Below are 121,896 nucleotides of genomic sequence, written 5' to 3'. Positions count from 1 at the left end.
ACCGCAGAGTCGGCTTTTACGGCAGCTAAGGCAGCCTTGGCAGACGCCACCATGTTGGTCCATCCGAGCCCCTCCGCCCCCACGGCCCTGACGGTTGACGCCTCTGACGTGGCGGTGGGTGGGGTTCTGGAGCAGCAGGTCGGTGGCCGTTGGCAGCCTTTAGCGTTTTTCAGCCGGCAACTAAATTCGGCCGAGCTGAAATATAGCGCATTTGACCGAGAACTTCTAGCTCTCTATTTAGCTGTCCGTCATTTCAGGTATTTCCTCGAGGGCCGCCCATTCGTGGCATTTACGGACCACAAGCCATTAACATTTGCTTTTTTGAAATTGTCTGACCCATGGTCGGCCCGCCAGCAGCGGCACCTGACTGCTATCTCCGAATTTACCACAGATGTCCGTCATATCGCGGGTAAGCTTAATGCCGTTGCTGACGCCCTGTCTAGACCTGCTTTTCCCCCTATTTCGGCGGTGGACTGCGAAGTGGATCCCCAGGAGCTCGCGGAGGCATAGCTCCTAGCGGATACCGTTTCGGCTTACCAGTCCACCACTTCGGGATTGAAGTTGGCCCAGGTAGCTTGTGGGTCGGAGGGCACGAAAGTCTGGTGCGATGTTTCTCTTCCTCGTCCCAGGCCGGTAGTACCGCCCTCCCTTCAGCGCCGGGTTTTCGATGCCATTCATGGGCTGGCGCACCCGTCCATCCGCTCCACCTCTGCCTTGGTAGCAGCGAGGTTTGTCTGGCATGGCCTGCGGAAACAGGTAGCGGGGTGGGCACGCTCCTGCGTGCCCTGTCAGACCGCTAAAGTCCGCGCCACGTCCAGCCCCCCGTACAGGATTTCGAGGTCCCGGCTTTTCGTTTTTTCCACATCCACGTGGATTTGGTCGGGCCTTTGCCTTCCTCCCGGGGCTACACCCACCTCCTCACGGTGGTGGATCGGTTCACCCGGTGGCCAGAGGCTTTCCCATTGTTTGATATCTCGTCAGCGTCTTGTGCTAGGACTTTGGCCCTTCATTGGGTAGCTCGTTTCGGGGTCCCGGCAGTTATTACAACTGACAGAGGGCCACAGTTCACTTCGTCCCTCTGGGCCGCGCTGGCGGAACTGTACGGGTCCAAGTTACAACCCACAACTGCATATCACCCCCAGGCAAATGGACTCGTAGAAAGGTTCCACCGCCAACTTAAGGCATCCCTCAGTGCAAGGCTTGAAGGCCCGGACTGGGTAGACCAACTCCCTTGGGTTCTTTTGGGCATCCGGACTGCTCCTAAGCCAGATCTCGGTGCGTCGTCCGCAGAGCTAGTATATGGCTCGACACTTCGAGTACCCGGAGATCTGTTTCCGGACCCTTCAGCCCTGCTCCCTACAGTCCCATCAGCGTTAGCATCTCTCCGGGAACGGGTGGGCTCCCTGGCTCCAGTGCCGACTTCACGTCATGGGTGTCCCATGGTACATGAACCGTCTTCCCTGAAGGACTGTGAGTTTGTTTTTCTGCGTAAAGATGCCCATCGCGCCCCGTTGCAGAGGGTCTATCAAGGGCCGTTCCGGGTTTTACGTAAGGGAACGGCTACTTTCACCTTAGACATGGGCGGCAAGAGTGAACTCGTCTCGGTGTCCCGGCTCAAACCTGCCCATTTGGACCCGGATCAACCAGTCCTGGTCGGTCAAACCCCTAGGAGAGGCCAACCTCCGTTAGTTCCGCCCAGTCCAGAAACCCCCGTTCCGACAGTTCCTCCAGGACCCCCCGTTTCGGCAGTTCCTCCAGGACCCCCCGTGCCGGTAGTTCCTCCAGAACCTCTCGTTCCGGCTGTTCCACCAAGTCCGGAACCTCCGGCTCCTGTGGTTCAGGCTGTCCCTCTCCGTACTCGTTATGGTCGCGAAATCCGGCTCCCAGCTAGGTTCCGCACCTCGGGTTCTGGGGGGGGTCATGTAGCGACCATAGAGAATGGTCCAGGTCGTCGAACCCTCGGATTGGCCAGCGAGGTCACGTGGGAACGCGACCATGGGGATTGGTCCAGGGAACGACATCGCTGATTGGCCAGCGATGTCATGTGCGCGTTTGGCGCCCGATTTAGTCAGTTCGGCGAAGTCTTCAAGGAAGACAGTAAGTTTGTATTGGTTGTCCTGTACCTTGTTGTTTAACTTTGTATTCGTGTATTGCGGCTGCAATAAACTTCGTCTACAACCAACAAGTTTCGGACTCGCCATACTATAATCACTTTTCTTAAATTTCTTAAACCACAAGACTTTTCTTTGGCTGAAACATGTGGATAGATTTAGTGAGGATGTTAAATGTCAATCTTTATTCTTCATTTGCTGATTCAGATTAAATCTACAGAAGCTTTGGAGTTCCTTTCCCTCGGAAATAGAACTTCAGTGAACTGGATACAAATAGCATTGGAAGCACCCAGAGAATACTCAAATGGAGATTGAAGAATGACACTGCACATATCGATTTGCCAATCCAGTGTGTTTCTGACACTGTAAGCAAGGAGTGCAAAATGCTCAAATCAAACAGAACCAGTTGGGAAAATGCAGCAGATTGAATAGCATGTGCAGAAAGAGAAACATAGCAAGAGTTACCAGACAGAATTTGGCATAGTTAGATATCAATGGATTTTAAGGTAAAGGAGTGGACGGAAGGGGTGTTGGGATTGTTGTGGAAGTGATAGGTTGGGTTGCCAACTGTCCCGTATTAGCCGGGACATCCCGTATTTTGGGCTAAATTGGTTTGTCCCGTATGGGACTGCCCTTGTCCCATATTAGGCCCGGACAGCGATGTAGGCCCGGGCACTGTAGCTCGGGGGTGGCTATAGTCCCAGGCGCTGCCAAACAGAGGTTGGGTGGGAACCCGCCTCCCGGCCCGGGAGTGAGGAAGTTGGCAACCCTATTGATTGATTAGTGGTGGTGGAGGAGAGAGGACAAGGAACGCTTTATGGCAGGGTAGAAGATAGGAGGGGTGATCTCATAATCACAAATGGGGTGTGAATGCAATATAAATATTTAAATATAAATATATAAATATTTAAATAATTTATAAATAACAAATATTTCTTTCAAATTGCTGAACTCGATCACTGAGCAGAAGATAAGGAGCTTACAATAAATCTTCTTGGAACAGAGCTGGAGTGGACAACATGGAGGTCAGAGTGGGCATGGACAATAAAAGTGACAGTTGACTAGATGTTCAGGGTCGCCCTTGCAGGCTGAGCAGAGGTGTCTGCAAAGTGGTCACTTAATCTGCATTTGATTTTTCCGACATAAAAGCGACCCCATCATGAGCACCGAATGCAGTAAAAGCTAAACTGGAAGCACTGCATGAGTGGCTGTGTATTATACTGGGGCCATGGTGGAAGGGGAGGGGAGTGCTAAAAGGGCAGGTGCTGCATTTCCTGCAGTGGCTAAGGAAGATACTGTGGAAAGGGAAGTGAGTATTAGTGGAACTGAGGTTGAGAAACAGTGTTTGAAGTTAAATCTGATGAAGAGTCCCAACCCAAAACGTCAGCCATCCTTTTTCTCCAGAAATGCTGCCTGACCCGCTGAGATATTCCAGCTCTTTATGTCTATCAGCATTGTTTCAGAGGTGTTTCCCTTTAAAACGCTCAAATGGGAAAAAGGAGGGAACAGAGAAGAAACAACAGACGGTGGTGTTACTTTGAAAGTGTCCAAAACCTCAGAGGATTGAGGGGATGGAGGGGTTTGAAGTGCAGCCTTTTTGGTTTAGTTTTGTTTATTGTCACGTGTAACAAGGTACAGTGAAAAGTGTTTTTTGTTGCGTGCTTTCCAGTCAGCGGAAAGAATATATATGATTATAATCAAGCCGTCCACAGTGTATAGGTACAGAATTAAGTGAATAACGTTTAGAGCAAGATAATGTTTGGTAAAGTTCGCTTAATGATAGTCCGAGAAGGGTTGGTGGTAGTGGAGGTGAGGGATGAGAAGGTGATAGAAATCTTATTCTATTTCTGGGAGCAGGAGAAAGAGTAGAGAAGAAAAATAAGGAAAATGGAACAATCAACAAGCTCAAGGGCCTTGTGAACTACAGCAGAAGGAAATCATGGTTAATGAAAAAAGACAAATGGGTAGTACTGGTGTGGAAAGCCACATTATCAGAAAAGATATGATGTGGGCAGAGAAATGGGTCAGAACCTGAAACATCACCTATCCATTTCCTCCATAGATGCTTCCTGGCCCGCTGAGTTATTCCAGCACCGTGTTTTGCTTGTGTGAGAATGGATGGCATTGGTGAATATGAAATGATGGGGGCCATGAACCAAAAAAAATGAACAAAAATGCTGAAAGTACTCAGCATATGCGGAAAGTACTCAGCATATGCCAAACAGCATATGCGGAAGTAGATGCAGAGTCAAAGTTTCAGGTGTCCGCATTTTGATGATGGACTGATCACAAGAATTTAGTCATTCAAAATAATGAATATATTCTGTTTATGCAGTACCTTGGATCCTACTATGGCCTGGAATTTATAATTGTAATCACAATGAAATTGTCCATTTACCATTATTACTGTAAAATTGACGATATCTTCTGGCATCCACACATATGCATACAAATAGCTTCTATGAGTTTGTAAAACAATGATGGCAAATGTAGTCCATTGCAATCAGAAGAGTTGAAATGTTTACTGGGGTACAAAAAATGGCAGAGAAATTAAACAAATTTGTGTCCATTTTTCATTGTCTTTACAAAAATGGAAACAAATACAACTAACTTCCAGAGTTATATAGGAAACAAGAGTTCAAGGAAAAAAAGAAAAACTAAAGTAAATTAGTTTTATTTAAAATACATTTGCTGGCAGATCTAAGGAACCAAAAGTTTATAAATCCCCAAGGCTGCAAAATCTGCTCCCGGGCACTAAAAGAGATGGAAAGAGTGAATGTAGTGATTCTATGGATTATGGTGTGGTTCCTTTTGATTCAATGGCTCCAAGTAAAATCCCACTATTTAAAAAAGAAGAAAGAAAGTTGAGAGCTCCAGACCAGTTAGTCTAACATCAGTGATGGGGAAAATGCTCAAATATGCTATTATAAAGGATATGACAACAGGACACTGAGAGAATATCAAAAGGATTAGACAGAGTCAGCATGGATTTATAAAAACAAAATTATGTTTGACAAATCTACTAGAGTTTTATTTTGGAGAACAGGTCAGGGAGAATTAGTGGATGTTTATTTAGACTTTCAGACAGCCTTTGGTAAAATCCGCTGAGAGAAATTAAAGCACAATGGATTGGGCCAAAAATTGGTTGACAGAGAAGGCAGATTGAAGCTGGTTGTTTTGGTTTTCACAATATTGGTTAATAATTTGGATATGGCAACCAGATGGAATATTTTTCTTAATTTGCCAATTACATGAAACTAGGTGGAATTCTTGTTGCAAAGAGGAAAACAAAAGGCCTTAAGGCAGGGGTTCCGAACCATTTTTATCCCGTTTACCCCAGGCAACTTTTCGATAGTAGATTTACCCCCACCCTGTTTTGCTCAGTAATTTGAGTTTACTCTTCTACCATAATAAAGCAACCGACAAAGGGGAAATTTTAAAATACTGTTTTAAACATTATTAGTTTGTTCAAATTTACCCCCTGGGTAGGCGAAATTTACCCCCTGGTGGTAAATTTACCCCAGGTTGGGAACCCGTGCCTTAAGGTAACTTTGACAGGTTTAGTGAATGAGTAAATATATGGCAGGTGCATTATTCCTTCTCTCCAGAGATGCTGCCTTTCCTGCTGAGTCACTCCAGCATTTTGTGTGTATCTTTGGTGTAAACCAGCATCTGAAGTTCCTTCCTACACATAAATAGCATGCATTGGTTTGATGATAGACTGGAAAAAAGTCCCAACCAGAAACATCAAACGTCAATGTTTTTTATCGAAGGTAGACACAAAATGCTGGAGTAACTCACGAGGACAGGCAGCATCTCTGGAGAGAAGGAATGAATAACGTTTCGGGTCGAGACCTTACTTCAGACGCGAAACATCACCCATCCCTTCTCTCCAGAGATGCTGCCTGTCCTGCTGAGTTACTCCAGCATTTTTGTCCACCTTCGATTTAAACCAGCATCTGCAGTTCTTTCCTACACACGTCAATGTTTTTTCGTTTTTCTAGTTCTAGTTTTAGTTTTAGAGATGCAGTGTGGAAACAGGCCCTTTAGCCTAACATATTCCTCGCCGATCAATTATCACCCATTCACACTAGTTCCAGATTGTCACACTTTCTCATCTACTCTATACATACTCGGGGCAATTTATAGAAGCCAATTAACCTATAAGGTCATACGTCTTTGGGATGTGGGAAGAAACCCAGGAAAACCCATGTGGTCACAGAGAGAACGTGCAACCTCCACGCAGATAGTACCCGAAGTCAGGATCGAACCAGCGTTTCTGGTGCTGTAACACAGCTGCTCTACACCATGCCAGAAAGATGCTGCTTGACCCACAACATTACTCCAGCACTTTGTGTGAGTTTTTAAATGAATTATTATAAATATGAAGACAGCCGTGTGTGCTTTGTATTTCCTGTAAAATATTATGTAAAGTTAATTTTGAAATAAAATGGTAAGAATGGAATACCTTTATTAATCAAGGACTCTTTTCCTGATATTTATTTGATGCAGATTTAGAATAGAATGATTCCCACTATCGCAGGGTGAAACAAATGCCTCTCAAGATGTTCGCTACGTTTTAAGTTTCTTTTTGCATTATAACTACTCACATCTTTGTTTTTAAGTTTTTTTAGTACAATCGGAAGGTAGAGTATATTTGTGTACAAAGTTAAATTTAATCTGCATACAAAAGTTTGGCAGCCTCGCACCTCGAATCTCAGTTTATATTTCACACCTGGATTTTCTCTCATAAATTCAAGGCTGTGCAAGGATCTCTACTCCAAGAACCATAGCTAAATCAAGCAATCAACATCCGACTGTGGAACTCTAAGTGCCGTTACTATATGCTGCTCTTTTTCTCCCGCTTTCCATCAAAAAAATCCTGACAGAAGCTTCCTTAATCCATCTGAGTATTTTTCCCAACAGATAAACTAACATTAAACAGAAAGGTCTTGTATAAATATAGTTCTTACAGCTGTGGACTTACAATGAATACCTCTTGTTCCACAGATTTTTCAGTTTACAGGTACAGGTATTTTAGCTTTGCAGTTTTTCCAGTCATACAGGTATTACAGTTTCCAGGTATTTTAAATACAGCTGTCATTTCTGTGGAAACTTCCTCCTTAAAATGTCATTCATGGTCCCAAATCGCACATTTTAATGAACATGGGAAATACAAGTAAGGATAGGGGATTCTGCTCCCTTGAATCTGATACACCATCTTAATAAGATTAGAAGTGATCTTTCACCTCATTTCCACTTTCCTGCACTAACGCAATGTCAATAGATTATTTTTATATCGAAAGAATAGTTACTATCTTTTCTGAATATTCGTAATGACTAAACTTCCACAACCCTCTTGAGCAGAAAATTACAAGGATCTGTTGCTCTCTGGTGTAATGTTTAAATTAAATCAACATATACAGAAATCTGGATGTTCTTTTTCAACCATAATGTATTTTCCTTTTAATCCACTACATATTATTTCCCGTTGGTTGCTATTAATAATTTTTCCTTCCCAAATATGACACTAAAATGTTTATTTTCCATCAAGAGAAATGTGGAAATATTTGTGAAGGCATTTTCAGAAATCAAATGTTCAGATGGATAATCTCATGAAAGTCTGAACGTAGACAGATAAATCCATTATAAACATCCACAAACAGGGTATAGCAAAGCAAAACAGTTATGATTAATTTGTATATGATTTAGATAAGCCATAATTAGAGCACAATGTGCAGTTCAAGGCCTAACAACTTGGAGAATACCTAATTCTTTACTTACTATGATCAAAAGAAGCCACTAAACCCTTCTAGTTCATGCCAGCCTCCTATAGCAGAATCCTGTTAGTCCGATTCCTGCACTTCTTATCTCCTTTCAAGTCTCACAACTTATTGTCCCACATGCTCAACAACCTTTCGTTCATTATCTTGCCATTCATCTACACCAAGGAGGTATTTGCAGTGTGCAATAAAACTACCAACATCACTTTGGGGTTTAAGAGTAAAGTAGAGCACCTGGCAAATAAAACCCCTACTTGTTTAAAGGGAGAAGGTGCAAACTCACCTAAGGTCAGGATTGAACCCGATTCCTTGGAGATTTAAGGCAGCAACACAAACTGCTGCATCACTATACCAGGGGAAATATAAAATGTAAAAAGGGGATGCACTACCAGACACAAGAACAGTTTCTTCTCCTCTGTTATCATGCTATTGAATGGTCCTTCCATAAACTAGGGTACAGTCCAATTCACCACTACCCCATTGCAGACATTGTACTTTGTCTATAAAACAATTGTGCACCAATGGTGAAAATTATACACTGCACTCTGTATCTTTACCTTCGCTCTACATATTGCACTTGAGGTTGGCTTGATTGTATTTATGTACAGTATTATCTGATTTGATTGGATAAGCTAAACTCAACTCATAGCGTACAAGACAAGGCTTTTACACTGTACCTTAGAGAATGTGACAGTAATAAAGGTAACCTAAGATATTTTGAACCCACAACACACATTGCTCAGGTGGCAAATCATCTCTTAAACCTTAGATATTATGGACAGGGTCTTTTAACTTGTAATGACACAAAGATGCAAAAATCATATTGATCAAGATCAAAGGAGAGAGTCAGCTTGTATTATCCATACTTGAAATGAGTATTCTGCTCTTCAAATATACATGGTGAAGATACCTAGTCAGAAAATTAGGTTTAACATTGTCTTTCAATTATAGAATTAAAAAATATGCGTTAAAATGAAATCCACGGCAGAATACCAATCGTGTTGGTATGGCTTTGAATAGATGGTAACAACACACCCAACAGTATTAATGACAGTAATTTCTGAACTTCCATGTTTAACTCATAAAAACTGAAAGGCATGAGTACGGCAGGCCATTGGGTCTTTTAAACCTGCTCCGCCATCAAGCTTGATGCTCTATCTCAGTACATTTTTCTGCATCTGCCTATTCCATTTGTTGCCATTTGTGTTTGCAAATTGATCTAAAATACATTAAATGACATGCCTTCCACAGCTGCTGTGGTAGAGAATTTCACAGGTTCACCACCCTCTGGTGTCTCGCCATCCCAGTCCGAAATGTCTACCAAGTATCCTAAGACCGTGACCCTGAGTTTCCGTCATCACAGCAGGGGAAGTGTCCACCTTGCATCCTGCCTGTCAAAACCTATCAGTATTTTGTACCTACTTTCATTTTTCGAAACTCCAGTGAATGCAGGTCCAGTCAACTCAATCTCTCAAATTCCAGTCCCACTATCCTTAAAATAACAGTCTGGTGAACCTTTACGGTCTTTCTTTCATGACTGGTTTATCCGTTCATAGGTAAGAAGGCCAACCTGCATGTAATACTTCAGCTATAATCATTAAGGTCGGGTATAGTAAGACATTCTCACTTTTTTACGTGACTCTACTGTGAAGACTAATATTTCATTTCAATTCTGAACTTGCTGCTTTTATGTTTGCTTTCAGTATCAAGCTCAGGTTTCTTTGTACATCAGCTTTTTCCAGTCTATTGTTATTTAATTAATATTTTGTCTTTCTATTCTTCATACCAAAGTGCATAAAATCAAATTTATCCTTGTCATACTGCAAGGAAATATCACTTAACCATTTTCTCCAGAGATGTTGCCTGTCCTGCTGAGTCACTCCAGCATTCTGTGTCTACATTCTATTTATAGTGTGTAGGAAGGAACTGCAGATGTTGGTTTAAATTGAAGATAGACACAAAATGCTGGAGTAACTCAGCATGACAGGCAGCATCTCTGGAGAGAAGGAATGGGTGACGTTTCGGGTCGAGACGCTTCAGTCTGAAGAAGGGTCTCGACCCGAAATGTCACTCATTCCTTCTCTCCAGAGATGCTGCCTGTCATGCTGAGTCATTCCAGCATTTTGTGACTACATTCCATTCATAGTGTGTGGACGCCACCATTATTTCCTGTTTCAGTGACACAACCATGTTTGAGAGGTCATTGTGATTTTGTGAAAGTGCAATGCACTGTTGCACAACCTTAGTTGCAAGACCAAAGTGAGCCCAAAACCACACTTGGGCCAAGTTGGGGGGGGGGGGGGGGGGGGGGGGGGGGAAGAGAGCGTGGGGCAGGCAAGGGAGGGCGCATGCGCGCTGTTGGCTGGGCGGGTACGGGCCGATGTGCATCCGGGGACGTGGGGTCGGGCACGCGGGTCACGTGACGACTATTATTCCGCCATCTTGTCGCCGAGGAGAGTAGAAACACTGCGAGCGCGGCTGCGATAAACCTTCCTGTTCGCGATTAGCGCAGGTAAAACACCGGCACCGGGGACGTGACAACCGCCCCAGGGCACTGCCTACCCCCCCCTCCCTCCCCCAGCAGCCTGCCAGCTTCGCCCTTCCATTCCCTTCCCCTCCCTCACGCTCGACCCGGCGGAGCTGCCCTAGCAGCTGGTCGGTCGGAGGGAGAGGGGAATGAAGCCGACACCACAGCACATGGTGCAGCCGGACAGCCCGAGTAACCCCTCTCCCGCACCCTGCCCTCTCACCCACCCCCCGCAACCCACACACACAAGATAGGCCCCTCAACCGCGCCCTCGAGTAGGGAGAGCGACACCCCCCCCCCCCCAGTGGCAGCTTGCACCGATGCCGCTGGCAGGAAAGCGGCCTCCTGAAGGTGCTTGCATCAGGCAGGACGTGGTCCCTGATTACTCGGCGCTTGTCAATAAATATGGTGCAGCCCTTGAACTGCGTTGAATTGCAAACCCTCACTGTGATCAGGGTGAGGTTCTGTCTTTAATATCTAAGACAGTGTTAATACAAATCTTCAGATGTTCCCCGACTCCCAAAATATTAGGATTAGTTGCATCGACTTTTAAATATATCGTTTTGATCAGTGGTGTTTGTACTGATCGCGACAAGAAATAATCTGACACTGAACCATTACAGTATTTATGTTCTAAAATTTACGACCCTTTGTGGTTATGAATTGGCAGAGGGCAAGTGGAACAGTAGTGCTTCTGCTATGAAGTATCATTTCCTATGTCAAATGAATTCCCAATTTATATTATTTTAATTACAGTAAATCAGATTTCTCTCAATTTGTTTTCTTTCAATAAACAATTTTAGAAATTGCACAATCAGAAATTTAAAAATCTAAATTTAGATACGTGTAACTCTTAAATAGGTGTGTAATGATGTCACAATGGTTACCAGCTTCAACATTGCTGTCTATATTGATAGAAGAGTAATTCCAATATGTTTATTTAAACGTTTTAATGCATTAGTTGCACTTTTTATTGTTCCGGATTGTCATTATTTGAATTCCCGATTTGTAGAGGGATGTTGATTTCTGGAATGACATATTCTTTATTGACAGTTTGGTTGAATGAAACCATTTAGTGTTACTTCTGGGTATTTTTCATACATTCTGATTTCATGGTGTTGACAATGTGTTGTGTAATATTTGGTGCGTGGTATAATAGTCTTTGTATGCATAAATCAAGGATAATTCAGTACAAACTATTGAGCCCTCCATTTCAATTGCTTACATGTCCAAAGCTTAGTTTTGAAAATCATGCTTGTGTAAACAATTCAATCTATTGTGATATGTTATGTGACAGTTAAGAGCTCATTCTCTGAATTTAGCAGGCTCTAACAATATAGTACATTCAATGATAACTGGGTTTAGAATATATTTCTGTAATTACATTAGGGTTAGAGTTAATTCATTGTAAGTTTATTTATATACTGCTAAAGCTGTTATTTTCTGCATTTATTAAAAATGTATCACAGCCCCTGACTGTATTTAGTTTAAAACCTGTGGAATAGAATGTCTGAAATTAATATAAAATGAAGCTTTTTTAATACAAGATTTACAGGTGTGTTGCAGTTCCTTATTGCAGTGAATTATTCTGTCATAGGCAATTTTGCATATACAGTTTCTCCTTTCCACTCTTTTTCCCCCCTCTTCCACCCCCTCAAAAGTTTGTATGAAGCAGTTGTGAATGGTGTTGTAGACAGTGTTTGCCATTCATTTTACTGTATTAAAATTGTACATCATCAGTACGCCATATGTCAGCGGAGGCTATCTTTCATACACTTAAAACATAAAAGCTGCAAATGGGTGTGTCTTGTCGACAGTTTCGTGAATGATCGCTGACTTTTTTCCCCACAGATGCTGCCTGATCGGAGCATTTCCTGCATTTTGTTTTATTTTTAAGATTTCCAAAATCTGCCTTTATGGCATTTTGAATCAATTGACAAATTTTGTTACATTTGTTTTTCAAAGTCATAACTCTGTTTTATTTTAGCATATGCTGCAATTAAAATACTTCATATCTGAAAGCGTTGGCATGTTTGACATTAAATATGGACGTGTCACATCAAATTTGAAGCAGAAAAATATGTATTGAGATTTTCTCAGTGGATTAGAGTAAACTATGACATTCCAGAGAAGAAAACATTTAAAAGGCTGCATTTGTTTGGTTCCATTTGATGTTTTTAACTCGACTTAGATATTTAAACATATAAAAATTTATTGCATACATACAAAAAGTATACTAATTCCCATGAAAATCTTGTTCAATGTTATTTATTTCGCAACAATGCCCCGTATTTTTGCACTGGTGTTTCTTGTCAGAAGCACACCCACCTTTGGGCATAGTGGAGACAGAGTTTGGTGGAGGCTGGAGTCGGTGGTGGTAGGGGGAAGTGAGGCTGAAAATTGCTTTCCATTTTTTCATGTATTTTCTTGGCCTCTTAGTCTTGTTCATTATTTTCTGTGTGGATAATATACACTGATCAGCCAAAACATTATGACCACTGATAGGTGAAGTGAATAACATTGATTATCTTGTTACAATGGCACCTGTCAAGGGGTGGGCAGCAAGTGAACAGTCAGTTCTTGAAGTTAATGTGTTGGATGCAGGAGAAATGGGCAGGAGTAAAGACCTGAGCGACTTTGATAAGGGCCAAATTGTTATGGCCAGATGACTGGGTCAGAGCATCTCTGAAACAGCAAGGCTCATGGGGTGCTCCCAGTCAGCAGTGGTGAGTACCTACAATGGTCGGAGGAGGGTCAATTTGTCATGTGTCACCTATCTAAACATCGTTGCAGACCAGGTACACCCTTTCATGGCAATGATATTCCCTGATGGCAGTGGCCATTTTCAGCAGGACAATGCGCCCTGCCACACTGCACACATTGTTCGGGAATGGTTTGAGGAACATGATGAAGTGTTCACGGTGTTGCCCTGGCCTCCAAATTCTCCAGATCTCAATCCGATTGAGCATCTGTGGGATGTGCTGGATCGACAAGTCCGATGCACGGCGGCTCCACCTCGCAACGTACAGGACTTGAAGGATCTGCTGCTAATGTTTTGGTGCCAGATACCACAGGGCACCTTCAGGAGTCTTGTAGAGTTGATGCATCGGTGTGTTTGGCGCTGTTTTGGTAGCACACGGAGAACCAACAGCATATTAGGCAGGTGGTCATAATGTTTTGGCTGTTCGGTGTGTATTTTAGTATGCTGTTTAATATCCTATTCCTAGGTGAATAACTGGGTAAATTGTATTCCTTTATTCAATATTGAAAAGCACCTTAAAGCTTTAACTGATGATCGATCTGGTTTTGTACTGGTGGTTAGGGTGGGTATAATAAAAAAAAAAAAATAGTTCTTGTAATTGAGAAGGAGGAATGAGGAAATGGGGGAAACACCCAAATCATTCCATGATGGGGCAGAACAAATAAAAATTGGGACACAAAGTGCTGGAGTAACTCAGTGGGTCAGGCAGGATATCTGGAGGACATGGATAGCGTGAAGAAGGGTCCTGACATTGAACGTCACTTATTCATGTTTTTCGGAGATGCTGCCTGACCTGCTGAGCTGCTCCAGTGCTATGTGTATTTGTTTTTGTAAATCAGCATTTGCAATTCCTTGTTTCTCCAAAATAAAATTTGGGAATCTCTGACTGAATAATGCTATTATACTTGAGGCATTGGCAACATAGGACGTGTACCTGTTAGGAAAAATATATACATACTAGCATCTGTCTCTTTTACAAGTCTTGGCCATGTAGGCCATCATCCTCATGTTGACCATCTCTATCTCATCAAATTCTGCGCCTGAACATTACAGATGAAGCTGTTGCTTATTGACCTCTTTGATTTTGGTGCCATTTTTGCACATTTTCCCTTTGGTTCCCTGGAGTCTATGCTCAAGTTTATTACAGAATCCTGCACTTTTATTTTGCTATCACTATTTAGTATCACTATTTAGAGGATGATCATGTTTTGTATCACAAATCAATTTAAGCTGTTGTGCAAGCCAGAAAAATTCTACATTATCCCCGCTCCTTAAAAGGTAAATAAGGTCAATTAAAAGCCACCAAGGTAATAAACATGAGATGAACCATTGGGAGCTCTTGCTCTTTACCAATTGTAAAGACTACACTGTGCAGACTGATTTGTGCAGTTCATTGGTACTTTTGTGGATGCGACCATTTTAAATTATTTTGGTAGTTATTATCCATTGGAATGAGGAAAATACATAGAGGCCACCATGCCGGAATTTTGTTTCTGAATGATAGATTAAGCCAAAACAGGTAACATTTATGTAGATTACTGCTAACCACGGTGTGGTTCTTTTGGCAGTATTTGTCTTTCATGGGATGTAGATATTGCTGGGAATGCAGCATTCACTTTCCCCACGAATGGCACTTCATATGGAAGTTAAGGCTGAGCCCATTGGTGCTGGTCTGAAGTTACCAGTTACAGGATGGAAAAGCAAAAGACTGCAGACACTGCAAATCTGAAATAACAAAGAGCTGGAAAAAATTGGCAGGGTAGATGGCATCTATGGAATGAGGAACAAATGATGTTTCAAGTCAGTGGTTCTGATCAGAGATCAGCAACCTAAAATGTTAACGTTTTCTCTCTTTCGGTGTTGCCTAACTTGACTATTTCCAGAATTGCTTTTCTGCTAAAATGAATGTTTAATTTTCTTAACTGAAAAATGTAAATGAACCTGATGGGATTTTAACAGCAATCCAACTCTGCCAAATCCATTGGCAAGATAGATGAAAGTGTGTTGGTATCCTAAGACAATACCCTCGCCTTCAAGGCTTTGATCATGCTCAATGAGCTTTGGTAGATGGACTGCATTGTCCAGACTTGGAAACAAGTATACTATTTGTAGGAAGAGATTTCCAGAAAAAAAAGAGGAAATGCTTCATGGATGTTCTCAGTTTCTTTGAACAAATATAATATCCTTCGCAATTTCTGGGAACTCCATGTAGCTACTTAACATGGAGTAGCAGTATCTTGGAGAGCACTAAGCAACTGAAATTTCAATGACAACAGGACACTGAGGGCGATGTATAAAAGCGGAAGGAATGCACAGCATCCCAGGCACCTCGTCTACTTTATTTGTGAAGCTCCACTTTCTCCACCCAATACAGTTTGTGGATCCACCAAAGGGCTCCTCAGCCACGTCAGAATTCAGAACCAGAGCAAAAGCAAATTATTTTCCAACCTAACGAATAATCATGGAAACCTGGATTTTATTTAATATTTTTATTTAGCAATAAAATAGAGATGGAAGATAGACACAAGATGCTGGAGTAACTCAGCGGGACAGGCAGTATCTCTGGAGAGAAGGAATGGGTGACGTTTTGGGTCGAGACCCTTCTTCAGACTCAGTAATACAGACAAGTAGAGATGGAATTTCAATATATCTCCAAAGTCATGAGTTCAGGCCTTTTGATTGGAGGTCCAGTAGTATAGTCAAAATGATCATAATAGTGATGCAAGGCAAGTGCCAACTCTTTAAGTCAAATAATGTGATTATTTTTAAATGTATTTTTTGCTAAATATGGTCTAATTTTCCATTGTTGTCACATTATAAATATCAGTTCAGTTTCCTATGATCTAGCAAGTAAGATTTTTTCATTGTTCTGTTTTGGGACATATGGCAATAAAACACTCTTGAACTTTTTTCCTGCCAATACACCTTTTTTTCCTGCCAATATATTGTTTAGACATATAATTGTTACAAACGTTTTTACATTTAGGATCAATATACACTCCATGTGATGCCATTATTTAAAGATGGACAGGACTAATTCTCTTAAATGCTTTTATTTATACAAGATCAGAAATTGTATGTATATATATATATATATTCAAGAGAGTCACCAGGGGGTGCTTGGGAAGCTGAAAGGGCTGAAGGTGGATAAGTCACCTGGACCAGATGGGCTGCACCCTAGAGTTCTGAAAGAGGTGGCTTCAGATTGTGGAGGAATTGAAAGTGATATTTCAAAAATCACTAGTCAGGAGTGGTTCCAGATGATTAGAAAATTGCCAATATTACCCCGCTGCACAAGAAGGGAGCAAAGCAGAATAGTGGGAACTATAGGCCGGTTAGTCTGACTTTGGTGGTTGGTACGATTTTGGAGTCCATTATAAAGGATGAGGTTACGGAGTACTTAGAAGTTCACGATAAAATAGGCCAAAGTCAACATGGCTTAGGAGAGTCAGTAGATGGTGTCTACCTAGATTTTCAGAAAGCCTTTGATAGGATGCCACACGGGAGGCTGCTAAGGAAGATGCGTCCATGGTATCAAAAGGGCAGATACTAGCATGGATATCAGGTTGGCTGGATGGCAGAAGGCAAAGAATGGCAATAAAGGGGGCTTTATCTGTTTGGCTGCCAGTGATTAGCGGAGTTCTACAGGGCTTGATGCTGGGTACCTGGCAAAACTATTAATCATCTGTCTTAATGTTCTTCTCCAGATGTTTCCTGATCCGGTTTGCACTAATCCAACATTAATCGTGTTTTTAATTTTTCGCCGACTTTCTCACTAACCTGCTCCCACCTCCATTTTTTGCTCACTCTCGCTAATCCCCCCCCCCCCCGCTACATTGCTACTACTTATCAACAAACTAGTGAGAACTTGCAGACCCCACCAACCTGGCCAAAATTGACCGTCATACCTGATTTTCCTAATCACCAATGTCCAGGGGCTTGCTATTGATGTAAGTCAGATCACAGATGGAATTAAAAGAATAGAACTGGGTGTAGCTTACTTTCTGAATCTGTAAAGCTTAACATTATCTTGTTGGTTCAAGGCAGAAGTGTGATAGGATGTCTATGCTTTTTGTCTAATTCGCAATAAGTAAAAATTGGCTACACTCAAAAATAATTTCTAGGCGAGGAGCACAAAAGTGTCTCAAATTGTGAGGTAGAAGATGTAACTACACCAACTCTGACATTGCTTAAACTGCACCATTGGCTCAGTCTGGCATTGCATTGGTGATGTATTGGGGCTTGAGCAGGGTGGTACAGCCCGCACACAATTTGACTGAGGAAGATGAGAGCTCTTAATAAGCAAGGCTGCATTGATCATGCATACTAAATTTTAGTTTTATCTGAGTAAAAACAAGTACATTTTAAAAAAAAGGATGGAAGGATGTTCCTTAAAAAAAATACATTTTCAATCTCAGCATGCCCCAGGTAGTTGAACTGATTAAGTATTATTGAAGAGTTCATTTGGAGAAACAATAGTATTTACAAATAATCGAATTTTGTCAACTAAAGGCATTGAAGGCCAGTGAGACTGCTAATTATCATTTTGGCAAACAAAAAATAGTTATCCAGTAGTTTAGACAATGCAATTTCATGAAAGATCAGCAAACCACTGGAATGCATACAGTAGCATAAAACATTGAAGCAACAGAAACCTGACTGTTGTATTTGTTGCTATAGATATTTTTTTGAGTTCTCTCAGAATGTTGGTTACTTTGTATTGTCTTCGTGTTCATCTACAGATCTATTTTGTTTAACATTCTGAATAATTACTTTGATATAAATTTTACATTGATTATGCCAGCTGTTCATTAGAGTCAATTTTTTTGGCCTCTTCCTCTTTGTTCCTTGCAGAGCAGTAACAATAGCAGGATTCTGGCTGCCTTTTCAATAGTTTCCTTGTTGGCAAGTCTTAATGGAAAAACTCAGTTTAAAAACCCATGTTGTATTGTAATAATAACTAGGCATGATTAGAAATTTCCACCTTTTTGGAGTTGCTCATTGGGACCATACTTAGTCACGTGTGTGACCAGAAATGTGAAAAATTGTGGAATACATCTCTTCTAATTCTGAAAGCATTACAGGTATATTGTTTTGTACTGTATATATGACTTGTATATGTCAAAGTTTATCAAGTGAAAATTTTATATGTTATGCTGACAATGTTTGTTTAGGGTCAGAGGTAAAATATGACTGGTCATGTGTGTGACCTGACATGGTCATGTGTGTGACCTGTAATGCTTTCAGAATTAGAAGAGATGTATTCCACAATATTTCACATTTTTGGTCACACACATGACTAAGAATGGCCATTGGCACCTGTATTGCATTATGACCAGCAGTTAGACTTACTTAGGTTAGTGAACTTAATTTACATGAACACCAAATGGAAATAGGTTGGCTTTTTGGTAGTTCTGCGATGAATAGATATTTTAAAATTGAATCTGATTTCTTTGTAGGATACCATTACTTTCTTCACCTGCAAGATCTTGTCACTAATCTAATTTTCCTTTTGGATTTACAGCATTTACATAACTAAGTTTCTTCTATAGATTTCAACCACTAACTGAACTTTGAAGTGGTGTCGATACTACTGCTGTTTTTGTAAACATGTTCCAAATTTTGTATGTTCACTTGAGTAAAAGTTCTGAATTATTTGAAGAAAGGGTTCAGAGAAAGTATTAGTCAAGATACATGTAAAGTTATTCCACACCAGAAGGTAGAAAAATTATGTTTTAAATAAAATCAAACCAATCAACAATGCAGCACACCTTATTTACATTGTAGTAATGAACTTGTGGGGATTCTGGCACTCTTCTAGATCTTAAAAGTGCCATTGGGTGAGTAAAGTTGCTGTGTTTCCTGAATACATTTTAACAATTTCCTTAAATTACTTTTATCTTTATTTCTACAGTGAATTGAGTGACAGAGGAAATGGCAGCAGAAACACAGACACTTAACTTTGGGCCTGAATGGTGAGAAATCTTTTATTATTTTGTTGTTAGTTATTATTACTGTTTATTTTTGATGATAGAAACATTAATCTGGCAAAATGGTCTTGAAGGACAATTACTTTTGTGTAGTGAAATACATTAGATTTTTCAACCGTAAAATGTTCACTTTGAGAACATTAAGTGTATTCAACATGCAGCAGAATTTGTCTAGATTGGAGATTCAAGACTGCAGATACTAGAATCTTTAGCAAGAAACAAACTGCTAGGGGAATTCTTCCAACCTCATCTATAGTATCCACTGTTCCAGGTGTGGACTACTGTATGTTGGCAAGACTGAGCGCAGGCTCGCCGATCGTTTCGTTGAACACCTCCACTCAGTCCGCCTAAAACTACCTGATCTCCCGGTTGCTCAACACTTTAACTCCCCCTCCCATTCGCACAATGACCTTTCTGTCCTGGGCCGCCTCCTTTGTCAGAGTGAGGCCCAGTGCAAATTGGAGGAACAGCACCTGATATTTCGCTTGGGCTGCTTACACCCCAGTGGTATGAACATTGACTTCTCTAACTTCAAGTAAACCAGGCTTTCCCTCTCTCTCTCTATCCTCTTCCCCTTTCCCAGTTCTCCGACCAGTCTTACTGTCTAGGACTACATTTAATCTCTGAAGTTGTGGTGTTTGCAATTTGGGCTATTCCTTAGGTTTATGTGGCCATTTGACAGTGTATGAGTTGCTAACTTCTAAGGTGGAAAGGTTAGAGAGATTGGTTAGTTCATATATTGGGAAATGGTTAGGAATTCCACAGTGTCTTAGTAATGTGGCTTATGTGGGAAAGGTATTCTTCATTTATCATTGTCTAACTTAACAGAGTTTAACTGTGCTAGGGTGGGGTCAGAGTTGCAATTATCAGGGAGTAAGGATACCTTAGTTAGTAATCTGGTGCCGTGTAACTAGAGGGAGGAAGTGGAACTCAAAGCTGGCAGTAGAAGAAGCACAAGCACCTCTGAGGCATACAGACATTGTTGGTAGGGTGCAGCAAGGGAAAGGAGGCTTAGGGGTCAGCACAAGGAACCCAGTGTGGAGTAAGGCAGGTCCAACAGAGAGGAGAAAATTGGTTGTAGAGCAGGTACGTCGTCAGGAGGAAGCAGTGAGATGTGTAAGGGCAGTAGCTCAGGTTAAGTAGGGACAGTGGATGAACTGGAAAAGTGAAGAAAAGAGGAGGTTTTGCTGGAGGGACCTGTGTTGCATGGAGGCGGGTCATGTAAGTTTCCGTATGGGCTATTTATGATGTGCTGCTATCACCACAGAACCTCAAACAATGGGTAGGTGGGGACCTGGCGTGTCCCTTATATTCAGAGGTGGCAATGTTGAGGCATATTTTACCAGGATGTAGGACTCGTCTTTCTCAGGGTTGATATACTCGGCGGCATAACCAGGTATTGAAGTGCATAGCTGCAGCAATTGAGAGGAGAGTACAGGTGAATTCAGTAGACATCAGGACTGGGAGTGTAGCGATTCATTTTGCCCATGATGGAGAGAAAGGTAGAGGAGGGAAGTTTGCAGATAGGTATGAGTCAGGCCAGCTACGGGGAGCCAATGTTTGGGAAATGCGGGTAAATTTAGGAGGAAAGCTTCTTGTTCCGCAGGAAATAATTAGTACTAGTTTGATGCCAGTTATAGTGTTATAGTCAGTTAGTCAGTGGATAGTGTATTACATAGATACATAGACAATAGGTGCAGGAGTAGGCCATTCGGCCCCTCGAGCCAGCACCACCATCCAATGTGATCATGGCTGATCATGCACAACCAGTATCCCATTCCTGCCTTCTCCCCATATCCCTTGATTCTGCTGGCCCTAAGAGTTCTATCTAACACTAATTTAAATGCATCTAGTGAATCGTCCTCCACTGCTTTCTGTGGCAGAGAATTCCACAAATTCACAACTCTCTGTGTGAAAAAGTTTTTTCTCATCTCAGTTCTAAATGGCCTACCCCTTATTCTTAAACTGGGGCCCTTGGTTCTGGACTCCCCGAACATCGGGAACATGTTTCCTGCATCTAGCGTGCCCAATCCCTTAATAATCTTATGTTTCTATAAGATCCCCTCATCCTTGTAAATTTCAGTGAATGCAAGCCCAGTCGCTCCATTCTTTCAACATACAGTCCTGCCATCCCGGGAATTAACCTCGTGAACCTACGCTGCACTCCCTCAATAGCAAGAATGTCCTTCCTCAAATTAGGAGACCACAACTGCACAATACTCTTGTGGTCTTACCAGGGCCCTGTACAACTGCAGAAGGACATCTTTGCTCCTATACTCAACTCCTCTCGTTATGAAGGCCAGCATGCCATTAGCTTTCTTCACTGCCTGCTGTACCTGCATGCTTACTTTCAGTGATTGATTTACAAGGACACCCAGATCTCATGTAAACCCATGAAAAAAATTTGTAAAGATCAAGTTAGTGTCAGTATTGTCAGCGAGAGTGGAGATGATTGTATACTACCACTTTGAAAATCAAACAGGGTAACTGCACTGCTTTATGTTAATTGATATAATTTAACATAATTTATATGTAACTTTCCATTTGCTGCAATTTATAGGATAAAAATATATTCTGTAGTTACATCTCTTCAATTATTTAATTATTTTCTGAATAACTTACTGTTTGAAGAACATTTGATTATTTGCCATTAATCATTTGCCTTGCTCTACCTTCATTGGCAAAACACTGTATTGTCAATATATACCAATTAATTGGCTCCTGAACTATATTTTGAATTAGGCTGTAGAAGCACCTGCTTATTTATACCTTACCATTCAGAGGCATTCATATGTTAGAATTCCATAACTAAGAATAAGCATAATTTTCAACAATTTAATAACTATAATTGTTAAGTTAACTACTTATTCAGAGATTCCATATAAATTTATTCAGAATTTTTTTATCAAAATAGTTTAATTTGCCAAATATAACAGTGTAGGTTCCAATTTGTATAATAGATGGTTATATTAGCATGGAAATATTAAGAGAACATTCATTTTCAGGCAGCGGGGAAATATTTTTTTTAATGACACTAATTGTGTAAAGCATAAATTAAATATCACTAAGTGAAATAAACAAATGTTAGTGCCTCCATTGCCAAAAGTCTAAGTGTTTTCTCCTTTCCCACAGGCTCCGTGCATTGTCAAGTGGAGGGAGTATTACCTCTCCACCCCTCTCACCAGCATTGCCAAAGTATAAGTTAGCGGATTACCGTTATGGAAGGGAAGAAATGCTAGCACTTTATGTAAAGGATCTTAAGGTATGTCTTGATTGCTTATTAAGTTACATGATTGTTTTGAAAATTTGTAGTTGTTAACTCCGATTGAATTAGTTGAATATGATCCAATTCCTTTTCTGTGTTATGATTATATATTAGAGAATTAAAAAAAATTATATGGAATTGAAAATTGCGTTAATTCGTAACAAAATTGAATTATCTTCAGTTAGGAAACTTGTATTTTGAAAATGGAGTAATAAACGTTTATAGAAATATAGAAACAGAACAAATAGGTGCAGTAGGAGGCCATTTGGCACCAGAGGCACCAGCAGTGTCCCTGACCTCCCACATCCTGTAAGCATCACACTGAATCAGCTTACTTGTCATTTCTTCACTGCGTCTCAACCTCTCCAACTTTTGGCGTAGTCTCCTCCCTCAGCCTCCTCGCTGAAGTCTCACGAACCAAAGACTTGCACTTTTCTCACAAGACACCCTCAAGCCAAAGACTCGCATTTTTCTCACAAGGCACTCTCGAGCCAAAGACTAGCACTTTTCCAAAAGGCACTTCCTTCGACAAGGCCGCTCCCCATCTCAGCCAATCCCCGCACTCACTCCTTTACCTGCCGCTCCTCTGCCGACCTTGAAGGTATGTGTTGCAGGCTGGCCCTGACCGTTTTTTAAATCACCCGCTCCTGAAAAAAACACTGAAAAACTCCCCAAGGGATTACCTTCGCATCCAATCCCCACACTCACTCCTTCACCTGCCGCTCCTCTGCCGACCTTGAAGGCATGTGTGAAAGTATAATGAAAGATTTTGCAGCAATTTTGTGCAACAAAATTAAATGAAAGATATGCCAGAATAATTATTCATCTTAAACATGCAAAATCTCAGACTAAATCAGGAGAGTATCTTAAATTCACTCCCCTGCCTGCTCCATTTTTGCAACAAATTAACTTGAATTTCAATAGTAATTCAGTTGTGAAACAATCTCAGACCACCCAACCCTTCCGAATGTGGCGGAAAGTTTCCGCTTTCTTATTTCATTTCCGCCATTCCGATTTCGCCTCACATTTTTCCGCAAAACACATGCCTCGCCGCTTGCCCCGCCGTTGGCCCGGCATCGCCGCTGTACTCGCATTTATCGTGCATACTTTTTTTTTGCTGAAAAGTTGCATTACGCGCCATATTATGAATTTTGATGTAAAATTCTGAATTTGTAAAATCAAATATTGGGAGGTCTGCAATCTTATTCGTGAATAAAAAAATTGGTGTTCAGGAGTTTCAATATTTTCCCGATGATAGTTAAATTGGGGGAAACAAAATTAGAAAGCTATGATTTATCTTAATATTTTTCTTGTCTAAAATTGCCATACTAGAGAGTTTTGCCACAATATTTTTAAATTGTTCAACATTGTTGCTGTGTATAAGGAAATTCAGGATAATGCATTGACTGAAATTTAATCTTGGAATGCTTTTGAACATTATGATATTACTATTTAGCTTTTGTTTCTAGTCTAAGCTTGTACATTTAGTTATGGTGCTGTAGACACGGGGAACTACAGATACTGGAATCTTGAGTAAAACACCTAGCGCTGGAGTAGGTGGGGCAGCTTCTCTGGAGGATGTGGATAGGCTGCTCGATCTGCTTGAGCTACTCTAGCACTTTGTTTTGCTCAAGTTATGGTGCTGTTCTAGATTTTGGAGTATTTTAATCTGTAATATTTTGTATAAAGAAGATGGTACTCTTTATTGCTGCTTTAATTCTCCTCTTAATATAATTTAGGTTCCTGTCGACCTAAATGATAAAGAATTTCTTCCTATTTTGCAAGAGGAGCCCCTGCCACCTTTAGCACTTGTACCTTTTACAGAAGAAGAACAGGTAGGTAAATAAATAGAGTAAGAAAATGGTTACTACTTTTAATGGTAAAACATCATTTTATTTAGGTTGGTTTTGCACAGTACAAAATTCTTAAACATTTTAATTTTGTTCATAGGAGCTTTACAGAATTTAGTTACTTTCATTGGACCAATTGTTTTTCAAACTTACACTGGGTCAGGATCACCCCGCTCTCCAAAATGCACATATTCTTAACGGACACTAAGTTGTATCTTCATGAATACTGAGTCAAACTCATCAGGTTCTATATCTAATGATATTGCAAGAGTTCCTTAATTAGTTTTTCTCCTCGGATATTTAGGAATGAACAATAAATAGTTTTGCAGTGAAGTCCATGATGCACTGAGGAGTACTTAAAACAAGTTACACAAATAATAATGCACTTGTTGGTACAATGCTTAAACAGCACCTGCATATGGTGCTTCGGCAGCAAGTCAGAGATGGTCAACTTGCCAGAACTTCACTTGTGTTCGTAAAATATACATGAGTACATTCCGATTACATTATTCCCAATTTTGCTATATTGTACTTAGATTTTAGGTGTCTTGGGCTTGGTTTGGAAAAATTCATTAAACTGTGGCAGTTTGACAAATAACGTATCTTTTTATGACTTTTTGACTGATTGATTTTTGTTCTTTGTTCAAATCCACCAGAGAAATTTCTCCATGTCTGTAAATAGTGCAGCAGTCCTAAGATTAATGGGACGAGGTGGAGGAACAGTGGTGGGGGTGGCAAGAGGTCGAAGTTCCTCCAGAGGCAGAGGTAAGCATCAGAAATGTTAGCATCCTAAATCTGATTTGCCACTCGATGGATGCCTGCTTAATGGCTCAACAATTTAAGGGAATCAGTGCATATGCTTTAATGTAATTAATTAATTGTTAGATCATCTACTTAAATACCACTGTTAATTTAACAAAGTATCCAAAGTCATTTCACAACATTATTAAATGACAGTAGCAATATTTGGTGCAGGTTATTGAAGAAATGGTTTAAGTGTAGATTTAAAGAGGAAAATTAGGTTGTGTGTTTTGGTGGAGGAATTCCAGATCTTAATTCCTCAACAGGGAAGGCACACTTGCTGATGATGGAACAATTAAATTTGGAAATGATCATTACTGAAGGAATGTCAATCTTTGAAGAGATGGGAATAAGGTGGTAGATGGAGGCGATTATAAAGGAATGAATGAGGCATTAATTGAGAGATGGGAGTTTTGGGTGCAAGCTGGGCTTTGTTACATTGGTGGACCTAAATAATATAATGGTACAAATATTAGTCTAAAGTGTATAATAGTATCAGATAATAAACTGGTTAATTGCTAATACCAGGGGAACAAATGGAATTAGTGATGGAGACCAAAGACGGTGACTTTGTTTTTCCCAATATTTAGTTGGCAGAAATTTCTGTTTATACCGTGCTGTGTCAAATGTTAGGCATAATCATAAGCAAGAAAACAGCACCATTGGCCCAACTCGCCCATGCCAATTAAGGTGCCTACTTGAACTAGTCCAATTTGTCTGCGTTTCCCATCTCTCTCCAAAACTTTCCTATGTACGTACCTGCCTAAATGTTTTCTAAACATTGTGATTGTACTTGCCTCTGCCACTTCATCTGGAAGCTTGTTACATATAACCCCTTTTCTCCATATGGAAAGAAAGTTGACCCACAGACCTCTGGGGTACACTACTAATCACAGGGCTCCATTCTGGAAAACAGCGTTCCACACACTCCGACCACCAAGCCACTTTTGTCTCTTTGGCTCGTTCACCCTGAATCCCATGTTATCTGATCTTCTGGACTAGCCTTGCATGTGGGACTGTCAAAGACATTGCTAATGCCCATGTAGACAATGCCCACTGTCCCTATCAATCCTCTCGGTCACCACTTAAAAAAACTCAAATCAAATTTATGAAACACGATTTCCCATGTACAAAGCCATGCTGAATATACATATACATATATTTATGCATACCTATACTAAATGTACGATAGCACAGCTGGTAAAGCTGCTGCCTCACAGCGCTAGAGACCCGGGTTCGATCCTGACCTCGGGTGCTTTCTGTGCGGAGTTTGCACATTTTCCCTGTGACAGTGTGCGTTTCCTCTGGGGGCTCCGATTTCCTCCCATATCTGAAAGATGTATAGGTTTGTAGGTTAATTGGTCTCTGTAAATTGTCCTTAGTGTGTACGAGAGAACTAGTGTACCTTCGTTGGTTGGCGCGGGCTCGATGGGCCAAAGGGCCTGGATCCATGCTGTTTCTCTAAACTAAAATAAACTAAACTAACCTCTTAGTCTGACTCAGTCTGGAGAAGGGTCTCGACCTGCAAAATTGCCTATTCCTTTTCTCCAGAGATGCTGCTTGTCCCGCTGAGTAACTCCAGCATTTTGTCTATTTTCGATGTAAACTAGCATCTGCAGTTCCTTCTTACACACTAAACTAATCAAAATTTATTTCTATGTTTTAACTTTGGATTTTTCTGTTTTAACTTTTTATCTCTCCTTTCCAGATCTAACAAAGCCTCTTTGACCTAAAAATGTAAACTCTTGTTTCTATTTCCACAGATCTTACCTAATCTGAGTTTTTCCAGCAATATTTAAATGTCAGATTTCTAGAATCTGTAGTTTTTTTATTTTCATGTCTTGATGCTAGACATTCAGTTATGCAGTATATTGTTTTTATCTGTCTGTGGTTGAAAATCACTAAGCGTGCTAACCATGAAAACATTGCAAAATGCCCAGATTTCATAATTGTTGTTTGTTCTTAAGCAGGATTATTTGGTACTTGAAATTCAGTGCTTGAATTTCAGTGCAGTACTCCCTGCTTTAATTGTATCATGCTTATATGTTCAGGGAACATACACAATCAGTGAACTAAGTTTTATGTGTTACCTTGGACTCGTGTACAGCACCTGCACTATATTAAAAGGAGTGAAGAGCCTTGATCAGTTTTATTGGAGAAACGTTTCCTTCTCATCTTGGAGGAGCCATGAGTGGAGACTCTGCTGATTGCAGAAGTGACTTCTCCAGTTATTGGACTCTGTCGTGCATCCTTCAGCAGATGTCCTGCTGGGTTTGCATGCTACCAGGCAATTGAGGAAAAACTCTGAAGCCAGTACATAGGTGTGACTGAATATACAATGAATACATTGAAACTTAAAGGGAAGAAGGTCTCATTCAATACTTTTTGCAAATAATTTGCAGGAAGTACAGCTTATACTTTCATTTGTGCACAGACTTGCTGTCATTTTGACTACTGTGCCTGTGGCAATGAAAATCACTGTCACCCTGAATTAAGCATCCAGGTTAGTGCGGACAGAAGAGGCTGTTCTATGCAAATTGTTGCAGTTTATGTTCATTTTATTTTTTTACTGTTGCGGTCTATTTGAGAAGAAACGCAATTTGTAAAGACTTTCTGGCCTCGTGCATGTATGTTTCCAGAGACTATGATCATTCCAAATATTCTGGATGAGATGGATTGCTCTTGTGGCTCTCTACAGTCCTGTAAACCCTGAATTTTTCATGAAATTCAAAAGGATCTTCACTTCCTGAATGGTAAATTCTGTGACGATTCAGTATCACACTTTCAGCAAGTTTGTCTTCTCAGATGGCCTGAGGTGCTTGCCATACTGCAGCCGACCTATCACTCTCTTGCATCTAGGTTGTGCTGCGGGACTCGAGTTTACAAAGAAACATAGAAAATAGGTGCAGGAGGAGGCCATTCGGCCCTTCGAGCCAGTACCGCCATTCATTGTGATAATGGCTGATCATCCACAATCAGTAACCTGTGCCCAACTTCTCCCCATATGCCCTGATTCCACTAGCCCCCAGAGCTCTATCTAACTCTCTCTTAAATTCTTCCAGTGTTAATTGGAACAACAAGGTCACCATGGACTAATAGAAAATGCCGCATGTTTCCTTGACGATATTTCGGTTCCTGGACAGTCTATGCCCTTTTTTGTAGTTGAACTTTTTTAGCACCCTTCCACTGAGATCAGTTAGTTTAGTTTGTTAGTTTACCTTGTTGTCACATGTACCGAGGTATACTGAAAAGCTTTCTGTTGTGGCGCATCGGAAGAGGCCCGAAATAAAGGCGAGAAGCCGGGTATTTCGGGACGTTCTGTTTTATTATTCCTCAGTTATCAGACCGGTCAAGTCTGCTGGAATGGCTTCGCACCCAAAACCTTGTCCTTATATACGTAGTACCGGACCGCCCCCCTGGACTGGTCCATTCCCGTGCCGAGGGGTCGGTAGTGGTATGGCCCGACCCGTGGGAGCCGCCACACTGTTTTGCTTTTTTTAAAGCTTTTTCCTTTTAGACTTTGTTGGACAATCAGCACAACTGTCAGAGGGGGTCATGTCAATGAGCATCAGTAATGGAAAAGTCCTCTGAATATTTTGTCAGGATGTGCTTCATATCCTGCATTTTCACTTAAGAACCTTCTCCCATGACTGCACACAGTATCCGCAGATAAGCAACTTCATCATGTGCAGTGGACACAACCTCCTTTGATGTTTAGCGGAGTCATAAGGATAGTGGAGTTAGGGGGTATGGGGAGAAGGCAGGAACGGGGTAGTGATTGAGAATGATCAGCCATGATCACATTGAATGGCGGTGCTGGCTCAAAGGGCCGAATGGCCGCCTCCTGCACCTATTGTCTATTGTCTATTAATGATGGGTCAGAATTAAGAATAAGCATTTTAATCAAGTATAATCTTGGGGGTTACATTGATTAGACATATGTTCCTGGTTTCCACAGTCACATGTGTTAATGTTGCACTGATTGTGTCAAACATTTGAAACCATTGTTATCTTTTGATCCATCTGGACTGGATTCCGTTCTTGTCACCCAGTTGAGAAAATTCCTTATAGCAGTTCTTGGTACAGTATATTTGTTCAATATTTAGTAATCATTTTACCATGCTATGTTTACCTGGAGCATTGACAACATTGAGAAATGAATTACACTTAAATACATCATGTGTAGCACAAGAAACTGGATAAAAACTTCTATCATTTAGAATTTGCTAAGTTGCAGTGCAGCGTTGGTTCACAAGGTTAATCCCTGGGATGGAGGGACTGTCATATGAAGAAAGATTGGAAAGACTAATCTTGTATTCACTGGAGTTTAGAAGGATGAGAGGGGATCTTATAAAGACGTATAAAATCATAAAAGGACTAGACAAACTAGATGCAGGAAAAATGTTCCCAATGTTGGGGGAGTCCAGAACCAGGGGACACAGTCTAAGAATAAAGGGGAGGCCATTTAAAACTGAGATGAGAAGAAACTTTTTCATCCAGAGAGTTGTGAATTTGTGGAATTCTCTGCCATAGAAGGCAGTGGAGGCAAATTCATTGAATGAATTTAAAAGAGAGTTAGATAGAGCTCTAGGGGCTAATGGAATCAATGGTAATGGGGAAACGGCAGGCACAGGTTACTGATTGTAGATGATCACAATGATTGGCGGTGCTGGCTCGATGGGCCAAATGGCGGCCTCCTGCACCTATTTTCTATGTTTCTATCTTTCTAAGTTCTATTTTTTTAAATTCTTCAGGTCGAGGACGAGGTGAAGGTGGTTTTTACCAAAGAAGTTTTGATGAAGGTGAAGTAGGTTTTGGTCGTGGGGTACGAGAAATGCACAGATCACAAAGTTGGGAAGAAAGGTGAGTTGATGTATTTAAAACATTACTGTGGGACTTATTTCCAATTCAGTTATTTCTCTAGAAACTTATATTTTCAATGGTATGAATAACCATCAACCAGTTAACTGTTTCCATGACTGTTTCAGTCTTTCTTGAGGTTCCTCTGTTATCATCTTATGTAAGTCTATCTAGTCTTCATTTCAAGATTTTTCCCAAATTCAACTTAACTCCATACATTTATTGATGCCCTTTTTTTCATTAATCGTAGAAATTCAGCATAGAAACTTGCCCTTTGGCCCAATTAGTTAACTAACCATTTGCATTAATCCATTTTAATCCTATTTTTATTCTCCCCACATTCTTAACAATTCCCCCACATTTTACAGTTCACCTACAATTGTGAGGTATAACAAAAACTTCAACTTACACAAGTGTCATATTTTGTTTCTTGCAACAGGATATATTTAAGTATCAGTAGATTTGGTCTTAATTTCAATTTCCCATGTCTTGCATTCAAGAAGTTAGTATGGAATTATAATAATACTACGTAGTTAATGACTGCAGAGAGAAAATAAATCTGTATCTGATAACGGGATTCATGTTATAATGGGAAAAATGGAGGCTACAGTTTTTGAAAACAAATCATATTGATTTTTATACTTTTGCAGTTCATACAATAGTCAATGCTTTGAAAGAGTTACTTTGCCTAACTCAGCCAGCGAAAATAAATGTTTTAACAAAAAATAAAATGCCTTAATTGGATTATCAGAATAAATTTACCAATTAAGGTAAAATGTGCCTCTCAGTGCCTTTCTTCCCTGTAGCTTCAAATGTACAAGCATTCAGAGCTTAGAATTTTTTTCTGTATAATCGTCCAAAAATTTGATCCAAAATTGTTATGTGCAGCAATTATGGAGTATTATCGTGTAGCACAATAGGAGATTGATCTTTTAAAACGTTGGTATTTCTGGAATTAGGTTTGCTGTTTTGGGGTTGATTTGATTTATGTGCCGTCATTGCAGTTAAATTACCGTTATTGGCATTGTTCTTTTTTTATACATCAAATTCTAAATCATTCTCTTTTCCTGATGAGGATTGTAAATCAAGCCAGCCCGTGGAGTAGATGAGCAGAATGCACATTATATTGATGATGATGTGCAAATCTAAGTAAGTTTATAACATGCCAAAAAGTTGGGACAGAAAATAATTTGATTTTTTTAATCAACTTCCTAGTAAAAGTCCAGTTTGTTTCATTATGTTGTTACTGGCAATAGTTGGCTTTTCTGTAGAAATGAGGAAGAGTTGTTGCTAGGACCCACAACACTAATTAATTTAAGGTAATTCCAAAGGTCAGTTGTGCAGCCTGTATTATTAATGCATTAAGATCTATAGGTACAATTTGTCCACTGGGATTGTGGGAGTGTTTTTGCATCTTAATCTATATTGGTATCTTGAATTTGATGATTATAAATTTGTATTTCTAACATGAAAAGCTGAGCTTAGCTTTAAAGAATTGTTGCTATTCAACTATTAGTAAATAGATTTAACATTTTCCCCATTAAAGTTACTCATGAAAAGGTTATGTTGGTGAGTGCTGCAAATTAAAACCTTTAAGTAAAAGTTGGCATTATTATTCCCGTTCTGCTCTGAAAAGTCAAGACTTCTACTTGTTTTAAGTTTTAGCTGGGAGCTATATAAAAAAACTGCAGCAGTGTAAATCACTGAATTTCTGCATTTTTTGTTCTACCTTGTAAGCTTTTGAAATTAAATCCGAACGTGTATTTCGAAATTTGTTCCTGATCGTTTCCTAATGCTCATTTAAGTTTCATAAGTATATTTTTGGCTTGAGAATGTTATTCTTCTATTGCATTGCATTGCATTTTTTTTAAATTCACTGCAACACAATAATGACAAGCTGCAAAAAACAAGCACATTGTTACATGTGACGTACTTTGGGACATCCTATGATTGTTTAAAATATAAATATTTACATATTTGCTCATTTTTCACTCTATTGCTCTAAAATCTGCTCTGGAAATATTGAAAAGCTAATTTTGAAAAATCTTCAATTTGTATTACAATATCAGAAGATTATTTTCAAAGGAGTGTGACCATTACTAGTGTTGAGTTTATTGACATTTTTATTGTATGTATAATATAAATTATGATACATAATTGCTTTCAGAACATATCCATGAAATCAGATGATACCAATGCACATTTATCATGGCATTATGTCGCCAAATATTTTCAATTGCATCACATTTTATGTAGGTGCTTCACATTTCCAAGAAACAATCAAAAACTTGCAAACGTGCTTTTTTCTAAACTCTTCAGAAATCTTAGATTTGACTTAAATCCAAATATTATGTATAAAATTATATATCCGCAGGCTTATTACCATATTATGTGAGGTACAATAAGTATAGAAAAGCAAAGTGTTTGCTTTTGATTTTAACAAGTACTAGACCAAGTTCGGCCCATTCCTCGTAGAGGCGGGACAAGGAAGGGGAGAGGGTATGACTAAGGAGCCCTGGACCCAAAGCATCCCCTGTATTGGTGTAGCACCCTCCACCCCCACTCAATCCCCCTTATCCACCCCTCCCCCCCACTGACCCACTCCACTCCCCCTACGCACCCCCACTTGCCCCTTCCCTGCCCCCACTCCCATTCCCTCCTCCCCACCCCTATTCCACTCTCCTCCCACCCCAATATTCCCTCCTCCCCACCCCCACTTTCCCCCACTACTCCCTCCTCCCCACCTCACCCTGCCCTCCTCCCCAGCCCCTCTTCCCCCATCCCCACTCTCTACGCTCTCCCTCCTCCCCCACTCCCACCCCCACTCGCCCCCTTCCCCCCACCCACCCACCCTCCCCCTTTCCCTCCCACTCCCACTCTCTCCTCCCCTCCACTCTTCCCTGACCCTCACTGTCCCCTTTCCCCCTACCCCCACTCTCTCCTCCCCCCACCACAACCCCCGCTGTCCCCCTTCCTCCCACCCCTCCTCCTCCCCACCCCCACTCTTCCCTCCACCCCACCCTGCCCTCCTCCCCAGTTCCACTCTCCCTCCCACCCCCACTCTCTCCTCCTCCCACCCTCCCCCTCCCCACCCCATGCTCCGGAGGGAGCGCCAGACTACTTGAGTCGGGCAGCGCGGCTGTGGCCCTGCCGAGCTGGGACTACTCGAGGCAGGCGGTGGCGGGTGTAGGAGAGCGGAGAGAAGCGAGAGGAGAGGGGAGCCTTTGATTGCGGGCGGAAGACTCCGCTAACGGCGTCCATCTTGCTTGTGCAAGTGAAGAGAGGCCGTGCGTGTCCTATGGTGACGTCATATGCACAGCACTTTGAAAAATGTGTTTAGAAATGAAAGTTTAAAATTTTTAAATCTCTCTAACTTAAAATATATACGACCAATTTGAATAAAATTTATTTTTAACAGTCGGCAGGAGTGTGGTGATTAAGGTGGCGCAAAAATTGTGGCGCTATGGTTTACCGTTTTGACTGTAGGTCCACATTTTCAGAGAGATATACATCCATACAAATATATCTATATATATATATATCTATATATATATATATATCTATATATATATATACTAGCAAAGCGGGCCCGTTGGGCTCATTCCCACACCCCCCATTCTCTCCTCCCCCAGCCCCACTCTTACTCTCCCCACACCCCCCCTTTCCCCACGACCTCCCCTTTTCCCAGTACCCCTCATTCCCCCACCACCAAGCCCCCCCCGCACGACCCCTGTTGTCCCCATTCTCAGACCCCCCCATTCTCTCTCGCCCAGACACACTCTTACTCTCCCCCACCCCCCCCCCTTTCCCCAGCACACCCCTTTCCCCTACTCTTGCCCCCAGCACCAACAGGTGCATCAGTGAAAGGTCCGGGGGGGGGGGGGGGGAGAGCGCATTAGTGAAAGGCCCAGGGGGGGGGGGGGGGGGGGGGGGGCGGGGAGCGCATCAGTGAAAGGTCCGGGGGGGGAGCGGGGGAGCGCATTAGTGAAAGGTCCGGGGGGGGCGGGGGAGCGCATCAGTGAAAGGTCCGAGGGGGGGGGGGGGGGGGGGGGTGGGCGGGGAGCGCATTAGTGAAAGGTCCGGGGGGGGGGGGGGGGGGATAGCGGGGAGAGGGTCTCCCGGGTGTGGGAGAGAGGAGAGAAGCAAGGGGAGAGGGGAGCCGGTGATCGCGTGCGGGCGGCGAGTGAGGAGAGTCCGCGCATGCGTGGTGGCGCCACGCTGAAAACATTCAATAAATCTGCAGGAGGGGGGGCAGCGCGAGCTCATCTCACAGGGGATGGTGACGTCACACGCTGAAGACCTTGGAAAAAACGGTTAGAAATAAAACCTCTGTAACTTAAAAAATATACGACCGAATTAAATTAAAAAATCATTTTCCACCAGCGTTCAGCGTCGTGATTAAGGCGGTGTAAAAATCGTGGCGCTAAGGTTCACCGTCTTTGCCGAAATCAGCCGAAATAACTGAGATTTTTTTTTGTGACTTTTAAACCTCTGTAACTTAAAAAATATACGACCGAATTAAATAAAAATATCATTTTCGGCAAGCGTCCAGCGGTGTGATTAAGGCGGTGCAAAAATTGTGGTGCTACGTTTCACCGTTTTGCAGAAATCAGCCGAAATCACTGTTACAAATATACATACAAATCTGAGTTTTAGTAGTATTAAAGATATATAACACACACATCTATTGCATCCGCTGCTCCAGATGTCAACTTATTTACATCGGCGAAACCAAGCGCAGGCTTGGCGATCGCTTCGCTGAACACCTGCGCTCGGTCCGCATTAACCAAACTGATCTCCCCCTCCCATTCCCAGTCTGACCTTTCTGCCATGGGCCTCCTCCAGTGCCATAGTGAGGCCCACCGGAAATTGGAGGAACAGCATCTCATATTTCGCCTGGGCAGTTTGCAGCCCAGTGGTATGAACATCGACTTCTCCAACTTTAGATAGTTCCTCTGTCCCTCCCTTCCCCTCCTCCTTCCCAGATCTCCCTCTATCTTCCTGTCTCCACCTATATCCTTCCTTTGTCCCGCCCCCCTGACATCAGTCTGAACAAGGGTCTCGACCCGATACGTCACCCATTCCTTCTCTCCCGAGATGTTGCCTGACCTGCTGAGTTACTCCAGCATCTTGTGAATAACACACACAAGATCTGAGATATATATATATAGGATCTTGTGTGTGTGTATATATATATATATATATATATATATATATTTATTTGTATGTATGTATGTGTATGTATGTATGTATATATATATATATATATATATATATATACATATCCACTATAAGACAATAACTGCAGATGCTGGTACAAATCGAAGGTATTTATTCACAAAATGCTGAAGTAACTTAGCATACTAGACCAAGCTGGGCCCATTCCTCGTAGAGGGGGGACAGAGAAGGGGAGAGGGTGTGACTGAGGTGCCCTGGACCCAAAGCCTCTCCTATATTGGTGTAGCACCATCCACCCCCCACTCAATCCCCTTCCTCCCCCCACTGACCCACTCCATCGCCCCTACGTACCCCCAATTGCCCCTCCCCTGCCCCCACTCCCCCCAGCCCTGTCTCCACCCCATTCACCCCTCCCCACCCCTATTCCCCCCTCCCCCATTCTTCCTTCCTCCCCCCCACCCCCACTGTCCCCCTCCCCAGTTCCACTCTCCCTCCCACCCCCACACTCTCCTCCTCCCACCCTCCCCCTCCTCCCACCCTCCCCCTCCCCCCACTCTCTCCCTCCCCCCACTCTCTCCTCCCTCACTCCCACTCTCACTCTCTCCCACCTCCCCTTTCCCCACGACCCTCCTTTCCCCCACTCTCTCCCCCCACCCTCACTCTCCCCACCACCCCTTTCCTCCACTCTCTTCCCCCCACCCTCCCATTTTCTCCTCCCCCAGCCTCACTCTTACTCTCCCCTACCCCCCTTTCCCCAGCACCCCACTTTCCCCCTCTCTCCCTTCCCCCCACCACCAATCCCTGCTGTCCCACTCTCCCTCCCACCCCCACTCTCTCCTCCTCCCACCCTCCCCCCCACTCTTACTCTCCCCAACCCCCTTTCCCCACCACCCCCCTTTCCCCCACTCTCTTTTCCCCCCATCCCTCCATTCTCTCCTCCCCAGCCCCACTCTTACACTCCCCCCCTTTCCCCACCAGCCCCCCTCTCTCCTCCCCTGCCCCCAGCCTCCCCCACTGTCTCTTCCTCCACTCTCACCCCTCCTACCCCATCCTCCCCGCCACCCACTCGCCCCCCCACGCCCACTCCCCTCCGTGGAGCCATTGGCGGCGAAAGCCACTTACCGAGCGTGCAGGGAGGAGGAGGGTGCGCCGGACTACTGGAAACGGGCAGTGCGGTGGCGGCTGGGGCCTAGCCGAGCTGGGATTACTCGCGGCGGTTGTGGGGGAGAGGGGAGTGAGAAGTGAAGGGAGAGAGAGGAGAGGGGAGCCCCTGATTGCGGGCGGGCGGCTCCGCTAACGGCGTCCATCTTGTTTGTGCGAGTGAGGAGAGAGGCCGTGCGTGCCCTATGGTGACGTCATACGCACAGCACTTTGAAAAATGTGTTTAGAAATGAGAGTTTTAAACTTTAAAATGTCTCTAACTTAAAAAATATAAGACTAATTTGAATAAAACTTGTTATATAAACAGTCGCTAGAAGAGTGGTGATTAAGGTGGCGCAAAAATGGCGGTGCTATGGTTTACTGGCTGCAGGTCCACTTGTTCACAACCAAATTTCAAAATCTCAGAGAGATATACATAGATACATACAAATATATATATATAATATATATTATATATATATATTTGTATGTATCTATGTGTGTATATATATGTATCTATGTATATATAAATATATATATAATAAATATATAGACACCAATAAATACAATGTTATTGACTATGGGAAAATGGTTAAAAATCTATAGATGGGTCCTTGGTTTATTCTTCTATAAAGATTGAGATTCCTCATGGAATGTGCCAGACAACATTAAAAAGTCATCAGTACAGTAAAAATGTTTATTTTATTAGATTATGTTACTAAAATCATTTTAATGTGGAATAATTTATTTTGTATTGACTCTTGGCATTTGCTTGAATAAATTTAAATTATCTTACTTTTAATAGAGGAGAACGACGGTTTGAAAAACCAGGGCGAAAAGACCCAGGTCAGTTTAACATTTAAAGTATTACCTTATTCACTTTGAATTGTTCCAGGAGGATGTATGTAATTTTAACTGCAGAATTTACTTTGGGATTTTGAGTTGAATGTGAAAGATTGACTTTCGCTTGTAAAAAAGCTGGGTTAAAATCTTTTTATTTTTTTATTTTTTTAAATTTTTAAAAAAAATATTTTTTATTTTTGAAAAGCATATGTACAAATAGAAATTAAAAAACACATTATCGAATGTTTTTAAATGCTGGAAGGTTGAGAGGTGGAGCTGGATTTTGGAGTAGTGTTTCTTGCTCGTAACATGCCAGAATCTTTCACAGTAAATTTATTGACTAGATTGAATTACTGCACGAAGAATTTAAGCAGTACATTACTCAGCACTATTTTGTGCTTACACTGGATGTGAAAAGGATGAAAGATTTACCTGAGCACTTACATTCACTTTTTGGTAATCAGATATTTCCAACACCTACTTTGATTCAATGTAATGATAAACTCTGAGAATTGTTGAAATGTTAATTTTTGAAGCTATATCTCAAAATGTTTCTATTGTCCTTAATTTCCTCCATTGTAAGTACATTTGAATTTGTATGGTACATCAGGTTTAAAAAAAGTTATTATTTTTCAAACATCATGTATTATTGTGTCGTATTCAAGAAATGGTGATTAAATTCTGTACACATTCATTTAAGGATTGAATCATCCGAAGGACCAACACTCCAACCTGGGTGCTCCAAATGATTTCCTCTCTACATCTGGGTTCCCTTTAAAATCAGGTACGTTTGGGTTAACTGAACTGAAGCCGAAGCTGTTTGTGGACTTTTTGGATGAGCTAGAAGATGTGCAAACGCCTTTCGCTTGATTGAATAAAGTCCCTGGCTCTAGTACAGCAAAGTTATGCTGCCTGCTCATTATTTGTGTGGAATAAGTAGGATTCTAGTTCTGTGGGTGACTATACCAATGAAAGCCATTCAGCATTAAATTCATTCTGCAGCCTTTACAGGTGTTGAGTGTATTGAGGGGGCAGCAAATGTTACAGGCATTCTGTAGCTGATTCTGGACTTGGAAAGAGTAGGCTTCATGTTTGAAACTGGATGCTTGCTAAGGAAATAAGAGGAGAAGAGAATATATGCTGACATAAGAGACTGCAGATACTGGCATCTGAAGCATAAAGCAGGAGGCACACAGCGGATCAGGCAGCATCTGTGGGTATCCAGATGGAGTATACCTACCCTCCAGTACACAATGCTTTGTTAGTTAGGAAGCAGGAGTAGTTATCTACAATAAGGCTGCAGCTGAATCATTTTACTGCCATGGAGAAAATGGTGCTGGCTATCATTAAAGGTATATAGAATTTGTTACTCAGTGATGAGGGGGGTGAAGGAACTCCACAACTCCACATATTTAATTCTCCACATATTCCATCTCCCTCCCCCATCCCACTATCCCTTACTAGTGCTGTTGGATGAGGTGGCTGTGGACAGTTATTGTCAGTTATTTCCCCTTCCTTTCAATTGCTCCACAGCAGAATGCTAAAGAGCTAGAAAGGGATGAAAAGCATAATAGGAAGTCATTCAGCACACAGATGACAATGCATATCTGCTATGTTGCTGGCTTCTTCAAGAGTGGTCTGGACAACAGAATCATTGGAAACACATGCCTGTTGTATGTCCAGCATTTATCATATATGTTGCCCATACGGATGTTAGTTGTGCACCACAATTAAGATCTGAGTCTTCAGAGAACCCTTGTCATCAAGTTTGGTTTGTTATGTTAGTTCTGAAGCAAATGACATTGTGGAATGTTTCAGATTGAAGGCAAGACAATGAGTGAAGATATAGGCATAGACTTTCATTGTGCCACCAAGGAAATGGTAGCCCTTCTGGATGCAATATATTTCCAAGTTGCTGCAGACTGCACAAAGTGTGTAGTCATTGGGGATACCTGCAGTTTTTATAAAGCAGCATATTTATCCTGCCTGCTGTTCTCAGCCAAGAGATGGTTAACTATACTCAGAATCGTGTATGTCATAAACCTGCCTTATGTAACAATGGATGACAAACTGTAAGATGTTGCAAGTAACTCAGTTCCAGTCTTGAAGAAAGCTGATGCATTAAGATTCATCCCTGTGGCAGCCATTGGTAAAGCTTCTGCGAAATTGGATTTGTTGCTGCATGAGATGGCCTGAAAGATGTTCTTTCTGAAATGCAGATACTCTACTTACTATTACGATTTGAAGAGAGAGGCTTTTTAACAATCTTGTAATCCATCCTGTTTCTGGATATGTGTTCAGCTCTCCAGGATTAGGGCGGATATCAGGTATTGAATGGTTTATTGGGGATAAAGAAAACTTGAGGTTAGGAGGCCAAAAGGACACCATGAAATAACTGGGAAGTAGAAATATCACCTTTTGTTAAGTGCATTACAACCTATTACAAAAGGTAGCTAAGAATGAATGAGTTCCTTCAGGGACCAAAGGGATAATCTATGCTTGGAACCAGGGGGCATGAGCAAAGATCTCAAATGAATACCTCTAATTTGTATTCGTCAAGGGGACTGAAAAGTTTAGGGAAGCACAATGATAATCTGAAGCACGTCTGAATCTGATGCATGTCTGTATCAAGGAAGGGGAAAAGCCAGAAATAGTGGAACATATTCGGGTGGATAAATCCTTAGATCCTGACAGGATCTATCCCAGAATACTAAGGGAAGCAAGGGAGTGGATTGCTGTGGCTCTGAGGAAGATTATTGCATTTTTGTTAGCCACTGGTGAGGTATCAAATCAATGGAGAATAGCTAATGTTCCCTTATTCAAAAAATGTGGTAGGGATAAGCCTCAAAGTATACGCTGGTAAGCATTACATCACCGGTAGGGAAGTTGCTGGTGAAGATTGAGGGATGCTATTTCTGTTAGCTCAGAAAGACAGGGACTGATTTGGAGTCAGCAGGCCTTTGTACAGGGGAGATCATATTGCGCAAATCTGACATTTTTTGAGGAGGTAACTAAGAAAATTGGTGACTAAGAAAATTTATCGACTTCAATAAAGCTTTTGACAAGGTTCTACATAGCCTGGCCCAGAAGGTTAAGGCACAAGGGATTAGTGTGACAAACTGGATTCAAAATTGGTTTGGTGACAGTACATGGGGTAGAAATGGAAGGGTTATTTTTTTTTGCCTGGAAGTCTAACAAGTGAAGTACCATCGCATTTGGTTCTGGGGCTTAGTTATTTGCAATCTACTTAAATGACTGGATGAGAGTGTTGGTGCTGTGAGTAGTAGGTTTGCAGCTAACATGATAACTGGTTGAGTGAGATGGCGAAGAAGTGTGTCTAAGGTTATAGTGGTTAGAGGAAAGCTGGGAGGAGCTTTGGTAGGTGGAATTTAATCCAGACAAGTATGAGATAATGCACTTTGAGAAGTTACGGTACAGAGGATATAGGATATACAGAGTAAATAGTGACCTTGGGAACGTTGATGTGTAGAGAGATCTTGGAGTGCAAATCCATAGCCACCTGAAAGTGACAATGTGGCTAGATAGGTAGTGAAAAATGTATCTGGCATGATTGGCTTCATAGACTAAGGCATTGAGAATAGGAATTGGGAAGTCATGTTGCAAATGTACAAAACATCGGTTAGACGACACTTGGGAGTATTGTATAAGTTTTGATCGCCACACTTCAGATAGAACAGGGTAGCAATAGTGAGTTTGCAGAAGAGAATCATAGGGATGCTGTCTGACATGTTCCCAGTATTATAAGGAGAACTTAGATAGGCTGAGTTCATTCTTACTGGAACATGAGAGGCTGATGGATGATCTAATAGTAGAGGTTTATAAAATTATGAGAGGCTTAAAAGTTGATCCTTTTCCCTAAGGCTTAGGAGTCTAGAACTGGTAGGTACAGGTTTAAATTGAGAGGGGAGAAATTTAAAGGAGATCTCAAGGGTAGTATTTTGATATTGATGGTGCTAAATATTTGGAATGAGCTGCCAGAGGAAGTGATGGAGGCAGATTACAATAAATTTGTACAGATACTTGGATAAGAAAGGCATAGAGGGATACTGGGCCTAATGAGATATGATTAGCATAGATGGGCATCTCATTAGGTATGGAAAAGGTGGGCTGATGGGACCTGTTTCTGTGCTGTGCACTTTGATGATTCTATGCATGATTTTCCAAGAAATTAATATTTCTGGTTATCATCATAATCATAAGCATAATAGTACTTTATTAGCCAAGTATGTTTTGCAACATACGAGGAATTTAATTTGCCATACAGTCATACCAATAAAGAGCAACAAGACACCCAAATAAATGTTTAACATGAACATCCACCACAGTGAGTCCTCCACATTCCTCACTGTGATGGAAGGCAAAGAAAGTTCAATCTTCTTCCCCTCTTTGTTCTCCCGCGGTTGGGGGCCTCGAGCCTTCCATTGTCGGGGTAATCTTGGTTCCCGCAACCGGCGGTCGAGCCCTCCATGTCGGGTGATCAAGCTCCCGCATCGGGGGGGATCTCAGCTCCCCCATGCCGGGCCATCAGACTCCGGGTCGGGGCTAGTTGAACCTCCTGCGACTTTGGAGCTTCCCAACATCAGTCTCTACCCGAGACTGCGAGCTCCTCAATGTTGAAATCTGCAGGCCGCGGTTGGATCATCGATCCCAGGCAAGGGATCGCAGGCTCCGATGGTAAGTCCATGACCCCGCGGTAGGACTCAAAGTCAGTCTCGAGTAAGGCCGCCAGCTCCATGATGTTAGGCCTCAGAGCGACCGGAGATACGACCCAGAAAAAAATCGCATCTCCAGCAAGGTAAGAGATTGAAAAAAGTTTCCCTCGACCCCCTCCTTCACCCCCCACATAAAACAAACCTGAGAACATTAACATACTTTTAAAACACACTAAAAATAACAAAAAAGACAAAAAGACAGACATTCTTTTGGCGAGGCTGCCATCGCTGACGGCGCTGAAAGGCTGATAAATGATTATTCATCAGAAGTATTGGTCCTCTCTGATGGTATCTGATATACTGAGCTTTTCTCGCATCTTTAGATGGTTCTGAGTAAATAATTTTAAGTCAACACATGAAGGAAAATGTTTCAATCTTCATTTATTTACAAATTAGTTCATTTACTGTCACGCAATTTAATTATTTTTTAGTATAATACTTCCAGTTATTGAATAATATATTTTGTTTGATATATCAATTATGTTTTAAGGAATCTGGATGCAAGTAAATTAATGTCATTTGCAGTATTCATGTAGCAACTATAAATATAAATAGAAAATTATAGAAATACTTGGATCAGGCACCATCTATGAACAGAGAAACAATTAATATTTCATGTTACAGAAATTTCATCAGAATGAGAAAAATGTAGAATTTGGATGTGTAGGGTGGGGTGGAGACTGAAGAAAAATGGATAACATAGGCCGGTGCTAGCTAAGAGAGACTGGCAAAGGTTTATCAATTACAGCTAATCTGTCTGGAGAGTAGATATAAATAGAGCAAGAAAGAGGGAAAATAACAATGCTGGAACAATGAGATATAGATCTGTAGTTTCTGTTTTTATTTCAGATTTCAAGCTTATGCAGCTTTTTGCCTTTCATCCTTTCGTAATTGACAGGAATTTTTGAACGATTTATGCTCCGAGAAAGAAAAATTGTTATGGAATTGTATTGTTTACTGGCTGGTGCGAAACTAGGAACACCATGGTTTACGTGCAGTAGCAAAGTGGAAGTGAGGGATTTCAAGCAGTTGAAATCCCTCTCACTAGTTGAAAGGCAATGTATACCATCAAATCTCTGTATTCTATTTTAGTCATTAACAGACAAACTATTGGTATGTAACTTTCTTCAAGACAAAAGTGCTGTGTAATAATCACTATTCTTGTGTTTTGTATATTCTGCTGAACTTCTATTTTGAAGTTTAATGGATCAAAGATACAAATAATATTTCATGGCTCTAGGCATTTTATTAAGTTAGCTGCAGCAATAAAACGATTGTACCAAACTCATAACTTGAGGAAACAAAATACTGAATATTTGTCATCTATGACTAAGATAACAGTGTAGATCGAGGAGTTTGCTATTTTATGAAACAATTATATTTTGTACTTTAGCTATGCCTCATAACAGAAATTATGTCCTACATGAAAATGATTTTCCTTTGTGTGTTTTAACTGGATTTGTAAGATATCGTCTTCATTTCTTGAGTCTCTTGTCACAGTCCAACGCGTATCATGAGCACAATAAAGCACTGCTGAGCAGGCCAGTGGAATCTCAGGTGATGCTGGGTTAAATAAATTGTGTATAAAAGTTGATCTTTTGCATTTCAAATCTGGTTATTTGGTGCCATTTTATGCTTTTCTTGTTTGTTCTTCAGAAGACTTGGGTTGTTGGTTTTCATTTAGAATTGTAATTTAAATCAGTTGTTTTGATAATGTGATCTTCAAACCTTGTTCAGTTTTTACATGTTAAACAGTATATTTTCCTCAAACAATTGCAGAAATATGATATTCATTATTCCAGTTCACCTTGTTTATATCAAAGTTAATAATTATTCAAACGGCACTGTCATGGAATAGCATAGTATCAACATGATCACTGTTGACGTTGACAACAAAATCATTCTGCTTTGCCTCCCTTGTATTAAATAGCACAGGAAATCCTGGGATTGTCTTGTCAAAGTTGTCCATATTAATTTTGTAGTACCCTTTCGAAGTGCAGCTTATCACAGGAGCAAACAGTTGGTTGAGTTTAATTTCTTCAGGAATATAAGAGGTTCTCTTCTGGCAAGTCTCTCCAGTACCTTCCTGTTCTGCTGACAAAAAAATTACTATCTCGTAGTATGGTGGCATCTTTCCTTGAACCAATGGATAGAGAGGACTATATTGATTGATGGAGTGATAGAACATCAATGGAAAGATTAGGTAAGGGCATTTATTAGAGTTCAAATGGTCAATGCGAAAATTGATGTTCGTCTGCAAAAGGTGTAGAGTTTTATACTCTTGGTATAAAATGGCAGCTACTTTAACATTTGTCAATGGACTTTGCCATATGTTGGCTATTCTAAACATCAGGCATGGTTCCCCTTCATGTTGTGCTACAGTAGCAAAGTAACTAAATTTAATTGCAGTTGCTCTCAGCTTTGGTTTGGCAATCTTTGCCACAAAGGCACCTGTTTTAAAAAAAAAGATAGCTTGTTAATAAACTTCCTAGAACAAGCATGTTAAAGTGCTTTAAATTTCAGGGCTTCAATAATCTATGCTTAATACTTGAGTAAGGATTTTTGTGTTCTGTGATATGAAATTGAAATAACTGCTGGAGTTCTCTATCTATTCAATAGGAATTGATTTTTTTAGGTGCTTTAAAGTAGTGATTTTTTTGTTTAACACTTTTTTAATTGCTCTCAAATAATCCTTGCGCATCTCAAATTCGACATAAAATTTTTAATAGCTGCTGACAATTCAGTTACTGACTACGATAAACTTCCATGTTGATATACTAAAATTCAATGCAGTACTTCCCCAAAATTATACTTTTTCAAAACAATAATTACCTGTAATTAATGCTTCCACCATAAGCCCCAACAGCATTTGGACTGCGAGGAGAGCAATGGCAGCTGGACAATCACCATCAGGGTACATGGTTCCATAACCAATTGTAAGCTGAGTTTCCAGTGAGAACGAGAAGGCTGCTGTGAAGCTGTCAATATATTTCACACAGATGGTATGGTTTTCTGGTGGGTTGCTATGATCCAACACATCTAAATCGCCATGTGTGTATGCCAATAAATACCAAAAGCACGCAAAGAAGAGCCAGTGAGCCACGAAAGCTCCTGAGAAAGTCAGTAACATCCAGCGCCATCTCATTTCCACCAAGATTGACCAGATATCCTTTAGGTGTTCAATGCTTTTTCCAGGGAGGGCTTCTATCTTGAGGTTACTGCGGCCATCCTTTGTGACAATTCTTTTGTACCGTGGGCCTATAAGTGGAGAAGTGTCCTTTTCGTCACTATTGTTAAAAACGATGCCCATTGTTTCTCCCCTGTTGGGTTAGCTGCAGAACATATTGCCAGAATGTGAGTGTTCTCAACTAGTGGAGGCTTAATTGTCATCACATTATCTGTATTTGCCTTTAGCAATTACTCATGTGTGCTATGGATTTGCAGGCTTAATCATTTAACTTTTAACTGAATAACCTTCAGTCTTTACCATTAAGCAAGCAACTCCATCCTGGAAGAGAGATCCCATGCCGCTTTCAGTTTCTAATAGAGTCAGCAGATAGTTTGGTTTTCCATGTTGATTAATTTGTTAAGTAGGGATATGCAAACTCCTTGGAATTCACATTGCAATATTTTAAATGTGTTAGAAATTTTATTTATTGCCCTACATTTCAAAGTGGTTGAGATGGTATATTGTTATTGTTGGGATGATGTATTGTAGCTGCGTGTTCCTATCGAGTGCAGTTTCCCTCTATTATCCATTTTCTATTTATCAGTTTGGCTGAGTCTTCAGACTTTGAAACATAATAGAGATTTAACAATTATTCATTGAAGGACATAGGTGGTATATTGGGATGTAGGTGAACCGTGACAAAGTATAGTATATTGTGCAGCCCAGATTGTATATAAGCTTATCATCCCTCCTGTTCATTTAGACAGAATTTAATTTTTAAAAACCCATAATGGGAGTATTTTAATCCGGTGGAAGAATAATATACATACTTATTTAGTGCAGCTTTTTTTGACTGTTTACTGTTGTAAGTTTCAGTTTGTGGAATAAGGGTCTGACTCGTAATCATGTCTTAGTTTGCTAATCCTGGGTTTTGTTCACTAAAGTAGTTCACTAAAAGACAAGTTGAATTTATTTGATCTGTGGTGTAAGTGCAGATTAGTGGTTGATTTCAGAATCGGATTTTCTCTCTTGATATAGTTGGGAGAAAATGGCTGTTTGGTTTAAACAGCGAAACAATATCATTGATGATCTGATCATTCAATTGTAATTTTCCACATAGTTTAATTTTCCAGTTTTATCTTCGACCAACAAATTAATCTGATACCAGAAATGTCAATTGTTCTTTGAAGTACTCTGATCAGAATAAATCCTGAATGTATGGATTGCCTGCAGTTTCACAGACCTATGAGAGAAGCTAGACTGCAGTTTTACTAAGAGATAATTTTCCTTTAATTTTACATGCCATACTATTCACGGCTGTTTTTATTGAAACAGATTAGTTTAGAATTTTTGTTTTAAATATCGATGCACTTAAAATCTAACTAACAACTTTGTGAGAGAGAATGTAGCTTCAGATGTTAGGAATAATTAAGATTATTTTAATTTCCTGGTGAAATGCGCTTCATTAAAAAGTGTGTCTCAGACAGTGTAATACTATGCAGGAGATTCACTTGGCTCTAAACAAATCATTTAATTATTTAAAGTTTGTATGTAGTTAATTTATTGACTTGGTCAGAGTTTGAATATGATTAAATTTCAAAATTAAACACATTTTTTACCTTGTAATTGGAAGTTGCTGTAAATTTTATTTTGCAATGGTACTTGGGATGTTGTAGACAAAAATCAAACTTACTCTTAAGATGTGAATCTGTGCTTAAATATGCTTTTATAGTTACGTTATAAATCTGATGACTTTATAAACATGGCATCTTAAAATTAGAAATTTATGGGCACAGAAAATGACTTTCTTGTTAGTTAACATCATGCAATTATAAAAAGAGGTAAACCCCCAATAAATTAATATTTTGTAATACTAGGGACTTACCAGAATATAGAAGTTTTGCCAGAGTCGTCTTGTTGAGTGTAAATTTGGATTGCTGTTATATCGTTGAGCAAAAATGTCTATTTGACTGGATGTGAAGATAAGGTAGTGTTCACTCTCATATGGTAATCTTTATTATAGAATTACAAGAGCCAATAATGCGGAATCTGGAACATGTTCTGCTGGTTCCACTTCAAACTAATACGATCTGTCATTTTGCCTGCAGGTGGCCAATTAAAAGGCCTCAAATTGGAAGACTTGTCTGGTTCTGTTCTTGATGTTAGCTCAAGTGCTCGTTTGAGACTTACTTCAAGCTTTCTCCACAGCATCACATCCCAGCTCACTGCAACACATAACCCAACCCCAAGTAAAGTACATTGCTTTTGATGAAATATTTCTCATCAGAGGTAGCAGACCTTTTCTATGCTTTGTTAGAACTATTTATAATACTTCCAGCTCGCTAAGTTACATTTAGGTTAGTGGAATGTATCCGCTTCAGTTGTAGAAAATGCTTGGCACTGTTTGATGGGTTGGAGCAAAGAGTTTCTTAGATGTGTCACATGACAAAAGACACTGTCAAAATTGATCTCACTCACCATTTAATGAAAGGTGCCTCCTCATTGCAATTATGAGGGAATATTCATAGCCAGTGACTCATTGGAAACCTGAAATGTGCAAAAAGATTGCAAATCTATATTGTTTATATTATAGTAATCATAGCCAAATACAGAATATAGAAATGATGACTATAGCACATATTTGTGGAAATTAAAATACAAAGACAACGGAATATTTTTACAAAAACTTTCACAACCCTGGTCATTCCACATTGTTTTTTATCACTATTGAAAAACTTCTGGTGTAATTCCTAATCTGATGTAAGAATCATGACATCCTATTTGTACTTTGTAAACTTCCACAAACAACAGTGTAATAAATAACTCCATTTTGATTACTATAAGCATTGAAGGAAAATAGTACATTCCAAAGTCTGGCAATACATTTTATCATGATGGCCCCTTGGAGCTTACCTGCTACTGATATTGGGTTACCTAGTCAATTGTTACCAAGTTTATCCCCTTTACAAACATTGCTAGTTTTAGAGTTCTTTGACACGGTTTTTGTATTCAGGGATGTAAAATTGGTATCAAAGCCTTTGCTATTTCCTCTCTGAATTTCCCTACCTTTCCAGGATTCATTCCATCAGACTCCAGTGCCTTTCACAAATTGGATAAGTAAAAATAAAAACTTTTTTACTCTATTATTCTTGTTGTAAGATTACTTTGATAACCTGATGTGAATACTGCAATCATTGTGCAGTAGTATTGGTTGAAACATAGCACTTACAAATGTTAGTCGTCTTGATGTGTTTCAAATTTTATTCTTTGACAATGTTTGATTAATTGAGCTCAGTGTTGCCATTAGCCTGTACTTGTCGTTGTAACTTTCATAGACTTTTGAGGACTCAGTTGATTTTTTATTATTTTATTTCTAGGCAAAAAGATAGACATTGGTGAATCAGTGCTCAATGCATTCAGTTGCAGTTTGCCCATGGAGATAAATAGAAAGAAGAATTCAGTTGAGATGATAGCAGGTAATTGATTTGCAACTCAAGTTTGCCACCTTATGCAGAAAATTAGAATCTACACAATAGACCTAGTGATATTGCCGAGGGGAGTATATCTGTTTTTTGCTGTTAGTCTCGGAAATTTCCATTGGTTGATTGTATTAATTGTCTTAAGCCCACAATTTTCCTACTTTCCATACTTGCAGAAAATACAAGGAATGGGTGACCCTTGTAGCCATTTGATATAATTCTGACTGCGTTGCTTCCTATTGCCTTTGCCTGCCATAGTGAAGATGTGAGCCAGAAACTTTGATCAAAATTCCAAGGTATAAATAGGTGATGTTAAAGATAATATATAGTGTGAAGTTTAGGTGCTCCGATACCTAATTAATGGTTTGTGTAGTGCAATTATTTTGTCTGTAACTTTCTTGGTGTGAACTGCCAAAATACAAACCTGAAAGTCTTGCATGTAACATTTGGTAAAACTGTAAAATGTTTGTTTTCTGTCCTTAGCTGAACATTCATTGAGGATTTGAGTTCTTGATCCCAGTACTTTAGTCCTAATAATTTATAGTAGAAATTCTTGTGGTTCCAGTTTAGGGCACTCTGAGTAGATATTAACATCAAATCTAAAAACACAAGCATTTCAAACACAAAACTAAAAACACAAGCATGTTCAGCATTAAGACAGTCGAATCGATTAGGGAAGTGGGTTAGAGTTTGCTGCATCAGGCCATCTAACTGCCCCTGCTCTTGGTTATTCTTTGTCCTTCAACTGAAAAGCTGTTGTGCCCCAAAAATATAAATTGCATATGACGCAACACAGGAAATGGATATAACGATTTTCAAGTAAATCTATAAAAAAGTCCATTTCATATAGCTGCAGAAAGCAAAATAGAATCTGAAACATGCAGTGGGGAAAATGGAGGATGGAATGGAAAAACAAAAATTTAAATTTAAAATTTGATATTTTGAAAATCTTACTGAAATTTGTATAAATTGAGGAAATACGAATCCACAACTATCAAAAACTAACCCTAACCATCAGTGACACCTCATTGTTAACGGGTTTGCTTACTCAATAGTTGCTTTGTGCAATCCTTATCGTCAAATGAAACGAAAATAATTGAGTGGTTCCCATTCATGGCAATGCATCTGTCACTTTGTCATCGACAGACCCAGACTCTATGAAGAAAAGTTTAGTTGCAGAGAGCTTTGGAAGCCACGTCCAAAGTAATGCAACCTGTTATACATAAACATGATGCACTTATTAACATATAAAATTCTTAAGGGGTTGGAGAGGCTAGATGCGGGAAGATTGTTCCCGATGTTGGGGGAGTCTAGAACCAGGGGTCACAGCTTAAGGATAAGGGAAGTCTTTTAGGACCGAGATGAGAAAACATTTCTCTGCCACAGAAGGTAGTTGAGGCCAGTTCATTGGCTATATTTAGGAGGGAGTTAGATGTGGCCCTTGTGGTTAAAAGGATCAGAAGGCAGGTACAGGTTACTATGGAGAGAAGGCAGGTACAGGTTACTGAGCTGGATGGTCAGCCATGATCATATTGAATGGCGGTGCAGGCTCGAAGGGCCGATTGGCCTACTACTGCACCTATTTTCTATGTTTCTATGTATCACATAATATGAATCATTATGGCAGAAAATATGGACTAAATTTGCTTCTTGTGAATCAATCCATTTGCCATAAACCCACAAAAGTTTTATTCCTCAAGTGCGTATCCAGTTTCTTTTTGCATGTTCCGATTGATACTTTTTGCACCATCTGTCCCATTTTAATAAATGTTCCCAATTTCTCTCCTATCTGGCTTTTACTTAAACTTTGAATCAGTCTTTCCTGGTACTGAAATTATCCTTTAATGGGAACAGATTCTATTTAATCACTCTAAAACCTCTATGATCTTGTACATCTATGTCTCTGAAGACTCTTTCCTCCACGGAGAAATATCCCACCTTATCAAGTATCGAGTTGTAGTTTAAAATTCCTGAGAAATCGCACAGCCGTGTGAACTGGTGAAGAAGGGCTCGTTGGTGCAGACCAGTGGCATCAGCGTCTAGCTTTTAGGTGAAATGGAGTAATTCAGTCAACTGAATCAGTCTGTGGAAGGGTTCCAATGTCACCTACCCAAGTTCTTCAGAGATCCTGACCTGCTGAATTACTTTAGCACTTTGTGTCCTTTTGCCTATTATCCATCCTTTGCAGTCGTTAGCTTGATTAGTAGGACTAGATGTCACAATCCCCAAGGTTTACACTACAATTGACTGGTGTTGTTCTTGGGGGTGACCACTAGGTAATGTTGCTACCATTCAGACACATCTTCAGTTGTGTACCTCAACGTCACTGGGTGTTTCAGCCTTTTATCACAAGACACCGTCAGTCGAGGCAGGCCCACCGCAGGGTGATCAGACCTGGGTGTGTGTCTTATGGTTAGCCTCTAGATGGTCACGTGGCAGCCCAGACAGTATCTTTTCTTTTCAGCCACAGCCAGTGACTGCTCCATTCGGCGGCATTTGCAAGTTCTTTGATTGCCCTCCTTTGGGCCTGCCCTCTGACTCCAACTTCCCTCAGGAGCCTTGCAGTGGAACTGGCTACAAAGCCCCTGCACCCCACCTCCACTGGACGCACTCTTACACTCCAACCTCGCTCCTCTGCCTCTACTGCAAGGTTGGAATATCTCAGCCTTTTCCTTTCAAATGCCTCGTCCACAGCCTCCTCACAGGGCACCGTCAGCTCAATGATGAAAACACGCTGACGGGAGTTGGACCAGAGGACGAGGTCTGGTCGCAGGTTGGTAGCTGCGATTTCAACTGGGAAGGAAAGCCTCTGGCCTAGGTCAACCCGCATTTCCCAGTCTCTGGCTGCGCTCAGTGGGCATGAGTTGAGAGGCGAGGTGGTAGTCTTCTGTTTCTCTCCTTCCTGGATGAACGATGGGATTTGCGGGAATGTTAGCTGGGCATTGATAGGCATGGCGTTGGTGGTAACTCTCTTGCACTCGAGTGCAGCTGCCAAACACCTCAGCACCTGGTTGTGTCGCCAGGTGTATCTGCCTTGTGTTAGGCTGGTCTTACAACCGACCAGGATGTGCTTGAGGTTTGCTGGAACTGCATACAGGGGGCAGGCTGGATCCTCTCCCAGCCAAAGATTTAGGTTTGTGGGAGAGGGAAGGACGTCATATGTGGCTCTGATAATAAAGCTCAACATACTTGACTCCATGTTCCACAGCTCATTGCATGTGATCTTCCTCCTCTCAATGCCATCCCACCTCATCCAGCGAATACCACTCTCTCCGCTATGGTCCATTTACAGTAAACTCTTGTTATAATAGACCACAGCGGAGGGAGTGGTGTCTGTTATTGCCGAATAAGTTACTCCAGCACATTGTGTTTCACTTTAAAACTAGGCGCCGATGCCGCTGGTCTGTAACAGCGAGCCCTTCTTCACCAGTTCACACGGCTGTTGTTGCGGCTCACGTTGTAGCCCCCCACAGGACATACTTTTTACAGGCTGTTGTCAATGTCAGGACGCGCTTGGTCACAGTGGGGCTCCCTCCCTTCTCACCTGCTGTCACTTCCAAGGTGGAGTATGTCGCCGACTCCAAGAGAGGAGGAGGGGGGTCGAGGCCAACTGGACAGAACGACAGGAGAAGCAGACGGTGGTAGTGGAGCGTGGAGCAGACAAAGCCACCACCAATAACAAGAAGCAGCAGTTGGGAGGGGAGGGGAAAGAGCCCCACAGTGACTGAGAGTGTTCTGTCGGTGGCGGCGGTCCGGAGAAAGTGCTGCCCCCAGGGGCTACAATGTGAGCTGCAACAGCAGCCATGTCCCAGGACCATGAGGTGGGTAAAGAAACGTTCACTGGTGCACCTTGTGAGTCGAGAGTAGGGTCGGAAGCAAGGCCTCTAAATGGCCGGAGAGATGGTGGGAGCCAGGGATAGGTCAGCAAGTCATTTCATTCACATTCAGTTTACATTTTATATTTGTTTATTTAAGTTTCTTGCAATCTATGGTGCTTTACAGATACAGGAGGGGGGGTGTTATTAGTGGGCCAGGGGTGGGTTGTTATTTCATTATCAAGTGACCACTGTTGGTCCGGAAAAATGGTTAATCCAGAAAGGGTTTGGAACTGACAGTGCTGGAAGATCAGTGTTCAACCTTTATTCAAAAGATTTTTTGTTGAAAATCATTCAGGGATAAAATGTTTGTTATTGCGAGTCTGAAACACTAGCCCTTTTTTGCTTGACAGTTATTTGTATAAAGTATTTTCTATAAGGCAAGGTTTCTTCGGAACACTCTATCATTTTTGTATGTAACTGAAATTTTCCCGCCCTCGTCTATCACTCTGCTGTTATTTCTGGTCTACAACAGTGTGATAACATTTCTTGCTTCATGACTCCCAATCGTGTATTCTATATTTATTTCTTAAATGATGCCCTCTTTCTCGCAGACTTTCTTAAACTATACTGCCAGGCCTTCACATTTCACTTTTCACAAAACCTTTTATCTTTGTTTATAAAGTGCCGAGTCCCATTTAATTGAGCCACAATTTAAATACTGCCTCTGCCGCATATTCCAATGACTTAATTCCTCTTGCAGTTCATCTTGTTCAGTGAACTTTGTGCATTTATATACATGTGATCCATTTTATGCCTTTCTCAATGTTCAGATGGGCACTTCCACCGAAATCTCTACCACTTCCTGCTGTAGTCCAAGTGACTGCTCTCGCTTTACTGTAGCTTACTCCTACATCATTGTGCTGTCGACTTGCATAAATCCCACTATCAGGTACACTAGTGAACCATCCCATGTGGTCATTGTCCAACTCCGATCAGCTTTAGCAGATTCCTCCTGCTCAGAACTGGTTCCAATGGCCCATGTATCTGAAACCTTGTTTCCTGCACTGTGTCTAGCTAAACATCAATCTGCCTTGTCAGTCTTGGTTTTATTGGTATGTTGATATGACTCGGCCATCTCAGTGTATTTTTTAAGTGATTTATGATTCAAATGAAAATAAATCAATGCTGCTTTTTCCATGGCTTACTGAAATTCTGTTTATCAAGATTAGTTTTGAATTCAAATGCAGAGCATATAAATTGATTCCACTGGTTTGGATAAATATGAAATGGGTTGGTAGAGCCTTGCGTTAGTTAATCACTTTTGAATCTCCCATACAGGAGTGATGCACCTTATTTTTCCTACAGTCATGTCTACTCATATCGATTTCTCTATTCCCTTCAGTTGTTTTCTTTCCTGTAAACATTTCACAAAAGATATTTGCTGCGTGGCAACCAGAGGGTGTACATTATTTTAAGTATCCTAACACAGTATGAAAATTAATACATTTTAAAATTGTTTGTTGACTCTAAAGAGAGAATTTTTCATCTAGTATCTATTCTTGGGTTGAAAATAACCTGCCCTCTCCCTATGCCCCTCAAATGCATTGTAGATGCTGTTGGCATGTTAGATAATCAGTGTACAAATCTTCCAGAAGGATAGCAATTGTTCATGTGTCATCTGAATTTAAGCCTGCAATGTGTGTCACACTTATCCAATGCTCCTAAGTAGTTTCTAGTAATTATTAGGAATGGTTAAGTTGGTGCTACAAGACTTGTATTCTGGAGTTGCATACCAATCTTTGCTTTAATCAACGTGCATTAAGGAAATTGATTCCAATTTATTTTTGAAATCCTATATTGGGTAGAATGCATTCGCATTGCTCAATATTGTATAGTTTGCATCTTATGAAGATTACAGAGTTCCATCCATTTTTGTATTTTAATAGACTAAAATTATTTTTCTTATATAGTGAGACCGACTTTTGAAGAAATGGGAACATCAACTACAAGAAAACACGAATTTATTCGTTCTGAGAGTGAGAACTGGCGGGTTTGCAGAGATGAACAGAATGGTGAGGATGATGATGGAGGTTGGCGTTTAGCAGGGCCTCGTCGAGAAGGTGATAGATGGCAACCTCATAGTCCAGGTGTGAGAGCTGAACACGTTTCTTGGCCTGATAATGGTAAAGGTTTGGCTGCTGTCTGTCATGTTACAGTGGATACATGATGAAAATTTGGCTTAATGTCGGTCTGTTGGTGTGGAAAGAGTGAAAGTAAATTCGTGGCACAAAGAAAACTGCATATTTTTATGAATAATGCAATAAATTTAAAGCTCGTCTAAAATCGGTGAACTTTTAACTAACAATAACTAGAACAGTGAACATAGTTGGCTAGGCTGTAAAGCCACTTTATCATTAAATCCAGACTGATAATAATAAACTGAGTTAATAATATTTAAAGGAAGCTGATAAAAATTATACCCCATTCTACTAATCTGTTGCATTCAGCTTGTTTTATGCTCATTGCAAGAAGGTTAATAAAGGGCCTGTCCCACTTTAGGCGACTAGACTGTCGCCGACAGTTCGCCGGGTGTCGCGGACATGATCGTGAGGAGTCTTCCAAAAATCTTAGTGGATCTCGGCGCGTTGCTGAGAAATCATCCGGTTTGAAATTTCTCGGTGACAGCTGGCTTGTCGTCAGGTATCGTTGCTTATTGCGGGCACTGTCGCGTGCTGTCCCCAGGTTTGATAGGTTCTCTTGGATGCATTTAGAAGCACATAATATTAAAATAAGTAAAGTCATTTCAAAATACCATAAAATGCTTGTGTTTAACCAATTTATTTACCGTCAGGACATTTGACAGGTAGATTGGAGGCGACAGTTTGACAGTCAGGTAAGCGTGGGAATTTTTGCGATGTTCATGGTCATCAGCCATTGCATTTAAAGTGAGCTCCAAACCCAGATATCCAACCCAGAAACCAGATATGCATCTCCCTTACATTTTCAAGGAATGCCCACACACTTTTCACAAAAATCCACTTAACCACTTTTTAAATTTTTTGTTTTAATACTGCTATTAGTAAATGAAGCAAATCCAGTTTATTCCGTGTTACAGTGAAGCTTGGTTTTCGAGTAACCCGGGCAAGATGTTTTATTTCAAAACTCTCAAGTACCCCACAATTTGAAGCTTCGGATTTATTATACTGTTACTACTACTATAATGTGTGTTTACGTAACACTAATTAGAAATAACGCGTTTGATGAATTGGGGAATAATGTATGTATTATGCTGGCCAAATCAGGTATAACACAATTTTGCTCAGAAGCTAGGGGACTACTTAAAATTGCTTTGGAACGAGAGAATAAAACAATCTCAGAAAAGAACAGTCTGGGTAAAGTTTCCATGTAACTTCCCCCAATAATTAGACACTTATCTCCAAAAAATGCAGTCTTGGTTTCATCACAGGGGACTATTGACATTGACAACAATCACTTCTATTGATACTTGCCCGATGATGCTCTATTGAACAATGTTGCATACAGTCTTTAGTATTTTTAGCTTACCGTAACAACAATAAACTTATAGCTGTTTTTGAAAATCTTACAGGAAAAATAACTTTGCCATTGTGTGATTGAAACTCTCTAGCCCCCAGCTAACCTTCTTGCCCCTGACTGTCATTTCCTCATTGACACTTGTTTTGTTATATTCTGCAATATTTTGCAATATTCTATGACGCTTGGTTTCTTAGGAATCGCATTATAGCAGAACTACCTATACTACAGGTTTTCAAGCAGTTGCAGTGCTTTACTGGAATTGTACCTACAGATGGTGCTGTTTTGTCATGGCTGCTCAGCTCCAACTTGTTAGAATTCATTATACTGTGAAGCGAGCAGCATCTTTGAAGTTCACATATACATAGTTAAACACAAATCCAAACTTTGCTGTCAGTCACTTCTACAAAGGGTGAGTTATTTCACAGCCTATTCCAACATAATTTCCGGAGGACTGAAATGATAAATTTCAAATATTGAAATATTCTCACTGTAAAATACCTTGACAGTGTGGTGCTTTTTTATGCAAAATAAATTGGGTTTTAATTCATTCATTACTGCCCACCACATTGAGTATTTCAAAATATTTTGTAATAATTTTCATATTTCAATTTCTGGAGTCTTCAGAATTGTAAATATATGAATTTGAAAGATTGCAATGTATTGCATCAGTAAATTCAGCTTTTTAAGTTGAGATATGTATGACATTCCCATAGTGGTATTTGGTGAACATGACATTCTGAAATTAGCCATCATTTTTATGTTGAGCAACCTTCAGGTTACAATGAGAAAAGAGAGATTTGGCAGGATTCTTCTTAAGAACGGTGGCGCAGAGGTAGAGTTGCTGTCTTACAGCGCTTGCAGCGCCAGTGACCCGGGTTTGATCCCGACAACGGGGGCTGTCTATATGGAGTTTGTACGTTCTCCCCGTGACCGCGTGGGTTTTCTCCAAGATCTTCGGTTTCCTCCCACACTCCAAAGACGTACATGTTTGCAGGTTAATTGGCTTGTGTTTGTATACTTGGTATCTCTAAACTAAACTGTTGACTGCAGTAAAGATATTTGTAAATAACTAGGGAAAAAATAAATGTGGAAATAGTTAAAGCAATGACATGAGTGACACTGACCATTCACTAACCTATTTTGAAATCCATTGCATGTCTATTGTAAACTTAAATTATTAGATTAATATGCTCTACAGGTTTGATTCTCTCCTCTCAAAACTTAGTATACCCCTAAATTATCAGCGCAAATCAGAAATTACTTTTGGTCAGAAATGCCATTCTAATTAAGGTACTAAACCCCAGTCTGTTGAGATTAATTACCCATCAGAGCTGTACAACACGGAAACAGGCCCTTCTGCCCACCTTGTATTGTCAATGCTGATCAAGTTGGCATACTGGGCTAGTAATTGTCTGCGTTCACTTGCATTTGGTCCATAGCCTTCAAACCCTTCTTATCCATATATCTGTCCAAATGTCTTTTAAAATTCGTAATTTGAAAATTTTAGCTTTTTTGTTACCACTTAGACGTTTTGAGAATTAAATTGTTTTAGCATTAATTTGTGTTCAAACTTTTTAACAGATGGGCTTGTTCTGCAGGTTGGAGGGAAGCTATGGAGCGCAGGAGACGGTTTGAATTTGATTATCGAGATCGAGATGATGAACGAAGTTATAGACGAGTGCGCACTTGTAGCAGTAGTATGGATGATGAAAAGGACAGTTTGCCAGAATGGTGTCTTGAGGATGCAGAGGAAGAGATGGGGACATTTGATTCTTCAGGCGCATTTCTGTCCTTAAAGGTGGGGAATTGTTAATTGAAAACACTTTAACTTTGAATTTTCTAGAGTGACAGGAAATGTTACGTGTGAGTATCTGGATTAGCATTCTGTTAGCTTTCATATAATGCCATTCTGATTGAAACCTCTATCATAATGCCTGGATTACACATTAAATGTGAATAAATAATACTTCCACATTACTACTTACTTTGTGCAGTGATTAAGGCACTTTTTGTATAAATTTGCAATTTTTCTATGTAATTAAATGATTTGGAGCTAATTCAGAAAGATTCCGAAAAGCTTGTTCCAAAACAAAATACTAATGGTGCACTGATGTATATGAGTTGAATTTTGAGATAAAAGTTGATGGATGTTGTCAGGTAGAAAGTTGGAAGAGGTGAATCAACCATACCCTAGTTTATGGAAGGACTGTTCAGAAGCTTGATGTAATTTGAAGCTAAATTTTAGCTAAAGCCTCGGGAAACGTTCTTGTAATGGTGTCATGTGATTTACTGCCCACATGAACAAGTGGCGCAGCTAGTTGAGCTGTTACCATGCTATGTTTTTGGGACTCAGATTCAATAGACAATAGGTGCAGGAGTAGGCCATTCGGCCCTTCAAGCCAGCACCTCCATTCACTGTGATCATGGCTGATCATACATAATCAGTACCCCATTCCTGCTTCTCCCCATATCCCTTGACTCACCTATCATTAAGAGCTCTAACTCTCTCTTGAAAGCATCCAGAGAATTGGCCTCCACTGCCTTATGAGGCAGAGAATTCCATAGCTTCACAACTCTCTGAGTCAAAAAGTTTTTCCTCCATCTCCATTCTAAATGGCCTACCCCTTATTCTTAAACTGTGGCCCCTGGTTCGGGACTCCCCCAACATTGGGAACATGTTTGCTGCCTCCAGCATGTCCAATCCCTTAATAATCTTGTATGTTTCAATAAGATCCCCTCTCATCCTTCTAAATTCCAGAGTATACAAGCCCAGTCACTCCATACGTATGACAGTCCCTCCATTCCGGGAATTAACCTCGTGAACCTACACTGCACTCCCTCAACAGCAAGAATGTCCTTCCTCAAGTTTGGAGACCAAAACTGCACACAATATTCAAACCTGCATTCAAACCCGACTTTGGTGATTTCTGTGTGAAATTTGCATGTTCTCCTTATCACTGTTTTTGTTTACCCCAGCTGACCTGGTCGCTTCCCACATGCCAAAGACATTTGGGTTGGTAGGTTAATTGGCCCCTAAACTTCCTCTGAAGTCTAGATAAGGGGTTGAATCTAGGGGGCATTGATGAGAATGGGGAAAATAGGATAATGAAAAATCAATAGGTATTTTTCTCATCTGATTTTAACATGGATAAAGACATGAAGACTGAGGAACTAAGCCAGTTAATGGAGATGAATTGAGGACAGTCCGTAATTAAAGTCATAAGGTCACAGGTGATAGGAGCAGAATTAGGCCATTCGGCACATCAAGTCTACTCTGCCATTCAATCAAGGGTGATTTATCTCTTCCTCCTAACCCCATTCTCCTGCCATCTCCCCATAACCTCTGACACACATACTAATCACGAATCTATCTATCTCTGCTGTAAAAATATCTATTGACTTGGCATCCACAGCCTTCTGTGGCAAAGAATTCCACAGATTCACCACCCTCCGACTAATGAAATTCCTCCTCATCTCCTTCCTAAAGGAACTTCTTTTTATTCTGAGGCTATGCCCTCTAATCCTAGACTCTCCCACTAGTGGAAACATCCTATCCATATCCACTCTATCCAAGCCTTTCACTATTAGGTAAGTTTCAATAAGGCCCCCCCCCCCCCCATCCTTCTAAACCCCAGCGAATACAGGCCTCGTGCCGTCAAATGCTGATCATATGTTAACACACTTATTTCTGGATTATTCTTGTAAGCCTCCTCTGGACCCTCTTCAGAGCCAGCACTTCCTCAGATATGGTGCCCAAAATTGCTCATAATATTCCAAATGTGGCCTGACCAGTGCCTTACAGAGCCTCGGCATTACATCCCTATTTTTGTATTCTTGCTGTCTTGAAATAAATGCTAGCATTTATATTCGAGGAGGCGCTGGACGTCCTTGGGTGTATGAAGGTAGAGATATCTCCTGGAGCTTATCAGATATATCTGAGGGCACTGTGGGAAACTAGAGAAGAAATTGCAGATGGCCTGGCTGAAATATATGAATCATCATTAGACACAGGTGAGGTGCTGAAAGACTAAAGGGTGGCTAATTTTGTGTCTCTATTCAAGAAGGGCTGCAAGGAAATGCCTGGGAACTATAAACCAGTGAGCCAAACATCTGTGGTAGGCAAGTTACTGGAGAGTGTTCTGAGGGTGAAGATATATATGCATTTGGATAGACAGGCTGATTAGGGATAAACAGTATGGTTTTGAATATGGGGAAATTGTGTCTTATAAATCTTGAGCTTTTTGAAGAAGTAATTAAGAAGTTCAATGAGAGCAAAGCCGGAGACATTCATATGAGCTTCAGCAAGGAATTTGATAATGGTAGGCTGCTCTGGGATCCAGGGAGAGCTAGCCAACTGGATAGAGAATTAGCATTATGGAAGGAATCAAAGGGTGATGGTGGTGAGTTTTTTCCAGACTTGAGGCCTGTGACTAATGGTGTGCCTCAAGGAACGGTGCTGGACCCATTGTTGTTTGTGATTTATATCAAAAATTTGGATGAGAATGTAGAAGGCAGATTAATAGGTTTGCAGATTACACTAAAGTGGACGGTATTGTAGATAATGAAGATTGTTATCAAAAATCACTTCAGGATCTTGATCAGTTTAGCAAGTGGGTTGAGGAATGGTTAATGGAGTGTAATAGAGTTAAGTGTGAGGTGTTGTATTTTGGGAAGCCAAACCAGGTCTATATTTTATATTGATTGTTGTTTGCTGTGCCTTTTTAATTTTAACTTAATTTAATGCACTTTATTCCTCGGGATTGTGGGAAACGGTATTTCGATTTTCTGTCTGTGTAAACTAACTGGAAATTGACAATAAAGTTGACTTTGACTTTGACTTGACTTTGAGGTCAGGACCTTCACAGTGAATGGCAGGGACCTGGGGAATGATGTAGAGAAGAGGGGTCTAGGAATGCAAGTACATAGTGGTGCCACAGATAGGTAGGGTTTTCAAGAAGGCTTTTGGTACATTGGCCTTCATCAATCAGGGTATTGAGTATCGAAGTTGGGATGTTATGTTAAAGTTATACAAGATGTTGGTGAGGCCGGTTTGCAGTATTCTTTTCGGTTTTGGTCACCCTGCTATAGGAAGGATGTTGCTAAACTGGGAAGGATGCAGAGAAGATTTATTGCCAAGATGTTGCCAGGACTTGAAGGCCTGAACTGTAAGGAGATGTATGACAGGCTATTTATTTCTTGGAGTGCGAGAGGCTGCGGGGTATGAGGTATATAACATTTTATAGAGGTATATAAAATTACATGTGAATGGATAGGGTGAATACACAGTCACAGAATACACAGCTCAGAGTGGGGGAATCAAAAACTAGAGGATGCAGGTTTAGGCAAGAAGGGAAAGATTTAATAGGGACCTGAGGCACAACATTTTTACACAGCGGGGGTGGGTATATAGAGTGAACCGTCAGTTGAGGTAGATGAGGCTGGTACTATAACATTATTTAAAAGATATTTGAACAGGTACACCACTGCCACCTGCCCGTGTTTAGCCCATATCTCTCTAAATTGGCATTGATGAAGGCCAATGTATCAAAAGCCCTGAAGAGATATGGGCTAAACACGGGCAGGTGGCAGTGGTGTACATTGGGCATTTTGGCTGGCATGGGCAAGTGGGGCCAAAGGTCCTGTTTCCGTACTATATGACTATGATAAGCTTAAGATTTGTGTAAAATGGATGTTTGACGTTGGGCCAAAGATCCTGTTTTTATGCTCTGATTTTTGAATAGGGGAACAGGGTGTGAAACCACAGACTTGTACTGTACTGAAGTGTCAGCAGAGATTCAATCTATCTCTGGAAGAGGCTTTGATTACATACCTTACTGAGACAAGGCTTTAAAAGAGGCTCCTTGTATGGTATGCTTTTTCAGTGTGAGAGCTAAACTCACCTGGACAAGTTGACCATTATTTGATTCGTACCTTATTAATGCAAAAAGACAAATCAAGTCACTCCTTATGGAACACTGTGTGCTTCCTGCTTTGTGCTTGGGTCTTGTGGTATTTAATTGGCTGGTTAAGTTTCTGGTTTGTTCTGATCAATGTATCCTCCAGACTGCCCCCATCCAAGGAGGTTGGTTAGGGATTTGTGCGAACATAACAATGTCAGTGAAAGACATTTTGGTGCTGTTGTTGCAGAGTTGTCTGGCACTTGTGAGACCTAAATGCTACTTGGCACTCATAGGCTCAATCTTGAATGAGGATTATGCCTTGTACTTGGTGATATTATTGCCTTATATAATAATAATAATAATAATCCATTTATTTTATATAGCGCCTTATCACATGCTCAAAGCGCTTTACAAAAACAATTAACATAGAAACAAACAGACAAACTATCCTGACGGAAAAGCGTCATATGACCTTGCAATGAGTGCAAATTCTTTGAGAAATTATTTGCACAGGCTTGGGGCTTTGACTGCAATTCCTACAGGAGTCTTGGTTGACTTGGCTTATCAACCACCTCTCAAATCCCACTATTTCTTTACTGTAATCTTCACTAATCCCACTGGATGAATAATATGTTTTTTATCAAGAATAGGGGACATCAGGAACCAGACATAGGTTCAAGGTGAGATGGTAAAGTTTTAATAGGAACCTGAGGGTCAACTTTTGCACATTGATGGTGGTGGGTATATGGAGCAAGCTGTCAGAGGAAGTAGTTGAGCCAAGTATAATAACAACAGTTAAAAGACAGTGTAGAAACAAAGGACTGCAGATGTTGGTTATTGCACAGATGGACACAAAGTGGTGGACTTACTCAGTGGGTCAGGTTGTATCTCTGGAGAACATGGATAGCGATGTTTGTCCTGAAAAGTCACCCTTTTATGTTCTCCAGCGATGCTGCCTGGCCTGCTGAGTTACTTCAGCACCTTGTGTCCTTTTGTGCAGTTAAAAGACATTTGGAAAAAGGTACATGGTAAGAAAGGTTGAGATGGATCTGGACCTGTCATAGGCGAATGGGACCAACTTGGATGGGGAACATTGGTCATCGTGTATGAGTAGAGCCAAAGGGCCCTTTTCCATGCTGAATGACTATGCCTCTTAAGTCCTCTGGACTGTATGGATTCTGGAAAAGTAGACAGTGGATGGGAAATGGTCAAGGACCATATTTGGAATATTAAAAATAGTGTGATATGTGTGAGATTTGCTGGCCAATTCAGTTGGTAGGTGAGGGTTATGACTATTAGTGTGAGATTGAAATTGCATATTGAAATTCCACACTAGATAAGAATTGCAGCTTTGCATCAATCTACTAGTTGTGAGAAAAGTTGGGCATAATTTTGAGTTGGCTCTATTGAATTTGAATTCACTTGTGATAGCAGGTGGTCCCTTGATTAATATTTCACCTGAAAAACAACATCCAAAATTATCTTGCGTTGCTTTGTGTCTGGAGTAGGTGCATAACTTTTACGTAAGATTTGAACTTCCTTACCTATAGGTTAGTTCTGCCACTGAATCAAAATTAATACCAAGTGAGAATGTTCAGAGTATTAATATAATTCTGTCAAAATGTAATGACCTTAATTTGTTTTATTAATATTTTAATTAACAAGTTTTTAACTATATATTCTGTATATTTTACTGCTATGTAGAAGACGCCCAAAGAACCTATTCCAGAGGAACAGGAATTAGATTTTAAGCAGATCGAGGATGGGGAAGAAAGATCATACTCGGAGGAAAGTGAAAAAGAAGCTAAGGAACCTGACAAGAACACCAAAAATGGGAGTAACGAAGGTACATTATCAATTGTTGTTCTTCCAAAAGAATTTAACATTATAAATGCAAATCTAACTAAACAGAAACTGATATACTTTTGAACAAGTATATCTTGCATTTTTAGCTGGAGTAGTGAAATCTTTAGCAAAAAAACAAAGTGCTGCAGGAAGTCAACAGGCCAGGTAGCATATGTGGAAGGAAATGGACAGACGCCGCTCAAGTTGGAATCCTTCTTCAAACTGAAGAAAGATCCCAACCAAAAATGTTGTCTTCATTTCCCCTCACAAATGCTGCCTAACCTGTTGAGTTCCACCAACAGTTTGTTTTTATGCTCAAGATTCCAACATCTGCAATCTCTTGTGTCTCCTCGATCTTTAACTAAGCTGACTAATAATTTCAGCTACAGAATGAATATGTATGACCCAAATGATTTTTAAAATGTTCATGTGTGTTTTCTATTATACCCATTCTCCTTGTACGCCCTTCTCAAAGATAATGCTATCTTTATCTTGCTCTGAGGATATTTTCAAAGGTGGCCTAGCCAGAGTAATGTTCATACTGCAATTAGGCTGATTTAACCTATTAACAAAAACTGTACATGCATACTTCTTGCGGGGCTTTCTCTGGGGGTTTTTTTTTTCCATGCCAGTTTAACAAAAGATAACTTGCCACAGACTGTATTGAAACCAGATTTTCCATATCTGTATGTCAAAGAAGCTTTGAAATCCTGAGAAATTATTGATGTTGATCTCAAATTATATTGAAAGGTGGAGAATTCTGACTAAGTAATATTCATTTCTCCCAGTAAAAGAAGTTCATCTGTGTCTCATTCATCTGTGTCTCTTGACCTATTGGACTCTCATAAGCTGCATAAAAGTGTAGTGATATTGGGAGGTTGCATGTAAATTATCTTTGGAGTATTCCTGGTGCAGGAAAGTGCCATTTGTAAGCAGAACCATGTTCATGAAATTTCTTGCTGAATTGAAACTGTTTACTGTTGATTTAAGAGCCTTGAATTGGTCATTATTTATAATTTTACAGAAACATACAAGATGGCAGAGTCCAAAGACATTCCCTGTGCAACTTCACCCACTCGTTTGGTACCACAGATACCGAAGGCTTCCAGCTCACCCCAAAAGGAAGAACACAAATCAGAAAAGAGTGAGGATCCACAACAAAGCAGATCTACCAGTAAAGGTATGAATGTATCTGAAATACACAAAGCATTAGAAAGCACCTACATTGTGTTCATCTGAGCATTTTGTCCCTAAAGAAATTGGAATAAAAGAGACGATGTACAAATGAAATGTCTTTTTTCTCTCTCTTTGTAATGAATATGTGAGTAGCATTCTGTATTTCAAGAGCTACTCGTGATGTCAAAGTACTACAATGGAATCCTGACCTGTCAGGAAGGGAATGTCATTTTGCAGACTATCTCTGATGTTCCTTCCTACACATGCCAGGAAGGATGTTGTTCTGAGTTGGTCCTTTTTAAAACTCATCATAAACATAAACTATCTATCATTCATAGTGTCATTTAATTTTATATTAGAAACCTGGGATGTATTTTTCAAATTAATAAATGCCATGGATATATTTTTAGTTCTGAATGAAATAGATTTATGATTGATACTAAGATTTTACTTCCACATATGCCATCATAAACCAGTTTGACATTAGAGTATTTTTGTATGCATTTCATAAGATTCTTCACATTATCTTCCGTTCAATATTTTTGCGTTACCTTTTCATTTCATTTATCTATTCCATACTATTGTCATAACGTCTAACTCTTTGCAGGCAGATGATAGCTACTTAAGCATGAGAATTCCTTTTCATATGTCTTATTTGCCACTCCATCCTAGATTCCTTTCAATTTTTTTCATATCTAGTTTTAAACAACATATCAGCTGTGCCTGGTTGGACTCAGACTATTCAGAATTGTGAACGGTTTCTTATGCATTGAGTAGCATGAGAATTTGTGGAATTAATGATGAATAATGTTTTAGAATAGACACTTTCATCAAAAGGACACATTCTGGTATAATTTCTCACAATTGTTTCTTTTGTTCATGAGTGAACACTTGATTATTGTTGTAAAAAAATAATGAAACTTAGTGGTATAATGTTTTGGATCTGTGTCAATTCTGGTGGTCTCCAGCATCTTGTTCTTTGATAATCAACCTTTGAATATGCTGAATGCTAACATTGGTTGTGTTTAACTTATGGGATATAATGTAACAATTAAAATGAAAGTAAACTTTCTAATTTAAAACTTAGTTTTTGTTTTGCCAAATGGAAAAAGCATTTTTTAATATAATTTCCCATTCATTGGCATACCAGTAGACCCAATATCATAGTAAGTTGTATTGAAACCTTGAAATAATCTTTTTGCAAACCAGTACAAACCTAATTTAATCTAAATGGCAAAAATGCAAGACATGAGATGAGAATTGTCTTTTGCACAAACCCTGAAACACATTGCTGCTAGGATGATGGAAGCAGATTCAGCAGTGAACTTCAAAAGGGAATTAGACAAATAACTTGAAGGAAAAAAAAGGCAAGGCTTTGGAGAAAGAATAAGTTAGGAAGGGTATTGTAGAAATCCAAATTTGGCTGATCAGTCCAAGAATTACTTATATTCTGAGATCTTTTTTCCTTCCATTTTTACATATTTTGACCCATATGTTTTCAATTTATGCTGCTTGTCCTCTAGCGATGTTTGCCAAGAGATGTAAAAGAGTATTGTAGTATATTGGTTACAGTATATTGGTTATTTTGAGGGGTTGCATAATTTAATCTGCGACTTGTATGCATTTATGTTCCAGTGACGGAACGATCACATTCTTCAAACCAGAAATCTCCAGCTCGGCCTAGTAATGGCTCTCATACTGCTGCTGAAATATCTTCAATGTCTCCCTCATCTACAACTCCAACCCTTGCAAACCGGAGCATACCTCAGGACAATGATGATGATGAAGGGCTTAAACATCTTGAGCAGGTACTTGATATTGGGGACAATAAATCTGAATTATTTACCCTCTTCCCATAATCTATGTTAAAATTTGATTCTTTTTATTTATTTTCCATTTCGTAAATGAGAAGTTGCTTATTTCCATGCGCTAAATCATTGGCACACACAACATGAGAAATATGAGCAAGAGTAGTCCAGTGAATCCCTCAAGCCTGCTTTGCCATTTAGCAAGGTCATTGTTTTCTACCTTTGAAACCATTTTCCAGCCCTATTCCCATTTTCCTCGATTGCTTTGACAGCCAAACCCATAATATATTGTATTTATAAAAGTAGTGAATTACTAAGCCTCCAGCACTTCTGAAGAAATTTCTGTTCGTTTTAGTCCCAAATGCTTGGCTCCTTTCAGAACATGATCTCTAGTTCTAAACTTCTTAGCCAGGAGAAACATCCTCCTGCATTTAACCTCTCGAGCCCTCGTAAAACCTTTGTACATTGCACTGATATCCTCTTTTGTTCAAAACTGAAGAGAATAGAGACCTTGTCTACTCAGTGATAGACACAAAATGCTGGAGTGACTCGGGCAGCATCTCTGGAGAGAAGGAATGGGTGACATTTTGGGTCGAGACCCTTCTTCAGACCACTCAGTGTCTACTCTGTCTCTTTGTCTACTCAGTGTCTCTTTGTGACATATCCATCATTCTAGAAACATGTCAGGTGAATCTTAACTGCACTTCTGTAGCAAACAAACCTTTATTAGGTAAGGAGTGCAAACTTGCACACTTCTCTTCAGTTATTGTCTTGCCAAGGCACTATGTAATTGTTATTCTTTTACTCAAATATTCAGATGAAAGTTATCCCAACATTTGCCTTTCCAAATTACCTGCTGGACTTGCATGTTAGCTTTCAGTAACTTGTTTACGAGGCTACTAGGATCCATTTGAACATCTAGGTTTCCCAAGATCACACTGTTAAAAAAAAAAAGAGCTTTTGCGCATTATATTACATTGGTAATATTGTTGCACATTAATTTAACACTGATTCCTGCACTACCCCATGAGTCAATGATTGTCAACAGGCTCATTGTTAATTCTAAAAGAAGATAAGAGGTCCTGGAGTAATACAGCGAGTCAGGCAGCATCTCTCGAGAACGTGGCTAGGCAATGTTTCTGGTTGGGACGTTTCTTCAGACTGACTCAGTGGAAGGAAAATTGGGTTTTATGAAAGATTTGGTAATTATAGTTTGGGCAGTCCAAATTTGAGGAAATGGAAATAGTTATATCAATTTAGGGTTACGTAACTGAATTGCATCTTGTATACAATCACTCTTTTACTTAATGAGAACAATGTCTTTCCTATTCAGGAAGCAGAGAAGATGGTAGCTTCTTTGCAAGACAATGCCATAGATGATGATAGACTTTCAACACAAATTCAGGAGCAAAAGACTAAAGCTGCTACTTTGCCACTGTCTCATGATGCTGCTATGAAGTGGTTTTATAAAGATCCTCAAGGAGAAATACAAGGTACATGTTAAAATATCACAGAGGTTTGCAATGTGTAATAATCTTGACTTGTAAACCCTACTTATGTTGGAATGCATTTAGAAATGCCAGCCAGTACATTTCAAGTTACTTGTTGCAATTAAAAACAGATGTTATGTCCAGTGTCCCACAGTGTCAAACAAATGGAGAGAAAGAAATATTCTAGATCAAAAATCCTGAAGAATACCAACTGTTAAATATGTAGGGGGGAGCTACACAAAGTGTTTTACAAATGAAAGTTTTATTTTTCTTTAAAACACTTTTTTTGCTGTTCATTCTTTAATTTATGACCTCGGAAACCTTGCATTAAGTAAAAATTAGTAATTTAATGAAAGCTATACCTTAGTTACAATGTGAAAATTAAGATTATATTTCCAATCTCATGAATTTTGGCTGAGTATTTGAAATAAACTATGATCTTAATTAAATGTTTTGATAATTTAAACGAACAAGCAGCTGTCTCTGTCTTGCATCTCCCCTCCCTCAGCGTGCGCTCTCTCTCTCTCTCTTCTCTCTCTCTTCTCCCTCTCTTCTCCCTCTCTTCTCCCTCTCTTCTCCCTCTCTTCTCCCTCTCTTCTCCCTCTCTTCTCCCTCTCTTCTCCCTCTCTTCTCCCTCTCTTCTCCCTCTCTTCTCCCTCTCTTCTCCCTCTCTTCTCCCTCTCTTCTCCCTCTCTTCTCCCTCTCTTCTCCCTCTCTTCTCCCTCTCTTCTCCCTCTCTTCTCCCTCTCTTCTCCCTCTCTTCTCCCTCTCTCTTCTCCCTCTCTCTTCTCCCTCTCTCTTCTCCCTCTCTCTTCTCCCTCTCTCTTCTCCCTCTCTCTTCTCCCTCTCTCTTCTCCCTCTCTCTTCTCCCTCTCTCTTCTCCCTCTCTCTTCTCCCTCTCTCTTCTCCCTCTCTCTTCTCCCTCTCTCTTCTCCCTCTCTCTTCTCCCTCTCTCTTCTCCCTCTCTCTTCTCCCTCTCTCTTCTCCCTCTCTCTTCTCCCTCTCTCTTCTCCCTCTCTCTTCTCCCTCTCTCTTCTCCCTCTCTCTTCTCCCTCTCTCTTCTCCCTCTCTCTTCTCCCTCTCTCTTCTCCCTCTCTCTTCTCCCTCTCTCTTCTCCCTCTCTCTTCTCCCTCTCTCTTCTCCCTCTCTCTTCTCCCTCTCTCTTCTCCCTCTCTCTTCTCCCTCTCTCTTCTCCCTCTCTCTTCTCCCTCTCTCTTCTCCCTCTCTCTTCTCCCTCTCTCTTCTCCCTCTCTCTTCTCCCTCTCTCTTCTCCCTCTCTCTTCTCCCTCTCTCTTCTCCCTCTCTCTTCTCCCTCTCTCTTCTCCCTCTCTCTTCTCCCTCTCTCTCTCTTCTCCCCCTCTCTCTCTTCTCCCCCTCTCTCTCTTCTCCCCCTCTCTCTCTTCTCCCCCTCTCTCTTCTCCCCCTCTCTCTCTTCTCCCCCTCTCTCTCTTCTCCCCCTCTCTCTCTTCTCCCCCTCTCTCTCTTCTCCCCCTCTCTCTCTTCTCCCCCTCTCTCTCTTCTCCCTCTTCTTCTCTCTCTTCTCTCTCTTCTCCCTCTCTTCTCTCTCTTCTCCCTCTCTTCTCTCTCTTCTCCCTCTCTTCTCCCTCTCTCTCTTCTCCCTCTCGTCTCCCTCTCGTCTCCCTCTCTTCTCCCTCTCTCCTCTCTCTCTTCTCCCTCTCTCTCTTCTCTCTCTCTTCTCTCTCCCTCTCTCTCTCTTCTCCCTCCCTCTCTCTCTCTTCTCCCTCCCTCCCTCTCTCTCTCTTCTCCCTCCCTCTCTCTCTCTTCTCCCTCCCTCTCTCTCTCTTTCTCCCTCCCTCTCTCTCTTCTCCCTCCCTCTCTCTCTTCTCCCTCTCTCTCTCTTCTCCCTCCCTCTCTCTCTCTTCTCACTCTCTCTCTCTCTTCTCCCTCTCTCTCTTCTCCCTCTCTCTCTTCTCCCTCTCTTCTCCCTCTCTTCTCCCTCTCTCTCTTCTCTCTCTCTTCTCTCTCTTCTCCCTCTTGTCTCCCTCTCTTCTCCCTCTCTCCTCTCTCTCTTCTCCCTCTCTCTTCTCTCTCCTCTCTCTCTTCTCTCTCCCTCTCTCTCTCTTCTCCCTCCCTCTCTCTCTCTTCTCCCTCCCTCTCTCTCTCTTCTCCCTCCCTCTCTCTCTCTCTTCTCCCTCCCTCTCTCTCTCTTCTCCCTCCCTCTCTCTTCTCCCTCCCTCTCTCTCTCTTCTCCCTCCCTCTCTCTCTTCTCCCTCTCTCTCTCTCTATCTTCTCCCTCTCTCTCTTCTCCCTCTCTCTCTCTCTCTATTTTCTCCTTCTCTCCCTCTCTCCCCCTCTATCCTCCTGATACACATCATTATTATCTGAATGGTGTCAAGTTAGGAGGAGGGGGAGTTCAACGAGATCTGGGTGTCCTAGTGCATCAGTCAATGAAAGGAAGCATGCAGGTACAGCAGGCAGTGAAGAAAGCCAATGGAATGTTGGCCTTCGTAACAAGAGGAGTTGAGTATAGGAGCAAAGAGGTCCTTCTACAGTTGTACCGGGCCCTGGTGAGACCGCACCTGGAGTACTGTGTGCAGTTTTGGTCTCCAAATTTGAGGAAGGATATTCTTGCTATGGAGGGCGTGCAGCGTAGGTTCACTAGGTTAATTCCCGGAATGGCGGGACTGTCTTATGTTGAAAGGCTGGAGTGATTGGGCTTGTATACACTGGAAATTAGAAGGATGAGGGGGGATCTTATTGAAACATATAAGATAATTAGGGGATTGGACACATTAGAGGCAGGAAACATGTTCCCAATGTTGGGGGAGTCCAGAACAAGGGGCCACAGTTTAAGAATAAGGGGTAGGCCATTTAGAACGGAGATGAGGAAGAACTTTTTCAGTCAGAGAGTGGTGAAGGTGTGGAATTCTCTGCCTCAGAAGGCAGTGGAGGCCAGTTCGTTGGATGCTTTCAAGAGAGAGCTGGATAGAGCTCTTAAGGATAGCGGAGTGAGGGGGTATGGGGAGAAGGCAGGAACGGGGTACTGATTGAGAGTGATCAGCCATGATCGCATTGAATGGCGGTGCTGGCTCGAAGGGCTGAATGGCCTACTCCTGCACCTATTGTCTATTGTCTATCAGGAATTTATCTGATATTTGTACTTGGGTAAAATGTGATATTCATCATTTCCATCCTTTAGATTTCGTATGGTGCTATTTTATTGAGGTTAAAATCAAAAGCAGAAAAGTTGACATCTGTTGCATTGGAAGTTAATTTATCAGAGATTTAATGAAAAGGGTTCACGACGCAAACACATTTCTATATTAAAGATATTTCCTGATCAAATCAAATTTGTGTGGAAACTGCTTTAAACAAATGTATTCACGTTTATAAACTAGAATTTGAGCTGTTAAACTAGGCATTCACAAAAGTGAATTTGCATATTATTTGGAATCTAGAAGCAATTACTGATATACAGTTGATACTTCAGACTCTTCATAATCTACTTGTTTCAGTATGATTTTACATAATGTTCACAATTATTTTAAAATTTGGTTTGAAAAGGTGATTTTATAGTTGTAGAGTAGTTGCCATTATGTATTAGAACTAAATGGAAGATACCAACTGTAGTACGAGAATGCAATAAAATAGCAACAGTAGTAGGCCACCAGGCACCTCAAGCCTGTCTCACTAGTTCATGTGATCATCCAGTTCCACCCCAGGCCTTGTTCTTCTTCTCCTCAAAGTGTCATGACAGAAACAGGCCATTTGGTTTACCCTTTCCATGCTGATAATATAAACCAATCTGTTTTATCAGCACTTCAAGCATTTGTCTAGATACTTGCTAAATGCTATGTGAGTCCGCCCTCACCAATAAATTTCTTATTCACCTTACTTTTAAATAACTAGTCCCTTATCTTGTAATATTGTTCCTATGTTTAACATTCTCGCACCTATGGAAACATCTCAGCATCTACCCTCTCCACCCCCCCTTGCAGCTTACATGTTTCAGTAGGACCACTCATCACTTTTCAAACTCGGAAGCATAAATCCAACTTCTTCAGCTACTTGGGATATTACATCCTAGCAATTAGCCAAGTGAATAGCTTTTGGAATGCCTCCAATGCTGATATTTCTTTTGTAAATGAGGGGGTAAAAACTATGCACAGAACTTCAGATATGTCCTTGCCAATGTGTTATACAATTCTTCCTTATTTCTAAACTTCAACCCCCCTTTCAATAAAGTCCAGTATGCCATTTCCTTTCCCAAATGAAAACTTTACAACATGTTAATAATCTCCAATCTGTTACTGAATCTCTCTTCACGTCTTATGGCAGTCAGCTCCACCCAACATAACCTTTGTAATTTTTGTCTCTGAGACTCCAAGGTATTGGAACCTTGGTTCAATTTACAATTTTCCATGCTGAACATAACTGTTTTAAATTTTGATTAATTAGTCTGATCTTATGAAATTGTAGTTTCATAATTGATCAAGTTATGAGCCATGAAATTTGGTTAACCTCCAACTTCACTAATTAGCTTTATATGCTGGTATCATGGTCAATTGAAAAAGAAGCAATGTTAAATATTTGGGAAAGAAACCGTGGCAGCCTGTCAGTGCATAATATTGCAGGGCTGAAATGGAAATTGTTCAATGTGAAATCCCAATGTACTGACTGCTCTTAATTGTTTATTTAAATTTTCATTAATTTACTATACTTTAGGGCCTTTCACTAATCAAGAGATGGCAGAATGGTTCCAGGCAGGCTACTTCACAATGTCATTACTTGTAAAGAGAGGCTGCGATGAGGGTTTCCAGCCATTGGGTGAAGTTATTAAGATGTGGGGTCGAGTGCCTTTTGCTCCAGGAGCCGCTCCTCCACCATTGCTGGTAATAAGATTATGTTACAACGAGAAGTGGATGAATGTTCCAATTGCCTTGTTTGTTATATTTATTCAGTAGCGCAGATCCAGCCACATTTGATTCTATTCCAGTTTTTTCATTTATATTTTTGTGGATCTTGTTTCACAGATAGTAATTTATTTCCCACATTCAAAGGCATGATTTAAAAAACATAGAAAATATTCAAATGCAATTCAATGTGATCATTGTTGATCATCCAGTATCAGTACCCGTTCCTGCTTTGTCCCCAAATCCCTTGATTCCATTAGCCCTAAGAGCTATATCAGACTCTCTCTTGAATACATCCCATTGTTCTCTTTAATGCTGAACAGATTGGGAAAAGAACATCTCTGGAGCGAGAAGTATTTTTAAATACTTCTGAAAGATTTGGAAAATAACTGATATCTGGCATAGGACATGTGCTGGCATTAACTTGGAGAGCTGGATTTGTTTTGTTTAGAGAGCATACTTCTTTCCTTTGCCTCTGTGTATGAATGGAAGATCTCACATATTTTGGCTCTTCAGGTCAGGTTGATCTGGCAGAGGGACTCTAGCAGTATAATGGTGAGGTCTACATGAAGTTAATTGTATTTCTACACCTCACTGATTAGAGTATAAGCACGGTTGCTCTCTGTATGTGGCCCGGGTAAATGCAGGAGGAGACCCAAGGCAGTAATTTTAGGGCAGAGCGTCAGATACAACATGAACTGGAGGATTTTGTATTGGATTTTTGTCAATAAAATGTAATCCCTGGAATTAATTATGCTACAATACACTATCCATGAAATTATGCTGCAACAAACTCATCAGTTTCCTCATACATTGCCAAGAATTCAGAGATAATTAAGTAAAAGATAATTAATTAACTAAATTTAAATCTAGTTTATTTTTAAGGTGAGAGTTGAATTGTTGAAACATGAATCAAATATATGTAGAAAGTTAACCTGGCTTTGCTCTTTTATTATATACAGTGGAAAATTGGCCTTCAGTGCAGATTCATTTGTAGACCTTGGTGCACAGCATAATTAATTGATTTGTGAAAGAAATAGATTAAGTCAACTATTATCGAAATAGATCTAATAATTATTCAGGTACTCCAAAGGGCAGGGATATGCGTCTTTGGAATGGCATATAGTTTGTTTACTTTTCCCAATGTTCCCAGAAATGCTTTGTGTTGTTAGTGTAAGTAATGTACTGTTTTCTTTTGATAACAGAATTTCCCAAAATCAATTTTATGTTGGTGTTTCAGCTAATTTATTTTATGGCTCTCTTGAGTACTAACCTATTTTTTTATTGTGACTTAATCTTGCTTCCAGGGTGATTTGGACCAGGAAAGACTGAAGAGGCAACAGGAACTGGCTACTTTGAACTTGTACCAGATGCAGCAGATACAGTATCAGCAGTTTCTGCAGGCTCAGCTTATGACCAGGTAGTTATCAGAATACTTGATTACAAATACTTATGCATTGAAAAACTGCTGAAACTTGGCATGGATTTACTAACGGTAGTGAGGCATTGCAGAGAGCTATTGCAGAAATATTTTTAACTTGGATGTGATGAACAAGATTGGAGCATGTGGAATTGGGGGTAATGTACTTGTGTGGATTGGGAGTTGGTCAACAGATAGAAAAACAATTTAAAAAAAGGAGCCTTTTGCAGGTTGGCTGGCTGTGGCTAGGACTACCCTGAGATTGATGTTTGGCTGAGTAGATTAAATGTCATATTTCCAAGTTTGTTGATGACATGAAACTGAGTGGGAATGTGAGTAGTGATAAATATACAACAATGGTAGGGAAATTATTTCTGAAGATTCTTAAGGATAGGATTTATGCACATTTGGAGACGAATGAACATTGGGATGGTCAGCATGGCTTTGTGTGGGAGGAGGTCGTATCTTAAAAACTTGATTGAGTTATTTTGAGGAGGTGATCAAGATTATTAATGAGGGAAGGGCAGTGTATGTTGATTACATGGTTTTGATTAAAGCATTCAAAGGGTTCTCCTTGGTAGGCTAATCAGAAGATAAAGGCACATAGGATCTACTGATTTGGTAGATTGGCTTGGCCATAGAACACAGGGTAGTGGTGGAGTGGTGTTACTTTGACTGGAGGTTTGTGACCAGGGGTGTTGAGCAGGGTCCTCTGTTGTTTGTGATATATCTAAACGATTTGCACAAACATATAGGTGGCCTGATTAAATTACAGACAACATAAAAAAATTGCGTTTTAAAAAAAAGGACAAAAGTGCTGGAGTAACTCAATGGGTCAGACAGCATCTCTGGGAACATGGATATGTGATGTTTTGGGTTGGGACTCTTTTTCAGATTGATTGTGATAGGGGATGAAAGCTGGAAGAGAGAAGGGGCAGGACAAAGCCTGGCAAGTGATAGGTGGGTCTGGGGTTGGACAGGCAGATGCTTGGAAAAAATGCAAGAGAGGAAAAGATAAAAAGATGTGAGACAGGATTGAAGAGTTGTAAATTATGAAGCCAGTGGAAGAATTGGAGGGGCAGGGGAGAAATGGGAGTAAGTCCAGGGTTTTATTTGGGTGGTGGGAGTTAGAAGGTTGGGTGGGGAGGAGGAATGGTTAGTACCTCAAATTTGGGAATTCAATTTTCATGCCATTGGGTTGTAAGCTACCCAAGCAGAATATGAGGTGCTGTTCATTCAGTTTGTGTGTGACTTCACTGCAGAGGAGACCTAGGACAGACAGGTCTATATGGGAAGAGAAGTTAAAATAGTTAGCAACCGTGAGATTCAGTAGGCCGAGCTTGAAGGTTCCTAGAATGCATTGCCTGTGGGAGAAGATACAATAGCAATGTTTAGAAGCATTTAGCCAGGCACAAGAATGGGCATGGAATATGGACCATGTGCAAATTAGATTAGTTTCATTTGGCATCATTGTCAGCACAGACATTGTGGGTTGAAGGGACTGTTCTTGTGCTGTACTGTTCCATGCACTGTATTTTAATGTTTCAAAAGGATATGGGCGAGCTATGTGAGTTGGTAACAATATGGCATGTTGTGTATGATGTGGACTAATGGGTGTCATTGGTAGAAAAAATGAAATTTAAGTTTTACAAATGGTGAGAGAGGGAAATATTGATGTACAAAGGGACTTGGCTTTTCTTGTACTTCATTGAAAGCAAGATTATTTGAGTATAAAACTAAAGTCTTAATATTACACAATGACTTGATAAGATCAGACTGGATAATTGTGTATAATCATAATGGCTAGGATAATTTTTAATGGGATATGGGCCAAAAACTGGCAGATGGGACTAGAGTAGGTGGGGCATGTTGGTCGGCGTTGGCAAATTGGGCTGAATGGCTTTTTCCAAGCTGTATGACTCTTAACAGCTCCCTTACCATAAAATTGATATACTTACAATAGAAAGGATGAAGCAAACATTCATCAGGTTCCTGAGATTGAACAGGGAAGAATGAGAGATAATCATATCATATCATATCATATATATACAGCCGGAAACAGGCCTTTTCGGCCCACCAAGTCCGTGCCGCCCAGCGATCCCCGTACATTAACACTATCCTACACCCACTAGGGACAATTTTTACATTTTACCCAGCCAATTAACCTACATACCTGTACGTCTTTGGAGTGTGGGAGGAAACCGAAGATCTCGGAGAAAACCCACGCAGGTCACAGGGAGAACGTACAAACTCCTTACAGTGCAGCACCCGTAGTCAGGATCGAACCTGAGTCTCCGGCGCTGCATTCGCTGTAAAGCAGCAACTCTACCGCTACCGATTACAGGACAATGTAATCTACAAAACTTTGAGTGCTGACAGCTTTGATGCAGAGGCGATAGTTCAATTGGCTGTGAATCTAGGACTAGGAGTCACAATTACAAAATAAAGTTTGCCAATTATAACTAAATTGAGGAAAAACCTATTTCCATTCAGTATGGTGAAGGTTTGGAATTCTCTACCCTGGGGGATTCGGTCATTGCCTGCATTTGAAACAAAATAGCTTGGATTTACATAATAATGAAAAGGGAAAATAATATGGAGAAAAGGCAGGATGAATTGTTGAATTAAAGTTATGGCATAATTTGTTGAATGGTGGAGCAGGAATCACTTACTATTTCTTAAGCAAAAATCGAAGTTCTGGAAGAAATTATAGTAAGGCATAATAGTGAATGTCAATGACTAATATTTAGGGAATGAATGCAGGAAGTGCTTCAGTTATACGTTCCTGCCTGGCATGGAAATACAAATGGAAAAATAACCCAACCATGGCTAACAAACAAAGGCTAATTCCTGATTCACACTCATAAAACTTGCCAGACATTGTAGCAAACTAGAAGATTGAGAGCAGGTTATATTCATCAAAGTTAAAAAAAAGATTTGGGGACAGAAAAAAAATTGGGAATAATCTTGCAAGGAATATTTAAGTGGACTGTACAGGCTTCTACAAATATGTAAAAAGAAAGCAATTAGTGAAACCAAGTGTAGGTAAGCTCCAGTCAGTCAGAACTCAAAATTTATAATTGGGAAGCGGGAACTGGCAGGGCAATTAAACAAATACTTTGGTTCTGTCTTCACAGAAGAGGACAAGTAACATTCCTGAAATATTAGGGAACCAAGAGCTTAATGAAGGTGAGGAACTAAAGGAAACTAGTATTAATAAGAAAATAGTGCTGGGGAAATCAATGGATGATAAACTAAAAAATCCCCAGGGTCTAATAATTTAAATTGCAGAGTACTTAAGGAGATAGCTGTGCAAATAGAATCCCTTTCTCGTGTTCTATATATTATAGTACGGTTACTGCGGATTGGAGGATAGCCATTGTAACCTATTTTAAAATAGGAGATGCTAAACATAAATACAGACAGGTTATCATATCATATCATATCATATCATATATATACAGCCGGAAACAGGCCTTTTCGACCCTCCAAGTCCGTGCCGCCCAGTGATCCCCATACATTAACACTATCCTACACCCACTAGGGACAATTTTTACATTTACCCAGCCAATTAACCTACATACCTGTACGTCTTTGGAGTGTGGGAGGAAACCGAAGATCTCGGAGAAAACCCACGCAGGTCACGGGGAGAACGTACAAACTCCTTACAGTGCAGGACCCGTAGTCAGGATCGAACCTGAGTCTCCGGCGCTGCATTCGCTGTAAAGCAGCAACTCTACCGCTGCGCTACCGTGCCGCCCAACATAATTTGATATGAAAATGCTGATGCTATCATATAGAATTTGATAACAGGACAATTAGGAATATATCAATAGGATTAGACAGTTGGCATGGATTTCTGGAAACCTATGGGGTTTTGAGGGTATATCTGGTGGAATAGACAAGAGAGAACCAGTACTTAGATATTCACAAAGCATTTGATAAACTTCCACATAAAAGTTTAGTGCGTAAAGATGAAGTGCATGGTATTTGGGGTATTGATATTGGCATGGCTTGAAAATTAATTGGCAGACAGACATGACTGTTGAATAAATGAGTCATCTTTTGAGACACGGGAAGTATTTGATGGGATTTGTGATTGGGCCTCAGCTGTTCACATTATGTATCAATGATTTGGATGAAAGAACAAAAAGTAATACTTTGAAGTTTGCTGAATGCTCTAAACTGGATGGAATTGTGAAGAAGATGCAATAAATATCATGGGGGAAGAATGGGAATATGGTATTGAGGTGATTTACCAATTATGATCAAATTGAATGACAAAACATGTTCAGAGAGCTGAATAACTTCTTTCTTCTTATTTTCTACTTATAACGGAGGTACTACTGGTTAAGAGAGCGTCGGATAGTTTCATAGTCACAGTGCTCTTTTTGGAGAAGATGTAAATGGGAATGAGAATGGTGTTTGCCTTCATCACTGTACTGGTATCAGCAGGCAGTGAAGACAGCTAAAGGCATGTTGGCCTTCATTGCGAGAGGAGTGGAGTTTAGGAGCAAGGGGGTCCTACAGCAGTTGTACAGGTCCCTGGTGAGACCGCACCTGGAGTATTGTGTGCAATTTTGGTCTCCTAATTTGTGGAAGGACATTCTTGCTATTGAGGGAGTGCAGCATAGGTTCACCAGGTTAATTCCTGGGATAGCGGGACTGACATATGAAAGAATGGGTCGACTGAGCTTGTATTCACTGGAATTTAGAAGGATGAGAAGGGATCTGAAAGAAACATAAAATTCTGAAGGGATTGGACAAGTTAGATGCAGGAAAAAAAATCCCGATGTTGGGGGAGTCCAGAACCCCAGGGATCACAGTTTAAGATTAAGGGGTAGGCCATTTAGGACTGAGATGAGGAAAAACTTTTTCACCCAGAGAGTTGTGAATCTGTGGAATTCTCTGCCACCAAAGGCAGTGGAGGCTAATTCACTGGATGTTTTCAAGAGAGTTAGATTTAGCTCTTTGGGCTAAAGGAATCAAGGGATATGGGGAAAAAGCAGGAACGGGATACTGATTTTAGATGATCAGCCATGATCACATTGAATGGTGGTGTTGGCTCGAAGGACCGAATGGCCTACTCCTGGACCTATTTTTCTATGTTTCTATATAGATAGAGCTCTAGGGGCTAGTGGAATCAGGGGATATGGGGGGATGGCAGGCACAGGTTACTGATTGTAGATGATCAGCCATGATCACAATGAATGGCCTCCTCCTGCACCTATTTTCTATGTTTCTACGGAGTGTTTTCTGCACTTTCTGTTATTGTAACCGTAAAGTGTGGCTCATTAGGCAAAGTAGCATTTAATTTGAGTTTTGATCAAATATATTAGATTGAGAATTTTGTTTTCATTTAACATGCATGAAAGAAATATAATCAATATTTGTTCATTTGAAAATTGTAGCACCAAATTTCTAAATTACTTTGATTTTTTTTCATTTTAAATACTTCAAATATTTTGCTGACATTTAATAGGATGACAATGGACAGTTTAATGGATGACCAACAATAGGAGCGATTTGCAGGAAGAGAAGGAAGAAGATTTAGATAAGTTAGAAACAGATCTGGGAGGGTAAGAAGGGGGGCAAAGCATAGCACGTCCTATGATGGAGTGAGTTTTTAAACATATAGAGGAAAATAAAACATGATTGCTGCAATCCAATTCATGATAATAAAGATAACTGGAATATTAGTTTTTTTTTCATGTCTCAAAATAAACCGTACTTCAAAAATATGAAGTGAATTCAATTTCAGTGTTATAATTGACATATCAATTATTTGAGAGGTTAAAATATTATTTTAAAATTATGTCAGTTATATATTTAAACTATATATAGTTTATAGTTGATATTGATATAGATTTAAATATATAAACTATAGTAAACTATATTAAGTTGAATTTAATATTGTCCCTAAAATAATGTTTTTAAGGCAGCAGTATGCACAAGCAATAGCACACCATCAAAAGGCACCCGTGGGAGCTATAACATCACAGCAACAGCAACAGCAACAACAGCAGCAGCAACAGCAATTAGCCGTCATTCTGGAACAGTTTCAAGCTTTAAAATTAAGGTAACAACTTGTGGTTTTCAGTTTCTATAAGGGTGGTCATATTCGTGCACACGTTATTGAGGAGCGGTGCTGATGTACTGACATATATATTCTCATGCAAGTTATTATCGATAAAGGTAATTTGGGTATATTTTTGCCCCAGATAGCTAGGCATTTTAAGTGCCTCACAAATAGTTTCTTGTTATCCATGTTTGTGATGTTTTATTCACTCAAATTTTGCACTTTATATCAATCACGTATCACTTCAATTTAAAGTCAGTTACCATAGTAGAATAGCAGAGAACTTTAGAGAGGAAAAAAAAGAACCATTGACAGCTGGAAAGAGTTCTCTCCCCTCAGGAGTTGAGGTATTGCTGTTGGAATTGGCTATATTGAATTGGGCTGCAGAGATAATGTAAGGTAGAGTTCTATTTCCTGACTGCAGGTGGCACTATTCAATTAAAATACTAATGCCCCTGAAGATAAATAGCCATCCCCTTTGAAAATTGATTACTTGGGTGCATGGTCTTGTACCCTGTAAAATATCAATAGCTTCAAAGGGAGGAGGTTGGCAATTTAAAGAGGATGAACTTTATGTGTCATTGAGCAGTATGGACTAATTATGAAGAAAATGCTCTTCAGCATGACTCAAGGCCACTACTGTAGCATCATTATGCTGTACGACATTGGAGCAGAATTAGTCCATTCAGTCCATCGAATCTACTCCGCCATTCGATAATGGCTGATCTATTTTTCCCTTTCAACCCCATTCGCCTGCTTTCTCCCAGTAATCTTTGACACCCTTATATCATTATTCATAACTGAAAGCAAAATAAGTTTGTCATCTCCAAAAGAACAATTAAGTCCTGCCAGCAATTATTTATGGCATCAAAATCATATGTTACCAATAATTCAAAATAATACCTCATACTTGCTATGAGTAAGATACCTATTTATTAACAAATTGATACTAGAGTACTGTTCTTCATGGCGGTTTCTGATTTTTAATGGTTTAAGAACAAAATGTTTATTCTAAAAAACATTAAACCAATCTTGAAAGGTGATGTGAACTTACTTTAAGCTTCTCATTGCCCTTATTTAAATAAATGAGTAAGCTTGACGAACTATTTCAGTGCAGCCATTGGTTTTTCTTCCTTTTTGTTAAATCACTAAACCTTGGATTATGGTATTGAGTATCACGGTATATATGTACATACTTAAGTATGTATAGCAATTTGCTTTTATTAACTAGACTCAAAGTGTCTTCATAATTTTTAATAGTCAAAGTTAAATGTTTTCCAAAATTAGAAAAAAAAATGATTGTTTCATCTGCATTCAGATCTTCAGAGCAAAATCTAATGCCCCCAGTAACAAGATCAATGACTGTACCTGACAGTAACTCAATATGGGATTTGCAAACACCATCACCTCAAGCCTCAGGTAAATATAACCATGTAGTGTACTAATTTACTGTTTTTAAAGAATCATTGGGATTTTAATTATCAGCTAGAACTGAAACAGTTTTACCAAATTAATTCTCAGGGAAAATTTATATAAAATAGTTCAACCTTATTGTTGGAATTTATGGAAATTAGGAGCGAAAGAAAAGAGGAAATGATGTGAGTGAATACACAGCTGTCATATGTACATTTAAGCGTTTTGCACTTACTTGGATACGTTAACCATCATAATTACAACCTATGATTTTTATTTAACTATTAACTACTTGAGAATTGTTCTACCCTTTCTTCTAACTCCATCTATTTCCAACTGTGGACATTCCACTCTTGCATCCCATCCTCAATAAATCTCTGCACCTTTGTAGGCATCTGCTCACCTAAAGCTCTGCTGCTTATGTTTTATTCTAGTTGCTTTCCCTTTCCTCACTCTCTCTTTGCAGGCCTACGTTGAAACTCCTCATCACTAATTTCTCAAATGAAAAATTATGGAGTCAGAGGATGTAGGCATGACACTAAACGAGTACTTTGCAACTGTATTAGCGAAGAAGAAGGATATGGAGGACAGTGAGATCAGTGTGGAGAATACTAATATGCAATGGCACTTTGAGATCAAGAAGGAGAGGGTGTTGGGGCTCTTCAAGAGCATTACGGTGGTTAAAATCCCAGGGCCTGTTGGGATTTATCTCAACTTATTAAAGGAGGTAAATGAGCAGATTGCAAGAGCTCGGTAAAGATATTTTCATCTTCAGTGTGTAAAGTGTGAAAGGGCTTAACATACTTTTTCCCGCAAAGTTGGAAAAAGAGGGCAGGAGTGAAAGAGGATGGATAAAAGGAAAATATGGAAGTCAGGAATGGGAGATGAGCATATGCAGGAAGGAAAAGGAGCAGGAAAGAAAAGGAGCAGGGTGATTATGGTGGTGGGAGATTTTGCAAGAAAATTGTGCACATCAGTGTGTAGAGGGGTGCAAAGGGAATATTACTTGAACTGTTTGAAGCAAACTTTTAATTAATACTGACAAAACTAGTGGGACTTCCAGTACAAGCCATGGAATGATGAACGTTTCATCTGCTATGGAGTTAGATCTAGGTTATATGTCAGTTTGGATCAGAGGTTATGATTGTAGCTTATAGAAGTGTTACAATAAGAAATCCCATGAAAATCTCTATTGTTTTGGCCTAAATTCATTAATTGACTTCCAAGAGTTGGTATGTTTTTAGTCTAAGCAATTTGGACTTTGTGATTCTTATTTTGGCACCTTTATGCAACAAATTAAGCTTTAAATTTTGTTGATTCTCATCCCTAATTATTGTTCTTGTGATTGTCTCCATAACCCTGTATGCTAACCATTTTGTTTTTACCTGCTTTATTTGTACCCAATGTGGATGACCAATGAACTCTTGTGCCTGCCCTAAAAAGATGTCTGGAGATTCCCAATCTAGCATCAATATTAATATTTTAATACCGTAAAAAAATGAAAAGGAAATTGTAAAACACAAAAATGCAACATAACATTAACTTTTTTCTTGCTTTTCCATTATCTGAGAAATATATCCAGCCTCTTTAAAAGAATAACTTACATTTCTGAAATGTTTAGTAATTAACTCTAATTTCAACTCAAATACAAAGTGAAATGGTGTAGATTTTGATTGCTGGTATGATATACCTAGATGACTATTTGAGATATGATCTTTCTTTATCACAAGACATTTTAATTTCCCTGGCAATGCATATTACCCTATAACCTGCTGGTAAAAATAATCACCTTGCTCTTACTGTATGCTGAAAATTGTAGATTGCTGAAAATGAAATAAGAGAACGTATGGAATTGATTCTGTCTTTTAAAATTTTATTATCCTCCCCACCCCTATGGAACCAAATTTCCACCTGTCAGTCTGCGCTGAGTAACGGCTTGGCAGACCTCCCACCCTTCTGAATTTGGCGGAAAGTTTCCGCTTTCTTATTTCATTTCCGCCATTCTGATTTCACCTAACATTTTCCCGCAAAACACATACCTCATTGATCGCCTCGCCCCGCCCCTCGACTCACACCGCTGGCCTCGTCTCGCCGCTAGCCCCGACTTGCTGGCCCCGAGTTGCTGGCCCCGACTCGCCTCGCCGCTGGCCCCGACACGCCTCGCCGCTGGCCCCGACACGCCTCGCCGCTGGCCCCGACACGCCTCGCCGCTGGCCCCGACACGCCTCGCCGCTGGCCCCGACACGCCTCGCCGCTGGCCCCGACACGCCTCGCCGCTGGCCCCGACATGCCTCGCCGCTGGCCCCGACACGCCTCGCCGCTGGCCCCGACACGCCTCGCCGCTGGCCCCGCCTTGCTGGCCCCGACTCGCCTCGCCGCTGCCCCGACACGCCTCGCCGCTGGCCCCGACTCGCCTCGCCGCTGGCCTCCCCTCACCGCTGGCCCCGACTCGCCTCGCCGCTGGCCTCCCCTCGCCGCTGGCCCCGACTCGCCTCGCCGCTGGCCTCCCCTCGCCGCTGGCCCCGATTCGCCTCGCCGCTGGCCCCGATTCGCCTCGCCGCTGGCCCCGACTCGCCTCGCCGCTGTCCCCGACTCACCTCGCCGCTGGCCTCCCCACACCGCTGGCCCCGACTCGCCTCGCCGCTGGCCTCCCCTCGCCGCTGGCCCCGACTCGCCTCGCCGCTGGCTCCGACTCGCAGCTGGACTCCCTCACCTTGCCACTGGTCTCGACTCACCTCGCCGCTGGGCTCGCCTCGCTGCATAGCGCGAGGCCCATTGATGTTGAGAGGGGATGGGGTGCGGGGGAGGTGGGCAGGGGAGTGGGGGTCGGGGGAGGTGGAGGGAGGGGGGAGTGGGGTTGGGAGGGGAGTGGGGATGGGAGGGAGGAGGGGGAGTGGAGGTGGGGGGAAAAGGTGGGGAGTCGGGGGGAGGGGAGTGGGGGTGGAGTTGGGGGTAGTGGGGAGGGGTGGGGGGCATGGACTGTTGTGATTTGCTGTTGCACTGGAGCAAGTATGTCTTCAATGAATTTAGGTATGTGCATTTTTAAATGAAACTCTTTCTTCATAACTTAGTCATACATTTTGTGTAAAGAAAAAGCAAATTAGAGAAAACAAAACATATTTTTCTTTGTGTTGTGAAAAGTATTTCTGTTCAATAACCTTTCTATAAATAGCAGAATATACTCATGATAGGCCTGACATTGTACATGTAGTCCAAGAACTACAGACTGTTGGAAATAATAGTCGTTTTTCACACATGAATGTTGCGCAACGCGTACGCGCATTTGGCGTGCATACTTCTTTTGCAGAAAAGTTGTATTATGCGCCATATTATGAATTTTGATGTAAAATTCTGAATTTTGGACATCAAAATTCTGAATTTGTAAAATCAAATGTTGGGAGGTCTGGGTTGGATAATTTACAATTAGCTAATGTGAATTGGATATTAGAGCTTTTCTTACCTATTTATGTCATGTCAACGTACAAGAATTAAACTTATTTTGAGTTGAAAATGTTTAGATTTTATTTGCTGAGCTTGTCAATATTTCTACTTCTCTCAGGTTGGGATTGTGGCAGTGTGTGGGACTTACCAGTAGATTCTTCAACTCAGAATTCCTCTGTTGATCAAATCCAGCAGATGGAGAGAGGAAAAGCTGCCAAGGTAAATACAAGAAGTATCCTGACATGATTTGGAAAAGAGCTGTCTTGTTGCTGCCCAGAACTAATTTTGTTTTTCATTTAGTTTAAATACTAAAGATTGCAGAGGTTAACAGAATAAATAAACACCGATAAAATAATTAAGAACATTTAAACTAAATTAATTAACTCAAATGAAAACCTTTTTCCCAGCAGCTGAATTCCCCCATTCATGTGAATGGGCCTCTTTGTGCCAGGTTAACTACGCAAGAGTCCAGATAGAGCAAAACTCCGCCAATCAGGATTGATGTCTTACTTAATTTCAAATTGTTCGACGTGTGCATAATGACATTTAGAAAGTATTAAAAATGTTGGGAACTGTGTTTATTTAAAAATCGCAGCATATACTTATCCACATTATGAATTTTAAAGCAATCTAAATGCCATGTCTATTTCCTCTCTTGAAATTAACTGAACCAGTCGCTTTTCCAGTCCAACAGGCCAGGATATTGGTACAGATTCCAGCAAAAAAAGGACAATTATGAAGCTCCTAGAAGTATCAGAAATGAACTAGAAATTCATCTTAAAATTGTAGGATGGTGGAATCTGTATTCGATCCCAAACAATTGTTTTGCAATTTAAGATTTAAGATTTTTTAATAATTAATTTCTCTTGAGTCATGTTTTAGTGACTTGCTGATTCATTTGACATTTCATGTTTAGCTTGAACAAGAAAGGAGAGAAACAGAAATTAGGGTAAAAAGGGAAGAAGAGGAAAGAAAACAAGAAGGAATTTGTCGCCACCAAGAGGAGGTACTGCGGAGGCAAGAGGAGGAAAAGAAGCGAAGGGAGGAAGAACAGCTGATGAGGAGGAAACAGGTACTTTTAAGAGCAGAATTTAGGAATAAAGGCACAGTTCCCATTACACCAGCTCGGCAGTTGATACTGTCAAAATTCTTAAAGGTTATAAAATAAAGTCGTAGTTACATTTTTGTTTATGAAATGTGGTTGATTGCAACAACTTCTAATTGTCTTTATTTTTATTAGAATTAATATGGGCATAAGAAGAATAGATTTCTACTTTGTTTCCCTATATCTATTCTATCAGTAAATTATTCCAGAATTAATTGTGCCATTTGCATTGATTGTTTAAAATTTCAATTGATTTCTGAGAGACACTGAACACTTAACAACTAAATTGCATAAATTAGAAAACAAATAACAACTTCTTATTTCATTATTATTTTAATTCATGTTTGGTGTAATGAAGATCAAAAATTTGATAGTAAGTTGCTGTTTGAAACGTGCATGTCTCCACTCGCTCTTTATAGAGCATAGAATAGTGTAGCGTAGGAACGTGGCATTCAACCCATAATCTACATAACGAACATGATGCTAGATTAAACCAATCTCCTCTTCAGGAATGAGTGTCTGGAAAACCCAATAAAGTTGAGGTCCTTTTGGATTTGACAAGTCCTTATTAGAATTTCTTTACCCAAGCACCTTCGATAGCAGTTCTCAAACCCAAAACCTCTGCTGCCTAAAGGGGTAAGGGCAGCAGTTGTGTGAGAACGCCACTGCTTGCAAGTTCCCACCTAACCTGACTTGTAAGTATATTGCCATTCCTCCTTTGTCATTAGGTCAAAATCCCAAACCTCCCACTTAACAGCATAATGGGAGTATCTTCGCAGCATGGATTGCAGCAGTTCAACCTGGCTTACCTGCCACTTTCTTGAGGGCATTTAGAGATGCACAATGATATCCACTTCCTGAGAATGAATTAAAAACAGCTGAGCTACATTGGTGAGTGAAATAATGGAGAATTTGAAGAGTACTTTAGTGATTTGTTATCTGTTGCAACACATACCTACTTCTCTGGTGTTCAGTTTGTGTTAATACCTCCATGTAGGTGTTCCCAAGTTGAACTTTTATGTGGAATGCAAGGAGTATAATGGCATATTTACAAATTTCATCAGAGATTGCAAATATACAATTTTTTCCCGTAAGTTTAATTTTTCAGGCTCGATGGTACAATATACAATGGATGGAAAATTTGAAAAGCATTATTAATTTGAAGCAGTATCAAGGCAATTTTATCTGTTTCCTTGGCCTTAGGAAGAAGCACTGCGACGTCAAAGAGAGAATGAAGCAACACTCCGCCGGCAAAGGGAAGATGAAGAACGACAACACCAAGAAGAAGCCCGTCGGAGGCATGAGGAAAGGCAAAGAGAAGAGGAAGAGAGACGACGGATGGAAGAATTGCTTCGAAAACAGGTACCTCTACAAACATAAGATGGGGTTTTTTTTCTTTTGAGTTAATTTTCCAATATGAGGCCAACCCAATATTTTTTAATGGATCATTTTAAATGTTATGTATGTGTTGTCAATGAGTTAAACGTACAGATATTTGGAATAGATAGGAGAGTAATCAAATTTGATGTAATCAATGACAAAACTTGCATAATGTTGAAATCATTGTAAATCTGAATTCAAGGTGCAGATTTCATGGTATTTCATCAAATCCTTGCTGTTCAATTTTTATTAAAAATTGCCCATTTTTATTTATGCTGGCTTTAAAACATCAACTAATCTGTTTATTTGTTTTAATTTAATTTTCGTTTTGAATTTGGCAAAAGCAATATATATATTGATTATTATAAAAGCTCTGCAGAATTTTAACAGAGAATAGTACAGCACAGGAATGGTTTCTTCCGCTCACAATGTATGTGCCGAACATGATGCTAAGTGAAACTGATTTCGTCTGCTTTTTTAGCCTTTTAGAGGCTGTCTAAAAGCCTCCTAAACACCACTATCTTATCTGACTTCACCACGACACTTGGCAATGCTTTTCAGGCCCTCACTACGCTCTGTGGAAAAAGATCTTGCTTCTCCATTAAACTTTCCCCCCTCTCCCCTTATAGCTCTGCCCTCTCATGTTGGACATTTCCACTCTGGGAAAAAGATTCTGACTGTCTACCATATCTATGCCTCTCATAATTTTATATACCTCTATCAAGTCTCCCCTCAACCTTCGTTATAGAGAAATAATCTAAGTCTATCCAACCTCTCCCTGAAACTGAAACTCACTAATCCATGCAGTATTCGGTATTTTCCTCTACACCCTCTCCACAGCCTCTACATCTTTCCTGTAATGGGGCAACCAAAACTGCATGCAATACTCCAAATGTGGCCTAATCAAAGCCCTATGTGGCTACATCATGGCTTCCTCACTCTTGCGCTCAATGCCCCCAGCAATGAAGGCAAGCATTCAATATGCCTTCTTTACATCTTTACCAGTTTTCTATATGTTGAAGTTTTGTATAATTACATGAAGAAATAATTTAGCTTCAGCACTCTGGTTTTTGCCATGAAAGGAAGAAGAACGCCGACGTAAAGACGAAGAGGCAGCACGGTGGACGGTGGAGAAGGAACAGGCTCGGCGGCGGGTAGAAGAAGATAATCGGCTAAAAATGGAGGAAGAGAATCGCCTTCGATTGGAGGAAGAGGAGCAGAAAAGGAAAGATCTGGAGCATCATAAAGAGCTGCAGAAGCAAGAAGTAATGAGACAGAGACAGCAACAGCAGGAGGCATTGCGACGTTTACAGCAACAGCAGCAGCAACAGCAGTTAGCCCAAATGAAGGTGCATTTGTCTTTTCTGGGAACGGCAATTAAATAAAAGGAAATTGTATAATTGTGCAATGCATGAAAATATCAATAATTAATAACATTTCAGTTAAGGTATTAAAGTGTTTAAATATATTTTTGAGTTAGCATTTTAAAGATTTTCTGTTGAGGATCCCAAATGGATAAGAAAAGTCATTCAACGTACTCTTAAACCTATTGTGAGAAGATATAGTCCCTATATTCACAATCATGCAGCTTTTCTTAAACTATTCATTGTTTTTCTTTCAGAATAAAAAGTTATCATTTTCATGCATTGGACATTTGTGGGGCAATCCACCTGTCCCTCAAAACCTGTAATGTAAAATTCTAAGTCTCGTTTAAATTTTCGTGGTCATGTGAAGTCCCTAACTTCTTTCAGAACTAAATAATAGCAACTTGTATTTCAAAAAGGTCACACATAAATTGATGAACAAGGTGAGATCACATGAGATCGGGGGTAAAAATAATGTGGAATGAAAGATAATTAACCACAATATGAACAAACAGGACTTTCTTGGGTTGGAAGACTGTGACGAGTGGGCTCCACATAGATTGATACTTTGGCACATGCATTTAGTTTGATCCAGGGGGCATAAGGTGATATTTCAGTATCAAGAAGATTTAAAACATAGCACGTGAAACCAAACAATCAAAGCAGCTCTACCAGCTGCGCAACTGTTCTGCCCAACAATAAAAATAAGCAGAGTGGTTGTTAAATCAATACATTTTTACTCCACTTGTGGCTGAAAATGGTACCTTTGCTGTTTTGAGTCGGTTTGTTCAGTGCTATTAATGATTTAGTTTCATCATTTGGACCTTTAACCTCAGTTAAGGGAAATGGGTTTTGATGAAAGTAATGCAGTTATTTGTGAAGCTTTAAACAAAATATACCTTAATTTTCAAATAGCTTATGCCGCATGTGGTAAACTGGAATGGAAAATATCTATTACATCATTTGCATTAATTTTGATATACGTCAAAATTAAAATTAAAATAATTTAATGCCTTTCATACCTCTGATCTAGCATTTACGGACTGATATGCTTCACATTCATTACTCCTGTTAGAATGATTACTCGTACTGTTTTTAAATAAGAGTTATCTATCCAAAGCTAGCTAAAGCTCATTAAAAAGCATGTAAGAAGCAAGAAAAGTAAATTGGAGACCTTCAGGGGCTTGAGGAATAACGAGAGAAAGAGGGAAAAACGGGTTTGGCCTTGATCTTTGCGTGAGGAAGCAATGAATGGGCCTTTGATTTTTCAGGAAAATGCTGACATTTTCTCACATAAGTGCCAGCAAGTTCAAGATGGCCATATTTACATATGTGAATGCAGAATACCTAAGCTTGCCAGCAGAGATTCTCGGCGGTGCTCTGTGCTAGACCCAGTGAGCCCAGCTTGTGACTGTCAATACATGCCAACTCTCCATAACTTATGGTGGCAAATGCAATTAAACAAATGAACAAAGGGACTCTATCCCCTTTATTTGAATGGGGAGAAACAACCTTGAGGAAGCAAGCTGCTTTTTAAATTTACTTTTTTTATTGTTTTTTAGTTTATTTCTCTTTCTTTTGAAGTATTCTATTTTAATTATTAACATTTTTGAAATTTCAGTTTTTAATAGTATAAATATATTTACATTTTCTGAATGTCAGAAACAGCCATGAACATTTTATACACCTCTTCCCCCATCACCAAGTGTGGAAAGCCTTCCAAAAACTGTTGCTTCATTCGGGATGTTGGTGTTGGGAGATCCACGCAGATTTATTGTGATCTTTATTCACGAGTCAACAACAACACAGGCAGTTCATGCAAATTTGTTTCTAGTGTACTATTAATGTTGGGGAAACCAAGAGTCTAAGTGAAAGTAAGAAACTTATAGTGGTCATCAATATTGAAGAAAAATACTGAACAAATTGAGAGGACCAAAAGCTGAGCATTTCTGTAGAGTTAAGAATATACATCCTAGAAGGCTGTACGGTAGCTGAAAGAGTAATGTCATCTTTCAAAATTCTATATCCTTTGAAAATGTCACAATGGATTAGAAGATAATAAAAGTAACACAGCCATTCGAGAAACAAGTAAGAGATAAAATGGGAAACAAATAGGTTGTACAAAAGTCCACATGAGAAGATAGTCAACCTAATATGAAAGGGAAATTGCTTTTGATGAACATAGTAGCTTTGAAGATCTGAAGAGTTGGATTAAATAAGTGGATGTACAATTTCTGGATCTTAATTTTTTGAGTGTCATGCAAATAGTTGTTGCATTAAAAAAAAGTTATACAGTTAGAGATAGGTCATTTAAACTGACGTGCAAAGAACCTACCTTGCAAAGGTTGCTGAATTTCTGGAATTTGTATCCCAGAGGGAGTCGAGGCTAGAGTATTGGAGGTATTTAAAGATGAAATAGCTTAATTTGTAGAAAATCGGGGAATTGAGGGCTATGGAGATCTGGCACAGAAGAAAAGATGAGGTCTGGAGCAGATCAGTCACAATAAATGAAAAGACAGGTCAGGCTCGAAGGGCGAGTGATGTCTCCTGCTATTTTTTCATGTCAAAATGGTTCATTGGGTTACGGGTAATATCTTACCATGGATTTAAAAAAAAAGAAAAATCTGCTCAAGGAATGGAATGTATTGTGATACTGTTTAAAGATATAATTTGTTGCCTTCATAACTTTAAAAATCATACTTAAATTTCATCAATGTGGAGGAAACCACATCTGCAAAACAGGTAATATTTGAACAGGTAAAATGATGAGCGGCTCTGAAAAGCTTTGGGTGTGTTTAGAAAGTAAGAAATTTACTGCACCAATCTGGAACCAAAATCTGAATTCATTGTTCTGAATCTTTCGTTTTTAATTTAATCCTAATTTAGTCCAATTTTTCACCAGCTTCCTTCCTCTTCAACGTGGGGCCAGCAGTCATCTTCAGTTTCATCACAGCCCCAGGGTACACTATCATTAGCTGAAATACAGAAATTGGAGGAGGAAAGGGAGAGGCAGCTACAGGAAGAGGTAATGCAATATATTTAAATATAAATATTGGTACTTTCAATTAAATCATTGTTAATGAGGCTTTTTAGAAGAATTGGTTCTCAATTACCATTGGTTTATGAACATAGATAGTGCTGACCATAATAGCTTTTTTGGAATATATTTGGCAAAACATACCTTTAAACTATTTTAAAAAACGTGTCCCATCCTTAAGTTACAAAAAGTATTTGCTGCATTGCCTGGCCAAATTGAAATTTCCATTGACCGTGTAGGAGCCATTTGTGTTTGTACTAGCTGTTTAGCATATTATATTATTTTGTACCTTGCTGTATTCTTTTTGGATACTTGGGGGTTGTTGTGAGATGAATACATATATGGGCAAATGGACTGGGAGGAGCCAGAATTAGGGGGTATATCTGGAAATGCTGAGATGGGAGGGGTAGACACAAGGAGTATGGCGAGATATAGTTCTTACCAGACCTGCGACGAGAGAAAAGTTTGGAGAAATACAGATCTGTTTGTATTACTACTTCAATAAACGACAAATTAAACTGAAACGTTTTGAAGATCTCTCCGTTGGGGCTCTGTGTCAAGATCGATCACTCCACTCCCTGTGAGGTAAGGCAATCGGAAAGGACTTTAATTGGAAAAGGACTGAAGTTGCCATTACAGACGAATTGAAGAAACGTTCTCAAGTTGCAGCTTGTACAAACAACAATCTGTTCTTGTGTAATATCCTGTGTATCCTGTGTGCTGGGGTCAAACAAAATTTGTCACCAAGTCACAAATGGAGAAATAACTAAAAATAATTTAACCTATGTTTTTAGGAGGCAGGTTATCAGGATGGGAATTCCAGAGTTTTAAGGCTTTGGTTGCTGTAGGCATGGCTGCTGGAGGAGATCAATAAAAGATATCTGACAGTGCTGTTTGATACTGAAGGATAGGTGGGAAAATATTTGACAGTATTATTGGGGTGGAGATATCTGGTATGATCGCGCATGGTGGACTAGAGTTGTGGTTGGACAAAGCCAAAAACATGGAATTATTTTAAATTGAGGTAGGAAATGGTAAAGTTCCTGTTTTCAATTTTTAAGTTGTGCTTTGCCAATCACAGAGGCGGCATCAGCAGGAGTTGATGAAAGCTTTGCAACAACAGCAAAACCAGCAACAGAAACTGACAGGATGGGGTAATATTCCTAAAGCTTCAGTTAACACCAAATCACTTTTAGAAATTCAGCAAGAGGAATTCAGACAAATGCAGAAACAGCAGGAAAACAGAGCTCAGCCAAGGACAGTAAGTGTTTTTTTTTAAAATATTTTCGTTAATGTTATTTTTACAGAATGTCTATTCAAAAATAAAGTCACAAAATATTGTTCTGATCAAATTTCTGCAAAATGTTAGCACATTTGAATTTCCTGATGTAATATACTAGAAACATAGAAAATAGGTGCAGGAGGAGGCCATTTGGCCCTTCGAGCCAACACTGCCATTCATTGTGATCATGGCTGATCATCCACAATCAGTAACCTGTGCCTGCCTTCTCCCCATATCCCTTGATTCCACTAGCCCCAAGAGCTCTATCTAACTCTCTTTTAAATTCATCCAGTGAATTGGCCTCCACTACCTTCTGTGGCAGAGAATTCCACAAATTCACAACTCTGGGTAGAAAAGTTTTTTCTCACCTCATTTTTAAATGGTCTCCCCTTTATTCTTAGACTGTGGCCCCTGGTTCTGGACTCCCCCAACATTGGGAATTTTTTTCCTGCATCTAGCTTGTCCAGTCCTTTCATAATTTTATACATCTCTATAAGATCCCCTCTCATCCTTCTAAACTCCAGTGAATACAAGCCCAGTCTTTCCAATGTTTCCTCATATGACAGTCCCGCTATCCCGGGGATTAACCTTGTGAACCTACGCTGCACTGCCTCAATAGCAAGGACGTCCTTCCTCAAATTAGGAGACTGAAACTGCACACAATACTCCAGATGTGGTCTCACCAGGGCCCTATACAACTGCAGAAAGACTCCTGTACTCAAATCCTCTCGTTATGAGTCTGATGAGCAGAAAATGTTGTACTCATTGCATTGCCCTAATTTTGAACAGAAAAGTAAGGTAAACTATGCTAAGTTAAATAGAAAATGCTAAAAATAATCAGCAGGGCAGGCAGCAAATATTCAGAAATAAACTGTTGATCCATCTTCACAAAAAATCATGAGCCTGAAACTTTATTTCCCTCTGCACAGTTGCTGCCTGAGCAGAATTTGTTTTGTATCCGATTTCTGGTATTTGCATTATTTTGCTTCTTTATGCAATATTCTTGATTGAAATAGTCATTTATAACAGTATCCACTGACATCCTTCGTAATGGGCAAGTCAATCAGCAGGCAATCCATCTAATTTCTAATGAATCTACAAAGCTATAGAAATCTTAGATTTCTAAGATTGAATTTGCACTGATCTGCAATGAATAATTTGAGAAAAAGTAGTAAAGTGTCATTGGTTATGCGCCATATTCAGTCAAATTAAATGTATCTAATTCCAAAAAACAAAAGCTTGTTTATGAAATGTAAGCAATTTAGAAAACAACTAAGTGGAAACCAGCAACTGCAGATGCTGGCTTACCAAAAAAAGACAAATTGCTGGAGTAACTGAGCAGGTCAGGCAGCATCCCTGGAGAACATGTATGGTTGTTTCGGGTTGGAAGAATTGTCCTGACCCCAAGCAACAGAATTCTTTGATAAATGACTGGGTAAATATCTTGCCTTTAATCATGACATGATTGAATGGCAAGTCTAAATTGATATCTGGAGTCTCCATACTACGGAATGTGATTCTTGTAAATTTGGTTGAATGCAAATAAATAACTAAATGATAGACAATAGACAATAGACAATAGGTGCAGGAGTAGGCCATTCAGCCCTTCGAGCCAGCACCGCCATTCAATGCGATCATGGCTGATCACTTTCAATCAGTACCCCGTTCCTGCCTTCTCCCCATACCCCCTCACTCCGCTATCCTTAAGAGCTCTATCCAGCTCTCTCTTGAAAGCATCCAACGAACTGGCCTCCACTGCCTTCTGAGGCAGAGAATTCCACACCTTCACCACCCTCTGACTGAAAAAGTTCTTCCTCATCTCCGTTCTAAATGGAGTAATAATGATGTAATAAGTTGTTGGGAAAAGTTCTGCTGCCATCTGGTGGCTACTGGCTTCCGATACCGTTCTTCCAATATGATCCTGGGTTTAGTCTTTTGATGGAATGCTAGTTCCTTGAATATTGACTTGGCCTAGTTACACGGTTCTCTCAGCAAAAGTGTCTGGTTGCAATGACTGAAAACCTTTGACAGCAAATGAGACTTTAGCCTGTTCTTTAATTGCAATTCACCACTGAACCAATACAGAATGCCACTGTAATATTCACAAGCATTCAAAAATACTCATTTATCTTTTAAAAGTCACAAAAATGTTTCAATATTTCTGAAAACTACATGCACTAAAATTATTCACTTAAAATAAATAAACTAAATTAAAATTGGGTAAAAAGTTCCCCCTTCCCATTTGTCAGGCTGTCTTATTCTCATGGATTTCAGTGAGCTCATTGTGCTCATGTTGGGTTTTACCTGGCCCAGACTCAGCAGGCAATTTTCCCAGCATGAGAGATGGGGCTTATGTGGCGGTTTGTGAATCCTCTTTGAACACCATTGGGTGTCCACATGTGGAGCAAGGATGGCCTGCAAATAAACAGTATGGTGAAGTTGCCTTTTTTTACTGTAAGCCTGTGCTTAAAGAAAGACTGGAGGTTTATAAGGACATAAGGTAGTATGTCTGTGCAAAAGTGCTGGTGCCTGGGTGGCAGATCTGTCCCAATATCATATTCAAACTTGAAAATGTGAATTGCTGATGACTTTTTACATACTTTGCGACACAACATGGACACAGACACAGACATTCATTGGCACTATTTTTTAACCATGAATCTGCCCTTTTCACAATTTGCCCAAATAGAAATGGGTTAATGTTTAGAAAATAATTTTAATGAACAGCGAATTCAAAATGTGTAGGAAGGAACTGCAGATGCTGGTTTACACCAGAGATGGACACAAAATGCTGGAGTAACTCTTCGGGTCAAGCAGCATCTCTGGAGAAAAGGAATATGCGATGTTTCAGGTTAAATTCAAAATAATTGGACATAACTTTAGAAAGCTAAATGATCTCTTTCAGTGTGGTGAATGTGTAATCCTGTACCATTCATACACCCAATAGGATTTAAAAAATCTAATTGTGTTTTTTTGTACTCCTATGATTTTCCTCGTAATCACTCCCATCATCAAAGCCTGCTTTAAAAGCGAATTAAATATAAATGTCCATATTTTATGATTAGACAAGAACTTTTAAGAATAGAAAAATGAAATCTTTACATGGCTAGCACTTTGCTTGCTCAAAAAGACACCATTTACTGATGTGCTTTACTTAAAACCTTTGGTAGATTTAAGTCAAGAATGCCACAGATACAATTGATAGAGCAAAATGTGAGGTTTTGCCTTTTTACAAAATGTTTCCTATAGTTTCCAATCCAACCGTTCAGATAATTGAAATAATTCTGACATGCCAAAAAGCGAAGTAAATTAATTATTATTTATAATGTCATCATGATGTCTCTTGATTTCTTTCTTTAGGAAGAACTTTTTCAGTCAGAGAGTGGTGAAGGTGTGGAATTTTCTGCCTCAGAAGGCAGTGGAGGCCAGTTCGTTGGATGCTTTCAAGAGAGAGCTGGATAGAGCTCTTAAGGATAGCGGAGTGAGGGGGTATGGGGAGAAGGCAGGAACGGGGTACTGATTGAGATTGATCAGCCATGATCGCATTGAATGGCGGTGCTGGCTCGAAGGGCCGAATGGCCTACTCCTGCACCTATTGTCTATTGTCTATTTATACTGTATTACAATAAGTTGTCTAAAATGTCCATGAATGCAGTCCCCACTGCCTGGCTCATTTCCTTCCCTCCTTGTTCATTATGGTGTTTGTTCCAGAACTGATCAGTCAGTGTTCTTAACATTAAACAGTAGTTGGAATTGATTTAAATCAGTTAAAAAATAAAAATATTTAATTTTAATTTAATTCTGATAATTAAAAATATACATGTAGAGACATATTATAAAGAAAAATAATGAATTAAACTAAAGTTTAAATCCTAGAAACTCCAATAGGACTGCAATATATGCACCAGCTATGGCTGGCATTAATTGAAGAGACCTTCCCGTTGCCTTGTGACTTTAATGAATACCTCTGCATTTAATGGTGCATTCACGGGTGAGGTGAGAGGTCAGAAGCGGCTGCATTTGATCTTTTGAAGCAATTTGTACTTTGTAGTGCAGTGCACAAGCTGAGAAGTCTGTACTTTATCACTGACTGGCTTTGTTTATTAGCAGATTCTATTGAAATTTATAAATACGACATTGAAATGTTATTGTTTTACCCAGCTTGTATTCAACCTGAATCATGACATTGAAGCTTAATTGTTTAAATGCATCTTTTCTCACTTTTATGAATCTTTCACATATCACCTTTAATCATTTCCTATTTTTCCCTGTCACCCCTCCAAATCCCCTCCACCCTCTCTACTAAAAATAGTCAGCAGCAATGAAGCTTAACATGTCTGGCAACCATGAAGAGTCATCATACAAGAACACCACAGCAATTAAAGGAGAGGAATCATCAAATAAGAGATTGGAGAGGAACCAGGTAAGTTTGGTTGAACAAAAGTCTGCAGATAATCATACTTGCCTAACATGTAGTCCCTTCTACCAAATGGACTTGATTTTATAACAAAAAAATGCCAAATGGGGAGCAGTTATGGAAAGAGGGTTTCAGCGAAAAAAAGACTTTCATAAGAACTCTTTTCGGAAAAGACTTGCTCATGTTTTAGATTTCCAGTAGTATTCATTAAGGATCTAGTATTTGATTCCAGTCCCTTTTTTCAAACTGCAGTTTTAAAACAGATTATTTTTGCAAATTAATTTGTAATTACTTTGAATCCATTCCATGCCTTTTGATCACTGATGTTATTTCCTGCACTTTGTGATTTATGCCATCTATTTGTTTTGTCTCTTTCCCCTCCTCAGAAGCTCCTCACTTTGCTATCTTAAAGCTGGTTAGCACATACATTTTTTTTAGGTGTCCTGCTACCCTATTTTTAAGTTGCTAGGATAGCCCACAGACTCACATGTATGATAGATCTTCCATAATTTATTTTCTCATGGGTTGGTTTTGCTTATAACCAATGCTTTTGATTACCTGTGACAGTAAAGTCATTTTCTACACATTCTCTTTGCCATCTTCCCATTTGTTCCAAAGATTCCGTCCCCCTCCTTGGCTAAAATCAAACAGCTTTTCTAAGCACTGTTCTGGTTCTCTGACTATTCCCAACTCCCCCATTCCTCCCAAGTGAGTTGAGCGTTTTGAAGGCATGGGGGCAAGTTACCAAGAGATAAACTGTTCACGTTAATTGGCATGGGGTTGAGTGGGGTGCAGGAATGATATATTGGTCATTATTTAACGGGAATGTGGATCACTTGAATGAGTTGAGAATGTTGGAGAATATTGAGCATAAATGAGAGAAAGATGCTGTGACAGCCTTATTTATTTCTATAACGCAGATCCTTTTGGTCTGAGGGTACGCCAAGCCATGGTTTATTCTGAAATCACTGTTTAGCTAACACACACATTGATTTGTGTTTTTTTTTACTCTTACATATCAATTGTATGAGGTATCTGCAGAAGGATGTCATAAATGTGTGAAGCACATTTATCCAGAGTGGTTGGTTCATTTCGTAGCAAATTGTCACATGTTGATTTTTTAAAATAAAAACCTCATGTTGGATTAGTTAGGCAACAGCTGTGGAGACATAGTTAATATCTTGAGTCATTTGCCTTCCACCTAAAATTGATTATTCTTAAATCAATCTTAATTATTACATTTTGGTAATTAAAAAAATCATGATTTAAATTAATTCTGGCAATAAAGTATTATGTAAAATCCATACATAAAATAATTATCGCTTGAGTTTCCTTTCTCTTTACAGGCTCTTTTAATAATAATCTGTTTTAATAAATCAAACATAATTTATTCTACTGTAATATTTTCATAGTTCATTTCTAAGTTTTCAGTTAATATTTATTGTTTAATGAGGGGGAAAACTAGATTTCAATGCTTTGATGCCAATATTGCAATTACCCACAAGATAATCTATGTATGCTATTTTTAATTATAATTCACCATCTTTCTTCAAGTTAATTTGTTGCAAATCATTTTCAACTTGTATCACTTCAAACTAATGAGGTGAAGACAAATTTGGTTCTTTTTAAAACATTAATTGTAGTTTGTGTGAAGGAATGAGAGCTCATTAAAACCAATTAATGTGAGATTTGACTGATATTCCCTGGGGTAGAACATTGGGCTCCACTAAATCATTGGTACAAAATTATGTTCCTGTAAAAAATGCTTTGATTTACCCTCAGTGTTTTGATTGTGTGAGTGAAAAATGATTATCCATTTTAACTATCTGTTTGTACAGATAATTACCATACAAAATTCACAAATCACTACCCAAAAATGTGGGGTACAGGATGATATTTGCTCAGACAGAATTTGTGAGGGGAAAAGAATTAAATAAATCTACCCTATTTTGTAAATTCTTATTTCTTGACACTAAAGCAGATGGTGCAGCTTTGGATTGCTTAAAATCGTGGTATGGATGTTTTTTTAGGAACATCCTTTCCCCATCCCCCACCTCACAGCATGTCGATCACCTGTAATAATATTAAATTAACTGTCTTCCAACAATTTGAAAAGTTTACATTGCAAATTTTTAAACCTTTTTTGTGAAATTCTTTTTTTTGTTGTGAAATGCTTGTAAACTGTGTGTTACTTGTCCATAAATCATTTGCCACAAAGATACAGTGTCCATTTACTCTTTGTATCACCTTAAGCCAAATAACTGGTTTATTGTGAGCTGCCCAGTGAGCCATTTCAAAATGAATTGAGGCCAAAATGTGTGTGGTACCTATGTGAAAGGAAAAGTCTATGTATTTCTGATATCCACAATACTCTGAGAAATGATTGCAAGTAATCTCTGTTAAACAGATAGTGAAGATGGTTGTGAAAGATTGCAGCAGGATCTGGATCGATTGGCCAGGTGGGCTGAGGAATGGTTGATGGTATTTAATACAGAGAAGTGTGAGGTTTTGCATTTTGGGACCTCTAACAAGGGCAGGACCTACACAGTGAATGGTAGGCCTCTGGGGAGTGTTGTCGAGCGGTGGGATCTAGGAGTGCTGCAGGTGCATGGTTCCTTGAAAGTGGAGTCGTAGGAGGATAAGATGGTCAAAAAGGCTTCTGGCACATTGGCCTTCATCAGTCAGGATATAGAAGTTGGGAGGTCATGGTGCAGTTGCATAAGACGTTGGTGAGACCGCATTTAGAAATTGTGTTCAGTTCTGGGCGTCATGTTATAGGAAAGATATTGTCAAGCTTGAAAGGGTTCAGAGAAGATTTATGAGGATGTTGCCAGGACTAGAGGTTGTGAGCTATAGGGAGAGGTTGAGTAGGCTAGGTCTCTATTCCTTAGAGCACAGGAGGATGAGGGGTGATCTTATAGAGGTATACAAAATCATGAGAGGAATAGATCGGGTAGATGCACAGAGTCTCTTCCCAGATTAGGGGAATTAAGGACATAGGTTCAAGGTCAAGGGAAAAAGATTTAATAGGAATCTGAGGGGGTAACTTTTTCACACAAAGTGTGGTGGGTATATGGAACAAGCTGCAAGATGAGGTAGTTGAGGCTGGGACTATCTCAACGTTTAAGAAACAGACAGGCACATGGCTAGGGCAGGTTTGGAGGGATATGGACCAAGGGCAGGCAGGTGGGACTAGTGTAGCTGGGATGTGTTGGCCGTTGTGGGCAAGTTGGGCCTGTTTCCACACTATCACTCTGTGGCTATAACTATCTTACAACTGCCACACTATAAGGCAGATCATTTTGAAAAAGGAACTCGCTATGTTCTGCTTGACATGGTAAAATAAGGTGGCAGTTATACCATTGTGCCATTCGTATGGAAGTCGAATTTGGACTTTTCTGTGACATTCCAGGAACTTAGTCAATGGCAACTTAGTAAAAGGTTAATCTGCTATTGAACATCCTTAAAAACAAAGTGCTGGGAACATTCACCAAGTCAGGCACCAGCATCAGGGTGAGTGAGACAAGAAAGGTTAAAATTTTGATTTATAGGCTTTGCATCGGAAGTAATTCTGGTAAAATATCTGACAAGTTAACTCTTTTTCTCTCCACATGTGCTGTTTTATTGCTTTTCATTAAGGTGCCTTTTCTTGTTTTATCTTAGCATTCCAGTTTATCAGTTAACACTACTTCTGTATGGGGCTCAGTAAACACCAGTCCTACCAACCAGTGGGGATCAGACATAAGCAGTGTCTGGGGTGCTCCAGACAACAAGAACACAAATGTTGGCTTCTGGGATGAGGCTGTGAAAGAAGTGGGAAACCAGAGTTCCAAAAGTAATAAGAACAATCCTGACCCTGGGTAAGAAAACCAATACTTTAAGCACAATCCTATTATAATTAAAAACGATATAGTTTTTAAATTTTACAGTATCTACAGCACACCGTGATATAATTATGTGATATAATTGTTATTATTTTTGTTATTACCGTGATATAATTGTTATTGCTATAAGCAGTTGATTCCCCATACAAAATGTGGGGAATCAGTAATAATAACAATGAGCAATATTGAAGATGAGTTGCCTTGGTGACAGTTTTCTCTGTTCATTGCGGTTATAATAATAGTTTTTTTCTAAAAGCCCTATAAGATTCCTGCAAAACCTTTTTGCAGATAATGGAAAACTTCCAGTATTTCCTTTCTTGTGCCTTTGATACTTCTTTCTTTTCTGGCATTTATGCTAAATAAAAAGCTTGGGATGTAGATGTTATAATGTTTACTTATGATTCACCAGCCATATATTTTAAGTAACAGAAATATCTGTTCTTTGGAATAATATCTAAAGTATGGTATTTAAGTTTTTGTGATTGTGAACAATATTGGTGATTGTGCAAGAATTCCTTCATAAGTCAATTAGCGTGCTCAACAAACCTATTGCTTAGCAGTAATCTACTATTGCCAATATTTGTGCAGTATTGGTAGGTAGAGGAATGAGAGCTAACTTCCTGTATATCTATATATATTATTATATTACTAAAACTCTCATCTTGTATGTATGTATGTTCGTTCCCGAAATACAGCCAAAACGGTACACGATAGCGCAACAATTTTAGGGGCACCTTACTAACCATTCGCCTGCGGTGTGCAGTATCATGTTTCGTTCAAATTATACAAGATGAGATTGCCATTTTTATCCAATACTTCCAGGTCTGGCGTCACAATGGGAACCCAACGGGTCATATATGAGATTGCCATTTTGAGATCGCCATTTTGATATAATACGGCGTCACAACGAGGGAGGTTTGCTGGATCCGGCGGCGGCACGCCTGTGCAGCAGCGCCGGGAGGACCGGCGCCCGTTCCGGCGTGCCCCGCGCCTGACCTTCCGTGGTGCAGCGTGGTGGCAGAGAGAAGGTGGCTGCCGGCAGGACGAACGCGGGGCAGCGCCTTCCGGTCGCTCTCCTGCTGCTGGCCTCGGATATACCCTGGGATATACCCTGAGTGGGGGAGGGGAGGGTGCTAGACCAATGCATGAGAGGTTTGGACCCAATGGGTCCACGGGTCGTCTAGTCACATTTAGATTTGTTTTACATTCCTTTCAGAATGGGGTGTTAAACCTTTTCTGCAGGCTTGTATTATTAAAATAGGAAAGGTATCTAAAGTTTCAAGAATAACTTTCAGCTTATACCCTCTAACCTATCGTATCCCTCTTCTGTGCATCCCAACCCCATCTAATTCCCTGCCCCAATATAGTTTCATTTCATAAATCACTGACTGACTTCATTGTTGTTATATTACTTGGAGCAGCTTGGAACTTAAGGCTATTCGAAAGCTCCAAACCTACTGGGTGAATGATTTTTGCCTCTCTTGCCTCTCTCCACGACCTGCTTCCCACATACCCACCCATTTTACAAAAGTCAGCTGATGTTGACAGTCTGAGATATTTTGATAATTTAATCAACATTTTTTTATCGGTAGACGACTTAATACTAAACCTGCTATTTCAGAAAGTCTCACGGAGTTCAGAACAAACCAAATAAAAAAGCTGAAGAGGAAGAAAAGCTACTGAAGTTGTTTCAGGGTGTGAACAAGGCACAAGATGGATTTACCTTATGGTGTGAGCAGATGTTGCAAGTTCTAAACACAGCTAATAATTTGGATGGTGAGAACTCATTTACACAATTATTACATTGTTTTTAGAAACCTTGCCAAAAGATTGAAGCCCAGGAGTTTCAGTAACTTTTTAAATTTATGATTTCATGTTTTCATATTTTTTTAAGAATTCAGTATTTTCATATGGTTAAAAATTATACTGCTAGTGGGTTTGTAGAATGTCAATGGCAAATTGAGCATTGTATCTTTTAGGCTCCTCCGAAAATAAGGATTAATTTACATTCAAATATGACGGCATTGTAATCCTTATGCGGAAAGAAATCAGGTTTAAGTATCCACTGAAATTTAATTTATGTTTCTCCAGTTCCTACATTTGTCTCCTTTTTGAAAGAGGTTGATTCTCCTTATGAAGTTCATGATTATATCCGAGCTTACCTTGGTGATACCCCAGAAACAAACGAATTTGCAAAACAATTTCTAGGACGCCGTGCCAAACAAAAAAACAACCAACAACAACAACGACAGTTGCAGCAGCAGCAGGTTGGTAGACTAAATATTGAAAATAAAACTGTAGAAGCTGTGGTGATGTCTAATGTACTTAATTTTTATTAGTTATCAGTTATCTAATGGCATAGCTGATACAAGACTAGTTAATATTGCATTATGCATTGTCTAATTTCTAAGCATCTGTCCAATCTGCCAGCTTGATAGTTCATTTCAGGAGAACTTCCTTCAGTTAGTTCTGTTCAGGTTTGTACTTCTGATGGCTGTTCATTTTAAAACAAAGGTGGGACCATGTTAGCTTCTGTCCCCTGCTCTAGAATTATCTGGGAGTGCATCATCACTTATTTCTCATCCTCTTTCTATGAGCACAGGGTCAACTCAGTCATTAATATTTAGAACATCAATTTATTTGCCTCTGTTGTGATTTTCTTTCTGGCTCTTGGCCCCTTGTGTCTTTTTCTTGCTCACTTTCCCTTAGTCCCTGCATATACTTGCTCTCTTGTGCAGCCCCTTTTTCTGTCTCTCATTCTGTTTCATTCATACATATTTTCGATATCTGAACATTTTTGAATAAGCAATTTACAACTCATCATCTCCATAACAGAGTGCAATTAATTTCTTCTCTCTTGGTTAGAGTTTACCAGCCACACATAATCGCAAGGTGCTCTCCTATCACTTCTTTCCTTGCAAGTTCACTTATTGACACCAACTACAAACCACAAGTGGTCTAATGATATCAGATTGTATTATGTTGTCACCTCTCTCGCCACGTTCATTGCCCTTGCACCATTACAATGCTTTTTCAGTATCCAGTTTCTTCCGTTGGATAGCATGAGCTAATCATCGTCTTCTTTCGTAAAGTTTAGAATTTGTCTGCCATCGCCAGAATTCCTTGCTGAAATCTCTCTATTTCCATTCTTGCTCCAATTTTGAAGTAAGTGTAAACAAAGTTAGCAATAGCATCATTGATGTTTGTCATGTTCTGTCCTTTGACATATCTGTGACAGATGTGATATGTTACAGTAAAGCTACTCCACTGTCATTCAAGTGGATAAAACTGCATTCATTTACTTCCATTCTTATATACCTAATTGTAACAAGAGAATCATCTTTATTGAGACTTTTTTTCCACACTCCAATGATCTCTGCTATCCCGAAGGATCTGTTTGGTCTCCTTTCTTTATTCTTCAGTCCCTCAGCATCATCTGCAAATACAATTTCAATCCTATCTTTACACTGATGGCTCCCAGCTTTCCATTAACAACTCCATTTTGTGAGCTGTCGCTGTTTGTCGTGCATTGAGCCAACTTTCAGTATTCAGAAACAAAACTGCAGATGCTGGTTTATATCAAAAATAGACACAAAGTGCTGAAATAACTCAGCAGGTCAGGCAGCATCTATTTTCAGTATTCAGACATGGACTGATAAGAGTCAAGTATTGTTCCTGCCTTGCAGTGACCAGCTTTATGGGAGAGAGAGGGAGAGCGAGAGAGAGAGAGAGGATGAACAGGGAACATTTTAAAATCTTTAATTTTAATATTGTGATCCTGGTTCCTAAATACTCGAATGGTCTAGAGTCCGATCCTTATCTCTGTCATCACCTCCAGCTGTACTCTAATTTCTAATTTGGGCATCTTGCGCATCCCCAAATTTATTCAGAATTGTCCAAGCAGATTCCAGGGCCCAATCTCCAGAATTTCCATCCAAAAAACATGTATACATTTTATATTATTTTTAATTTTAGCAGTATGTCTCATGGTCTTTTTGCTTAAAGCAATGTAAAACAACTTTCTAATTAACACTGGTGCACTATGCAAGCACAATTTCAGGAGTTAAAATAGTTTTGGTCTGAAATGTCTCCTTCACAACAGTCAGCATAACCTTAATTTATTTTGGCAATAGCTCCTTTATATAAAAAAAGTATTTTGCAGTACCACTAATCCTGTAACTTTCCACTTTATTTTTGAAAGGGCAAAACAGTTCAGGGCTTCAGTGGCCAGCAGAAGTTGGTTAAAAATATTTAATGAATAATTTAATGTAAGGAAACATTTTAACAAAAATCCAAATAGGCAAAGCAGACAAAAACCTGAGGAATTTTCAACAGATAATTTGTTACTTTAAAAAGATTAGCATTTTAAAATCATATTTTTAGAGAAATGTCAATATTTAATTTGATTTTGCTTTAGGATTCAGGATGTTCTGAAAATCAAACAGGTCTGCAGTCCATCTATCCATCAAATCACAGCAGAAATCAGCAGCCAAATTTTGAATGTGTACAGTCTGGAAAGCGAAAGAAAAAACAGAAGATGATACGTGCTGATCCCAGCATCCTAGGTTAGTACTTAATTTTCACTGCCATATTGTTACAGTGTATTTAACAGTTTTGCAATTAATAGTATCTTACAAAGTTCTGTAACAAATCACTGAAGACCATTGTTGGTCAGTAGATGATAATCGATTAACTCAATAAGATTAGAGTAACCAACTTTCCAATCGAGTGCCACATTTGGTGTTCACAATGTGGCCGCCTCCAAATGGGAGAAACCAAAAATGGATTGGGTGATTACTTTGTGGAGTATCTGTGCTCAGTCCGTGGGCATGAACCGAAGCTTCCAATTGGCTGCCATTTTGATTGGCCACCCTCCCCTCCCACTCTGTCCCCAGTCTGTGTTCCCGTCAGGTTGGCAGGTGGTGATTGGTGGTTGCTACAAGAATCATCGCTTGACCCCCAGTTATTCAAAAAGAAAATTAATGATTTAGTTGAGGGCAACAAATGCTACATTTATAAATTTGCCGGTGATAACAAAAACTAGATAAAATTCTGGATAGGCAGGAGGATTAATAAAGGCATCATGGAGAAATAGAAAAGGCATCAAGGAGATATAGAAAAGTTAAGTGAATAATAAGAACATGGCAAATGAATGGGGGTAAAAGAATATGAAACTACCTGTGGAAAAGCAGATAGTTTTTGAATTATAAATAGCTGGATTTGTCAATATTCAAAGAGACCCTTGTGCATTTAGTAATTGAAAGTCAACTTACAGGTACAGCAAGTGATAAGTAAGTGCATGTTGGTCTTATGAGAGGATTTAATTGCAGAATAGAGATGTTTTATTGAAATGATATTGGACCTTGGTAAGACTACATTTGAGGACTGTATTCAGTTTTGTTCTCCTTGCCAATTGAGGGAGCACGTTGCTCATTCAGTAGATTGATTCCAGGGTTGGGAGATTTACCACATGAGGAGACATTGAGAAGACTAGGCCTGTAATATGTGGAATTCAAAGTATAAAGGATAGACCGTTTAGGACTGAGTGACGAGAAATTTCTTCAAGCCCCGAATCTTTAGTGATCTGTATCCTGGAGGACCGTGGAGGCTAAGTCACTGTGTTCATTGGAAACTAAAATTATTATTTCTAGACATGAAGGGAATCAAAGGATTTGGGCAAAGTGCGGGATAAAGCCATTGAGATTGAAGATCAGCTGTGATCTTGCTGAATACTATCATGAATTGAAAATTGGTTATTGGACGGAAAGCAAAGAGTAGAAATAAATAGTTCAAAGGTCCACACCTACTGCTGTTTCTATTTTTTAATGTTCTTATAGCATCCACTAAAATAATGAAAGTTTAGGGTGGTTGGTGGAATGCCAATAAAGGGGGCTACTTTGTCCTAAATGACATTGAGCTTTTTTACTTTCATTGACTCATCCTAACAAATGGTCAATATGCCATCATACTTGTGCCTGCGAACATGGAATGTCAGAAGTGAGCCACTTGCTACAGGAAACTCAGGCACTGGTCTGCTCTTGGTGCCTTGGTATTTGTGTGGCTCTTCCAGCTGAATTTCTGGTCAGTGTAGTTTATTGTTGAGGTTGGACATGGTGATAGTAATGCCATTGAATGTTGAAGGTTGGAGATTATATTCTTTCACTGAAGATGGTCATTGCCTGGTTACATGCCACTTACCAGCACAAAGCTGTGCAACTCTTGCATGCTGCCATGAACTGCTTCTTTTGATGAGGTGCAAATTAAATTAAACATTGACCAATTCTTGTGATGGAGGGAAGGTCATTGAAGCTGCTGAGGATGTTTGAGCCTAGGCTGCTACACTAAGAAACTCGTATGAGATCTTCCTATTGTGTATTACCCCATCTACACCTCCAGGGAATCTTGATGCCACCCTCTGGCGTATGCTGCCTTGATGTTTAACTTAGAAGAGTAACTAAGAAGGGTCTCGACCCGATACCACCCATTCCTTCTCTCCCGAGATGCTGCCTGACCCGTTGAGTTACTAAAGTTGGGTCTACTTTAAATTATATATTTGATTCATGTTTGGCAGTGATGAGATCTATAGTTGAGTGCTCGTTGCAGAATGGAAACTGGGTAGCTGCCACTTGATATAAATGATGGCCTCCATTACTTTGATTGAGGTAGTTAGCCAGATTAGAATTGCCAGGTTTTTTTGTGAACAGGACTTACATGGACAATTTTATACATCGTTTGGTAGATGCATGTGATGTAACACTATTGCAACAGCTTAGCTAGCAATCCAGCAGCATCTGAAGTAGAGCTTTTCAGTATGCAGTTGGGAAGTTGTCTGATCCCTTTACCATGGCTATATCCTGGGTTCTTAGCCATTTCTGGACAGCATTTGACGTGAATCGGATTGGTTGGAGAAAGACTTGGAGTGGCTTCTATGATTATGAGGAGCTAATATGAAAATTAAGATGCATCATCTATTCAACACTACCGAGTGAATGTAGTTGCAGAGGTGCCAGCGTTTAGCACTTGTATGTTGAGCCCTGTCACAGTTTAAGATGGATATCTATGGAGACTGCCTCCTCTGCAAGCTATTCAAAGTTGACTGCAATTTGAGACTAGGTGTTGTAGGACAGGATCATACTTGACCCCCAGTTATTCGTTGGTCTTGAAGTCACTTGGTTCTGTCTGGTCAATGCTGTTCTTGTTTCCTAGAAAGTAGAATTCCAGCTTCACAAGACTGGAACTTAATTAGTTTTAGATATGAAATAGTATGTCCTGCATTCTATGAAGCATTATTGCTTCCAGTCTTGATAATAATGGTCGCAGAAAGGATGTGCACACCACAGTTATAAATTGTGCTGGTGTATATTTCTACTGCTGATGAGGGTCCACCATGCCTCATGGTTGTACTGCCAAATCTGTTGTGAATCCATTCCATTAAGTTCATGTGTAGTTCAATGCAATAAAGCAAAATGAGACTTGGATGTGAAGACGTAACTATTATCAAAAGGAGAGACCAATGGTCACTTCTACCAATGTTTTCTCATACAGATATATCTGCCAATGGAAGATTAATGAGGAGAAGATCAAGTACCCTTGTGTTGGTTCATTTATCTGTCGCACAACCAGTCTGGTAGCCATGCTCTTCAGGATATAGCCAACTTGGTCAGTGAGGTCCCACCAAGTACTTTTGAAAAGTGAATGTTGAAATTCCCGACCCAGTGTTCAGTCTTTGCCCTTGCTAGTTTCTTCCGTGTTATTACTCAACATAGAGAAGTACTGGTTTGTCAGCTAGGGAGGACAGTAGGGGATAATTTGCAGGTTTCCTGCCCATATATGACGCAATGTTATGAGACGTCATGGGGTCTGGCGTTGATGTTTAGGACTTGCTACACTACCTGTTTGCTCGTTAACGCCATTATTTCAACATCTCTGAATCTGTCTTGCTGGCTCGACGGGATAGCTGCGTTCTTCCTCTGCTGCGACAGTGTTAATGATACTTTTAAGAGGTTTTCTGAGCAGAGTTTATTTGAGAGGTGCAACCAGCAGAGATGTGTCTATAGTAACATGTAGGCCAGACTGTCAAGATGGCAAATTTCTACCACGGCACAGTGGCGCAGCGGTAGAGTTGCTGCCACATAGCGCCAGAGACCCAGGTTTGATCCTGACTAAGTATGCTGTCTGGATGGAGTTTGTACGTTCTTCCTGTGACCGCATGGGATTCCTCCCACACTCCAAAGACGTGCAGATTTATAGGTTAATCAGCTTCTGTAAATTTCCCCTGGTGTGTAGGATAGAACTAGTGACGGGCGATCACTGGTTGGTGCTGACTCAGTGGGCCGAAGGTCATGTGTTACAACAATTTGCCAGTTTCATAATCAAAATATTTGAATTTTTTCCTCCCCTCAGATTCTAGTATATTAGCTGAATTTAAATTCATTAGCAGAACTTGTGTCCCTGTGTATAGTCTGACAATTTAATCATTATGTCACCAACATATCGAAAAGAGGCTGTTTAAAATAAACTGAATGAATGATTGGAATCATTTTGGTGAAATTGTCTGAGAATAACTTTGTTATGATTACTCAGATGGTTGCTCAATTTAAATAAACAACCAGTAAATAGACAGATTTACAGATTGCCAATGCGTTGAATTTCCAGAATTATATTTGCCAGATTTAGGCTAAAATAAATACATTTTGTTTTTTCCCCCCTATTATTTACAGGTTTTTCTGTAAATGCTTCTTCAGAGCGCATGAACATGGGAGAAATTGAGACACTTGACGACAACTGAACACAAGAAAACTCTTGATTTATTTTTTAAAAGTTGTTAATCATGAATTCTGAATGCATCAACCAATATCAGTTAATTAAAAAAAAAATCTGTTACCTTGAGTTCATGTCTGTCTTTGGTACTTCAACACACTTATTTGTTGTGGCCCCTTCATTTGTAATGCAATCATGTTTCAAGTACTGAGCAGCCACTACAAAGGGCTCTGCACCAACCCATTTGTTTCTGAGCATAGAATCACTGGTTCTATAGTGTAATATTAATGGTGCAGCAAAATGCAGTGCATGTCCTCTAAACACTTTATTTCCTTATCCGTTTATTGTTGGATTTTATTCAGAATACATGATTAACAGATCGATTCAATGTTGGTCATGTTAACATCCATTGTTTGGTTGAACATTACCAGAGCAATCCTGTCAGTAATGTATTTATCAGATAATTCTATAATACACATGTTGAAGTGCTTGCTTTAGTACTGAGCTGTATTAAAGATGGTTTAGATACTGTAAGGATATCCATTCAGTATTTGTGAGGAGTAACTAATCTTGTCTTGCCCCTTTTGAGAAGATATACAATTTTTTTGGCCTTGTACAGTTTTTTGAAATTAATATATTTGCAATATTAAATACAATATAGCCGTCTCAAAATTTGCAGCTATAAATCAATAATAAGTTGGTTGAAATATTTCTGAGTGTCCAGAAATCAAAATTTTCTTAGTTATGCAGTTGCTGCATGAAGGTTGCAATGTGTAACTAGAGACATGTAAGAAATTTTACTTTACTGTTGAAACATGCATTTGCAGGGCAGTGTCCAGTAAGGAGCTTTCTCTTGTAAAAAGAGGCAGTATCCACTTCTTGTTCAGGTTGTATTTTAAAATTGTTCAAAAGTAATTGTTTTACAGCATCTTGGCCTAATCAAAATCTGTTTATACAACATGAAGATGACTATGGAAAAAATGCTGCAGCTACTGTATACCATCAGTTATAGTGCAACATTGAGTTTGCAGCGTACTGTATTTAGGTATACAGGAGATTCCCTTTGAAAGGGAACTTGGGTAATTGACCCTTTGGTGACTGAAGGACTCTTTTAGTTTCTGAGAAACATGTTTTGAATCACTTTAAAAAAAAAAAAGATTCTGTACAAACGTAATGCTAAATATTAGACTGAGAACAGAGTTATATACACAAAACATGTCTCTAGAGTGCATTCTGAATTAAAGATAATGCAGTGAAACTGACTTGCTGTCACTGCTTGCTTCATGTCACTTTTCTAAAGCCAGTGCTTTTAATGGTTTTCCAACACTGTTCAAATTAATTCATTTGGATTTTTTCATTTATTTTTAAAAGTAGATGCAACCTATCCTTTCACCCAATTGTCCACAGTGGTAAAGTTTCAATTGGCAGGTGAGTGGTGGTAAGGGAGAGATGGAATTTAGGCGTAAACAAGGTCCTACCACCCTGGCACTACAAGTTATGTCACTGCATGCCACTTTTTGTTATCCTTTCCATGCTTTATGCACCTGAACACTTTATGGGCATTTATTCCAGTTAAATACAAATTATCGGGAAGGACAGCAAATCAAAATCCATAGCAAAAGCAATGCAGCCTTAATTTTATTAAGGTGCTTTTTTACTTTTGTTAACTGTAGGTATTTTGTCTGCTAATAAGGTGACAGTAGCAAGAACCCTCTTCCTTTGTGTTGAGGCAATGCTTAAAATGTACTGGAATAAAGGACCCCACTTGTTTAGCCATATTGGAGTTTGCACTAAGGATTTCATCTCCTTAAATGCATGATTGATTTAAAAATTGAAATTTAAAAACATTGAAAACATATTCTGCACAATAAAATTTGTATACAGGTTTTGAACTGTTTCTCTTGTGATATCTACGTTACTGACACCATCTGCACACCTCTGTATGGCAGCTGCTCCTCTTATTGAAAAGAACATTTTGTTTTCACAATGCATTTGTCGATGTCACTAAATCTCAAAGGAGTTTTTTAACAGCGGAACACTATATTCTCATTCCCCCGCGTTTTAATATTCATCGCACATTTTCTGTTTGAGGATATAGTGATATTCTGCTGGATTATTCAATAATCAATACATTGGGAATTTAACAGTTGTAAACAATCCAGGAAATCTGAAACAAAAATTCAGAAGATGCTCTTACAAATAAATCATGTGTCCTAGGATGAGAAGTAAACTTAATTGTGGAAAGGAGATTCCTTTAAAAAAAAAAATTGTTCCAGTACTCCTCATATCTTTTAAAGCAAAATCACTGGAATACAACCATGTATTCCATCTCACCTGTTTTGATGTTTGACTTAAAACACTGCACTGTGAGTTTGAGATAACTATGCAGCCATCTTGGGCATGTTTAATTTGCAGTTCTTAGTTCATCCTTACCCCAAAAAATCAATTTGCCCGTACTATTCCCAACATATTACAGTTCCACTATGTATATCATGAAAATAATTTGCGCTTCTGATTCCAGGTGCTTGAGAATGTTTTAATACCACCTCCTTTAGATATTAGGTCTCTCTAAGAAGAAAACATGTATTGTCCTTGTTTTTGTTGCATAGAATTTCACATTGAAAAGCATTATGATATTATAATTTCAATTCTACAAAGGGAACAGAATTTTCCCAAAAGAAATTTGCTGTGTTCAATGCTTTATGACATTTTAATGTGAAAGATGTGGTACTATTCTGATCCAAGTGGATTTAAAGAACTGAACAAAGCCAAAATGCTGCCATGAGTTGGGAGTATTTTGCAAAGCTAAACGAATTGGGTTTATATTAGTATCTATTTTTTTTTCCGGTTGAGTTCCTGATTTAGTCATTTTGGTTAAGATAATCAAAATAGATTTTTTCTATACAGAAATTAATTTTGCTTTTAAGGTCAGGATTTAGTGGTGCCTCAAAACAGCAAACTGGCTTGAAAGGCATCCTTAAACAATAATTTAAAGGTGGTTTGATTCTTCATCAAGTTTAATTTTCTCTTAAGGCAGGCATCAAACCAAAGGTGTACTGTCCCAATGAGCCCAGGCTTGTTTGTCTGCTATGTATAGTTGCAATACATAAGATGTGCATATTTATTTTCCCTTTGATCCAGGAATTCTGGTTGGGTATTTTTTTGTACAACTGGGGACGAGAGGTTGAGAAAAGATCAGTCAATCAACAATCTCACCAGTGTGAAAACTTGCATAGCCTGTACTATATTGGAGATGATTATTCATTTCTTCAAGCCCACCTGTGTGAAGGAGATGGAAGACAAGACCTTTTTTCCCCTGTTCTTGGGGTCTTTTGTGAATGCCTCTTCACAAATGGTGAATTTACAATCGTAGATTGATATTTTCATTAAGGTGCAAAATTATGTAAATACGTTACAAAAATAAATGAATTCCAAGAGTAAAACGTTTGATCTTTAATTACACATATACTGACTTGAAATATGTACTATATTTTCATCTAAACCTATAAAGATTTTCAGTTACAGAGAAAGGGTGAAGAGAAAATAAAGGGAAGATCTGAAAATCTGTAAACCAAGATGAAATAAAGGGATGAAAGGGCAAGTAAAGGAAATTGTCAGGAAAAAATGTAAATGGAAGAAATTCAACTCAAGTCTCCAAAGGAAATGATGCAAATGCTGAAATTTGAAATTCAAAGATTTGAAATGCAGAAAATACTCCAAGTGAAGATGTTGAACTAACACTATTATGCCCTTAATTAGAAGTGTTGTTTCCTAACAATGTTCATTTGAACAATTTAGTTAAGGTGGAAGTTTGGGTAGAGAAAGCTCATGACATTATAGACAATAGGTGCAGCATTCGGCCCTTCGACCCAGCACCGCCATTCAATGTGATCATGGCTGATCATCCACATTCAGTACCCCTGTTCCTGCCTTCTCCCCATACCCCTGACTCCGCTATCTTTAAGAGCTCTGTTTAGCGCTCTCTTGAAAGCATCCAGAGAATTGGCCTCCACTGCCTTCTGAGGCAGAGAATTCCACAGATTTGCAACTCTGACTGAAAAAGTTTTTCCTCATCTCCATTCTAAATGGCCTACCCCTTATTCTTAAACTGTGGCCCCTGGTTCTGGACTCTCCCAACACTGGGAACATGTTTCCTGCCTCTAACGTGTCCAATCCTTTAATAATCTTATATGTTTCAATAAGATCCACCTAGTCGCTCCAGTCTTTCAACATATGACAATCCCGCTATTCCGGGAATTAACCTAGTGAACCTCAATAGCAAGAATGTCCTTCCTCAAATTTGGAGACCAAAGCTGCACACAGTACTCCAGGTGCAGTCTCACTAGGGCCCCGTACAACTGCAGAAAGACCTCTTTGCTCCTATACTCAACTCCTTTTGTCATAAAGGCCAACATGCCATTAGCTTTCTTCACTGCCTGCTGTGCCTGCATGCTAACTTTAAGTGACTGATGAACAAGGGAACCCAGATCTCTTTGCACTTCCCCATTTCCTAACTTGACACCATTCAGAAAATAATCTGCCTTCCTGTTCTTACTACCAAAGTGGATAACCTCACATTTATCCACATTAAACTGCATATGCCATGACATTTGCAGATAATAGAGGTGTTCTCTCGTCATCCATTTCTCTTTGGTTTCCCTCATTGGGAAAATGACTATTGTGACCAGTAAATTTAAGAAAATATTTGTAACTTCCTGCTCCAGCTGGAATTAATGGCTGGAGGTGAATTGGGAAAAGAGAGTATTTTGCTTGTGTTGGAAAGTACTGAGACATGTTAATATTGGCGTAGATTGAAGAATAAGCCAGTGGGTTGTGCAGGTTGTGGTTGCAGAATTATGAAATGAGAGGGTGTATTTTTGCCAGAAATTGTAGTGCGTCTTTTTGAACGTGGAGGCTGATAGACAAAGGAAAAGGCAAGAAAAATCCTTGTTCTGGGAGGGAGGAGCAGTGTTGGGAAAGTAGTGCAGGGAGTGGAATAGAAGTGGTCTTCAGGTCTATTACGACAGAGGAAGAACCTTGCTTGAGATAATGGAAGCAATGGTGTGGAAGGTAGTAACAGGCAAAGGAAGTGGGGGAATGGAATGTAGTCCTTACAGGAAGTTGGAGTTAAGATAGCTTTGGGAGTTGGTGGATAGTGAACAAATGTTACTCGAATCCATGTGGGTCTATTATACCTACAATGTATTACGGCATGAAAGAGTCACTGGGTACATGCTAGTTCTTGGCAGATCAAATTTATCAGTCCCATTCTCGTGAGAATGTTGAGCAATCTAGCTTTTCGCCATGTATAAATGTATAAATAAAGTCTGGGTTTTGTTTGCTGATGAGTACAGTAAATTTGTGGAGAGGAACGTGAGGTTTATTAAAAGATACAGGAATTAATTTTGATGAAATGAGAAGCCATTGCTTTATTCCTTTGAAAAAATCTGGATGCTCCCATTTTGAGAAGTTAAGAGTTATAGTGAACATTCATGTTGGAAATGTTCAACTTAAATAATTATATAAATAGAAGCTAGTGCATTTGCATTAAAGTTAACTGATAAAAGACTTTTTAGGAAATTTGCTTTATTTCTGTGTAAAACATTTTAAATTTCTGTTTTGTTGTCAAAGAATCATACAGCGTGGAAACAGACCCTGTGGCCCAACATGCCCCATCTACACTAGTCCCACCTGCTTGCGTTCAGCCCATAATATCCCTCCAAACCTGTCCTAACAATGTACCTGTCCAAATGCTTCTTAAACGTTGCAATAGTACCTGCCTCAACGTCCTCTGGCAGCTTGTTCCATGCACCCACCACCCTTAGTATAAAAAAGCTACCCCTCATGTTTCTATTAACTCCACCCCTCACCTTAAACCAATGTCTTCTGGTCCTCGATTCCCCTACTCTGGGTAAAAGACTGCATTTACCTGTTCTAATCCCCTCATGATTTTGCACACCTTTATGAGATCACTCCTCACTCAGCCTGCGTTCCAAGGAATTCCTCCAACACTCCAAAGGAAGTAAGTGGACACTACAGTACGCAAAGTGGGTATAGCGCAGAATCCAATGTTAGAATGCCAAGATATACCCGTCTGGTTTTCAACTTCCCATCTTTGCAAACGCTACATTTTCACATTCAACATAAGCAGTGGGAGTGTAAAGGAAAAGTGACGGCAATTATTGACTTAATTCCTCATCCTTAATTACAAATAAATGTAGCCATGAGAGTCTCATCAGTTTAAACGTTTAAACACTAACCTTGTTACAACCCCAAGTATGGTTTTGACATATCCATATCAAATCTTTGCAGAAAACGTTTAGAACATTCCACTATACTGTTACATCTGTCATAGTGTTTACCGGTTATAAGTAAACATTATCAGCACTTTGGCAAGATGTGCACTAAACAGTAGACTTAAACACAGAAAGATGAGAAATATTTTCAGTTTAATGTCAGTACACTCATCATTTTAAAACTCAACCATGAAGTAGTTAGAAAATAAATGTTTGAAGGCTAATTTTTTGATCCCTCATCACAATTGTGTGAAGGTACAAAATATTCCATGGTAGGTAGTTTTCATGCCCCATGTAAATAATTTGAAGAGAGACCTTTCATTAATAAGGGATGTTGTTGAAATTGTAAATATTAATATAACCTCACCCTTTCACTGTATTTCCAAAAGGCAGAGATTTTCTGAGTGAGATGTTTTTATTTTGTTTATGCTTAATACATAAAGTGCTTTAGATTTGCATTGTCAAACTTTTTTTTCTACCTTTCAGTATTTCAACTACTCTGACTGCACGAGATAGATGTGCTGTTGGCACCATTACATTTTTCGGCCACTGGTTATATGGTAACATTAGTCCCATTGTTTTATCAGCTAATGCAATAATATAATGACGGCAAAAGGTAATTTATATATCAGCAGCAGAGACAGAGTGAGTTATTAATGACCTGTTGGCCATATTGTTCTGTGTGGGAAGCATCTCCAGGTGCTGGTTTACACTGAAGATATTCACAAAATACTGGAGTAACTCAGCGGGACAGACAGCATCTATGGAGAGAAGGAGGTGTTTTGCGTTGAGACCCTTCAAACTGCAGCTTCCTGTCTGTAATAATTCCATGCTAAGGGAAAAATCAATGAAGTGGCATTTGTACAGTTAATATCACTGCTTTAGTTGAGTAAAATGAGCACAATGTTAAAATGATTTATCTTTAGAAACAAATTTTTTTTTGGAAGATATAAAATATAAAATAAGATTAAAAGTGAAGATCAATTGCCTAAGATTCAAAGCAACTATTGGAACAGATTTTGAAAATTAAAACAAATCTACATTGAGGAATTTAATTGGTCCTTTGTTTTGGTTGCCTGGTCCTCTGAAAATAATCGGAGTTTTGAAACATAAACTTACATTAAAACATAAAAACAAAAATATTGTAAGTAAACCATAAATTTTCAATTATATTTTCTTCTTTATATTTAATCATCTCCAAATTTTTGAAAGAAGAAAAGCCAGACTCTGAACCAAGGGGAGACATTTATTTTCATTCTTTAGTGCTAAATGCTTATGCAAGTTTCACTCAGTTCTATGCATAAAGTTCAATTGATTTTAATGGATCCTCGTACAGAAGATGGACAAAACTGAGAGCCAGATTCAAAAGATAATTTACTGTCCCTAAATTTCTTTCAACAAGGAAGCAACACTAAAATGCCAACCCAAGAAGTTAGACTAAAATAATTATCAGCATTAATATAAGTGCATATATGTCATTAATAGAATTACCTCTCAAAAAAAGTTTAGATAATGTGCCTATTCAGCTTTAATTTTTGAACCAACTTTTTGTATTCAATTGGAATACTTGGTGGATAATTAGAATATCATGTGTTTTCAATTATACGAGAATGGGACATACAGAAAAAAAACATTTTAACAGTGACAAACTTCTGACAATTGTATACCTCAGACAGAATGATATCACAGATATTTCAATTACTTAATGAAAAGTCAATTGCAGTACTGTCCAGAGTAAATTTTAAATATTTTGCGTAAAAGCATTTAGTAAAATAAACTCTTCCAGTATTTGTAAATCAGTGCTGTTCTTTATAAAATATCATCTGTAAAATTTCAGAGGGCATGATACTGCGTCTGCAGGAAATTCGCCAAATAGCATGCCATAGTTTCCTTTTACTTCACAGATCAACATACTTGTCTGGTATGTGGGAGGTAGGTGTTGGCTCCTGCTGGGGCGACAGAGTTAGATGCTTGCTGCTCTTTTAGGTGCAGTACAGAAAGACTCCCTTGTGTGAGTGCAGAAGTAAGCATCTCCTAGGACTTTTTTTATCATACAAGGTTACACAAGTAATCAGATAGTTTCAGTGTCAGAAGTAAAATGGCTCACTGCAGACGTTGGAAACTGCTGCCATGGACGGTTATAGGAATTACCATTCTGATGGCGTTTACAGGTAAGACTGCTATTCAGTTTCAAACATCTTCAAGGGATTCAAACTACTTCATGGAAGAACCATCGTCATTTTAGTTTACGTGTGACTTGATCAATGACCCAGTGATATTTGTCTGGTATTTTTGTGCTTGTGTGTGTACTAATGTGTTTTAAGTGTGTTTGATTTAATGCAGAAAATTGTACAATTGTAAAAGTTAATCGGATATGAAAAAAACAATATTTTATTTCCAGTTAACAGAAATTATATTATAGCATCTGAAGTACATGCCTGTGTGCTGGTTATTGGGAATGGTTTTCAGCGATGAAGGTTTAGGTGTGTAAGCGTTTAATGTTTGCTAAACTCTTTATATTTTATTTTAATTTATTTGACACAATATGCATTTTATTCTTAAAGGGAAAAAGAATTTCCTGCTTTTTTTTTAAGATCAACATTAGTAAAAATATATATTTGCAGATGGAATGTGGGGATTGAATTTGATAAATCTCGATACAAGTATATTACTCGTTCGTGTATGTCAAGTTTGTCGATGTTTCGAAGTAGAACTAGATATTCTAAATCTTTTTTAAACAAAGTAAACAATCATGGTATTTTTCTCACATCAAAAAATAAATGCAAAGGATAAGCCAGGTCTGAAAACTCAAACACAGACCTGAATCAATGCTGAGGAAATGGTTTGCAAATTTCCAGTTTGGAATTTATTCAAACTCTTCTGAAATAGACGTTCACTCTTCGGACTTTAACATAAGCAAAGGGGATGGAGCAGAATGCAGCATTAGTGTAACCTTGGGAGGAGTGGAATTAATCATCAAGAAATATCTGCAACTGAATATTATGGAGAAAAAAAGCCATGCAGTATAAAAATGAACAGCTCGGTTGTTACTACTACTTGTGATCTGAAGAAGGGTCTCGACCCGAAACGTCACCCATTCCTTCTCTCCTGAGATGCTGCCTGACCTGCTGAGTTACTCCAGCATTTTGTGAATAAATACCTTCGATTTGTACCAGCATCTGCAGTTATTTTCTTATACTACTTGCAATGTATTTCTACTGAGATGTAATTGAAAAATTAGAGCAAAGTTACATTTTCACTATTTTACTAAGGTTTACTAAAACTTTGCTTTAATTTTTCAATTACATCTTCCTTTCTTTGATTTGTTGACCAGCAAGTGGGGATGATGCATCTGGTTCAGTTTGCCACAGTTACCAAACTTTTAAAATTCTTTGAGTGATTGATGGAAATATTTTGCTTCAGGTGGAATTTTCCATGGCCTTGCACTGTTTGCTTATCATTTAATGCAGCACCTTTAGCATCAGGTATCTGCCCTGGACTGGCCTATCAACATTGCATGAGCAATGTAAGGATATTGGCTTGGACCATCAACTGGTTGCAAAGATGCTACATCCTGAATCTGGGGATGATCTAGCCAGGAAGGTCCATTCAGCCCATCGTGCCAAGATTACTCCTTGAGCAGCTGCACTGTTAGTTCTACTTCCTACATAGTCCAACAACTTTTTTATTGCTTTTCAAGTGTTTATTTTTATTAAATTATTCTTGCATTTTATTTCTCCACCCGACTAGGCAGTGCAGCCCAGGCCATAATAACTCATTATGTACAGGATGTTTTTCTGAGTTAGCCACTGCTTCTTTTGCCATTTACTTGAAATCTGTGCCCTCTATTTATTCAGCTTCCTGGCACTAGAAACCGTTTCTCTCTATTTGCTTTGTCAGAACTCCACAAGATTTTGAAATCTTGCATCAAATATTTATTTGATCTCCTCTGCTTTAAGGGGGATAGCCCCAGTTTTCCTTTTATGCAACGCAAGACTTTCGTGCCTAGCACCATTCTAGTAAACCAAACCTTTTTGCCCTGTGTGATGTGTGTTACCAGGAATTGTCCTCAAAATAGCAGCTGGTGCTCCATAAAGATCAAGCACAATTTCCTTGCTTTTATGCATTTCCTTGCCAATTAGGCAGCTTCTGTGAAAATAAACAGTTCATATTTCAGGTTGAAGACCCTTCGTTAGTACGACTATTAGTATACATAGTTTCCATAAAACTTTATCAGGTTTCTCAATCTACCCAACCCTCCTTGGCACCTCAATGATGCCATACCAAAAGGATTGCATGGGTATCTTTCTATACATGCGTCCTCATCAATATTGCACCATGAAGTTTATATTGCCTCTTCTCATACTCTTAACTCCAATGAACTGTGCACTCTTCTCTTAATTAAACTGTATTTGGAAAGTTTGATCTCTTCTTGACCTTCTGAAGTTTTGTACCTCAATCTTTATTGTACTTCAGCACCAGTGAATCATGCACAATTCTCTTAACCAACTGTACCTGGAAAGTTTCTGCCAATTTCATCAATCTCTTGAGCTTATGAAGTTTGTTATTGCACCAAAATAACATGCCATCTGCAATCTTATCCATGTAGGCAAAAAGCACTCATACTATCCACATCAAGACCTTTCCATAACTGAATCAAATAGTATCAGGCAACTGGCCATCCTACCAACAACCAGAGAGAGGTTCTGAGCCACTATCTACCTCATTGACTTGACAATAAACTAAACTTACCTGCCCTGGACAACACTTGACACTGAACTAAACTAAAACAAAAACTATTCAATTAAGAGAAGGCACAAACTACTGGAGTAACTCAATGGGTCAAGCAGCATTTCTGGAGAACATGGATAGATTACATTTTGGGTTGGGACCCTTCAGACAATATTCAATCAAATTGGCCAGATATGAATTCTTTTTTAAAATCAATTCCTAATTTCATATATATGCATATTTTTCCCCAATCAATTTTTACCTCAATCAATTTGGCTTTAGCTTGAATGGCCTGTAATTATGGAGTATTATTCCATTATTATGATTCTAG

The 121,896-nt window shown here is 39.6% G+C and overlaps 2 protein-coding genes across 8 annotated transcripts; one reads left to right on the top strand and one right to left on the bottom strand.

Annotated features, from left to right (window-relative positions):
• Positions 1 to 10,294: 10,294 nt before the first annotated feature.
• LOC144599643 (GRB10-interacting GYF protein 2-like) lies at positions 10,295 to 113,969 on the top strand. Of its 6 annotated transcripts, none has more exons than XM_078410793.1 (31): positions 10,295 to 10,406; positions 19,097 to 19,157; positions 22,305 to 22,434; positions 24,177 to 24,272; positions 24,944 to 25,052; positions 29,843 to 29,951; positions 37,072 to 37,112; positions 37,810 to 37,893; positions 48,389 to 48,487; positions 54,279 to 54,380; positions 57,462 to 57,661; positions 63,468 to 63,609; positions 64,633 to 64,788; positions 66,420 to 66,592; positions 67,926 to 68,085; positions 72,769 to 72,935; positions 74,264 to 74,376; positions 80,315 to 80,455; positions 81,774 to 81,874; positions 85,428 to 85,528; positions 86,226 to 86,381; positions 87,618 to 87,776; positions 88,877 to 89,143; positions 92,061 to 92,183; positions 93,277 to 93,456; positions 97,790 to 97,900; positions 101,558 to 101,754; positions 103,400 to 103,554; positions 103,870 to 104,045; positions 106,196 to 106,343; positions 110,499 to 113,969. In XM_078410793.1, exons 2-31 carry the CDS (start codon positions 19,117 to 19,119, stop codon positions 110,564 to 110,566), a joined length of 4,005 nt encoding a protein of 1,334 aa, XP_078266919.1. In that variant the 5' UTR covers positions 10,295 to 10,406; positions 19,097 to 19,116; the 3' UTR covers positions 110,567 to 113,969. The 6 variants fall into 6 exon arrangements, with proteins under 6 accessions (XP_078266919.1, XP_078266917.1, XP_078266916.1 ...); XM_078410791.1 differs by having other exon boundaries at positions 54,279 to 54,455; XM_078410790.1 differs by having other exon boundaries at positions 54,279 to 54,491.
• Positions 41,991 to 47,297, bottom strand: kcnj13 (potassium inwardly rectifying channel subfamily J member 13). Of its 2 annotated transcripts, none has more exons than XM_078410796.1 (3): positions 46,897 to 47,297; positions 44,675 to 45,174; positions 41,991 to 44,293 (listed from the first exon to the last, which is right to left on the bottom strand). In XM_078410796.1, the coding sequence occupies exons 2-3, from the start codon at positions 45,150 to 45,152 to the stop codon at positions 43,677 to 43,679; spliced, it is 1,095 nt and encodes a 364-aa protein (XP_078266922.1). In that variant the 5' UTR covers positions 45,153 to 45,174; positions 46,897 to 47,297; the 3' UTR covers positions 41,991 to 43,676. The 2 variants fall into 2 exon arrangements, with proteins under 2 accessions (XP_078266922.1, XP_078266923.1); XM_078410797.1 differs by having other exon boundaries at positions 44,675 to 45,100.
• Positions 113,970 to 121,896: the final 7,927 nt, after the last annotated feature.

Source organism: Rhinoraja longicauda, chromosome 13, assembly GCF_053455715.1.
Source record: "Rhinoraja longicauda isolate Sanriku21f chromosome 13, sRhiLon1.1, whole genome shotgun sequence".
Taxonomy (NCBI): domain Eukaryota; kingdom Metazoa; phylum Chordata; class Chondrichthyes; order Rajiformes; family Arhynchobatidae; genus Rhinoraja; species Rhinoraja longicauda.
This window is presented reverse-complemented; position numbering and strand designations above follow the sequence as displayed.

Bases quoted from the DNA above. Each gene is read 5' to 3' on its own strand.
- LOC144599643 (XM_078410790.1), top strand. From the start codon at position 19,117: ATGGCAGCAGAAACACAGACACTTAACTTTGGGCCTGAATG. The intron at 80,456-81,773 runs GTAACAACTTGT...ATCTGCATTCAG, and splicing joins TTTCAAGCTTTAAAATTAAG to ATCTTCAGAGCAAAATCTAA. The intron at 87,777-88,876 runs GTACCTCTACAA...TTGCCATGAAAG, and splicing joins AAGAATTGCTTCGAAAACAG to GAAGAAGAACGCCGACGTAA.
- kcnj13 (XM_078410796.1), bottom strand. From the start codon at position 45,152: ATGGGCATCGTTTTTAACAATAGTGACGAAAAGGACACTTCTCCACTT. The intron at 44,294-44,674 runs GTAATTATTGTT...TTTTTAAAACAG, and splicing joins GGTGGAAGCATTAATTACAG to GTGCCTTTGTGGCAAAGATT.